Source organism: Poecile atricapillus, chromosome Z, assembly GCF_030490865.1.
Source record: "Poecile atricapillus isolate bPoeAtr1 chromosome Z, bPoeAtr1.hap1, whole genome shotgun sequence".
NCBI classification, from domain to species: domain Eukaryota; kingdom Metazoa; phylum Chordata; class Aves; order Passeriformes; family Paridae; genus Poecile; species Poecile atricapillus.
This window is the reverse complement of record NC_081289.1, coordinates 10,005,534-10,131,751: the sequence shown is the minus strand read 5'-3', so window position 1 is coordinate 10,131,751 and position 126,218 is coordinate 10,005,534. Positions and strand designations below refer to the sequence as shown.

Here is a 126,218-nt window from a genome sequence, read left to right as displayed (position 1 = left end):
AGTTGGATTAATTTTATCAATTGTAAAATACAGATCTGAAAATGGTATACAGTGCTTCTCAATTACTGCTCACCAATATTTTTCATTCTATTACATCATCAACTAAAAATTTATCAGAATTATTCAGACACAGTTTATTTCTTCTGAACCATGGTACAAAAAAAAGGCAATTGAGGGATAAAACTGCACTTTACCAAACAAATTTGTTTTTCCTTTTCTCTCCCTCTTTTTTGTTTTCTGGTCTGCTCTTTTGGGGGATTTTTTGGTTTTTTGTTGTTGCTGCTGTTGCCTGTGGGTTTAGGCTCATATCCACTTTTAAGCCTAGGTTTGAAAACAGTATAATCAATCTTTATTATGCAATGGCTTTCAGAATTGACAATAGCCATGTAGATTATATTCTGGTGTCAATGTATTTCTCTGATTTAAATACACAGATTCAGATGTGAAAGAACTTTGAAATCTACTTCAAATTACATGTGATTCACTTTGCGAGCCAGGTAAGTATTTTGTCAAGAAAATGTAGTTTTTAAGTTAATTATAATAGAAGCTGATGTCTATTTGGATTAAAAAGCAGAGAGGCAGCTTAATGTATAGTGGGTGCCAACTTAACTGAAAGGTTGTTTTATATCAACAGAGCATATAAAGCTAAAACAATTGTTTGCAACTGGAACTTTGTTTACATCCATGTGGAAAACTGTGGTGCATAGTTCTCATGGAATTGTTCTTGGCTATTTGATTCAATGACCCTATGAGTGACAGCAATATATTTCAATGTGAGCAAAAATTAGCATGAGCTAATTTTACCACTGTTAAGAGCTGCTGAGCTGACCTAGCTGGGCAGAGCATCTCTATTTTCATAATGGGATATCAAAGTGTGGCATTATTTCAAATTAATCATCAGAAGTTTCAAGAAATCTAACTTTGATTCTTTAAAATTTGGACATTGGTAGGGTCTCATAGCTTAATCTTTCTTTAGGTATGAGGGTACATTCAGAAGGTGATTTTCCCCATCCAAAAATCAGTATTTTCAGGGCAATCTCACACTTTAGGCTAATTTTTTATCTGAGTATCAGATTTTGGTCCTCTAGTCACTGTTCTTATATCCAAGCAAGGTCAAGCAGAGACTTCGGATCTACTTAAGCCTCTTTTCACATAATTCTTTCCACTGGACACAGAGGAAGACACAGAGAAACCTCCCTCCTCAGCTTTAGGGTTCAATTATCAGCCAAATGAAGGCAGTAAGCAGCTGTGAAATGCTGATGGGTTGATAACTCTTGCAAAATGTATCTGTCCCATCCCACTCATAGTTAACTGTCCAGAAGTGTTTTCTTCATCTGCCTAATTGCATTATTAGGTGCTCTGTGAGTAGTTCAAAAGGTATTTAATAAGGATCAAAAGGATAGGTCACAGCAGATCAACAGTTTGTATCATGCATGCAATAAAACATGCACAGTGCCTTTGTTTCATCTGTGTGCAAAAACCTTGATTATTTTAGAAATCTGAGACACATTGGTCAGAAAATTCTGTCTCTGGTAGGCTGTAGTGTCATGTCATTGATGAAACATTCAAATTTCTCTCTTTTAAGAATACACTGAGGCAAATTTAGGTATACAATAAAAAAATAATAAAAAAAAAGCCAACATGAGCTATTACATAGTACCTGTGAAAAACTATGAAAGTCTTCTCTTTTTAGGTGCACTTTCCTGAAATTCATCTCACAACTTCTCTTCTTTGGCTTTATGTCTTCTCCATCCATTTTTTCTGTACAGTATTATAGAAAGTAACTGGAAGCCTGTGAGTATCACTGCTTGCTATTTGCTGCAGATGTAGTTATAGCTGGCTTTCCGGTTTGTTATTTCTCAGCAAAATTCTCCTTGACACTTCAGTTCTTAGCTTTATTACTTACAAATTCTTGTAGTTCACTTTCTTGCTTCACTGTGAGGTTTTTAAAGCTTGGCTACCTCTGCATAACTTAAGTACTCGTCTATCTATGATAATTAGTCATCTGAAGCATAAACAGTCCTCCACTCCAGATTAAGCTGGTGTCAGCGTGCTGTGTTGGCTGGAGTCTTGCTTGTGTTTGTCTTCACTTATGTTCAAAGACTAGACCTTCCAAAATGCTGTGGGAAAGCCTGTGCAGACCTCCACATGCTCACCTCTTTTGTTCAGGCTCAGCCTTCCACAGAGCATTTCAGTGCTAAGTGGAAAGTTTTCATTTGGCTTTCTCTGTTTTAAAATATACATGTACTTGCTTTCTTGGAAGTCTACAGTGTTTCACTTGTCTCAAAGGGCTCCTGGCAGAATCCTTCAATGTCATTTTTGTGTTTAACACATGACTTGGCAACAACTCCTGTTTGCATGATTGGGACGAGACTTTAAACACTTTGAGGTTAAAGGACCTTTCAATAGTGGGTGGCCATATTGTGTAATTCTCTTTTACAGCAATTACATTTTCATATCTGAATCCTACTTAATCTGCATTAAAAGGTTCTTCCATCATCACATTAGTTTTCAAGTATTCTGGGTGGCAACTCTAATAAATAAATCATAGAAGCAAACTATATTTATAAAAAGGCTTTTTTTTTTTTTTCCTAATATAAAATAATAAGATAACTACAAGCTTTATAAACTATATCAAAATAGTTAATGATGCAATAGAGACACGTTTTTGATTGTTTGGGTTTTTTCCCCCTCCACAGCTGGTCATGGATAGTACAATCAAGTCAGAAAATGCCATTTGCTCAAATGCAACAACACTGAGCCTTAGAAACTGTAAAACATATATTATGTCTGAGATACCCTTCATTGAAAATAAGACTAAATGGAAGAAAGGTAGTTTCTTAGTGCTGATCTGTACTTGGCTAAATTTCAGAAATTCAGCTTTATTCACATGTATACCTGTAGCACTTTACAAACCTGAGCCTGAAAAAGCAGCTTTTGTACTGTAGTCCTTTATAAAATAGGCTCAACCCATATTTTTAAATCATCTATTAAATAAAATCAGAAATTGCAAAACAAAAACTCTAATAAAAGCATGCATGTCTCCTACATATGGGAAGGCCCACACAATGGAGTCTGATTGTGTGGCTGCTCAGAAATGAAATTATTGGAGCTGAAGAGGTAAATCTTATTAGGAGGGTCCTATTGACTAAAAAAATTACATAAAATTCTGAAGCCATGATATAACATTATTCTCTTTAAGGAGAAAAATAAAGGAAAGGAAAATAATCACAGAATCACACAATATGCTGAGTTGGAAGGGAGCCAGGAGGATCACTGAGTCCAGCTCCTGGCCCAGCGCAGGTCAGCCCCAAGAGTGCCTGAGAGCAGTGTCCAAACACTGCCTGAGCTGTGTCAGGCTGCTGCTGTGATCCTCCCTGGGGAGCTGCTCCAGAGCACAACCAAACTCTGGGGGAAGAACCTCTTCCTAATATCCAATCTAAAACTCCCCACACAACTTCAGGCCACTCCCTCAGGTCCTGTCACTGATCACAGAGCAGAAATCAGTGCCTGTCCCTGCTCCTCCTCTCACAAGGAAGCTGTAACCGCAGTGAGGTCTCCCCTTGGTCTCCTCCAGGCTGAACAGACCAAGTGCCCTCAGCTGCTCCTCACCCAGTTCCCCTTGAGGCCCTTCACCATCTTTCTTGCCTTCCTCTGGACACAAAAACCCAACAAAAATGAAATATATTAATTGAAATTATACTCTACTATAAATTTTAAAACTGAAATTTTGAATCATATCAAAGTTCTGCTGAGAAGTAACGCAAAAGATGAAGAATTGGCCAGGAAATATAGAGCCAAACATGGCTAATATGCCTGGTAGATAATCAGTAGCCCAGCAATAGAAAGTGTGATAGATTGTTTTACTGACATCTAGGACTTGACGGAATTTAATTTAAAGCTTATTAGTCTTTTATAAACTGAACTTAATTATAAACAGTGACCAAATAACCACAGTAATTAAACAACAGGTGGTCAACCCTGCTCACAGATCACAAAATCTGCCTGCCACGAGTCTTTGTTTTGCTGAGTTCAACAGAGGGAAGTCAACATCTGGAAGCCTCAAACTAAAGCAAACATTTATGATGGTGAATCATAGTGCAGAAAGCAAAGAGTATGAAATAAATTCTAGTCCTCATTCTGCCATCCATGTTATTTTTAAGGAGTAAACTTTTAACTGGAATAAGAAGATCAGAGACTTCTAACAAGAGATGCAAGTTAGGAATATATAAACATGTCGAGATAGTGGAATCTACTAGTTCTACCACCAAGAACTGCACTGGCAGAGGTTTATGCCATTCTTAATGATTTCTATAAATACACATCAGCATTTCTATACAGTCACATTATCAGTCACACATTCCACTCCACATCAGCTTTTTGTGTTTTTAGGGTATTTTAATTTTATTTTCCACACAAATCTGCTCTGTGCCCAAGACAGTGACGCCATCATTTGGGAGGGGAGGGGAGGGGAGGGGAGGGGAGGGGAGGGGAGGGGAGGGGAGGGGAGGGGAGGGGAGGGGAGGGGAGGGGAGGGGAGGGGAGGGGAGGGGAGGGGAGGGGAGGGGAGGGGAGGGGAGGGGAGGGGAGGGGAGGGGAGGGGAGGGGAGAGATTGAAGGAAATATCCAAGCTAATTAAATGATCACAAGCCATGATAAGAAGAGAGCTTCATACAGCTCAGTTTTTGTTCCCACTTCTGCAGGACTGTAGCTTGCTATCCATTGCAGTATGTATTTTATTTAATGTAGATATTTCCAGGTCAGCTTCTTCTCCAGGTTTCTTCAACAATCTAATATTTCTAGGTAGTTCCATGCTTAGAACTTTATTTCCATTTTGAAAACCCTAGAAATGTAATTTCTTGCCATTTATTCCATGGACAGGTTTTGTGGTTTTTTTTTTTTGTTTTGTTTTTTTGGTTTTTTTTTTTTAATTCAAGTCTTTCAATTTAGATCTCTAAAGCAATTTGTCTTTATCAATCTACAAACTCTATCTCCTTTGAAGTTTAGACTTGCAGCAGATTCAAAGCATTCCCAGAGTGTTAAGAAAGATTTTATAGGGCAATAGAGTGATGACATATTAAATATGGGTCTGGAAAGGAGAGAAGGAAGAGCAGAAGAGTTTAAAATGAATATGAGACCCTTTTTTAAAAAAAAAAAAACAAAACTTAATTTTTATTGTATAATTGCTTACTTTGGGCAAATGGGAAATGGGACAGAAATGGGAGGAGTCAAAACAGCAGGTTAAATATTTATATGAGTTAAGAAATGCTTTGTGCCTACAGCACCTTAGCACGTCCAGGATGAAAGGAATAGAGCCTCCATGTGGAACCACTAATTGTCAATCCATCTCATACACAAGAATTAAGCTAGATAAAAGACAGGTGAGCACCAGCGTAGAAACACTGAACGGAAATGTTTACCCTGAAAGATAAGAAAAAAGTAGATACAGAATGAGGTAAGAAATTATATTTAAAAGTGTTCTTGTATTACAGTATACAGAAATATTAAGCTAAAGGAAATGGCAGCAGTAGGAAGTATCACTTCAAAACTCAGTAATGGTAAACAAGGTTTGCCTTTATGGAATTAAACCCCAGAGTCATAAGTAGCAATCAAAAGTAAGAAGAGTGATAACTATTTAAGCATGAAGCATAGTTTAATTTCTTGCATATCAAATAAATTAAGATTTGTGCTTAATTTTATGGGGTGATGTTTTCATTTATAAGCCTCTGTTTTCATTATTTAAAATTTTTAAATGGTGTATTGTATAAGCGATACTGAATTGCCGAAAATCACAAAAGATTTAGACTGGAATGAGTTGCCCTTCATGGGCACTTTCACTACAGTTTTTCCAGTGACTAAGTTGTGACTGAGCAGACAATGGTTTCCTGGACTCTCCTTGAACTCCCAGATCATGAGCAGTATATTTTCTTTTTCTGTGTCCATGAACTTAAAAACAAGCCTTCTTCACCACCTACCTATGGGCCCTCATGGTCTGCCCTTTGCAGCTATAAGCCATTGTTTTGTCTTTAGCATCCTTTGCAAATCAAACCAAATCAAGGTTTGGTCTTCCCAGTTCCATCCCTATCTAATCCTTCTACATTCCTTATGGGCAGACCCTCCCTGTTTCTGCCCTCTCCACATTTTCTTTTTGCCTTTCCTCTGTCATCCTCTATTCAGCTAGGCTGGCATCCTGCTGTTCTTCACAGGGAGTTTCTCATAAATAAACAGTTCTATATTACAATAGACTGTTTTTCGCAGCTTTCAGTCACAGGGGCAGATACTGACATCAGTTAAACTGCTTAAATCCACTGAGTTCAGTGAAGGTACTCAGATTGTGCCAGCTCCAAATATGGGTCATTCGCAGAGTTTTAATCAATTATGATTTACAGTGATGAAATTATGTTGTTCATTAAACACTGTGCAAAATGTATTTGCAATGTTTTTATGCAGTGCTTTGGCGTAAGAGTTACACTGAAGCAAGAATATGGGATTCTGTGAAATACATGACTGCATTTTGCAATGTATTCCCTAGGCTGTACTTCGTGTGTATGTGTGTTAGAACACTGATTAGAATTATTTATTAGCATAATTATTAGAATACTTAATTCTATTTCAGGTTGAAAACAAATTTTTGTTTAATTTTATAGTCACAGTACACAAGTAAATATATCCTTAACATGTGTACATGTGCCACCTCCCTCTCAGTAGTATGGGTCTGCATATATCTACAGGCACAGATTTGAAATTGTCTCCTCTGAATGCTCAGAAAGTGGAAGACACATATCCTCCACAATATTTTTTCAGTCTATGGCAGAAGAAGATCATATTACTGCAATTGTGGTTTTCACACACATAGTTCTCCATTTGAACAGAACAATAATGGTCTGCAGAATTTTGCAATGGTAAAATTAAGTATTCAATGGCATATAATGGATCTTTATATGTGAGAAAAAAATCAGTTGTCTCTCCCTATTATGTTGTTCTATAGCTAAAATCTTGTTTCTGTTCCTTGCAAAACCATGGAAATACAGAACATGAAGAGCTCAGATTCATACTCACCATGTCTAATTACAAAGTTGCATCATACTAATTTTACTTCTGTAAAAGAATTGGAATTATTATATTATTATTATTATGTACCTATTAGTTGACATCAGAAAGTTGATTGTGTTGACAGCAAAGACAGCCTTATGTCTAATGGAATCAGATTTACTATTAGTATATATATAATTAGTATTTTTACTAGAAAATACTCCAATCTACCACTCCAGCTGTGAGAGGCTACTGAGATTCAGTTTTGTTTTTCAGTGTAATTATTATTGTTTATGTATACCTGGCAGCATAAGCAACCAGTGTATTTTTTGTTGATTTTAATTATAGAGTAGGATTTTTAAAAAGGGCTATTTAAACTTTTAAAGTAACCATAATGTGCAACTTTAGAAAAACTTATATTCACAGAATTATAAATCGTCATTTATTTTTATAATTAGGTAATCAGTTTGCATTATCAAATGAAGCTGTACAGATTTTTAAAAATGGATATTGTCTGTATACCTGCTTCTATAAAATTTGGAGTTTTCTAAAGTTCTATCAGTAGCAGTTCAGTTTAAAAGAACTGGCCACTTCTAATATCCAAATATGAGTCTCCTGAACAGGGAGTCTATACAGCAATTGTCAAAAACATGTAAACACTGGTAGCCTGTTCGTTAACATCAACCTCTTTCAAATAACAGTGTCAATACCTCTGGAAAACCAAGTCAGTTTATGAAATTAAGATTGGGAGACAATTAATATTGGGAGACTGGTCAATGCAAAACACGGAAAAAATCCGACAAAAATTGATTGATCAGCGAATAAATAGTAACAATAAAAATAATAATAATTTTTCAAATTGCCTTTGCACTTTCTCCACAGCCCCGAAAGGAGAACAGTTGTTTATCTCCTGCCTGGTTTGCTCCCAGGTGTACTTTTATGCATTTCTCTGAACACATCACATCTCCTGCGCTGACAGTGGCAAGCAGCACCTCCGCAGGCAGCAGGAGCCTGTGGGGCTCCCCAGGGAGGGATTCTGCAGGACAGCTGTGGAGCCTGCTCAGCCTCAGCCCGGGGCTCAACACAGCTCTCCGTGACACGCTGTTCCAACGAGACTAATGTTGCCAGAGTTTTGGCAGCTCAGCCTTAACACTGCAACCACTCAGCCTGCACTCCTCATCAAAAAAAAGACCCCAAAGAACCCTAAATTCTCTAACAATTGCCCTGTGCCCAGATAAATTTAGCTAGTTTAAATCAAAGCAATTCCTACATAGAAATATTAAACTAACTAATGGATGCTTTCCTCCTTATTAAATAGAAAAATGCATTCCCATTATTAATAATCTGCAAAAAATCAGCAATTTCCATGTTCACTAGCTAGCAGTACTATAAAAATACATTAAGAATGTTATTGACCCCTGATGTTTGCCTTTTATTTTGCTGCTTACAGTACTTGCCTCAACTGTCACAAATTGTTTTCTATGGCTTGGGGAAGTGTGGATAGGGGTGGTGGAATAATGTCCCATAATATCATAGGGTACTGTTGTGAAGAAGATGGGGGCATAGTGTGTTATTCTTGAACTTCTGTAGCAAGAACGTAAAACAATTGAGTTAATGAACTGACTCAAAGACAATTAATTTAAAGAAGCTGATAAGACAAATTTCATGTTTTTTATAGATGGCACATGAGACTATTATGATTAATTTGGGAATTACCATTTCATCTTCCTTCCCCACCAACACAAAAAGTCTTTGGGGTTTCTGGGGTTGTAAGTCAATGACTGCCACTGTTCAATTTTACATAAAGGTGCAATGAAGGAACCTATTTCCACCTACATTATTGGAATCAAACTGCTTGGCTTCAGCAGTATTTGAAATTCCAGCCAAGAAGCAAACTTTGTTTTCCTCTTTGAAGTAAGTGGAGTCAAAGATATTTTTGCTACTTAAAAGCCCTGTATTGCAATCATCAGGTGCTGCTCATCTGTGAGTCGGTGGTACATGGAAATATGTGTGTATCAGGGAAATTGAATTTTCTACTTTACTGAAAGGCTTTAGAGAAAAGTACCTTTAGTCAAGTCAACCAAGAGGCTCTGGTATGAAATAAATAAGGCTTTTTTGAGGGGGAGGATGAGTAGGTTTTGTTTGGGGTTTTTTTTGCATAATTAGTGCTATTTTTCACAATGGGAAAACTGCATGACCATTTCCACTTTGCACATACATATATTTCAGCTGCAAGGCAGGAGAATTTGTATCCTTCAATAATCTTCAAGGCTTGAAAAATATCTCTTTATTTGTAATAAGATCCTTCCATCAGATACATAGATCATCAGTGTTTGCTAAAACTGCATCCCCACAAAAGCCTCTGAATTGTAAATTAAACTTTAGACTAGATCTATGACAATAATTTATTCATACTATTTTCCTTTTCAGGCACTTAGATCTAGCAGTCTTGTTAATAGGATTTGTGCTGTACTTTGAGCTGGACTAAATACTGATATTTGAAAAACATATTGTATCTAAGTTTTATCAGCCATAATTCTACATGAATGATCTTACTCTTATTTGAACTTCTATTCTATGAAACTGAAATGCTTTCACCACTAATAGACACTGTAAGGTACTTTCTTCTACACAAATAGATATAGACATGCTTTATATTGCACAGCTTAAATGTGCATCATTAGAATCATCTGGACTATTTAGACAGCATAACTTTACATAAACATATAATTCTTTGCTGGGCTGTATATATTAATTATATTATATTATATTATATTATATTATATTATATTATATTATATTATATTATATTATATTATATTATATTATATTATATTATATTATATTATATTAATTATATTATTTATACATATAGATGTATATATATATATTCTTTGCATATGGCTTAACCATATACATAAGTCTGTAATTTATCACATCATTATAAAGTTCCACATTAACTGAGTTGCTTGTAACACTTAAAATATAAAAAAAGATAGAAAGCAAAGAAGGGAAAATCTTTCAGATTTAGGCATATACTTGGCAGGGGCAAGTTGCAGCAAACTGTTGAAGTCTGGCAAAATTATAATAGGATGACAAAAGTTCCTAAACTTTCAAGTATTAGCCAATGTTAAATGAATTTTCCTGCTGCCATAATGATAATTAGTAGGTAGAATAAGTTACCAAAAATCAGTAAGATTATGATATGATATGATATGATATGATATGATATGATATGATATTACATTATATTATATTATATTATTATATTATGTTATGTTACTTTATGTTATGTTATATTCTATTATTTATATTATTCCTCCACTTCCACAGTTACAGAAACACATTTTTATTAATGATAATACATTTAATTGACTACTTTGGAGCCAGTGCAAAGTTATGGACACTTAGGAAATAATCAGTTTGTAATTCCATATGTTTAATATTAAAATAAAGTTACTCACACTGGTACTCTGGTAGATGTCACTTCACAGTGAAGTAAAATTGCTTCAGACCTCAAGAATCAAAGAAGAATTGAAAATTATTCAGCTATATAGTCACACTCACGGATATAATTAAAGATCTGTCAGCACTTTCATTACATAAAGCCATTTTTAAGCAGTTTATATGTTGGCCATGACATTTTGCTTAAAGCTGGAAATGGGCTGTGAATTTCCTGGCTGGCAGTAAAGTTTTGTTTCTTATGAATGTAATTGGAATCAGATTATTTTCCTGTGTTTCCTACCCATGACGAAGGGGTTAAAGAACATTGTCTGCTTTTTACCTTCCTCACACACATTCAAAATATCTCTGCACTTCAGTTTATCACCTTGCCAATAATTAGGCTCCATCAATATACAGGCAAACAAAACTCATCCAGGGCACAGGCTAGATCACTGACCCACTGACATGTACTGTTTAATGTACAGCCCTGGAATGGGCTTTTCCCACCTCAGCTGGAGCTTTCCCAGTGCTCAGAAGCCCTTTGGGGAGTACAAGGTAAGGTTACATGTTAACATAGTTTGGATGTAGCTGTGCAGTTTTGGAGGTTTGGGGGACAGAGTTTAGTCATACCTCTGATGTAAACTATGACATTTGGCCTTAGAGCCAGAGAAGAGCCATTTTGTTTGCCTTTTTTACAGATGGCAAGTAGCTAAACCAGTATGGGCATATCCTTAAATTACTCTGCAGAGACACACTGGGCCAAGGTGTTTCCAATTTGGCTGTGTGCTCCAATGTGCTCACCATGCTGGCTGGTACATGCAAGTCTAAGACCATTTAAAGATCACAATTTGGTTTGAGCTTAATTATAGGTAATAAAAAATCAATTTCCATGGGAGGTTCAAAACACAGAATAAAATTGCTCGGCTATTAATACCAGGATATATCCAAAATGCATTGTTACTTAGGCAGAGTTTGAAGAAAATAAGTCTGACATTATGACAGGACTGTTTAAAGTAGGACAGTTCACAGATATGCTGCTTAATCGACTGCTGTGAGCTTTGGAGGTCAAAGTCGAGATGGATATATGCACAGTCACTGCCAAGGAATCCACTGAAAAGAAAGAACTTTCTCATTCCCAAGAGAAATCACAAGATTATTGAAGAGGTTAAAAGAGCTCAGCATGTCCATCCTCCATCCAGACAAGTCTTTTTTAGTGTATGGAGTATTTCCATCACTTCTCTCATCACCTTGAATTGGATCCCAAGTGGATCACAAGTTGTTCTCACAACTGAAAGATATGCAGTACAGACTTTATTTATTTATGTGGAAGTGTCATCACAAATCAGGAAGTATGACTGAAACATTTTAATTTCATTAGAAGTCAGAACAATTTTTTAATTTTAAAACTCACAAAGAATTAAATCTTTGATTAGAAGGTTACCATAGCTTATTCCATCTCTACAGCTGCTTAAGAAAGTAACCAGGAGTTCTCTGAGAGAAACTGTGATGGGAAGATCAACAAAAAAATCTAAAATAAGATATTCCAAAAGCTATCAACAGCATCAGATTTGCCAGTCTTCTAAACATATGCACAGTAATCCAACTTTTACACTTTCTGAGCAGAAAATAATAATATTAATATGGTGTTTCCAGTTCACCTAAGACGGAAGGAAATTATCTGCTTGCACTGAGAATGAATTTCTGTAAATAAATTCAGCTACTGAAGAACATAGAGCCCAGATATAAAGGTATCACTGTTACTATCAGGAAAAAAAAATAAACAAACCCCCCAAAAATAAAAAAAAAACCTAAAAACCCTCAAAACAAAACAAGCAAACAAACAACACCAACCAACTGAAGAAAAATAACAGAACTTATTCCTTCAGCAGAAAATAATTATGGACTTTTTCTTATAATATTGAGAGCATCATAACAAGAAATAACAACAAAGTGCCAAACAAACTAAAACAAGCAAACAAAAAAAAAATAAAGAAAAAACCCCACATGATCAAGGATCCCTGGAAATATGGCCCTTTCCACAGATGCTTTACAGCCAAGGCTTATAACAGGTGTTAGAACTGCGGAGGACTGAGTAAGAACTAGATGGATAACAGGTTTTGCCTCCAAAAGGACCACATCAAGCTGAACCTACCCTTACTGAGCAGTGCTGATGGCCTGGAGGAGCAAGCAGCAGGGCTCAGAAGTAAAATTCTCCATTGTGGGTTGCTTTGCCAGTGACTCTAACCAGACAATTAAAGAAATATGAAGATTTAGCTTGACTGTCACTTCAAGTTACTGGAAACCCCAGATCAAGTGAATTATGAGTTCCATCTGCTGTGATTGATTTGCAGTGATTTGCAAGGAAATAAAATCTCTCTGTTTTATGCAGATAAACCATGGGGTTTTCTTGCTGTTTCCTCAATGTTCACAAAAATACTTAATGCAAAATGCAGTGATCATATTTGACTGACATTTCAACTGGTTGTGCAGTGGCACAGCATAGGAGATTTCCGAAATAGAAGGGGAAGATTATTGTCTACATCCTTTGAAATAACAGGTACTTTGGCAGTGGGAAGGTACATTCTGTGACTCTCACTGCCTCAGATTGCTGAAGCCCTCTGGTGAGGAGCAGCAAGGTCCTCATAGTTCAAGGAGACTTGAACCTCAGTGAAATGTATTGGCCTCCCTCAGTGAAATGTATTTTGAAAACAGAAATAAATAATTAGATAAACCAGAAGGGGACATTATGAAAAGTTTTTGTGAGGTATCTTGGTGCAGAGCCAAAAAAAGAAAGTAGAACACTAGACTCAAGGAACAATTGAAATGGGAAAAGACATATTATTGAATTCCTTGAGATGCATTTCTGGAAATATAACAAAATTAGATCTGAGATCTGGTCCTCAGACTAATTAGATGTGAAGGATGAATTCAAACTGGCCTTTAGACTTTGGAAGAAAATTGACATAAGAGGAAGCTAAGGCATAGCATGGCTTCACCTTCGCGTGGCCCAGCACTCCCAGAAAACTTCCCAGCTGAGAGTAGAGACCAAGTGAGGAGCAAGCTCATGGCTGATGCTGCTGCAAATTTAGTTTCTTCCTTTACTTTTAGAAGGAGTTAGTGAAGGGCTGTTCTGCACATGGGCAGCTATTTTGAGTTCACATTTTTGTGCTTGTTGAGGACCAGAAGAGAACTGAGAAGAAAAAAGTGTATGAAAAGCATCATAGAGATAACTTATGGACTAAGGAATTATTTATTTCTCCATTTTAGTTTATTATGAGTCTAACACTTTCATGAATTTTTGGTGGGTTTTTAGGTATCATCCAAGATAACTTAGGGGCTCATACATGTACTGTGAAAGCAGATATTTTAAAATGTGCAGATTTTTATCCTGAAACAAATGGTTTTGAATCCTTCCTTTGGGAATATATATTTATATTACTTCACCAGTTCTAATATTCTAATAATATTAAACAGTACTTAAATAATTGATTTTATAACACAGTTTATAGATAATAAACTTTCAGGCTGTTGGAAATATCTATCACATGAAACAGCTCAGTGAAATGAAAAGGCATGTTTTGACTCTGTCACATACCCCCCCCTGCGACTCAGAGATTGGACAATGTTTTCCTTTCTAGTCTCTGTAACATTATCCCAGGTATGATATAAAGAATACCACCATCTTAAAGAAAATGAAATTTCAGCTTAAGCTTCATGATGTTATATTCCAAAATAAATGTTGCATTGTATATTCTTTCTTAAAATAAAGGAGGTCAAGCTACTATAAAAGTAATGCCCCTTTATTACTGTCAATAACCAATGATCATTTTCCCCAGTCCTTAGCAAGTTTAAAGCTATTTTCTTATTTTTGGGCCAACTGGTTGATTGGCAAGAAAACCACACAGCTGCAAGGCCTGCTGGCTTCAGCTTAAACTCTGTGTTCAGCTCTTCTAAAAATCAGGTCAGATCTGGGCTGCTATCAGCTCCCTTTCTTCCTGGTTTGCACTGTGGTAAAGAAAAACTCAGACTGGCTGAGTGAAGAAGTCTCCTCTGGTTTTAACACTTGTAAAAATATTACTAACAAGTAGTTTCATTTTAGGTTTTGGTTTTGGGTTTTTGTTTGTTTGGGTTTTTTTTGTTTATTTCAAAACACAAAGACTCAATTGACTTTTTTTAAGGTGGAATTAAGTCTAAATAAAAACAGCATTTTGACTTAATAGACTGATTTACATTTTCCAAGTTCATGTAAATGATATTGAAGTGAGATATCGTCCTGAGGTCATTATTATTGCAAACAACTGGTCAGAATTACTTTGCCAGGACAGCTTTGAGTAAGGGAAGATTGTTCTGATTGTACTGAAAATTCTTAATTTTCTTGAAAGTTTTTTGTGAAAAAAATATTTCACTTGATTAGGCAGACACAAGTACAAGGAAAATCATTTCAGAAGTATAAACATGGGAAGTTTCTCACAATTTGCAAATTTATCCAAAAGCAAAAAGTTGGGATTCTTTGCTGAACAAACCATTCAGACTTTTCAGGCATGAAACCCCATATTTTTCAGGAAAGACAAAATTTTTGCAAAGCAGAAATTATAAATTCCAGCTGTTCTGTTCAAGTTCCAAACATTTCTCAGCTCATAAGTGTTTTATTGAGTTACCATTCAGTTTTTTGTCCCACTAGTTCTTATTTCTAAATTCTGCTTTCATTTAAAACACATCATTGTGCAGATGCACAGCATTACAGGAGACACCTTGATGTGCTTATCTTCAAAGAATGCAAAGAAGGTGGATTTATATTAGAAAAATTCTGCACCATCCCTTTTTAAAACCTGCCTACTTTTTGAAAACTGGATATTTCTTGTTTAACCAAGTTAGAAAAGTTGCTCAAAACCTTGAGGGAATAACAGACTGATTAACTCCAAGTATGGGGCTGTTGTATTTAGTTTGCAGAAATATAGGAAATAAAGTCTCTGTAGTGAGCTATCTACCAAGAAAAAGCTACTTTTGTTGTGATTAAATTGCAGGTAACATTACACACTCAATTTTGGATTTGCAATGAATGTGCTCATTTTCCCAGTCCAGGTATTCTATATCCTAAAAATAAATTGGTATAAGTAGAGCATTATGTACTTACGATCCACTCTCCAGTTTGTGTGTTGTAAACAACAGTATTTACCAAAATGCAGCACAATATACTATTTCTGATTAGATAATTCACTTTTTCTTCTGAAATGGCTCTCCATGTTAAATATATACACATACATTCTTTACAACATTTTCATAAAACAGTTTTTGTATGGAATTTTAATCTCTGTTACATAAATGAAGTTGCAGATTTAGGTCTACATCTGCATGTTTGCCTAAGTTAATCAAAAAAGAAAATAATTCTATTTTTTTTATTAGTCTTAACAGCTTGAAAAGCAATCCTTTAAAACCAGGTAGCATCTTATACCATGAAACAAAAGAGGTGGTTGTTGAAGGAAAAATAATATGTTGAAAAAAGTGTTTTTGAAGCAGTCATTGAAAGAACTACTCAGGTGCTAGGAAAAGCAGACTTTATCATTTGATTTTCACTTCTAAACTCCAGAATCATGATCAGCACCTAAAATGTCACTTCTAATATTCTTTTACTTTTGTATTAGTGTTTAATTGTAAATAAATCTTTATATTTTTAAATATTCTTGGCCTATGTAATGATAGGCTGAACTTGACTGACCTGTTTCTTATTGATTCATTTTTGTTGCCTGTCCCACTCCTGACCATCTGATCTGCTTTATTCACTCCTGAGATTGGCCTTATTAGCACGGCTTGCAGCTCAGCTATGCATATCACTGGCCAGCACATTTGAATTAATTATGTTTTTCTGAAGGAGAAATGGGACAAGAAACTAGGCCAATTATTCACTGTTAACCAACAGAAAACATTCACACTAGTGGTCCCAAATGTTCCCTGCGCCTCTGTTTAAAATTAATCCATCAGAAAATCACAGGGAGGATGCTCAAGACCCCCCTCCAATTATTTAAAATCATGTCATTAAATCAGACAAATGCTGGCACTGCAACTCAGCAGGCGTTAATTTAACCCATATGCTTTGGGTCTGTTCCTACATCCTTTTGTCTTAGCCAGAATTTATGCAAGAGTTATTTTTTTTCCCTATAAAATAAAATTGTATTATAAGATCACCAAATAATTTTAAGCCCAATGAGTTCTAAATAGAAGTTGGATAAATATGAAAAAAACTAGCTCAGCAAATGCATAATGACTGATTGGAGACTAATATTATAGAAAGGAAGATCCAAAAAGTGCCAAAAATCTAAAGACTGGAACCCAAGCATGGAAGTCCCGCCACCATGGAATTATGTTCCATAATGAAAATAATCAAGATATATTCCCACAGATATATGACAATATTCTGGAAATATCCTAGTAAAAATGTTAAATGTCTGCTTCCATATCAGTCTCATAATCACCTTACTTGTTTTTCTGCCCTTCTTTCTTTCTTTCCTTTTTCCATTCTGTTTTATCCTTTGTTTTTTCATGCTTTGTCACTTTTTTAATATTTTCACATATTTATCTTCTGTTTTACCTCAGATTATTTCTCATTCATTCTCATGTTTATTATAGCTTCATTTAAAATCTATATGTGAAAGAAAGGGAGAAAACAAGTTAAATCCATAATTTGGATTTGTCCAAAATGATATTGTCATTATGCACTATAGTCTATACATCAACTTTTGATACTGTGCTCATTACAAAAGAAATGGTGATTAAATTATCATATTTATTTGTACATTACTTATATAGGAAACTGTGATTTTTGGTATTTGAAAAGTCATAAAAATAGATAAAAATCACTAAAATTCTGTATTTACTACAACACAAGTTGGGGGAAGAAGAAATGAGCTTTTCCAGTGTAGTCACAGAAGTGACACCACTCCATTGGCCGTTTACTATGTGGTTAAATGTTTTTCATGTCTTTCAGTGCAGTAATTCCAAAAGATTATGAAGGAAGTATTTACCTGCATATAAAAATAAATAAATAAATAAATAAATAAATAAATAAATAAATAAATAAATAATTTTTTTTTAAAAAAAATCCTCATTATTTATTGCTTTGATTCATGCCGTGATTGTGCCAATGTATGATATAATAATTTTATATGTGTATTTTTTGTTTATTTTTTTGTATCTATCACAGGAACTTCACATCTGGAAATGGTAAAACTGCATAAAAGAAATAGGATTTATATGCAGAAACAATAACTCCTTCAAACTTTCTTCAATCTGGGCTATGCTTTTGAATACAAGTTGCCCTTTTCAACTGTCATTTGCTTTTTGTTTTTGTAATTGGTCATCACCATGAAACTAGTATATAAATCTGTGAGCACTTCTGTGTACAAAAGAGTTCTTCAATTGATTAAAGAATAAGCCTCTTTACAGGAAACTCAGGGGATGCATTCAGTTCAGACTGAAATACTTTCTTTCATTTTTGTAAGCAAATTGGGAATTGCAAAGAACTTTTATTCAAAAAAAATCAAAATGTAATATTACCAAAGCAACCTCAGGCCTTGGACTATGCAATTTTCCATGAATTTGACATTCTTATCAGCATCATACCACTGGAAATGACCAGGAACTTGATAAAATTTGGTTACAAAATGTGATGTGTGTGTCCAGTCTTCCTGCTGCAAGGGACAATTTTTTAGGCAAAGACTTTGGAATCTCATGTTAGGATAGCCAGTCCTTTGGCTGAAAGAGTTTTGAAGATCTTGCAGCCTATTTGCCAGCAGAGCTCTTGAAGCCTTAACAGGCAAAGTCTTCCCCTGCTGCCTTTTCAGAGTATCTGATGACCAATAATCTCCTCTTGCCCTGATCAGTCATGCCCTTACTGGTTGACATACAGGCACAAAAGGCAATGACAGAGGAGACTGGACTTAAATTAAGTAATTGATCTGTACTTACAGTCGTTTCCATAGGAAATTCCAACAGCATGAAAAGCTGAGGGACGGAGACTTTGCAGAAGTGGCAGGGGGAGCAGAGGAAACAGTTCATACGAGTGGGACTTTGGAGGCTAAAAGGGCACAGACTCCATAAGTGACACATTGCTGATGGATAGATGGATGTGCTTGCAGAGTTCCCAGGAAACATCAGACAGAAAAAAGAACACCTTTAACTGGAGATCTGTAGGAATGTTTGTTTAATGATCTTTTGTTTTCCCTCCTCTATGATTCACAGATGAACAGGATGTTGGGTGTGATCTTTCCAGGGTATTGGCTTTACAAGATATGTTCCTGCTCAGTTTTTCTGCTCGATTATCAAAGCGTGGTATGACTAAGAGAACTGTGCAGTCAGGAGTCTGTGCATACAGACCAGCACTGAAAATGTCCATAAACTGGTCCTGCTGTCATAACTTGAACGTTACAGGCTGTTTTCAAGAGAGGAAACTAGAAAAGCAAACGCTCCAGGTCTCAGTCAGGACAACTCTAAACTGCTATCAGATGCCCATTTTCCTTCACAAACTCAGGGAACATCCATGTCTAAAGAATTCCCCTGCATAGCTGTTTTCCCTGGGTAGAAATGAAAAATAAAAACAGCTCTGAACATTTTAGTTGTGTTAGTTAAATCATGACTGAAATGTGCTCTTCTACCAGAGTAATTAATGTTGAACCCATAAGAACACATACAAGCCAGGACAGCAAAGCCATATGATAATTTACATAATTTTTTTCTGAAAATATTTACATCTCCCCCCCTCTCATTTCCCCTCCCTCTCCTCAGAGCATCTGTAAACCATTCTTTCATTCCCTTTCTATGCCTAGTGAGATCCACAAGGTAAAGCATCCTCAGCTTTGACTCAGGCGACACATGGCAAGACAGACTTGTGTGACATGCATAGGGTGGCATGAATGCCTCCATGATTAGTATATATTACCTAGCCAAAAAAAGCTTCTTATAAAGTGAATGAAAATAATTAGACACTGTAAAAATGAGATTCATGTAATAAATAAGTTATGCACCTCACAGTTGTCTGTTTTACTCCATTGAATATAAATAAGGATTATTAAGCTCGAAACTAAACACCACATTATCATAAATTTGGTTAAATGTTTCCCAGCATGTTTTCTTCTCCATCTCTGTCTGTGTTGCATTTGCCATGATGCTTTGGGTGATTTTGTACTTGCTACAGTGAGGAGCTCCTGGTAGACAATAATCATTCTAGTACTTCAGGTTTTTGACAGAATCCAATTAGAAGTGGTGTTAAATGTCTTAGGGCTCAGTTTGAATCCCAGTGAATTCAACTGAAATTCTCCCAAGTATCTGAACTGGAATTGTGTTTTTAATTTGTCATTCTAAGCTGTGATTTTTTCAAAAAAATCTCTTCCCAATTTCATTTTTAAGGAATTAGTAGTGAAAATGTGTATTAGTGTATAGTTTTGGACTGAGAACATGCTTCTATAAATATCAAATTCTCTTACTTGTTAACAGCTTAGCTGCAAAGTAAATTTCATATATAAGAGGAAGCTGTGGAGATTGTAGGAATAAATTCTTTCTGAAGACTTTCCGCTCCTATTGTCTAATCCTCTTCCCTACTCCATAGGACTTTTATTGCTCAACACACCTTAAAGCAAAATTAATCTTTAAAATCAATAGAAAGTAATAGGAAGAGTTTAACAAAGAGACCATCCTTTTAGAATAACCATTGTTTACAGATCATTTTGTAGTCTTTCTTTATAGTCAGTTTCATAACTCAAAACTAGTGCAGAGGTTTTATAAATCATTCGCTATCTGGATCCACTAAAAAGAATGTAGTTGTTTTAGCTAAAGAATGCAGCAGACAAAAACTAAAAACAAAATAGTTAAATGAGAACATGATTTTTTTTTATGCCTTTTGAAAAAGTACTTTTAAAAATAACATACTGTGAGCTAATATTAATCATATGAGGAGAGATCACGTAAACAAAGCCTATCTAGTGATCCAGTTCCAAACTTTAGAAGGACTGTGAATCCTGTTAAATTTTCATTTTTATACAACCAAACCATTTTTATAATGTAACTTTTTTTTTTTTTTTATAATTCTCAGAACTATAAATCAGTTTACTTTGCAGCTCTGTAGCTTAGGATTTATGGATACAGCACAAAATCTGTTTCCTATTTGTATGCTCTACTGTTTGGAATTACATGCTAGCTGAAGAAAATCTGCCTTTATACAAATGTGATAACACAAAAATATATGAAAGTGTCCTTGCTTAGGTGTGACTAGCCCAGCTCAGTTGGGCCGTTATGTTATGTTATTTGAACTGTATAATGATATATCTTGGCTCACAAGAGGAATGTTATTATAAAAGACATGGGCCATATACTTCATTCTCTTTCTGTTTTGTGACTGTAATTCATTGTAAGACACAAAGGTTGAGGATCAAGTGTTCCAAATTTAGTGTTAATTTATATCACCTTAATTCCCAGTGAGTTCCCAGACTGGGCACAATTTGTCTTAGGGTGTAAATTCCTTTTCCTGGCTCAGACCAAAATTCTATTGTGCACCTAAGTTAATGTGTCCTAAAGGGAGCTCCTATGCATTCATCAAGGATTTCTCATATCAAAAAAATAAAAACATTAATCAAAACATTCTCAGCATCCTATAGTTGCTGCTTTTTAAATACATAAAAACACAGTAAATGTACTTTTTGCATCAGTATGAAAACACCTCCAATTTAGGCAATGGGCCTAAATTTTTAAAAAGGTATATTTTTAAATCTAAAAATATATATGATTCAGAAGAAAGTGTGTGCAATTTATGTAGACTTTGACAGAACTAGATATTTTGAGCTTTATATACAATCAACATGCTTCTGCTACCGCTGATCTTCTTTAAAAATATATGTGATCTTTTACACACTGAAAAGTTAGATCCATGGAGAAGGAAGTTGCCAAATAACATCAACAGTCTCTTAGGTATCTGGTCAAGATAGTGTAGGGAAGACAAATTAATCTTTGAAGGCAGTGACACATTCAAGAGAAAGCAAGTCTCTTCGTTTTACAGTCTCTTTTCCTTTGGGAGTTCATAGGAAAAAATCCAACGTGGTTACTGGATATTTCTTTCAATAACATTTCAAGAACATATCTTTAGACTTAGACATATCAACCATCCTCCTGCTGTGAGCCAAAGCAATTTCACAAGAGCACTGTGAGCTTTGCAACTCAGCCCTGATGGACCAGGTCAAGGGAAGAAAGATGGGAACATATAACATAAAAAAGAAAACCCCTGGGTCAAGGTTATTTTTCTGTTTTGGTGTTATGAGTACACTAATACCAGCTAGGAATGCTAGCAGAACTTCCCAGGTGTTATCTGTGCAGCAACTTCTGTAGGACAGTTTCACGTGCATGCAGAAGTCCTACTGAAGTCCAAGAGCTGCCATCAAACAGAAATTGTGGCAATTGCAGCATCTTTATAGAAAAAAAATGTAAATGAAAAATGTTTATTTTTCAGAAGAATAGTTAAAATAATTGACATTTAATTAATCTAATTACAAATATAATTAGCCAAAAATGCATTCTCAAAGCACTCTTTTTCTCTTGAAACATATGTGTGTAATTGTGTTCCATGCTAAATGAATGCCCTAATACTTACATTTAAATGCATTCCTCTTCAATAATCCATCTGCTCAAATAAGGCTTCTGTCAGTGGATCTCAAGTTCAGTTTGACAGATCAAAACAGCTACATCATCTTTCCAGGGATGCCCCCCTTGCTGATTTCCTCAAGGATTAGGGGGACTTCTGTTTACCTTTGTCTTTCCTCAGGGAAAACAGTGGGAAAAGGTCATTCCTCGGCCATTCCTAGGCTACATAATGTGCCAGATGTCCAGAAGTCCCTTCTAGAGAAGGTTTGTATCACATCAGTTTGGCAATTTTCCCAGGAATTTTTAATGAGAAATCATAAAAAGGGTAGATCTCTGTTGATTATGTAGGACATTTTTTTCAGCAGGTTTAATAATTTATTTCAAGGGTTTATTCAGGATATGGATCTCTTGCAAGAACTGCACAGACAGCTACTGAAATAGTACCCATTTCAGGAATTACTGTCTTAATGTGTTTAAGCCATAAAATAAAAATAAGACAGATCACTTGGACAGGATAAAGTTTTCCTAATTTTTCAAAATGTCTGATTTTATTTACATATGAGTATGCATTACATTAAAGTTGTCAGCACCGACTATCTATAGTTCTTAGACAAAAAATGTTGGTTGATTTCAATGAAATTAACTTTCTTTTAAAAAAGACATTGAATTTAATTACCTTCAAGCAGAAAAATTAATAATCACCCAAACCTAGTTATATATCATTGTCTGAAAAAGGCCATTATTTTTTAACACGTATCAAGAGCCACTTAAGAGTCTGAGGTCAAAAGCTTGTGTTGTACCAATTTGAATTCATTCCTGAAGTGCAGCATTTCACTGGAATTATTTCACCTTAATGTCTCTCAGAACACAAAGTAAAGAACAATACAAGAATGAGGAGCTAGAATGGACCTTCCACTTTAGATTAGGAAATGGTTCTTTGCATGTCCTCTTCTGGTTAGACAAAAGTGCATTCACTCTGAAGGCTCATCCTATTCCTATTTTTTTTTCACAGTTACCCTTTAGCTAACAATTGCTGTAGAACTTTTCCTGCTGACTATCATGCTAATCTACTTTGTTATAGTTTTCTGCTGTGATTCACCACGTGTCAGTAGCATATTTTCTTGCCCTAGCCTGTACTGTATAGCAGAGACTTGTTTTTTGCCTTTGGACAGCTATTTTTCTGGTCCACTGGGTCAAGTTCTATTTAATATGTGTTCATTCATTTCACATTATTAAATAAACCCTCAGCCTGCCTAGCTAGATACCCTATATTCACAGCAGTGAAAGAGTTAGCTGAAAGTGTGCATGAAAAAATATCACATTTACCAAATGCCAAGGACAATGTAAATTGTGCAAATAAAACATAAAGCGCCTATAGGAAGGGTTTGCATATCATACTTGTTTTTTGCACCCTTGAAATATTCTCCAAGCCAAATCTACATTGGCTGCTACAGAAGGTTGGCTTAATATGTAAAGAGAGCGTCCAGGGCACTTGTTCAAACATATCCAGCACCCCTGGCTCTGAGCACAGCCTGCGGGAGAGGGAGCCAGGCCGTGTTTTGAAAAGCAGCTGTGAAGTGAGGGGTTATGCAAAAGGCATGTGCTCTGACTCTCATCTTGGCAGGGGTGACTTCCAGATCCTCAGTTCCTTTGCACTCCACCTAAACAGATTCAAGCTACTGCAAATTTATGTGACTAGACCAAATTTTTCTCAAGACACTGGCTGAACAGTCATGATGAAAGAGAGTAGGCAGAGTAAGATTAGCTTTCATTGTTTCTTTGCCATATAGCATGCTATAGGATCTGCTCTTTGCTTCCCATATCTGCTATTGACTGTGTCACTGCAGCTTTACTCTCTATAACATAGGGAAAAAAAAAAAAGATTTATTAAAAGGTTATATTTTATAAATTTTGTCATTTTGTAATTTGTAATTTTTGTAATTTTCTGCCTTTTTTCCTACCAAACATACTTTGAAGTTCAATGATAACTCGTCTGCTTGCAAAGAAAAGCTTGATTTATATTCACATTATTCAGAAATATCATTAGTTTGTACAAGACATATTTCAATCCCCTCTCAATTTTAGAGACATGGGGTTGACTTTGGGCTTCTCAACACTGTTGAACAGGCTAAAGAAGCATCGCTGGATATGGGGTGTCCTTGTTTGCCTATTTGTTACATGTTTTGCTCATTTTTTAAGAAAGGAAAATGAGCAAGATCTCATTGAAGCCCACCACTGATTGCTACTATCATGGCAACAATTTTAACTGTTTCAGATATTTATAAAAGACAGCCTATCATTACTTATTCATTACTTATTTTAAAAATAAAATATTAATATTGGTTCAGAATACCTTATTAAAAAAATACATTTCAGAATGTGGCCTGTAAAGATAAGATGTTAAATATAGAAATCAAATAAGCTTTCAGCAGTAGTCTAGTTAAAATCCAACAGAACTACTGAGACTGAAAATAAAATTTATCAATAATGCTATTATGGAAAGAGAAATTTCAAGGACTGATAATGAATATAGCAGGTACGTGTATTGCACAACCCAGCTTGACAAATAGGCTCTTTCATAGTGGAGAAGGTAGTTTGTAGTCAGTGTTGCTGTTTTATAGCATTTCCAGGCTGAAAGCTGAATATTCATAAAAGGTTCTAGTTAGGGAGTGTTTTGTGGTGGTAATAGCCAGGGGCTATGGTCCATTAATGTGTTTTTTGAAATATTTGTGAGCAGAAACCCCAAACATATTCACATTATTATTGCCAGTGTTCTCTTTGGTGAAATCTGTGTAAGCCTTGGTAGCAGTCAAGTACAAAAACAGGAGAGCAGATGAAAAGAGTAGTTTGAATTCTCCCTTCAGTACCAAATTTATTTTGTTACTGAAGTCCTTAACTGAAATTTATTTTATTGAAGCAGAAAATAATCCTCAGAACTGAAGAAATCCACATTTTAAACTGAGAATGTGCTGAAAAATAATATTTTTATCCTTGATCCAAAATCAAGACAATATTAAACCAAAGTTTTAGGATTGCAGATCTAAACACTAAAATGCTACAGAATCTGGGATAAAAATTTCATTTATTTTGAAGATACAAAAACAGTGTAGTAAAATAGGATCTGAGCTGGCAGAAGAATTCCAGGCTAAAATGAACATGTGAGAAGTGACGTAAGAAGCGTGAATAGCAGGATTGGAAACATATAGGATGAACAGCAGCTTATAACACTGTTTCAGAAACAGTGGAAGACATCTGGATTTCAAAAAGTCATGAGGAAGAAAAGAGATAAATTTAAAATTTGATCAGAGGAGATGATATTTCAGCAACTTTCTAGGGTGGTTCCTCAGCCAGAGCTCCTCCTCATATTGTTCCAATTCTGGTGATTTTCAGCAACAATAAACACCTGCCAAAATCAACCTGAAATTTATTTTGGATAGAAAATATAAGATTCCCAATAGAGTTAAAAGAACAAACACAAAAATATGCTTTTAAATTTTCAAGAACCATGATATTTTGGATTCTATCCATATGAAATGCTGGTCTTTTTCAAATATGTGAGAGCATTTACTGGTATTAAAAAGCTCTGGGAATTGTCACTGTCACGAAGGAGATTAGTGTCTTGTGCTCTCCTTATGGTGTTTTCAACTTCTGAACCAGCCTGTGACTAAATTTCTATAATGAAAAACGTTTGCAGTACTAATGCTGACCTCATTTGTCTCTTAAATGCTAAATGAACTTTAACCTTATGAATCTAAAAATTTTTCTGTAGAAACAAAAATCTGATCATTTATAAGTAGGAATGGAAAATATTGGACTTATTAGCCCTCCAAGTAAAACACTGTGGAAGAGAAAATGAACAGGTGATAATTCTATTTGCATCTCTCCTTTCTTTTTAATCTTGTTAGATTCCTTCCAGCTAATTTATTTTCAGTTGCTTTCATAGACTGCAAAAGAACAGTCTCCCCCAAGCTTTATTTACTTAAGTTTTGTCGTTAGATGACTGTGAACTTTATCAGGAAGGATGAGGTGGCTTTGAGCATTAAATAATCTATATTTTTCATACTTTGCAATTCTTATTCATCATTACCAAAAACTACAGTTCAGAATTCAAGACACGGAGGAAGGAAGAATAAATTCTCCAGAAGAATAAATTTATTCTAAGTGACGTGGGTGGTCACAATGGGCACAAACAGAAATGTAGGACATGTTGCCTAAACTTCAGCAATCACTTTTTTACTGGTGGTTGTCTGAGCACTGGCAGTGGTGTCCCAGGGCAGTTGTGGAATCTTCCTCCTCAGAGATATTCAGAAACCTCCTGGACTTGGCCCTGGGCAGGAGGTACAAGGTCCTGCTTGAACAGGGAGGTTGGACAAACTGACCTGCAGAGGTCTCTTCCAAAGTCAACCATTCTGTGGTTCTGTGTCGTTCGGAGGATATTGTGTTTGTGCTTTTGGCTTTCCACTCTTACCACATATTTCTACTTGCTGTTTCCATAGTACTTCAAAAAGAGTGGATAACTAATTGCATAATGCAATTCTCTTTCAGACATAATGCAAACTAAAGAGTTAAATTACTCCCTGCATCATTTATCTGTCACCATTTCTCATATAATCAGCTGTACTGAAAAGCCTTTAGATTGAGTAAAAACTGGATAATTCTCATTAATATCTCTTTCGACTCTAGACCAAAACTAAAACCTGGTTTAGTTTGGCTTGTTTTTCAAATTGTTCATAGGTAGTACAGTAAAATATGAGTAGTGCAGAAACATTTGTATCTGTCTCTTGTTTCAAATTCCTCTAAAGCTATGTTTTGAAAAATGTTTCAGAAGTTCTGTCCAAGAAGAAAGTATTTTTCAATATTCTGGTACTTATTTTAACCTTTTGCATTGGAAATCCTTTCAAAGTTGACCTGGACAGATTTTTACAATTGGCCAAGGCCTAATTCTAAGGTTTTCTTGCCTGTTTTTAACATGACAACTTTAATTATAACCTTAGTTACCGGTGAATTTGGTTAGTGATAGCCATCTCATTTGTATTTTTAATTTTCTAAAAAGGTTTCCATTTTGTGCCAATCCAAATTTACCCTTATCTAAACCTTAAAAAGAATGAACAAAAGGCTTCTTTTCCATTCAATTTAGTTTTAAGTTGTTTTCATTTATCATATTCTGTCCTGAACTGTATCCATGATAATAATTAGAGTAGGGAGTTATTGATATGGTTTTCCACTTACACAAGTACTATTCTAAAAGTAAACTTAAGCTACACAATAACATAAACAATCTACTAAAGCCACTTTAAAATAAGTAAGTAATCCATAAAAATAATTTTATCTCTTCCAGTTCTGATGTCAGTGGAAGAGGATGTACTTCATTATAATGAACATAAATTTACAATATTTTCTGACCATTCTCAAAGACAAGTCAGAATCTGGCTGCTCATGGAGTCTGAAGTTTTTCCTGAGCAGGAAAATGGTCCCCCTGGTTTAGGTTTGAGATGTGGTAGCAAAAAGTGATATTTTAGAAAGGGACATTTTAACACTTTAATTTCACATTAATATTTCATTAGAGTTATAGACACTGAGGAATTGGCCCTGAGTCAAAGCTAATGACCAGATTTTCACTTCTGTTCCATCTCCAGTAGCACGCTTCTGGCCAGTGTTTGTATGCCAAGGGAAATCCAGCTGTACTTGCCCCTAAATTTTAATACAATATTGTCCTGTGACTGACTTAAAGCATGACAAGATGCTTGCCCAGGAACATTCTCAGGGCCCTGTCCTAAGAGTCCCTTGATCATTTCTTGAAAGGATGTGATCTACGTCTCTGACAAAAGGCAGGCAAGGTGACTAAAGGCAGACAGGATTTTTTCCGCTCAAAAAACCCTTGTCATTCATATTTCACCAGTTACAGAGAAAAGGGTTTGGGAGAAAAAGCATCACCAGACACATGTTCCCTCAATAAATTTAGAATCAGTTATATCTGAGGTTTTCAGTGAACTAGAAAATATTTGTTGTGAATTGTTTTGTTTGCCCATGAAGGAATAAACCTTTCAAGTCATTAATTCATATTTTTTAATCCAGTTTCAGAAGTGAATGTGTTGTCATTTTAATGACACTAGCACCTGAAAAAATCATAGATAAACATGCTTTTCTCATGTGTGCTTTTCTCAAGATATGAAACATGATTTTCCTTTAATATAATATTTTCAAGGTTTTCCATGCATGTCTGATATTTTGATAGTTCATATTTACAAATGCAACTTGTGTGGAATGTAATTAAACAGAATAAGACATAAGACCACTGTAGTTACAAAATACCAGTGGAAGGTAAGCTTTCCCTTCTCTCTCATTGAAAGGGTTACGTGCTGTTATTTTGAATTAAGAATTAATGTCATAGTCTACCATGGGTTATTCTGTATCAGTTTTTAATTTAAAACTTTTTTTTTTTTTCATTTTAACCTATCTTGGAATCCCATGTTTTAAGAAAGCGAAAATTCGTGAACCCAAGGGTTTATAGAGTTATGGTTCATTAAGGCATTTTTGTCTGCTTATGCTGTCAGTTCTGTTTAAATATATATAAAAAGTTTCCTTTATTGAAGTACATTGTGGTGGAATAGGAACATGTTTTATTTGATCATGCTTGTGGAATGTCTTTTGTAAAAGAAACTATTTTGGAAGCTACATCCGTGGAACGAATACTGATTTCAAATCTATCTCTGTCCAGCGAAATGCTGATCAGAAATGTGCTTAAATGATTTAGTAGAAATAAAATTAGGAACTCGCTCAAGTCAGTAATAAATTCTTGCAGATTTCCAATAGCTTGGTAAGATTTTTTATTGCCAACATCAATAGGATCATAAGTTTGGCTTACTTCTGTGGCAACAAGGTTTGATCTTACCAAGATTCATCGAGTTAGTGATAAATACAAGTTCAGCTGTAACCTTAGAAGATGGGATAAACATGGAGACTGGAGCAAGTGAACACCTTTCTAAAGGCAGAGAAAATGAATGACATCTTAGCAACACAACAAGTGAACTGATCTTCACTGTTAGCAGTTCTTCCCTACAGTATTACTTGAGTCTCTTTGCTGAACATCTTATTTAGGCACAGACTCCCAAAGCAGACCAAACAGCAGCACCAAAACTGTTTAAGATATAAACCCCTCACCTTTTGTCTTTTTCTGACAGAAGTTATGCAGTGGGACTGGGGTAATAAATAAATAAATAATAAAGGTGAATATTCTTAAGCCTCGGTGGAGAGTGACTGGTGCAATTCTGCCCCTTTCTGTCCTCAGAGGTGTAAACACACTTTGTCACCCCTTTTCAGATTATCCAACAAAGTGATAAGGGAAAAAATACCTCCAGCCACTTACCAAAATTTTGGTCATGTTCTTAGTGACTCTTCTAAATCTCCTTATTGCTAATACCTTTTTAATGTCACAGTTTTTCTGTAGTTTCTCTTGGTACATAAGACATCAGTCCTGATTGCAATTTTCACCAAAAGTTCCAATTTTGACAGGACAGCACATGAGAAGGTGTATTTCCAAACCGATTTATGCAGAGCTGTTCTGTCTGTTACTGCAATCAGAAAATTGATAATGACTCAGTTTGTATTTCCTAGCAATCTCATTACACTTTATGACAACAAGGGACAAAGTTCTGATATTCATGTCCTTTATTTTTTGTCTCGTTCTGCTAAAAGAAGTTAAATTCCAAAAGTGAATGACTACCTAACCCCTGTCAGTAAAAGTGAAGACATACACCAGGAATTTGCAGCAGAAAGTGAACAAACTGAAGCTGTTGTGCTGATGTCTCTAAGACAAGGTTTTTTATTCATTCTCAGAATATCTTCACTTTCATAAACAGGACCAGTGATATATTCAGGGCCTTGTCACAGATCTAAAGCACTTGGACAAAATGAAACACATTGGGCCAGGTCCTTAGAAGTGTTTCAAGGAAACAAAACAACTTGGGCCAGCTCAACATGTACTATTTCATTTGGATGTTTTTAAGCATAATTTACATTTTTTGTTTGGACGGAGAGAAATTTTCTGCCTTCAAATTGCAGCTAAATAATCCTATTATTATCAGGAGAACAGAAAAAAAAAGTTTCAAAACTGTATTCAAACCTTTTCCTGCATTAGGTGCTTGGAACAACTCAGTGAGAACTTATATTTTCTCCTGCTTCCTTTATATGAATTTGCTTAGAAACAGAACACACTTGAAACAAACACTTTGGTAAGTTCCTTGAAATTACCCAAAGCCAGACTTTTTTTGCTAAGGAGCTGCAAACACTTAGGTCATATTACAGTTGATAGCATTTTGTTTTGTTTGTCTGCCATAGCTGCAGATGACAGAAATCCAAAAGCCATTGACTTGAATAGGCTTTGGATTGACCGTGGGGAAAGGATTTCCACTGTAGATAGGAATGTTTGAAACATAATCATTTAAGGCTCCAGTTTCAGAAAAAATATTCCAGCCTCTGTCTTTCCCTCTCTCTTGCACATCTACACATTTGCTTAGGATCAAATTCTCTTTCCTTTGTTCATCTTAGATAACCGTAAAACCACCAAAGCCATTCAAAGAGCAAGGTGTAATACAGTGTGAATAAAGCTTTAAATACTTGCCTAGAGGTGGGAATTTTCCCTTCAGGCCCTGTTGAAAAGCTATCAGGCATGCTCTGAAATGAGCTCAGAAGATTACTACACATTCTTATGTACAACATTGTGATCAAAAAACCCATTTGTATTAATATCATATTAATGGTTGCAGTCAGTTATTCTCTGGCTAGAGAGTGCCAGGGCTGGTGTTGCACTTTCTTTGCCAAAGAGAAACAACTTAGCCTCAGGCTGGCTGTGCTTTTCCAGACTATAACTCCCAGGTGCAGTGACTGGTCCAGACAGCACTCACCAACACATGCATGTCTCAGACTTCCACAGAACAGCTGAAAACAGGATTAATTCAGTTACCAAGAAAAGAGGACCAAGGCATAGCAGCCAAGTAGCTTGCTGCTATCATTTATTTTAAACTTTCAAGAGAAAAGAAATAATTTAGGAGGGCCAGGGGTGCATGAGAGAAGGAGAGTGATGGGGAGGGAGAGAGGAAAAAGGAAAGGCAGCTCTGACTCAGTCAGTGAATCACTTTTTTTTCCCTCTGAACAAAAGTTCAGACTTATCATGAGCAAGTCAAGATCTTCTGAACTGATAACCAAAGTATACCAAGGGGACAAACAATTTTAGTGTCTTTTTTTTTTTTTTCTGTGATAATGCAAACAAGTAATACAAGTAATAGCCATGAATTTCATTAAATCCACAAATTTCTGTATTAACTACATAATAATGTACCAAGATAGTATATAAATTAACTTGAAATGTGGGGGGAAAAAAGGAAGAAATTACATAATTTTTTGCAAACAAAAGTATTAAATTTCATGCTGAACATAAATTCTGTAATTTACAGAATTACCTTGTGTAGCACAGAAATTGAAGACACATGAAGTAAAATGAAGTCCTTGCAAGGTCACTTGGGGCAGCCAACAGGACTTCTGGGGGATTCTGGACACTTAGGTGCTCTTCCTGGCTTTATCACTTACTAGTTGGATTAATATGGACAGCCCAATTCTATTTCTGCCAGTTTACTGATTCCTTTTGCAGCTGATGGCGTAATACATGATAGGTTTCACTCAATACTTTAAAATACCCATACCCTAAGAATCAGCAGATGAAATGGATGGTGGTGGTGGTGTTTCCAAAACCCAGTAGAATTTAAACTCAGGGCAGGTGTCAGGTTTCCCTGCAGGGGCACTGAGACAGGTGTGTGAAATACAGCAGGGAAACTGCAGAACCTGCAGCATTTGAGGACTGAAAATCAAAATATCAAGCTTGTGGCAATCATCAGTTAAAAAAAAAAATAGATTTTTAGTTTATAGAATTAAAGTCATGTCAACAAATTTTAGCTAGGACCTCAATTTTTCAAGTATGAATTTAATTCACTCATCAGCTAATGATAATTATTCTCTCATTAGGTCATGTTACCATTTTAAATAGAGCTTAAAGTAGCTGAGGTGGGAACAGATCTAAATTTAAGTTTACATACGGCAGTTTATAAGCATTTTCCATAATTTTAAACAGCTAATATTTATTTTTATTCAGAAAACTTTATCAAAACTTCTTCTAAAATATAATTTTCCACAGACCTTCTTAATTTTTAATTTTTTACAAAATTCTATGTCTCAAGTGTACTCCCATTCTTATCACTTCACTCAATAAAATAATGTATTGAGATAACTTTAAATAACTTTTGTTCTTACTCTAGACATTATTTTATGAAATAGCACACTGTTTGAACCCAAGGCTTCCTAATTAAAAAACAGTGTTCTATTGTATCCTGGTGATAGCTATATTACAAAGACACATGATTTCAGTACTATGGAGTACATACAAATTAAACATCTGCCTAGTATTTATTATAACATCAATGTAAAAAACTATTAAAGTATCAAATTATCATATTACAAAGCTGTGAGATTCATCCTGTCTCTGGGGGTTTTCAGATATTAGACTGATGCAATACTTGTTCTTGGCCAAGTAAACTCTGTGCTCTTTCCTTTGTTTCATTATGTATAAATATGTACATGCATTGTTTGTAGATTGTGTATACTAAGCTAGGCCAGGTCTGATTCACAGCTGTGAAATTAATCATGTTCTATGTTCAGGGGATTTCAGGGAAAATTGTTTTCTAGCAGTATTCTGACTCTTCAGTGTTTCTTTTCTTGTGTGGTAAATATCTAAGGCCAGGCGGTACAACTGGTAAATTAAATCTATGATTATATAACAGGCTCAAAGAACAGAAGATTAAAGTAAAAGAAAAGAAACAACAACAACAAAAAACAACAACAACAAAACCAAACAAAAAACAAACAAAAACCAAAACGACAGTAACTTAAAACGTATTGATACATAAACATACAGCATTCACAGCATAAATCAACAGCTTAACGTATTAAGTACTTGGCATAAGACATTTACCCTTTTAATTATTTCCTCAGCAATTTCCTTCTATGATGCAAATAGCAGTAACCAACAATGTAGAGCTGGCAGTCTTGCCAGACATGTGACATGAAACACGTGACAGGAGCTCAAATGGAAAAAGATCAGTGAGTACCTCTCAAAGTGTGAATCCAGATATTTTGTGAACAGCTTCTATGCATCATAACAACAGAAAATGCTTTTTGATGGTTCATAGCCTGAACTGGCATTTTTAGATTTGTACCATTGCTGGTTTTCTGAAATTACTTTGACCCTGAGTGAGCACAAATCAAAGGGATTTAAATTTGTCTTTCTTTAACAATGAGTAAAATAAAAACTCAGGGATCTGAACATTAAAAAAAAAAAAAAGAAAAAAATCAGTAAAATAATATCTGTGTCTTTCAAATGTGGAACAGGTTCAACTTCCAGATATGTCATGTGGCATTCAAGGAAATCAACAATCAGCATGAAGAGCTGTTCAAGGAGATTTACTGCCAGCAGCTCATAGCACCATAGAGAATGCAATGCCACTGGACCTGTGGGACAGACTTTCCTCCAGAAAAGAAGCTACAGGCTGAGCAGGGTCCCTATTGCACTGGAAATTAAACAAGACAATGAAGAAAACTTAGTCTTGCACATCAGTTCTTGATTTTTTCCAAAGAGGCATTGAGAGACCTTTCCAGAAACTTCTCCAGATGTAGAAGTACTGGACTGCAGAGCTTCTGGCAATTTGTGCAAAATGTATTCTTTCCTCCCTCTTTTTTTTCACCTTTCTACTCAAGAAAGGCTTCTTGAGAAGTCCTCTGGATCAGAGAGTAATATGTGAAATGGAAAAAATTGCTCCACTAACAGTTATGCTTAAGAAAAAAAGCAAATAAAAAAGCCAAAAAAAAAAAAAAAAAAACACCCAAAAAAACCAAACAAACAAAAACCCAAAACAAAGCCACTTTGCGCCTAAGCCTTGAAAAGAGTTTCAAGAACTAAACTGTAGTTTCATAGACTTTCTTGACTGCAGCCTTGAGGTGTATACCAAAACACTCCTGTGGAAGAATCAAAGCAAACTCGTGCTTTGACATCTCCTATCGACTGCTGCAGGGCTGCTGAGCCAGTTTTCAGAGCAGAGATCTACCTACCCCACACTTATGGCACCCGAGCTTTAGGCACTGCAGTGCTAAGCTGAACCAGCCCCTAAGTCTTACCTGAAATCCAAGCACACCAAACAGGAAAAAAAAAAAAAACAAAAAAAACCCAAAAAAAAACCAAAAAAAAAAAACCAAAAAAAACCACAACTGAAAACTGGATTCAGAAACTCAGAAACTCTAAACATTTTGTTTGATGCATTTTTTGTGTTTTTTCTCTTTTTAACACATTTTTTTTAACAGGAAGTTCTAGGCTCTTAGTTGCAAAACAGAATGGAAAATATCTTAAGAAGAAGAGTAAATCGTAAACTGAATTAAAATTTTTATAACTCATTGTTCTTCCTGAAGGCATAGGCCCACATAGGGAACAAGACATCATTAAAATTAATATTTTTCCATTCCATCCATCCATACTAGTTTGAGGATTTTACTGTTTCAGACCTTTTGAATCCAATTTGTACTGAAATAATGATGTGCCATATAAAATTGTAATTGAGACATGCTTATGTTTTTGGATCATGACAGTTAAGTAGGTGAAATCATCCTGTTTTAATTACAAAGCAACTCCCCCTCAGCTGTGTTTCTTATGGTTAATGTTTTTCCCCTAATAAAATGCAAAGGATTATTATGAGAAAAACTTATGTCATCTCTTGACAAAGAAGAAATATATTTCCTGTCTACCATGTGTCTAAATACTGTTCACTTTTCTATTTCAACAATACCACTGAGTCAAAAACAGCTTTGCATAAACCAGGATTTGACCTTTTTAGGTTTTTCCTGAAGAAGATATTTAGGGGAAATGAGTAATATACTAAGAACAGCTAGTCTGAACTCACAGCAGAAGAAAAGTGGTTTGTAGCGGTCATCTTTATGATAAAATTATTATTTTAAGTTTTATTTTATTTAACGAAAGTAAGATGAGCTACTCAGAACCAGGTTATGTTCCCCATTACACTGGAAATATCCTAACAAAAAGAACTGTCCCACATCCTATGAGTCAAGCATTCGTTACATGTTCTTCATTCACACCTTTAAGTGCCAACTGATATAAAAGACATTATGTCAAACATTTATCATAAAACTTGTAAAAGCTTGTATCCTGAAAATGCCATTTCTTGGGCTCAGAAAATACGTAATTCTACTTAGAAGTGCTGATTTCTCAAATGCCTGACTTCACAAATGCCATGGGCATTCATTCAGAAGGACATCTGTCAGAGAAGAAAGAATTATGTTCTTTTCTTGATGTCTGTCCTTGTGCCAGAGCATATATTCAGAGGCAATGAACTTGCTTTTAAAGCCTCTTAAAAGGGACCTCTACTAGACGTTTCCTCTTGCTGCCACACTCCTGACTGCTCCTCCTTATGGAGCTTTTGAGTAGCCTGTCCAGTGTTTGAGCAAAGAAATTTTCTTCTACCCATTTGTTCTTCTTCCACACTGTTCACTTAAGAATACTCCCAGTATTGTTTCTGTGTTTTTCATGATTCCTCCTTGTATAATGAGCACAAACAACCCTGGAGAAGAAAGTATCTGTAAACCTCTGCTTAAGTTCAGAACGGAAAATTATATTACTTTCTTCACATTCAATAAATTATTGAAGATTTCCCTGAAAAATAGAATGTTAACCCTTGTAGAAGTAAAAAAAACACCAAACTAACTTTTCATATTATATAAAACAATGCAATATTTTTTTGTTAATGACTATTTAATCACAGAATCATAGAATTATTTAGATTGGAAAAGAACCTGAAGATCATAGAGTCCAACCATGAGTGTTTGCCCTAATTAATTTTGAAAAGCATAGCTTAAAGAATTTTTCTGGCTGTGAATCCTAACCTCAAATACTGTCAAACACATAAGCATCTGTAAGACAAAATCTCTTTTGCCCTCAAATATGTTATTAACAGATGTCTGACTCCCTCATATTCTGCAAACTGCTCACAGGTGGCAAGGAAATTGTTTTAAAACACTGCAACAAAGATTTAAAGTAAACTTTTACCACCTACCCAAAGAGACCCAAACAGATCCACAGAAAGTCATCATGGAGGAATAACACAGGGTACTAGAACCAGAAGGGCTTTCTTCAGGAAATAGAAAATGCTTTCAACTAAGAGTGGCAGAGCTAAGCATAAAGTCTGGCAAGCCTAGAATAAGATAGGCCAAAAATCACTTTCTTAAATAACTGCAAGAGGGATAAAAACTGTGAATAAAACTTTTTTGAACATACCAAAAGCAGGAGCATGCCAGTTTGTCTTCAGGATTGATAGTTGATATAAAAGATGAAAGAAGACAATTTCTCAAAGAAGATGCAGTTTTAGCAGGAATGCTAAGTGAATTATTGGCGTTGGTGTTCACTATAGAGTAATGGTGGTAAGCTCTGACACTGAGTCTTTCCCTATGGCAGACAAATCCAAGGAGATAACTCAAACTGAAGTTTGCTTAGAATAGTTATAGAGTTCTTATGATTTTTTTATCATTAATAACACTAGAAAAGCAAAATAGTTTTCCCTTGAAAACTCAAAATCAGATTATATTTGAGATGATCATAATTTCTTGAGTCATCTTGGAAGCTGGAAGACTGAAGGTGCTGAATAAAGTGGTGGGTTTTCAAAGACTCTGACTGGAGTTATCAGGAAAATACACATAAGAAAGTGTTTTCCTCTTGGACCAAGTAGCTGAATTGTATAATGAACCACATTAATAAAAATTATTTAATGGATAATATTAAGTACAAGTTTAGCTGGGGGAAGTTGTGCTTCACTGTGTGCTGGGAGAATGAAAAAAAGAATTACAGAGGAGCTCCTTCAAATAATACAACTGGATTTTCAAAGAACTTTCAAAGCTCCTAATCAAAGTTCTTAGTCTAAAATGGTAGGTTTTCTTACAGACTAATGGTCAGTTAAAAGCTGGGAAACAAATAATGAGAACAATAAGGAATGTTACTATTTTTAACCGACAAAGACCTGCACTTCAATGCATATGGCTAAATATAAATGGCTAGGGATGAAAAGAAAAAAAACAAACTGTTGATATACATTTTTTCAAGGCAGTAAAGCCAGAAACTGACTTTGAAGTGTTGAGTACACTAGATGATACTGGATTGTTAAAAGATCAAATGAAAATTAAGTGTTGATAAATACAAAATAATTTAAGTCTAGTTACTCATATTGCATTATGGACTTTAAATAAATTGCTCTCAATGAGGAAAGGGGTCTTTGAATCATTGTTATTTCTTTAGAATCACCAGTTCAGTGATAATCAACAATCAGAGGAATGTAGAATGCTGTTAAAGACACAATAGGAAAACTTGTACCGCTGTAAAACTCAAACACACCTGCTATAGTGCTCAAAGTGCTCCTCACCACTCTCCTCTCCAAATAAAAATAAAAAAACTTGTAAGGTATAGAAAGCTTTGACAAGGATGATGAGAGGAGAGGAGTGCTTTCCACCTGAGAAGTATTTTAATAGTCTAGAACTCTTCTCAGGAAAATAAGGGACTAAGAGTGATTTGACTGGCTGTTAAATCATGAATAGGCTGAGAAGGTCACTGGGGAATAATCATTCTCTGTATTTTATAACACAAGGATGAGAAAGAACTAGGTAGAATTATCAGGCAGTAGGTTTGAAGGAAGCAACTGGAGTACTTTTTCACCCAACACCTCATTATATGGAACTCACTGCCACAGATAATTTCCCATGCCAAAAGTGTAAATGCATTCAAAAACACATTAAAAAAATTAAGAACTGGAAGATCCATCAAAAACTAATAAACCAGATGATGTGGTGTAATCTTCAGTTTGAGAAAACCCTAAGAAGAGATGGTTGGAAGATGCACAGCTGTGCAGTTACCAAGGTATTTGCTGACCACTATCAACAAAATGATGTTGGCACACGAGTTTTTAATCTGACTAAAACCAGATGGTTTTATATTCTTAACTCTTGTCACAGTTTCTGGTGAGTTCCCCTCACCCTGAACAAAATTCCTGAGTTATATTACCCCTGTCTTCTGTCTTTAGTGACTTTTTCCATCTGACAGTATATTTGAGCCCTTTTTGCACGTGCAAGTCTTCATTCATTTTTAATGCTTAGACGATACCCATGAAGACAAACCAACATTCATTTTACATCAAATCAGTCCAACCAGGACCACATTTCTCCCTCTGGAAGGACATGTCCCTTTCCCTTGATCACCTAAGTTTTTAAGTTAGGCATCTTAGTTCCATCATAAGAGATAGATCTGGATGGCAGAGTAGTTTAAAATTCCCTTGGTTATATTAAAATTAAAAAAAAAAAAAGAAAAAAGAAAGGGGTAAGAAGAAAGATGAGAAGGTATCTAGAAGCAAAGAAACTAAGGACACTTAGTTATAAAAGCAGCCAGAATAATTTTTTATTGTTGAAGCTTCAACTGGTCAACCATATCAAGATGTAGCACTTTTTAATGATGTAACATATTTCCACACATGAAAATTTCAGTCCTTAATGTTATATTTAACTCATTTTTTCCTGCATCCTCTGTTTCAGTATTATGAATAAAACACTGAAAATTATTATTTATTTATTTAACCTTTTCCTTGTTACAGGACTTCAGAGGAATGTCATTGAGTGAGTGAAAAAGTCACAGTTTAAAAGGAACTTAAAAAGCATTATAAAGTTTGTTTTTTACATATATATTTTAATTTTTTTTTATTTTGTAGAGAAGAGCCAACAATCTAATCAGTTTGGTATGTGATCAGCCCTAGTTTTCCTTTTTGGTCCAGGCACACCACTAACATCCTCTTGTACAAGAGCTCAAGAAATCACATTATTTTCTCCATGCATGGATTTTTCAATGAAGAAACGATTTCCACAGCATCACAACACCCTTTAGCTTATTGGAAGTATTTTCAGGAGGACTCTTCTGATTTCAATTCATGAGAGAAATGATGATCAGTGCTTTAGAAAATGTTGATTTTCTTCACTAAGAGACCTATACTTATATTATGGCATTGCTGTCAAAGAACACAAGGAATCAAATGTCAAAGGATGTCAGAGGCATGAGCTTTTGTAGAATATGCTTTTGTACTCATCCAAAACAACTCACCAAGTTATTGAGTCACTCTTACAGACCCTCAGCATTCATTCCTAAGTTAGAGATGTCTGTGTTCTCAGACCTACAGGAGTCTCTTTTAAGTGGATGAAGCCAGGTCCCAAAATCTGTCACTCATAAAGTAGGTAATTCCTTTAATTACATAATCTCTCTAATCTCAATCTGTGGTGAAAATCACTTATCTACAGAAAAATTCCCTGATTACCATAGTCCTTATAATATAAGCAATAGTATAATAAGCCTAGATAAAAATTGAAACTCACAGAGTGGAAAATTCCTTAGGTGCTGCTAAAGGATTCAAATTACCTATGTTTGCAAATGTTAAAAAGTTAGTATACTTTCCTTTTTTTTTTTTTTTTTTTTTTTTGGGAGGGAGATTCTGTGAGAGATATTCTGCCTCCACTATGACAAAGTGAAAAAAAGCTATGCTTTGATAATAGCCTGCCTGTCTTGTTACTGAGGTGCTATTACTCTGCGTTTCAAACAGTTGGAGATCGAGAAAAGGTGTTCCTTTTCAGTACTCAAATTTCATGACACTGCTATTTTTTTCCCATCATATGGGAAATCCCACTCAGGGGAGAAGGTATATATGACTACAACTTGCAGTTACTTTGAGATGACAAATACCATGGTGAAACAGAAGAAATTTCCCATTAAAATAAACCACATGTCAGCTTTCAGCTCAGGTTCAGCCGGCTCCCAACAAAGGAAATATGGCTTAGCTGTAGATCATGGAGTAAATACATATCTGCTGTACTCAAAGTGGCCCGTAGAGAAACAAACAGAAATATGAGCTAGCACAGACTATGACAATGAGCAGAAAAGCCCTCCAAGAGCAGGCCATCCCCTGCTTTTAGCAGTGCAGCCCTAAATGAGAGATGCACCCAACTCCTTGTCTTAGGCAATGTTTATTTATTTTATATCACAATAAATTGTGGAATTCAAGGCCAAACATTCCCAGTGAATGCTGGACCTCATGCTGCTTAAGGTATTCCTTGTCCCTGGATATAAAAAAACCTGAAGAACTGAAAGTTTATTACAAAATCCTGGAAAATATAATGTATTTACTTTGCCATAGCTAACAGATTTCTCAGGACTTTTATTGGACACATCCAATAAAAAGTAGTAAAAAATAAGTTTGGGGAGTAAAGGAAAAACTGGAAATAGGGGAAAAAAGTACTAGGAAAAAGCCCCAGTAACAAGTGTTTAACTTTCTCCATTCTTTAATTAGGCAGAATATAGAGAGAAACTTCATACATAGTTTTCAGATTAGCATGCTCAAATTGATTCTATCCCCACAAAAAGCAATACTGAAGTGCTTAGGAATTTTTTGATAGATTTTTTTCCCTAGTACTTGATTGTTTCAACAAAAGGCAAAGATTTTCTGAAATGTATGTATTAACAAATTTTCTTTGGGCAAAATTTCATGTGCACCAGAAAGAAAGCTGAGAGCCTGAATGTTGTAACTGCTGCTATCTCTATCTTTTTTTCACTCCCCCTTAATCATACTCCATTCTCAATTTCATAAAACCTGATTTTGTCTTGATTCAGACCTTTAACTAAATCTACACAATGATTGCTTTCAGGGCAGCTTGCTCTGGTGCAATTCCTTAGATATACACTGGGGAATGAAATAGTCCAGAAAAAACAGGTGAACTAACTTTCCTGATGCGAGAACAAAAAGTGTTAAGTGGCTGACAGGGTTTCAGCCCCGATATTTGAAATGTCCTGGCTCTAAGGTACATCTTGTCCCTCTTGGATGAAAAGTCAATATTATTATTTTCCTGAAATATTCATTTCATTGTGTTCAGACCCTAGTCATGAGTAAGTTATGCAGGACTTACTAGGTCATCAAATGTTCTTTCCCAGATGAAGTGGTCAAACAGATTAAAGGGAATTCTTCCATGAATGGGACCATCATAACCCATTCACTTCATTATAGAGAAATAGGGATGGGATTGTAAAAGGGACTTTGTTCCATATGTAGTGCTTCCATGCCAGTTAAAACAAGCACAGTATAGTAATAGAAGTAGCAGTAATTCTGTTTGTGGTCTTCTTTAGAAAAATGACAAAAACAAGAAAAATGAGACATCTTTCCATACACACTTTACATCACTGTAAAACTAAAAAACTAAAATGATTTTGGTTAAAACTGAGTTTGAACAAATAAGTTCAAATATAAGATAAGGCAAAATGACTATTGCATATTTAATGGATATACAGTGGTTTTTCAGTGCTCACTGTCCTAACTGCAAGGCTATGCCTGTGAATAGTTTGATAATGGTGACAAGTGACCATTTTTGTTATGATATCAACATTTCTTTAAGACATCCACTTAATTTTACTATTTTGTAGATTTTTAGCCAAAATATACACTTGCTAGCACTTGTATCTAGTTATCTTTGGTTTAAACTTCAATGGTTACTTAATTTTTGAAACATTGTGTGTATTGCATTTTAAAAGCACACACATGCAATCACTGACCTTTTTCGGATCATGACCTGAGGAATGTAAGAGCCAGAGTAGATTTAAATATAAAATTGGAAATCAAGGTGTTTAAGTCATGAGCAATAATAAAACAAAGATTATTATTATAATGCATTTATTCCCTTGTAGAGATCAGCTTCAAAATAAATTGTAGACCTTTCTGAACCTAGACCATGTGATTGCTCCTCTGCCCAGAGTGTTTTTTTCCTCTTGAACATTACTACCCCCTCAAAAAACCATTTAAACTAACTCACAAACAAACAAATACACATTTTTAAATACACATTTATACCCTATAATCTTTGGGTATAACCCATATTAGAAAGTAAAATTTAAGAAATTTAGGGTTTAAGGGCAATAATGTTCTAGAAGTCTTTAAATTCTATGCTGACTAAAACCTGCTGAATAATGAACATAAAGAATATATTTTCTTCCGCTTCTTTCAGCTTTCATTGCATCCCATGATTCCCTGTATTTATCAAATTTTATGTTACATTTGGATTTACCTCTCATAACTATTTAAAAAAATGAATATTTCACCTGAATATCTAACCATAATATTTATTTATTTTCCGTGTCTCACAGAGAGCAAGTCACCTACCTCTCTTTATTTTCTCCCGTATAATTTAGCTAACTTAGTAGTTATGCAAATATCTCCTCCCTCCTCTTTGTTTCACAGTTCCAGATTACGTTATCTCCCCGTACATCTAATTCATAACAGGTTTGCTAAAGCTTGGAGCAATCTCTCTCTGAGTTTGAGGACTGCACCTGAAGAAAATCTGCTGTGCTGAATATCCTGTTTATTCAAACTATCTCAGCTGCTCTAACAAAGGCGTTCCCTTACAGGAAGCTGTGTCTCAGTGAGGAATGAATTTACTAATTAAAAGAATCTGAATTTTGTTATTCATTAGTCTATCATGTATTTTTAGCTCACTAATAAAAAGGAGATGTAATGAGTCTAGCAGCTAATACAGTGCTAATACAATGTGGTTAGCACAGTATGGCTGGCAACCAATCCTATAGCACTAAGAGTAAGTAATTAATGACTTTGAGAATAACCACTGAACTATAATATATTCACAGATATAATGATTACTGGCAATTATAAGTAAAACCAGAAGTATACAGATGTTAGCATAAATTATTTACAAAAGACTAGCTTTTCAATGAACAGCTTAGCAGATCTTGGGCTATATGGAAAAGTTGAAAGCATAATCATTAAAATTGTAGATGGAGCTGTATAGTTTCACCTTTTTTGGTATTATATTTCAAAAACCCTTTGTTGAAAGAAATGGCGTGATGGAGACAGAAGTGATGAATGCACTGAAAAATTGCTTCCTGTCATAAATGACTTTATAAACCTACTGGGAAATTTTTCATGTCTACATCTGCTAGATGGTGACTAATGCAGGATAATCAAATTAGAAATCATTCAGCCAGTAGAGACTAGTGACCACACGAAGGTCCAGTGACTAAAGCAAGATTAGAAGTTGATATGTGTAAATCACAACTGATTCTAATCAGAAGCAGATGCCTGATTTCAGACAGGTCTTCACGGACAAGACGTCAGAAAAGATTAGAAATAATTGAGTAGATGGAGACAGTGAAATGCAGACTCCATAATTGTAGAAACAATTGACAGAACTCTATGCAAGCATGTAGGTATGCATAGCTTAAATGCAGTGTCCACAGAGAATATATATTGAAATAATAATTACATTTTACCTTATTTAAATTAATAATAGCTAGTGTGTGCATCATATGTAAATGTATTGTAAAAATGTGAAATGGCTGATTAAATTGGACATATGAGATAATATTCTTCACGATTAGATTCAATATATAGACATATAAACATAAAATTTGTTAACATATAGACTTTATGCGTGCTTTTGAAAATTGCATGTTTATAGTTATCTTAAAATAAATCTAAACTGTGGGTTGCATTTTAAAATGTTCCTTTCAGTGAATATCAACTAAAAATAATAGAATAAGTGAAAAATAAATTTGCTATTATATTTATTATCTCATTGTTTTGTTTCATAATGTAAATTTTTCTGCAACTTAGTGGAACCTTTCACTCATTACTGACATATATCTTTGTTTTTATCTGATATACCCTATGTAGAATGTGTTTTAATGCCTGATAAAAGAAACAGGAATCACATAAACTTTGATTTTTTCTTCTTAACTAATTTTAAAATTTATTGTCTTAGTGTAGGAGTACTGGATATGAATGTCTGTCTCCACCAGTACTCTGAAGAACATATATATATGTAAAACATATGTATATATATATAAACATACATCACCTCTTACGATTACCTGATCCACATAGACACAGAACTGAATGTAGTGTGTTGTATGTTGTATTAAACTGGTTGGAATTTATGCAGTATATCTTGTATAAGCATTATTCTCAACTCTATCTGGAAGGAGATGTTTTACAATAGAAGGATTTCTAGTGCTAGTAGAAGACAAAAATACACTTTCTATAAAACCATAACAACATTTTACCCATTATTAGCACTGCAGTGAGAACTGGGAAAAGAAGTTTTATGTTCAAATAACTAATAGATTTTAGAAATGTGATTGTCAAAAGCCAGGGCATAGGTTATTTTTACAAAATGATATATTTTAATGATTCTTTAATTTATATTTTTTTACTTTTTTGTGATTGGATTTTTTCTCAGACTCTGATCATTTGCTGGCTCCTCAGTATGAATATTCTTGTGACTCATTACACATCATGCTTTTTCATTGGCCAGCTAAGTCTCACATGGCTACATCTCCTGTCTAGACAATTATTTTACAAATTATATTTGCTGGTATTTAATCTTGATTTCCTATGTAAAACCTCCTGTGACTGAGATTTAGACAAACACATACACAGGCACTTCACTGACATAAATGATCTTCAAAGCCAAAGAACAATTTAGACAAAGTAAGAGCCAGAGGATGTCAGCAAAAATGTGTCAGAGGCTTTCCTGAAAACTGGGTGGGTGGGTAAGGTTACTGGGAAGGATTTACACTCTGAATTTACAATAAAGTTACACTTTTACTATCACTGACTGAAAAGGGCCATCAAATCCACCAATATATTTCAGGCAAATGTTCTTTATTGATTTTCATAGGATTTGCAGTATGGGTTTGGGAATAATACAGAAATCTGTTTCCACTATCACATTTATAATATGCCTGGAGTCCTTGCAGGTAAAAGTGAGAAACATTTGAGAAACAGTTCTGCACAACAGAAAACAATGTCAGTAAGAGCAGACTTTAAATACTGGCTGCTGTTAGAGTGCACATAAGTCATGTACTCTAAACATAGTGTCACTAATCCAGAAATGAAATCATACTCCACTGCAGAAAAATAGGAACTTCAACTCACCCAGCCATGCACAATAGTTTCCTGAAGATCAAGACAAATGTTTGTACTCATTTGTACAATGACTGATAGAATAAGAAAAAAGAGAGGAATTTGTCTAAGTGTATATAAGATATATTTAGAAGGATAAATTCATGACTCAAAGCACATGTGCAATTAACATCTAAGTCCTTTTCAGCTTCTGAATGCAAACATCTAGAAGCAGGAGAAATTAGCAAAAGCAGCAAGTATATTACACACAGTCAACAGACAGGATTTTCAAGCGGGAAAAAACCACTCTTTTGTTAATTCTTTGAATCAACAGCATATGTTGTTTACTTATTGTTGCATCTTGCAGAAAAAATAAAGTTGGCTTCAGCAAATAATGAGCAGATGAATTTTGAAGAAAGAGGACTGTGTGGCTAGAATTACGAATACCAGACAGTAATGCCATTATAGTGTGGGCTTAAGGTTTTTCCACAGCAAAATAATAGCCTGCCAGGCAGACAAACAAATTAGCTGATGATGGACCTCCCTTCCACAACTAAGCTTTAATCCAAGACAGTCAGTTTAACTAATGAGGAATCCTCCTCTTGTTCTACAATCGTAAGTTGAAAGTGGTGTGGAATTGATAAACTGAAAAGTCAGTCAAGTTTTTGACCTTTCTCAGGAGTGTCTTTGACATCAGCTAGATTAGAATGTGAGGACTCAGCCATTTGAGTAAGTTTCCAGTGATCTAGCCCCTAGAAAGTCTCAAATAACTTCCTTAGTCATAACAGGCACTTTGGCCTGACTCACAGAACAAACTAGCATGTAAGTTCAACCCCCACTTAAAATTGTTAGTGGTTTGAGTTCATCTCAGTTTTAACCAGCTTAAATGTACAGGTCTAGTCTAAACTAGACACTTTCCAAGATCCCTGATAACTCTTTCAGTTTCTGAATTTTTTATCTGAAGCCTTTAGAATTCTGCTGTAACACATGTGCCCAGTCTAAGTAAAGTATCATATATTAACTTGGTGGCTATCTCGTATTTTGCTCCTTTTGGACTCACAGAATGGGAGTTTTCCAGCCTCTGACATCTGTTGACCATCAGCTTCAGAGTATACACAAATTCTCATGTAAGTGCAGGGACAAAGTGCTGCCCTTTTTCTACACAAATATTTTGCAATTTGATCATTTGGATGATGGAACATTCAGCAATTTATTTCACTGTCACATGACACAGCCTGAACTGACTTCCTTCACAGCTACTATGACTAAGAACTAGTAATGTGCTAAATAGTAACTTCTTTAGAGAGAGGGCAAAAAGAGAGACAGATTTTCTCCTGTCTTCCAGTTTTAACTTGAGCTAGCTTAATTTTCACAAAGTGAAATGAGCAAGCCAAGAAATAGGTGAGGTTGTTTTGCCTGGAAGTCTGTAGAAATATGTGTGAAAATATGTTTTAAATGTAATGAAAGTTTAATCACAATTTGCATGGCAAAAGCAAGCTCCTGTAATGGAACTGGCATTATCACATTAGTACTGACTGAAAAAATGGACAGATTTGTGGCTAGAAAGTACATGTTTTGGGGCAGACGTGTTTGTTACTTTAGTTGCCACTGAGTGAAATGTTACTTCCCTTTGTAGCAGCTCTGTGAGAAGACTTATAATGTAAAAAAAAAAAAAAAAAAAAAAAAAAAAAGAGGAGAAATGAAAATATAGGAAAATTTGTTTGCCTGCAATGTTTTAAGTCCACATTGCCACATTGTAAGACATTCCACAAAAAGAAAAACAACACAAAAGAATCAAAAAACAACCAAAAAACACAAACCCACCCAAAAAATCCTAAAAGAATGGATTTAAAATAAGGACTGGAATTATAATTTACCTTCCAAATAAGCTCTTTTGTCTTTGGCATCTAGAATTAATGACCAATGGCTCAGCAGGTCATTAATTTTTCTCCTGGGGACATGGTGGATCTTCCCTCAAAGAAAGTTCATATTATGTTCTGATACTCAGGGAGGAGCACGGGGATAGAGCAGTACTTGTTTGTACAAGAGATAAACTACTGGGATGACTTTCCAATTCTGGTTTGCATGACTTTGTTTCTAATTTCTGAAGATATGTTGGCCACCTAATCCAATAGAGTTGTCCTTCTAACTATACAAGGACAAAATGGCTAGACAAGTGTATCATGACAATGCTTTTGGCATGTTTTTGTAATATAATCAACTGAACTGTAATGAAAGACTACTGTCATTATTGTCCTCAAGTCTTGTTATGGATTGAAAACATCATGAATCATCAAAAGAAAACCTTCTGGTTCATATGCTTCCCTCATTTTTGTAGTATAATGCCCTCTGAAGTGATGCATTCGCTCTTGAATATGGAACTTCCGTGATTCCTCTTAGCCTGATGCTTCACAATCCTTCTGATATTAATTTGATTAATTTAGATCTGCATTTTTGTTTTCTAATCTACTACCTAAATTCTTTTTCTCTGCCTCATGGTGCTGTTTGGATATCAAAACTGGTGGAGGCTGTGAGTTGTATTGAGAATAAAGTTTCCATGAGCAGGAGGTGATCTGCAGGCAGGTTGTGCCTCATTATCAAAATGCAAGAAGAGAAAGTTAAGAAAATGGCTGGACAAAGTAATAAGGGAGGAATGAGTTTTTCTTTGTTGCATTGGTGGACAGTCAGCACAACAGAGGAAACAATATTCTAGAGAGCCCATGCAGCCCACTGTGCCATCAGGACATTAACAGGTGTCCTTCTCCACTGGAAGGAGAGGATGTTTGTCTGATGACTGGCTTGGACGATTGGTTGATCACTGTAGTCTGCACCGCAATCCAAAATCCTTGTGGCAGCACTAGGTGATATGCACGTTTCTCTTTCTACTTGTAGCACACTCACTTTTGATCCAGCCCTGCTTTTACACATTTTCCTAAGACAAAATTAAGTATGAAATAATGTTTAGCTGCAGTTGCACCCACTGTTACTTTTGTACCAGAAAACCTTCCCCAGAACCACTGAAGTTGGTTCATGGTGTCAAAATTTCCACAGAGCTGTGTTCTCTGAACCAGAGCAGTGCAGAAATAGCTCTGGAATCTCATCTTTACCCTTTTCTGTCCACTGCTCTGATTTCAGAAGGGTATTAATTCAGAGAACGTATCTCCCAGCCAAAGCAACCATTTATAGTATTTTGATAGGATACTTCAACAGAACAATTTTATTATCAATAGACCATGAAGCCAAACCTGACTTTGCTTATGAGTTTAAAAGCTCTTTAAGACTTTTAGAGATAAAAGGTGGTCTAGAATCTCATTGCATAGGTTAATCTTAGAAACTGTACTTCCTGGTATGCAGCTTGTAAAGCCTTAAAACTGCAGATCAGCTTCTCTGATGACAATTAGCAACACATTATTATAGTCAATTGCCACAATCACTATCACGTTATCACAGTGAATGGCCATAAGAAATAACCATAGTCTAGTCAAGCATTGCTGCCTTTATACTTGGGTTTTTTGCCTCTAACCCCTTCTCAAAAATCCTGTGTTCCTCTTAGTTTTAATATACTACTATGAGAAGACCAGGACCATCTTTCCAAATAGAAAAATATGTATCAGCAAGGCATACTGAATATTTATTGAATAATCAGTTTTGTTACTAAATTAAGTAAAACCTAGTAAGTAGTACAGGTTCAAAGACAATTATGTGGTGGGCTCATTATTAACTGAGAGGAGATAATCATGTAATGTACTATTTTATAATTTTCAAGAAAGTTCTATTCCCTTCCAGTAAGCTCCAAAGGCACTACTTGCCCTTTAGTATTCAAGGCATTTCCAGGAAGTATAAAGTGGATTGACTATGACAATAAAATAAAAATGTAGTGCAGATCTATGATAATTTTTATAAGAAAACATCTACCACAATTGAAAATTATTTCAAATGTCAGAACATTATAGCTGTTGAAAAAAGATTCTTCAGGATACTTCAGACAAAGGCAATGGGAAATGTCTGATGACCCAAAAAGATAAAATGTTTCTCCAACAATTTCAAGGCTGTGTTTTGAATGACTGAAGGAGAAGAGGGTCTTAGGAGACTAAGGGTAAAGGGCTGGTGCAGAGAGATCACAATAGTCACAACCTGGGAAGAATATAATTTCAGTCTAGAATTCCCTAAAGAGCACAAGATGAACTACAAACAAAAGAATTTGTACTAAAAAGCAGCACAAATGAAAAAAATTGCATCCTCTTTTCCAACATATATGCTTTCCCTCAGCTTATCTGGTTTTATTCAAAAAAATAAATATTTTTATTACTTTTTCATCCACTGGACTCAGAGTTCTGAAGCTGCCTGTAGATGCCGTACCCTGCTGTGTACAAATGAACAAAATTCATAAACCCAGTCAGCTTAAATCTGTCAAAAATGCTTCTAGAAACAGGCTGTGCATGCAAGGACAGCAGATGGAAAAAGCTTTCAACTGTGATGAAATAATCTATGCCCAAATCATTCAATCCAGTCAGTCAGTTCTGCAGAATCATTTTTCATGAGACATTTCAAGATGGACTCAGTCTACAAAGTAGTTTAGAAATGAATTAATTATTGTGGGTTTAAATAACCCTTTAAAAATTCAGATTCTTTCTTTCTTATACACACATGTCATCTACAGGCATTCTCTGTTCTGCTGAAATTCTGCCATTCTTAGAGGCATCAGGAGTTTGCTGTTATTGGAGGACAGATACAAATGTTGATTGTCCTCTAGATGGATAGGACATGACAAATTTTGTTTTGATTTGCCTTGGGGCATAGAAGATTTCAGTTTTCATCTTAAAAGGGTGCAATGGAAAAGTCTTGATGTGAAACAAATCGGAATAATTACAATAACTGTCTAATTATACATGGCATTAAATAAACCTCAATTTCAGTACAGTTCAGGAAAATGTAATGAGGTCTGATGTTTACACCTATTTCCTGGCTCCAAGCCAAGTTAATGTTCTCATCAAATCTGATTGGCTGTGGCAGGCTCAAAATATCTGGCACTATAATAATACAAACACTGAAAAGAAAGTTGTATAACACAGTATTGTAATTCATAATTATGTTAAAAACTGCCTGACTTTCCTATCCTTTTATACCCCTTACAATTTTTACCCATATTTTAGAAATTTGATTTCAGTCCCTTGGCAATCTTGATACACAAGGATGTCTTATTTCATTGGCAAATGAATAAATAATTTCATTGTGCTAGGGAAAGTATAAAATCCAGACCGCTCAGTTTTGTTTAATAGCATGGTTTGATTCACTTCTACTCATCATTTGCACCTAACTAACAATAATTGCTGTATCAGCCAACAACAAAATTCTGAGGAGAAAGGATAGAAGAAGCAGCTCTCAGACTGATCACTAGTACTTCTTCAGATGAGATGGCAGCCTTTTCGTCACCACCTAAAGCTTAGTTTTAGCATCTGGTTTATGAACAACTACACCACAACTCTGTCTAAATGTTCTGGAGAAACCCAGGAAGTTTTGTCTTGTCATAATTTCGATAGAGAACGGATACCTGTGTGTATCTTAGGTACATTTCCATTGACTGGCCCCGGTCAGTGCCTGCACAGTGACTCAGGTCAGCAGGCCATGGTCTCAGGGAGGAAAACACCATTGGGATTTTGGGTTATATCCAGAGCAGATCCTGGGGTCCTGCACATGTGAAATCTCACTCATTTTGCAGATTGGGAGATTTCAATTTCTGCTCAGATGAAAGCAGTAGAATGCATCCCAAGTGAATGGAGGAGATGAATGTTTCCTGTTATTTTATTGTATTCTCAATAGGAAAAAGACAAGCACATACCCTAGACTGGATTATTCTTTTGTGGTACCTAAATTACAGGTCACACAGCAGACAGTTGATTTCACTAACCTGAAATTCCATCTGCAGATCTCAGTAGTGTTTTTTCCTCTTCAAAACTGATAAAGGAAAGCAGGCAGTTACCTTAGTGAAACTCAAATAATATTTCTTCCCTTTTCTGACACCAGACATTTCAAACTGGAAAGGTACCAGGGCTTAAACTAAATGGATTAGACCTCCCCTGTTTTATAGTATTACACAAGAAATCCGGACAGAAGGAGCTCAGATCTTTGGTTCACAGGAGAGGCTCAAGGTCCTTGTCTGGGAGGGAAGTTCACAATTGTGGATCAAACTGCCAAGTTCTGGCATAAATCATGTCATGTCAAGAATAAGCATATGCATATGAAAATGGGAAAATCTGTTTGGAAATCAACTAAGTCTGAATTCATGCAAAAATATGAAGAAAGGGGTAAGGCTAATCCTCAGCTTTTCATGGGCTGCCAATTCCCCTCTCTCTCTGTTAGAATAAATTATTTATTTAAGCTTCAGTTTCAGAGTGTAATGCAGGGGTTCAAACTTCATCTGGTATTGGTGCCTCCACAGAAATGAACCAGAAGGAAAATTGTGCTTCTGCGTAGTTATGATGACCCACTGGCAGATGTCTGGACACAAACTGTGTGGAGATTACCTACAATAACCCAAACCCCCTCCTTCACCAGCCTCATCTTTCCCACTAGATGCTTACCCCTGTCTCATGGCCAACAGTGAACTAATACATAAATTCCAGAAAGGAGTCCTGACATTACCCTGTTGTTGCAAAGTCAAGTATCAGTGTAGGCTGTTGGAAGTACAGCCTGAACAGTTTCATCACTGTTCAAACTGGTTTTCAAGGGAAAATATGCTATAACCCCAGCAGAGCTGATTGAGAGTTGCATACTGAAGTTAGTTAGTTTGAAGAGCACAGAAAAATAAAACAGAACAGATTTTTGCGAACAGAGGGAAGTTTTCATCTGGTGCAAGTATTTACCTTTTGGAAATCATATGTACTGTTGTCACTGTCAGTTGTAGTTGTTTGTCAGTTAAAGCTTTGGTCTTGTAAATTTGGTTTTTCATGTAATCAGGAGATTGGCTTGGGAAAATAGGTGCATAGTATATACATTTTGGGGACACAATTCATAACTACAGGAGTCTTCATCCTTGACTGAATAAGTCCACACAGAATTCTAAGACTGCAACAGTGTTTTGTAAAAAAAAGTGAACACACTGAAGATATGATGTAAATTGAATTAGTATCTTTTCCTGTTTGCAATACAACAGGCTTAAATTTGCACCAGAAAACTTTATAATTATATACATAATTTACTTTATATATATATATATACATAATAACTTTATACATTTCTTCTATATTAGAAGAAATATAGTACAAAGCCTAGAAAGATTGTTTTCTATAATACACTGAAATACATGGGTAGTGATTCAGAAGACATGATAGAAGACTGTCCTGTCTGTGTAATTCCAATATACTTAACGAATAAGAAGCAGACAGAGGATTTTTCAGTGAGGATAATTTTACTGTCTCAGACATTAAATGGGAATAATAGATCTGTAAAGGCAACAATAACATTTTCATAAGTGTGAGTGGAATCTCACTATTATACTGTTGGAACCAAACAATGCTTTTCTGAACACAGTGGTCTCCAGGGATTATTTCTTCCAAGTGACTACTGTGTGTTAGCCAGACAAGGTTTCCTCAAACTCTACATGTTTTATATCACTAGATGTGCACGTTTGTGCATACGAGTGTCTGTGTGTGTAACTCAGACTTTTTACAACAGTCTCATCTGAAGAAAAATCTCATTAATAGTATCCCAGCCACAGAACATCTTAGAAATGAATGGGTATTGTTCCTTTTTGACTAACAGCTGCTTTTAGTTTAAGCAGTTTACTGTAACTAAAAGCTCTGACAATACAGATACTTTTTGCTATAGAGGTTTATCTCAACCTGCTAAAGTCTAGATAAGGGATTGCCAATTTTCCTGCTTCAAAGGAGACAAGAGTAATTGGAACTATAAACTGTCCCATTTATCATTAAAATGCACATTTTTATAGGACCACAGAAAGCATCTGTATCTTTACTAAGACAGGACATGCATTAGACAGGTTTAAAGTGAGACTGCTCAGTACAGCAGATCACTTGTCTGACTTTTACAGATGTTAATGGGCACACGCTCATTTCAGGAGAGAAGAAAATAGCACATGCTTAATCAGATTATTTCACAGAGTGAGGTGCTCACCCTGAGTGAGTCTTTGCTTTAGCTGAAGCCAAGGGCTCTTAGTCTTTCACAAGAGTAATTCAGTACCTTCCAGGCCCTTTAATACTTTTCAGTATTGTTTCTCTCACTTGTGCCTTGGCATGGAGACAGTTTTGTACAGTTCTGTACAGTTTTGTACTGCTAGATCCAAGACCAGTGCAACCCTGAAGATTATTATAAACAATATGCCTTGGCCAAGTCTACCAATTTTTCATTTCCACAGTTCATTAACAAAAAGTGGAAACTACCAAGCCACTAATAGCCCTGATTTGTATCAGATGTACTTACTTCTTAATGGTCAATTTGGTGGACTCTCCACTTCCTTTTTAATAGCTTGCAAATTAATCAAAGAGTGCCAAGTTAAAGTTAAGATTACTCCTACAGGCTGCAATTGCCATTTGAATCTGTAAATTCTATGGTTTGTGCAGGAGAAAAAGTGAAGAAAAGAAAAAAAAAAAAAAGGAGATAGTTTGGTTCTGTTCTCTTGTGTCCAGTTATTCTAAAATGTCTCCCTGCTGGTTTCCACTGGAACACTGTTAAAAACATTGTTTTTAAGATAAGATGCCCATTAGTTTCCCCAGTAAAAGATATTTTAGTGTTATCATAAAAGAGGAGTTTGGCTAACAAATCACTGTGAGAGAAACGTATGGCACTTCTAACAAATCCAGAGCTCTCTGTCAAATTTTTTTTCCATTCAAATGCTCTCTCTTTGTACAAGAGGTGGGGTTTGCAGGATGTGTAAGCAGTTCCCAGTAAGCAAAATTACTTGTTCAGTGAGACTGAATAAACTGAAACAGCTGCACAGATATTTTGATGATTTCATATATACTTGTTTAGATGAGTTTCCTCAGGAAATGGGAGTACAGAATCACATATGCACAGTCCCAGTTCCCTCAGCTTCTCCTTCTAGGTCAGATGCCCCAAGACCTGGAAGGTGTTTGTCCCTCTGGCATGGGAGGCCTGCTTTGCTGTGATGGTGCATTGCTATCTCGTGGGCAGCCTCCACCTTCAGGTGTCTGCTGCTCTGTCCATCTCTAACAATGTTTGAATCCTCTGGTCAAACTCACTTTAATAAAGGGTAGGTATCTCAAAAAAATTGTTTCAGCACATGCAGAGCTCTGGATCACTCTCATAATTGCCCTGTACTGTTCAGCGAGGCAGATTTGGTGTTTCTACAGAGAAAGATGTTTAAGGGTGACACATCCATAGGAAAGCAATCCTCTTTTTTCCTCTATTAACAGAAAATCATCTTGTTTATTGTTATTGCATGGGCTACAGCCATACTATAGTTACCCTTGATAAGTGGCACAAGTCTACAATGCAATGACGTACAAAAATAGACCCTAAAATTAGTAGACTCCTGAATGACTTAAATAAGATTAGGAAACTTCTAGGTTATTCTATAATGAATTTTACAGTAAATAATCTTAATCAGCCCAAAATCCAAAAGAAAATTGTACTTTTTACCATAGGGTTCTGTCAGCATCTTAAAAAACTCTGCCTACCTCTCTTTATGTTAGATGTCCCATAGTTTTATGATTATTTTTTTAGAAAATATCTATTTTGCAAGCCTCCTTGTTTCTTTGTGAGAGGAGTTTATTTTATTTGGTTTTCTTTCTATTATCTTGTATAATATTTGCCTGTGTGAATGTGGTTTGACTGGTTCCTATTCTAGACCCCAAATAAGACCCCAAATACTTTAGTTATTTATGTACTTTGAGACCAAGTTTTGTAACAGCCTTTTATACACTAACCTGAGCTGTAAACCAGATTTTTTTTAAAAAAAATAATGTAAAAAATAAGGCCCACCCTTTCATTATTCTGCAATTATTTGATACATGTACAAGGCCCCGTGTGTGCCTGGAACTTCATACATCCAAGAGCTTGGGAGTGGTTTGTTCAAGGATACTAAAAAAATCAGTGATGAATTTCCTCCCTTCAAAGAGTTGTTTCATGGTAGAACTGAATGAATTTAAAAGCTCATTTTAAGGTTTGGCAATATAAACAACATTGGCATATAGTCTTTCAGCAAGATGAAATATTCATGTGGAAGAATAAGGAAAAAGAAATCCAAGATACTTGCAGTCTAATTCATTTAGCAATCTGTCTCTAATTTTAATGATGTATTTGTCATTTTATTACTCACGAAATGTCATTTATATGAAACTGTCACTATGATATTAGAGAGGAACAGCTTGTGTTAAACTGTGTAGCATCTTTGCCAACTTTCAATGCTGGTTGTATTCTACCTCTTTAAAGTTTCTCTTACGCTTTCAATTCAGCTTGGATATATTACTTCATGCACCAAAGTTTTGTACACAATGGCTGTAAAAAACATGTACATTTCTTCTTGGGGTGGATATAGCTACTATCCTGTTTAGTTACTTCAACAATAAGGAAAATATTATGAAAATTTAATGTGTAAAAATAGCCTGATGTGAAATTAAAATCCTACAGTATCTGGAAATATCTATCATAATTTTTAACATCAATATCAAATAAATATCAAATAGATGTGGTTGTATCCACTTTCAAAGTGAAAAAATAAAATAAAATAAATAAAATAAAATAGTGATAGTATATTTGCTTTTATCTTACAGATGCTTAAGCCTATTTTCTTCATATCTGATAATCTCTACGGTGGAGGAAAGGTAGGTTCCTATATATATATATATATATATATATATATATGTTTATGTATGTTTATATCAGCAACCATGATATATAATTATTACAGTTAAATGTAAAAATTCACACCTTGTCAATAAAACCCAAACTGGTAAATTTTTCTTCAGGAAATGCAAAGAAACACAAAACCAAAGCTTCTTATTTTACACATATAATGGATTTAGGAGTCCTTATGTTCAGATCTGACACCTTTAAAAACTTCAGTTTTCTCTTGTTTCTCATGTTCTATTCAAAATTTTTGATGTAAGTAGCTAGGGAAAACAAAAAACTTATGAATCTTAGAAGCATGGATTCACCTTTGTTGTCTGTAGTCAGATGAAAGCAAATATCTGCCAATTACCTTTCTATCTCATAAGGACTCAGGAGAAAGCAACAGCCTCTTGTAGAGCATTTTGAAACATTAATCATAACAGAGCTGCAACAGAGTTGTGTCCTTGAACTCAACACTGATGTTCAGCTGTAAAGGACCAGACCGAAGCATGTTTTATCTCAGACACTGAGTATTGCTGCAGGAAGTGTGTGATCAGAAGAGAGAGCCCTGCAGAGATGGGGCAGTGCTGCTCTGATCCAGCCTCCTGCTGCTCCTGGAGACTGGGGCTCAGTCCACTTCCCCCCACCTCACTCCTTGGAGAAGGGCTGGCTGTGAAAGCAGGAACAAAATGTGTGAGAAGTCTAATTTACATAAGAGCCAATCACCAGGTTAACTATAAAAGGGAGCAGATCAAGCCCCTTCACTCTTTTTCTCTCTCTTTTCCCTGGCTCTTTCTCTCTGACCTTTTCTTCTTTCCCCTTCTCTGTTGAAACCCCAATCCACACAGTGCAGCCAATGCAAGAGCTAAATACTGGTCATATTATTTGTTTTCTTCCCTTGCTTTGCCTGAGTAAAGTGCAGCTATTCCATATTCCATATTCCACCCCCTACTCCCTAGGGGACTTTATTGTGGGAGGGGGGACATTGTGGCAGGGTGCTGTGGCTTGTTAGCCGGAGCCTTTGGGTTTTGGTGTGCTGTGGCTTGTGAGACAGCAGCGTTTGAGGAGTTTACTGCAGGAATTGAGAACTTACTGAAGTGCACTTAATTAAGGGTTTGTTTGCCTCCACTCTTGTGGAAGTGTATTGTAAGAATTTTAGTGCTTAACCAACATCTTTTCAGCCTAAATAGTGGGCTGGTTGCTGAGGTTATGGCAACAACATAATAAAACATAAGTGTTCCCTGACACGTGTCCAGTGTCGTTGTTCAGCCTGGTGAGAATTTATATGGAACACCTCAACCGCTACCTACAGGTCACAAAACCAACAAAGGAAGTGTTTCTATTAGAATTGGTTAAAATTGTTCCTGAATTAAGATTAAAGGTAACTGTGAAAGGAGAACATTTCTAAAATGAAACCTTCTATCTACAATCAATATTTTTTTCCCCAACACTTTCTAATGAGCAGCCTTTAATTTCCATTTTGAAACAAAGTGTCTCCTTTAGAAGTTAAAAAAATTCAGTTGAAAAAAAGGTAAGTGTTGAAAAACTTAGTGAACGGGGTAAAGATGTGGAGGATCTGTCATATCAAACAAAGTAATTCAGGTTGACTGACTTCTCTTCACAGACACAAAACTTTAACCACAGCAGAAAGGAGCATCAACAGCCTTCTTCTTAGTTTGGTAATAAGAAATGGGGGGAAAGAAGATATTTTAAGTACTTAAAAATAAAGAAGAAATGTTATCATGGTGCTGGCAGGGCTGGTGGGTCCATGTGCCAGGGGCTGGGAGTGTCAGGGCAGCCAAGGCAAGGCAGGGCAGGCAGTGGGACCTCCATGGGAATGAGGGTAGGCTGTGGCTGTGATGAGCCAGGACGAGTGGAGACAGAATCCTACAACCTCCCTGGGACAAGATCTGACAGCTCCTGGGACTGGAGTGGGGTCCTGAGCAGGATGAGGGGAGATGGTCTGTGCCAGGGACATGCAGGGATAGTAGGGTTCCTGAGCACACTCAGGGTCTCAACAGACTTTCAAAGAAAAAGTAAATCTTGAAAAGTCAGAGACAAAGACAAAAACTGGATACAACTCTAATAAATTCTAGTTTAATCATTAAAAGGAATTAAATTTTAATAGTAAGAAAATCGATGAATATATTGATTGCAAAGAACTATTTCAGAACTGATTCTTCCTCTAGAGAGGAGCATGTCCTCAAGCTCTTCCATGTGACGCTTGTCATTAGCATTTGGTTTTAATCCACAAATCTTCCATGCTAGTCTCAAAGCAATTGCCTTGTTCATGGAATTGAGCTTTACTAAATGACATAGAATAACTTCTTGAACATAATTCAGTTGGCTTTATCAAACAATTTACATGACTTAGCTATTTGTACTATATCAAAAATGCTTTTTGAGTCTTTTTTAATCTTTCATTCCTTCTGAGAATAGACCTGATTTTAATTTATGTAAAAAAAGTTTGGAAAGCCAAGATGTGGTGCTTTTGCACATATACAGATATATTGTATTCTCTGATGTAATCATAAAGGGGTGTTGACCCTGCCACTTGTGAATGTTTTGGGCTTCATTCTGATCTTAGATGAAGCACGTATCAGATACAGTTATCATCATATTATAAACATATCTCTATATTCAATCACATAAATGTCAGGCCTGGTATACAATCTGTCATTTGTAATTCTGAATCCTAAGAGATGTGTCTAGACACGTAATATAGATGCTGAAGAGATATAAACTCTAAATACAGCTCCAGAGAACAAGCCAGTTATAGGTGTTCCCCACAGATTCTGAAGTAATTGGATGGAATGCCATTAAAATGCAACTGTATTAAAATCTTCCCTGCATTAGCTTTCAACTGCACAAAGACATGAAATGAGACATCTAATAAGGCTCTGAAGACTAAACCATGGCACTACATCATTTTTCACAGAAGTCACACAAACTGTGGTTAAATCAGAAGTAAATTCCAATGTGTTCTCTCCCATATAGCTGCCTTTGTTGGGCCTTTGAATGTCATTTACATTTTACTTTGAAAAGAGAAGAGGAATTAAAGGGAGTCATTAACATTTTTAATGTCAGTTTTGGAAGCCCTTTTTTTTATGTTTATGGTGTTCCTGTCTTAGACACTGTATAAACAAGTCTCATCTCTAACTGGAGTCCTTTCCCACATTCAGCCAAAGTCACAATGCTTTATAAATTCACTGGATTATTTGCATCTTCAAAGGCAGGCACTTGTCAATGGGCCTTAAGTTTATGCTTGAAGTTAAACATATGTTTAATTATGGTCCCAAATGAGGACCCAAATGATTTGTTGCAGCATAATCTGTTCATGCTCCTATTATGGTGCTAAATAAATCGTAAGTTACAGTCTACCTGTTCACACTGATTTTCCATTGGTATATTCAGTGTTTAAGAATAATGTGTATGCAAGAGATTCCTTCTCAGCACTTTGAACATTATGACAGAATTTGAAAAGCCTACAAAACCACAGTGAAACTTGTTGATGTGATACGTGGTGGTAACATGTGCAGATTCATCTCTTGCTACAAATATGATGGTTCCTGCTGTGCATTTTTAAACTTGGGCAAAACCTAATATGTTGTTTATCTGGTGGAACTATCTTGCACGCTATAAACTGACTGATTTCCCTCATGCAACTACCCTAAAAAGAGTTATGTTAAAATTCACATCAAAGATACCCTGGTAGGGTAAATATCCCTGGTTAGGAAAAAAATCCATTTCATTCTTGCCCTCTTACAGCTATCAAAGCTTTACCCAACTAGCAGTCTCTAGGAAAAACATCTTAATTTTTTATTTATCTTCATGGTTTGACAGACTGCACTGCATCTGCCCAGACAGAAGAATTAATCAAATGAAGTATCTGTGACAAGATTTGCCATCTGGTTTTGACTGCTACATGGCAGGGGAAAAGTTCTGTATAAATACATTAATTGAAGACATTTATTGCAGCTCTGCATCATCAGAGCTATGTAACAATGACAAAATCCACTGCTGAGCCTGACCTTGGAATATTTCATACTATTTTTATTCTTCACATCATCATGAAACTGTTTTTCACGGAGATCTGACTGTAGAGATCACATTATTATCATATTGGTAGTAGCCCCCACTCTATGATTCAATTCATTTATCATCCATTACAAGAAGTCCAAAATTGTTTTGAGAGACTTTTATAGATCAACAAGTCTTAAGCAAGGTGACAGAATCAGATCCCTTATATGCTATATATTTCAATGCAACACAAATTAATTTTGGAGGGAAAACCAGTCCTAGTGAGTCATATTCTAGGTTGCTTGTCCTTCTTTGCAGATGCAGTTTTGTACCACATGACAGGCATGAAATCTATTTCCAAAAAATTTACAAAATTATGGTTCTCAATAATGTGTACTGTTGGGCAATGTCCTTTAGGCAATAAGGTGAAATGTTAGGTACATAAAGATCTTTTTAGTTTCTGTAATCTGTGAAATGTTTTCTTTTCCTCAGAGCTCATATTTTATTTGTTTTGAATGTGAGACAAAACATTAGGAAAGGCCTGGAGGGAAGTCTAGCACACAAGTGACTAGTAACAGTTTAATCTCCTTTTACTATTGGAGGAAAATATGTTTTGGTTTCTTTCTTCTTAGTCAAGTAAACAGATAAATATATTTCCCCTGGCTTCCATTACAGCAAGTTGGCAGTTACAGAAGAATCCTTTCAGTTTTGATTTCCTGTCAGCTTTACTAACAAATGACCACAGAGTACTGTATTCTCTTGGTGTGGTTTTTATAGACTGTGCCTTAAAAGAAGCATTTTTGAATGAAATTGCTATATGTTCTCGCTTGGAGGGCTTGGTTTGTTTTCTGCATGAGTACATTTCTTCTTTTAATGAATGTGTGAAATTGGGAAAATGATAAGAAGGATGTGGCCTGAAAAAGAACATTTAAAAAACACCCAAACATTTCTTCCCTTCATCTTCTGAACTGGATTCAGAAGACTGGCTGAATTCAGATACAGACATAAACTGGTTCAGGCCACTTTTAAAGTTTGCCCATAGCAAACAGAAAAAACAAACCAAACCAAACCAAACCAGCTCCATGTGCAAAGGGCTGATCTCAGGGAAGTCAGTGGTGTGCTGCTGGTTTTTTTTTCAGCAGAGCTTGCTGAAATTTTTCCCTTAGAGTTTAATTTCTTCTTTTAGATTTATCTTTCAAAGAAAGAGACCTGAAAACAATATGGCTCGTGGATTATGGTCAGAAGCTGTGTGGTTCCCAAGATCCTCAGTAGCCACTCCTAAGGGCTGGGCCCTAAAATTATTGTGCTGCTTTCTCTCACCTAAAATTCCCAGAGGGTGGCCCCTAACCTTTGCATTTGTCTCTGCAGAGCATCTTTGTTTCACACCAGGCTTCTATTCACTATGCATGTGCAGGCAGACGTGCATCTTGAAGAGCAGTCAAAAGCTTTCTATATGAGAAACAATTCTGAGTGTAACAATTCTTCTCTTTTCCAGAGTGAGTTTTCTTTGTCTCCTCTCACACACCACAGTTGTCTTTACAGGCATGGTCTCTGGAGAGAATGAGGCAAATGTAGAAATGCCACTCTGCTCCCTTCCTTTCCTATTTTGTTCTCTGATACAAGTTTTCTCAAGTATCCCCTCGGTCAGGATTTTGCAGAGGGAAGATGTCCTGCACTGAGTGCTCTGTGCTGTTGCTGAATCAGCACCGAGGGACACAGATAGCGGTGTGGGAAGGGGGGAGACAAAGTGACTTCATCACATTACAGGGAAGATAATGAGCAAAACCCTTTCCAAACAGAGAAAGTGAAGTGTCTTCAAACAGCAAAGAAGGCCAAAAAAACTGCCAAGAAAGGATTGAAGAGAACTTTCCAAAAAGCTGTCCTTAGCAGACCATAAATCTCACCCAGAAGACAGTTCAAACACAACACTTCCACCAGCCCTACTCTTCCCTGTTTATTTTCTTCCTGTCAGCGTTAAAATAGAATAATAAAGTACCAGACAAACAAACAAGACAAACAAGAAAATAAGCAAGAAAACCCACTAGAGAAGAAAGCGTCTTGGAGACCTTGTTTGTCAGCAGAGCAGAGAAGTCTCTTGGATCACTCTTTGCAGCAGCCTGTGCAGACACCCCTGCCTCACCATGTCCAATCCAAGAAAGGAATTCACAAACTCTTCTAAAGTGTCTGAAATAACAAGTCAGGGGAATATGGGAATGCCAAGACTGTATTTAAATATTTAACAGGGAAGCACATCCAGAGGTTTTGCTTTATGCTCAAGTGAGATGTTTCCCTGTAAGCTTTGGCTGTCCAAGACCACATCAGCTTCAGCGATTCCTTCCTGCATTTAGTTGGAAATTGCTTTAATGGTAAGCAGTATTTTACTCTTCTGAAGAATTTGACAAGGAAATGGGATAAAAAGTCCACTGTCCACAGGGTAATTTGGGAAAGATAGGAACTGCTGCCAGTTTCGAAAGGCAATGTACAATACATACCCAAACAGGCAGGGAAATACCTCTTTGGAGAAAGCCACACAGAGAGTGAGCCTGGGGAGGTGAGCAAGCATGCTGGAGGGAAAACAAATGGATTCCAGTTGGAAACCAGCCTGGTCTCTGTCAAACATACCAATAAAACTGACATGTTCCTGCAGACTGACTGGTAAGATCTGCATGTCGTGATGGGAAAAAGTACCGATAAGAAAATTTAACAGCATTCATATAAAGGCCAGTTAAAGAAAACTGAAAAGCCTTTTTTTTTTTTTTTTTCTTCCTTCTTTTATTTTCCAGGCATATGTATAAAAACTTACACAGAAAGCTAAAGGAATTAATGCTCAGGGATTAGTGTTCTGGAGTTATATGAAGTAAAAAGTGGCTAACACTAAGTAACATCAGAGGGGATTAAAAAAAAATGTTTGCAAATACAGCCTGGTGTCTCTTTTAAAATAAAAAATAAAATAAAGTGAGAAGTCAGCCTGAGAAAACAGGACTTTAAAAGAGACTGCTAACCAAGTTAATTAAGATAACAGCCCAGAATGAGCTCTGGTAAGAAAGGAGGTTTCTACAGGAAGAGCATTCGTTTTTAAGACAGCTTTAAAACTAAGGCCAGCCTCTGTTGATACCTATCAAAAATTAAAGTGGAGTAAAACAAATAAGAAACTATCTAGAAGGATTTCCAAAGGCTTATGCACTCTTTCAATTAGCAGTGTGAATAGAAGTTGGGTAGCACTGATTCTGTAAAATGTTTGAGCATCTTAAGAGCCAAGGCTGAACTTAACTTTTAAATGTTGGGGCTTTCACATGCAGGTTATAGTTACACCAAAGTGTAAAAACTAGAACACAGATGGCTGAAAATTAGCCAGGTCTACTTTGCTTCCAAAACAATAAAAAGAAATCCTAGAGCTTGTACATTTTGCCAGGCAGAATAGATACATGTGTTTCTGCACACATGCTCACTCACACACACCCACAAAAACATGTGAAACATGCATCTCTACAGAACTAAGTGATTGGTTTTGATCCAGCTAATCCAGAGCATGGCCAAAGGATAAAAGGTACATAAGATTTTATTCCAGCTCAGGCTTACACTGCAAATGTTTGTTATCACAAATGTGCCAAATCAGGATATCAGAAGTTCATATGTCTGGCTGGCACTATTAAGCTTCCCCTTGTTATTCTTGGTAAGTTTGAAAGTGAGATAAGTTGTCTGGTAGGACAACTTCTCATGCTGCCCTGTTGCTTTACTAAGGCACTTGAGTTAGCATCAGAAGGAAACCCCCAGGTTATAATCCTTTCCCTGAAGTATGTGTGTAGACTGAGAATTGTTAATTAACTTGTTAATTAGTCAGCTAGATACCACTGTGAAGACATTTATGTGCATTTGGATGGGTGTGATGTGCACTTATTTCTGCATCCGTGTGTAATTTGTGTGGTTCCAGTGTTCAGCCACCCCAGACCTCTGGCAAAGTATGGCTGCTTTGGTATAGATGGCTGTGGAGCACCTCCCCAGGCTTTGCTGATGTGGGATGTGTAGAAGTTATCTAGCCCACTAAAACATTCCTTTCCTTGAGTTAATGTACTTGATGGCAAGCTGGGAGCATCAGGGCAGATAGCTGAAGGGTGAGCTGCAATGAATTTTCACTTCCTAAAGGTATTTTGAGGACTTTTTCTGATTATTTACAAAAGAAAAACTGAGGCCATGTGGGGACTTTGTCAACAGAAACATAGGCTTCAAAGAACTGAAGGATCAGGCAATAACTGGGACTCATCTGCCTTGTGAGGATGCAGAGAAATGGAAAGCAGAAGCTTTCAAGTGAATGTTTAATGAAAATCTTCCACAACTTACAGGCTGTGATCAGCAAATTTTCTCTGATTTAATTTTAAAAATTAAGAAAAAATAAATAAAAAAATTAATAAGAAGTCCTGTGATTGCAGTGGTGTAACTGCTCTGTGAAGTGAGAGCCCTGTTAAACACAAGGCTGAACAGCAGATGGCATATTTACGCCCAAGACATGAGACTGTTGTTGACATGGTTTGTAATAGCAATGTTGATGTAAATGCATATTTGCTCATTGTGTGTATAATGCTGACATTAATCCTCAAGAAAAGAAAACCATCTGGAATTTTTTTAGTTAGTATAATATGAATTGAATTAAATACTATAAACTCATATACTGCTGAAGGCAAAACTTCTCTCTGTGGAGGACTAAATCCTTTTTTGTGTTTTACACTAGCCTCATCTAATACAGTGTATACCTCTAATGTTGTGTTTCTTGCCTAATTTTTTATAAATTGTTATGAATTGAATTGTCCCCTATATAATTTTATATAGAGGTCAATACTAGCTTCAACAGACAAAACTTGAGATATCTCAAGCAAATGACATCTCTTGGACTCTGAAGTTGTACTTTTTTTTTCCTCTGGTGAGGAGTTTTTCCCTAAAGAATTTATTCTTTTGTGTATAAAAGCTACATTAATAGCAACTGCATTCATCATGGGTTTTAAGACTGTTGTTGCTGTTCTTCTCATTTTTCTTAACAATTTGTAATAATAATAAAGTTACTGTTATTGTTATTATTTAACAAAAAAAATTGAATAGTAAATTAATTAACCTGTTCTCATCTTGAATCAGTCTCTGAAATTATTTGATAGTCTGCAGTTGAACTTTGATGCCCAGATTTGAAACAAAATGTATACTTTCTCCCTCTGACACTCATTAAGAGTCTAAAACATACCCTGAGCACTTCCTTAAGTCAGGATCTGAAATAATGTCATGACAAGGTCCAAGGGGTCCAGAAGGAAGCTTTGAGACATATCCATTAGCCCTAGACTGGGCTAAATAGTATTGTAAAATAGTGTTGTGACGGTGATTTCAATGCAAGTAGGGTCAGGACCTCAGACACAGAAGTACAACTTGTCCTTTATTTTCTGTGACCATGTGGAGAATTCATTGCATCTTCCAAAGTGTTCTCAACAAAGTGAAGTAGATTTAGTTATTAAGCTATTGTATTGCATCTTTTCATATCATATATTCTATGCTTTAAAAAACTGAGACAATATAAGAAAAAAATATTTTTTTATTTTAGGGCTTATTTTGCTATTAATCTTTTTATGGTCTGCCTTTTCCCTCCCAGCTGTTTTCTTTCCTATTTATTGCACATGGGTTTTATTGGATCATAGCTGTCCAGAAATTGGTGCTTTTGTAGGCAGAGTAGATACACAACTGAACCCTACTAAATGGCCTGCTCTGTTTACATGAGGCTTTTTAAATCACACAGAGCAGGACACAAGCAGTGAGCATCAGTGTGGGTTTCCATCATTTATCATCTGCAGATTAGTGTTCCTGCAGCTACAAAAGATAAAGCCACAACAGAATGTAATATGAAGGCTACATCCCTTTAGAGATCTTTGTGGTGCAAATTTCTGTACAAGCAGTTAATTCTCATGACTCCCAGAAGATACACACGTCACTTGAACATACTGAAAACTGAATGTAAAACTATAGCAAAGTATTGTTTTGACATATGGACTGTTTATAGATCTTTAGAACTTTGGAAGCACTCCTGAATGGTTGAAGTTATTGTAAGCTTCTTACTGATTTCAGGAATTCCTGATAAAAATCCATTGATTTTACAGATTTATTAGAAAACCCCATTTTTGGGAAATAAAAAAAACAAAAACAAAAACAAACAAAAAAAAAACCCAAAAAAAACCCAAAAAAAACCCAAAAAAAAAAAAAACCAAAAAAAACCCAAAAAAAAAAAAAAAACAAAAAAAACCCAAAAAAAAGTGATGTTTGCCATGGGAAACCTCAAAACAAGACTTCAAACACTCTGCATATGAGTTTATTTGAAAAATTATTCACTGTGGATATAGCTGGAGCAAATATATATTTAAATCATAAAAATCACAGTGTAACCAGAAATCCTTACAACTTTGACATTTCAGCTGGATAATGACAAAGAAGAATGAACTTACTGTCCCTTATTTGAACTCGCCAGAATGCTCTGATATTGCAGGAGTCTGACAATACTTGGCACTGATCTGGTGGGCTTAGTAAGGGTGTTGCTTATTTCCTTTTCTAGTAGCTGCTGGCTGGTTGTGGTATTAAGGGCAGGAGCAGCACCAAGGTTTGTTTCAAGTTATTGCTCTCCTTTGTATCATCTTTTGTACATCAGTATTATTAAGTGATACTGACAGGGGAGCCCTTTCCAGAAGTGTAAAGTGCATTTATACAAATAAGTAAAATTCCAAGCCTCTCATACTGAAATTGTAAGGAACTAAAAACTCCTGGAAAATATTTATGTTTAGCTTGAGAAAGTCCTTTCCACTGCAAATACAGTGTCACTGTAATATGCTTAGACCATTCTCAGTGCAGGAATTATTCCAGAAAGGTCTTGGGAAGTCTCAACAAGATCACCATGTATTCAACTCTTTCTTTCATTTTGTTTTCAATTCTGCAATTGGACACAAGAGGATCTTTAAAGCACCAGTCCTCCTTACTTTGCACATTAAAATCCCTCACTGGAATTGAAACTGAGAGACTTGCAGTGGGGTTCTGACCTTGTTCTTTCAATAAGAAATGTAATGCTAATTAAGTTGTTGTTTTTTATAAAATACTTTATTAAGAATAATAAGAGTAAACAAGGTTACAAAAATACCAACTTTATTAACTAATGAAGATGTTAATTACAGAAAATTTGTATTACAAGTTATAACCACAGTGTTCCCTTTTCATTAGGCATTCAGCAAGTTGTACTTAATGGGAGCATTATTTTTCCCACTTAAATAAGAAAAAAATACTTTTATCATACACTAAACTCCACAGGCAGCTCCCTGAAGTTAGATCCCATGCAAGAAAACATCATACATAAATGCCCAAGGATATGTTTAAAAAGGAACACTGGAAACTTTTAAGGTGAAAAGCCATGTCAGTTCCTGCCAGCAGCCCCAACATACAAAAACAGTAATATACCAGTGCACATGAGGGAGGAAGAAAATAATGGATAAGGACACAAGGCTAAATAACCAATCCAATAGGCTTCATACAGTCTCCATGGGGGTCAGATGGTTTACAACCAGCTTTGCACAAGGATGATGACAAAGCTTCAGCTCCTGCTGAGGTTGCCTTGGAGCTGAGAATCTGTGTACAAGGATCCATGTGGAAAAGCACTGAACAATTCTTAGGCCCTGCTCTTTTGACAATCATGTTCACTGAATTCAAGGGACATTTTGCCTGAGTAGATTTTGACCCCCAGAAATATATTTGGACCCTCGTCTAAAAAGCTCTAACTCAAGTGAGTAGCTCTGTCAAGTACATTGGCATTACCTGCAGGAAGGGATTGCAGAATGCCTCAGAGAATTATAATCTTAAAATAGAGAAGGAGATTTCAGCAGTAGCAGCAAAATCTGGACCAGTACATTCCCAATCAGAGCTACGTTTTTCTCTGAGGGTCATGAGATTTATGAGAGAAAAAGAGATAGGGAGAAAACTTTTTTAATGGGAAAATGTTTTCTTTAATAAGAGGAAGAAGTGTTAGACAGTTCCAATGCCCAAAGAAAATAATGATTAAGTTAGACTAACTTCAGTGGCACATGATCAGCTCTTAGGATTTAGTTCCAGAATTTTATATCCAGATATTTCACCTTTAGGACATAAAAGATTAGTTACAGCAAGGAGAATGAGAATGAAATTCAATGGACTTTAAGAATATTCTTAGATAAAAATTTAGGTTCTGTAGCCCTTATTCTAATCTGATTAAAATCACATTTATGAAGTAAAGTTCAAATCCCAGTTATTTAGTGGCTTTTCAGCAATTTAGATGGGCACTAGATCAGGTTCCCTTGTTATAACAGAGATAAAAATATTAGAACAGTTAAAAAATATCTATAGAGTGTCCTTTCTTAAGAGAGTCCTGTAGTTATAACAGTTGCCTGGTACGGTACCATTGGTACCAACAAGAAATATTCACAGGAATAAATGAAGTACAGACTCATTACCACATATCATTATTCTTCTCTTCCCTTGCTCCTCAGGATCTCAGGTGCCCTCCATTCTGAGATAGGGAGAGCAAAAGTACCTGGTAAGCAAGTGCATACGAACTTGTTAAGTTCTGGAGCATCAACTCTGCACAATTTATTTTACTGAGGCACTGCCCAGAACAAACAGGTAAAAATCCTTACACATTGTATAACAAAACCCAATATTTTTATCATATATATATGTGTGTGTGTGTGTGTGTGTGTGTGTGATATATATATATATAAATCACAGTCTTCTGCACAGCAGAAGCTTATAACTAAAATATTTTAGGATTCTATTTTTTTAGATAGACATAACAAAATGCCTGCAAATATAATACAGTGAGCACATAACAATTTTTAGAATACAAAGAATGAACATGGAATTGTATATTTTATCCACGTTCTACTTGTGGCTGAGAACAAAACTCACTTGGAGTTTCTTAAAAGTCTTTTTAAAAAATGTAATCCTTTCAATAAGATATGGTCAGTATATACTTAGTATGAATACACTCCACCTACATGACAATTATTAAGTGTAAATACAACAGGCTAATTCCTACCTTCTTTAAGCCTGGTAAGTAAGGGAGGCCAAAGGGAGCATAAAGCCTTCAGAGGCGGCCAGAATAGACTGAGACAGACTGTCTGTGTAGCATCCACAACCTTGAATCTGCTGTACAGAGAAGTCACATCTTGTCCAAAGAGACTATTTACATCAGGAGGAATTTCAGAAGCTGAAAGACTTCTTCCTATGTGCCAGTAGAATCTGCTGCGTGTGTGACACAAATCTCAGCAAGCCAAACCGTTTAAGCAAGGGCTGAAACTCATCCCAGCTCACCAGATGTAAGCATGCTTGAGTCCCATTGAAGTCAAAGTGCACTGCTGAAGAAAATTTGGTGAGTCAAGACGAGGCCTATCTCCCAAGACACCTCCCCTGAAGTGGTTTCTTTCTGACAGGGCAGAATTCAACTCTGCATCTTCTGCATCAAGTGTCCCTTTATATGGCTACATCATGGTGTCAGCCTCATGACTGTGCAGTTAGATATGATACACAGACCAAACACTACTGCAAACATTTACAATTTACACAGTCACAAGTGAAGCAACAGTGCTGTTACTTACGTAATTACATGTACAGTAGTAAAAATAACAATTGGATATATATTGTATCAATTTTCCAGAAATTAAAGGGTAATCAGTGCCACCTATAACAATATATTTGTACAATATTTCCAGATATAAAACTAAATACCTACAGAAGAACAAGAACTTTTCTGTGATTTTTTTTTTTTTTTGTTCCCTTTCCCTATCAGCATAAAGGAAAAAGATTGTCCTATATATAGGCAGGAAACAAGCAACTAAACTATCAGTGATGTTGTCCATATTAAATACAAGATCATATCAATCTCTGCAATTGTTTTATTATCCTGAAAGGAATTATACAAAGGACAGAATTTTGTCCAAATCTAGTTAAGGTTTTATTAAATTTCTCAAGTTTCTGAAAAACTATTAATGTATAACTTACTTTTACCAGTCTTAAATATCTCAGCCAGGTGCTAGATTCAACTGTTCTTTTTCTTGATATAAATGCAGAATTTCATGAAATAACCAGAACCAAATGACTTTATGAATGAATTATGACAAATAATTCTCTGTTTAGAAAAAAATTTGGCATATTTGATTTAAATTTCTTTTAATGCCTAAAGTATTCCAACAGCTAATCAGGATTACTTTTTCAAATTGTATGATATGCTGTCTTTTGCATTGCAAATCCACAGTTATTTCTGGGTCAGACTTTGAAGAAATGGTCAATAGTTTTCTAACCAAAATGGGGTTTGAGATATCTGTTAGAGGACCACATATACAGTGAAGGAACCAAGCGCAGAACTAGAGCCCGTAAGCACTGTGTAAAACAACGTGGTAGTGACTTCTACGAGAACTCTGCTTACAGCAGGCTTGTCAAAGCCCATCAATAATGAAAAGATTACTTACTAAAGATATTATTTTTTAATAAAATACTGAAATCTTGGACCTCTCAGAAGGGGGAAAGAGAAATATGATCGTAAATGCTGTCCTTGACAGATGCATATATCTCTCAGTAGGGCTTTTGTTATATATGAAGAGAAATATATGGCTCACAGAAAGAATAAGCTGTGTTAAGTGTTAAGTAGAACTATAATTTGTTTCTCCTTCTAAGATAATCTGAAGAGCAGCTTTAAGGAGGTCATTTGTTCTATTTCTACAAAACCATTTATCGTCCAGTAATGTCTTAGCAAAATTGTTTATCCATTCAAGTTTCTTCAGGAGATATGTCACCATACTTGCATATACTGTAAGTCACTCCAACATTATAAAACAACACTGATAGACAAAAACACCAAAAACACCCATAAATATTAAAAGAAGCTCAACAAACTTGACTATCAAGTACTTAAAAAATTGTTGATCTTTACATTATACATTAATTACATGCTGTCCAAAATCTTTCAATGGGAGTTGTTGACTTTTTCAGGGTTTTCTGTAGGTCATCATAATCTTGTGTATCCACCGGGAGTAATATGAGACACGAACAAAGATCCCAGGACGATTTCGAATGGCACATCCTCGGCCAGGAACAATGACACCAATTACTATCTTCAGCCTGTTTTGTTCACAGACCAAAGGACCACCATAATCTCGCTAGGAAAAAATAAACAGCATGAGTGTCACTTCTCAAAATGCTTCAAGACACAGCTCTCACCTCTCTACTACTGAATGGTTTCTTTTGGGGCTGGCAGGATGCACTGGGCAATAGTGTTCCCTCCATAGGACATAAACCAACTTCCAGTCTCTTTTTTTTCATAACCAAAACTTATGAGAAACAATGTCAGTTAGTCTCTGACTTTTTTGTTCCTTTCTGTGCAAATTAAGCTCTATAATCCATTTTTACATGTCATTCTAGTGACTTCAGACTACCAGATTTAATTCACCTCTTTCAGCTACCTGCAAGCCTAATATTTTTTTTTTGAATGTAAATCAGATGAGCAGAACGTGAGTTGACAGATAAACATCTTTGTTATGATGACAGGCTTTGCATTAAACACTGCTGACAAAGTCAGGTTAGTATCTTCCTTTCTGTCAATCCTCTTGCAAGGCCCTAGGATGAGAATCTGTATGTACTAATAGGCAGGGGGGGGATGACAACCATAATAAAAGGTAATATTTTTAAGCATTCTTTTGAGACATAACTTGCTAAAATTATATTTTTTGTTATTCTGAATGAATGAGACACCTATGAGACTTTCTATGAAAATTTGGAGTATGATGCACCAAGATCAGAGTTAGATACAATCACATAGATCTGGGACTTGAACACAGATGCTGCAGTTTCTACCCAGGCTAAAGGTAGACTGGACAGAGGAAATTTGCTGCAAAACTAGACAGCAAATGCTCATATCAGATAGTGAGTCATTGTTTCAAAAAATGAAAGCTGACAATTAGCATTTCATTCTCTCTGGATCACCAGAGAAACAACAATGCTTGACCTTTATTTGGTTTGGGATTTTTTCTGACTGACGGCAGACTAGTTCCCACATGAACAATGAACTATGTCAACGCCATCAGAGAGGCTCATACAACACTTTCAGGAGTGGAGTTTCACCTGCCAATCTGATTTTGTTCCTCTGCCTGTTTTCTGCTGAGGAAAGTAGCTTCAAAGGAGAACTTAAGGAGCAGGAAACTGCTCAGTGATTAAGACTGATTGCTAATATTAATTCATTCCATTTCTTCTTTCAGGGGAAAACAAAGCGCAGGATTCCCAGAAGACTTCCATGCAGATGTTTCATTTATAAGCCTTGACAAGTCTAAGACCTCATTTACAATTATATATTTTATTTTGAAGAAAATACTTTGCAATAAGAAATGATCCCATGGAATATTAGTAACAAAAGGAAGAGGCCCCAGTTTTATGAAGATGACCTCTGTTCCTCCTGGTTTGGTACTAGCCTTGGGTAGTGAAAATTTTACTGCATGGTTAACATTGGTATTAGGAAATCAACAGTTATATTCCAGATAATAAATACTTAATAATGTTCCTGTCTTCCCTCCTTCTAAATATCCACAGTCAGATTTTCCAAAAATAAAATTTAAAAAATAAAAATTGTATCTTCCTGTAATAAATTATTTACAGCTCTTCTCCCCAAATGTTTTTTCTCCATCATCAAAACCAGTGCTAAACAAAACAACTGTACCAAACTACACGACCACTGAAATAGTTCTTCTGTCCAATATGGTGCTCAGACTCAGGAGACCAAAAATGCTCCAGCCTTCTGGCTTGTAAAAACCTCAGTACATTCTTGGATCTTTCCTTTATAATTTTATCAGCTCTGTTGAGTACTGACTGTTATGCATTTTGCATGCAATACCTCATCTAAATAAGAAAGTAAACTTGCTCCAGCCTTTGATTTCTATTCAATCAAAACACAGAGGTATTGCTACCACAGAGTCCACTTTTGTCCTTAGTATACAGAACACAAGTTTGTCTCAATCTAGTGAAGTGTTTTAGTATATGAGTATATATATGATTCCTGTAAATCTTTAAATGGTGTGATATCACAATGAAATTAATTTCTGCACTCTGACATAAAATAAAACACTTGTAACACTAATCATTTTCCAGTGCAAAATATTAGTGCAATGAGAATAATTATATAGAACCACCAGTAATTAATTTTTTGGGGAAAGAAATATCCAGAGCCCTAAATATATTAGGAAATGCAATATTTACCTCACAAGGCCCAGCACCTATGGTTTCAGCCACAGCACAGATTTCAGACTCATTCACAGTAATCTTCCCTTTGAGATATTGGTTGCATTTCTCATTTCCCAAAATAAACAGGTTTGCCACTTGGAGAAGGCCATCATAGTTAACTACTACAAGTGAAAAGAAAATTTAAAAAAAATATTTTATTTTAGGGGAAAAAGTGTTTCAAGATACAGTCTAGATAAACTTATTAATGTAATTTCAGTTACTGTACTTTCTCTCCAAAACTCATATTTTTGTCTATCCCTGCTGCTATCATGGTTTAGTATTTTTGATTTCTTATATTTTTTGCTAATGGGATTGTCCAGATGTTTGGTTTTCATGTCTGTTCATTTCTCTGAGAATATCTGGATAAGTTTTTGGTACTAGGATAAAGAGCTGGGTAACTGGGCTTCCTCTACAGCACGCCACCAGCTTGCCCAGTCACCAAAGAAATCAGAAAAAGAGCCTGAAATTGTTATCACTCCCATCAGTGGAGGGAGGATTAAACACCAGTTAATGTGTAACAGTGCCTGCCATGGCCTAGGGAAGGACGTGTGACTTGAAAAACACTAGCAGAGTGGAGTTTTTCTCATTCTGTGCTGGCTCAGCTACCCTGAATGACTTTGTGCCTGCAAGGGCAGAGCCACAGCCTTGTGCAATCTCCATTCACCAGTGTGAAGGTCAGGAAGCAGGAGCCCTGTGGAGCTTACTCTTGTTCTACATGTCGAAAGACAAGGCTCTACAAGCTGCAAAGATAAATAAAGGGTCTGGACCTGCCCATTCTCTGCACAGCCATCAAAAGAAAATGCCAAGCTTGCCCTTCACTGACTAATGCCAAGCTTGCCCTTCACTGACTTATTATCCTGTTTTCTTGAAAAAAAAAAAAAAAGGATGTAACACTTCTTCCTTCCCTGGCCAGGATTCTGTGAGGATTATAATAAGTAGTGCAAAAAATATAGTACAAAGTCCTTGGATGACAGATGTTATGTATTTGCTGTATTACATAACTCCAGAACATTGCAAATTCCTTATCAGTTCTCTTAAGCTAAGCTTTCCTGTGATGCTGTACTGTGCTCCAGCCTGATGTCCCTGTCCCCCAGACAGCCAATGCCCCAGAGGATGGCTAATATGGACATGCTGGGAACATCAAAGGCAGTCATTTGGGAGAGGGCTGGTACAGATTAATTGCCACCCACAAAGAAATGGCAGAGTAGTGGCTACGAGGAAGACAGTCTCAGAATTCCAGCCTAGCTTCTGCTCTGCTTCCAGGACAGTGTGAGCATATTAGGGCTGCTTACTCAGGGTCTGTGGCAAAACAACATTTGAGCACAGTAAATATTGGAGTAATTATTGTCAACTGGCAGCTATTAACTTTTTATCAACACATAATTAGCCAGATATAGCATTTACTAGACTAAATAAATGTCTGTTCTCCCACATATTTGTATTTTCTTCACACAAAACTGTGTTTAATAAACATTAGAAAGGTTGCAAAGTCAAGTACTCAAAAGTTAGGAAATGCCAGACTTAGGGTTGCCTGTTCATCCCTAGTTCACTGTTATTGTGTATGTTAATAAAGTCTTTGATTACATGTTTCTGTATTAGTTTTTCCACAGGGGCCTGCTTTGGATTACAGAAAGAGACTCCTCAAGTCGATGAACAAAGATTTGTCAAAAAACCCTGCTAACATTCTGTAAATCAATTTTGCTATTTTTTTTAACATGTAGATTGGTGTTTTTCTCTAATTCACTCCTTGAAAATGTTTGAATCATTATGCTTGTTCCTTAAACAACAACAACAACAACAACAAAGAAAGACTAGTGGAAAATATTTAATATTAAATTAACTTGGATAAAAGGCTCAGAGATTGAGAAAATTAGAAAAGAAAACAACAACTCTATTTCTGAACAAGAAGTGTTGGACAACCATGGCATCAGGCAATACCCGCAGCCTCACCTATAATGACAAGAGGAAGTAAGTTCTCAACGTATTCATTTAGTTTTTAAAAATAGTTTCTTACATCCAGTGTATCCCCATCCATAAACACTGCAGCTGGTCTTCTCTGGAATGGTACATCCAGAAATGGGCAGCCGGATTATTTCCACAAAATTTGTCAATATAGCAGGTCTGAAAAGAGGAAAAAAGTAATTGATATAATGGATTTTACTTAACTTTCTAAAATGTATTTTTAAAATTACATTAAGTTTATTATAGACCACAGCAATTAAAATCTGTTCCAATTCTTTTCCTTTCATTTTCTGTCTTTGAAGAATATGATGGATTCTTCTACCTATTTTTTGTACTACAGCTGCCAACTGTCAAAAAATTCTTGAAATGCTGTCACCACAGCATATTTAACTTGGGTTTTATTCTTAAAAGTAAGCAGTGATGGCATTTCATTTGGATATATAGGTTTGTTAATATGGAGAAATTTTGAAAGCCTGTATATACACAAGGATTTCAGCTACAATCTGGTGCTTATTCTATAAATTAAAACCATATACTAGTCCATGTGGGTACTTTGTGGGTTTTCTTTAAATTTCCCAACAAACCTAAACATGGTTAACAGGAAGAATAATGTCAGTATGATTTCACAAGAGTATCATCTGTTTTCTGAGTAATGTCGATGGACCTGCATTTCTGTGTATACCAAGTCAAAATTCCTTTCAGTTGGAAGTTTACCCCATGGAGACAACATCTGTAGTATTGGAGATAGTAGAGCAATGAACTTCCAAATCCCATTTAGGAAGACTCTCACCCAGCAGATGAAACTCCTGGAATTCACAATCACAGCTACTAACCTGCTAAGCTTCAGCAAGACCAAATCTGACCCTGCGGGGCCATATACCAACTGGGAGATATTCCGGACTTGTCTACGCTTCTCCTCTCCCTTTCCCTTGATGTTATGGACTCCAAGCCAGGCTTTGTAGTCTTTCAAATCCTTGTACCTAAATGAGGCAAAGTTGGTTATGATTTTTTTGACTGTAATAAAAAAACTAAAAAACTCTACTTAATATGATTATGCTGGAAAATCTTAACTAACGCTCCTTAGCAGAAATGGCTTCATGCTGCCAACTGCTATTCCAAAATCAACATGCTTGGATGTAAGATTTTGGCCTGAAGCCATTACATAATTTTATCTTTAACTGTTACTAAAATCTATTTTTTTTCATAATAGTATCCAAACATTTAAATCATTGGACAGTATGAACCTTTGAACTTTTTTAGATTTACCCAAGTTTTCTATTTTATTTTGTCCAGTTAAGCAGAAGCATGAAATTATTCTCATAAAGAGGCAATTGTCTAACCGCAACACTTGGAAAATCTATTTATGTTTCTATGTAAAATAGCCAGAGCTATTTAGATTTATAGCAATAATAACAGAAAATATCAAGGTCCCACAGGCCTTTTATATCAGAAAAGCAGTGTTAAAGCCAAACAGGAGGAAAAACTGCTGCATTCGAGTTGAAGAAGAGTTGTGCTGATAAATTCCTGAAAATAGATGTATTTTAATACTGCAAAGTTACAGACTACTGTACCGAGAAGGGAAACACTGCCTTGCTGTAAGAACCCACTCTTCTTTTATTAAAGTACCACCACAGATATGCTTATTCCTGGGGGGAAAAAGAAAAGAAAAAAAGGTTAAAATAAAACCCAGAACCAGTAGTATTAGTTTCTACATAGTCAAAAAATTTAGTATTTTGCTCCCCACACGTTTGCTGGTGAAAAGTGGCAGACTGACAACATGTGGAAACTTGTCTCTGTCCCTTTGCTCTACAGTTTCAGCACTTACAGTAACATAACATTACAGAGCTTTACTCCAATGTGCAAAAATCAGAAAGACAAGTTCAGTTACCCTGTTCATTTAGTGGTTTTAAAGCTGAATTTGTAATAAGACAACTAATTTAATTTTTTTTTTTTTAATAAAAGGGTCAATTCTTTGTAACAGGAACTGGACTGAAACTTTCAAGCAAGTCCCCAAACTGCCACCAGATGTAAACAACATTTGGTCATTATTCATGTAAGTATTATTCAAAGCATTGACCTCAAGGTGGAGAGTTCCTATTTGATTACAAGCCCTAGGAGATTTGTGTCCCCACATACTTCAGTTGGAAACAATCTGCAGTGTATGACATCCTACATGTGATTATAGAAAACCTGAAGCATAATATATCAAGTAAAATTAAAGCAATTAGGCATGACAGTTCTTAAAAAAAAAAAAATACTGTGGAATGTAAATTAATTAGTTTCCTTCTCTGTGCCGCCAAAATTGCATTTATTTTCTGTAGCTCTCTGGAAAGTGAGTCAGAATTGTCAGCAATTTGAGAAAAACTTAAAATCTCAAAATTTATAAATTCAAATCACACAAATGTTCAAAGCTTTGCAAAGAACTGCTGGATGGATAACAGATTATCTGTGGAGTTCACAGACAGCAAGGTAACACAGAGCTTTGACTTTTATTATTTTTTAATCATATTTTGTTTGAGGAGCAAAATATCTGGTCCAAAAGACTGGAGTCTTCTACATGTAGGTTCTAGCTTGTTTTATTATAAAAATATCACAGGAATATAACTATGTTCTTCCATGTTATGTTTGCATCACTTATTATCTCATACAGAATTTCATTATCTGCATTAGAAGACTCATTAGTACACATAGAAAGGTAAATTCCTCATTTAAGTGTGGGGAAAAATTAGAGCTGGTTCCATGAAACAGATTAAATCCATTTAAATACACTTGGTTACAGAATCTGAATTGGATATACAAGAAAATTTCATTGATCAATTTAAGATTTAGAGGTGGGCTCTGGTTACCAAATACAAGTAGTTTCTAAGTTTCACTGGACCTTCACCATTCAGACAAAGCAGTTCATTTTGGAGTGTACAGTTAGGCTTTCTTGCAGAAAGGTCAGAAGTTATTAAGATTTTGTTTCTGACAATGTTCTATTTGCTTCCTTGGTAACAATGAAAAATAAAACTACATTTTTATGCCCACATGTAATACTTCAAGATATATTTTGCTGCTGGAGTATTCCAAGAATCGCCTATTCATAGAAGGATCTGCAATCATTTAAGTACTCACGTTTCATAGAATTTTATTGCATATCAGAAAATCCAGGTTCAACTATCCTAAAAATAGCTATTTAAATTTTAGGCACAAAGATGTAATTCACCTTACCTGCCTAAAAGTTCATCAAGTATCACAGCTACTTTTAAAACAGTACAAAGATAAACTTTTCCAGGGAGTGATTTAGCCCACCTGTTTGGTTACTTATCTAGGAATTTAGTGATCTTCCTCTAGAAAAGTCTCCCTAAACCATCCAATGCACTCCCAATATGTCGAGATCTGATGGATCTCAGAAAATGCAAAGGTTACCAGGGATGGGTAGAACCCCCCCTCCCTGAACTTCTCTAGCAATGAAGAGATGTAGAGAATATATATTTTTTATCTTTACTCCCATTTTCCATGTAATACCTCTTTTACAACATAGTTTTTAAACAGATGATGAATCATAAGCTAATAGAATTTAAATTAGTCTAGTCCAGCAGACAAAATACCTTATTTTAGTTTTTTGGTTTTGGTTTTTTGTTTGTTTTTTTTTTTTTTCATGATAGAAGATCCAGGGCCAATGCATGAGATTCCTGTTATAAACTAATGACTCACACTTCCAGCTGATGAGTTATGAACCAGAGTAAAGAACATAGGAAACAACCATTCTGTGTTCTGGCCTTTATGCTGCAGTAAAGATCTGCAATAATGTAATACATGTGTTATACACAAGTTGTGCATGTTAGGGTCTTGTTTCACAGAATGAAAAGCATTTCCTTATAGCTCCTACTTTATTTTTTTATTGCCAAATAAATATTAATTGCAATTAAAATAAATTTTAATCCCCTATGCAATGACATAGGGGAAAGCTTAATTTGACGCAGGCATAAATCCTGAATCCTACATTCACAATTAAAGGCTCTGCCATCAAAGTGAAAATATTGATCTGAAATTCATTTTCTTATAACAGCCTCTAAAACAAACAGTTTAATGCTGAATGTGAAGCCAATGTTATGAAAAGACTTGCAGTAGCTAATAGAAAGAGCAGAACACTATGATTGCAGTGCAGGTTCATGTGTATAAGTTAGTGATAATGAACATATAAAGTATTTCACTAGCAGAGTGAATGCTATGGCATCACCTGACATTAGAAGAAGGCTTATTCTCTGCTTTTGCAGAACTTAACTGCAATGTAGAAATATTCTTATTATGGTCACCATTTTCTATAGTTCAAAAATGAATATTCTAGTAATTGTATTGTCCTTCTAATTAAAGTGATAGTTACCTGTATGTCAAACTAACCACCCATCCTTCGTTAGTTTGTGTTGGGATTCCATTTACAACTCTCAAATGTTTTGTTGAGGCACAAGGAATGGCAGTATCTGAAAGCAGGTCCAGAGATCACATTTTACTAAAAACAGCGGTAGAAAACCATCACAGTTGCATATAAGGACCACAAGAAGGTCAATCTTTCTTATACATTAGCTTTCCTATGCTAATGGAATATATTTCTAGGCCATCAAAACTACTTCAGTACAGCTGAGTAGGTCTATTTAAATATCCATAGGGTATATAAAATACATAAATTTAAATAGTTTTTTGAGATTTACATTCTTAAAAACCAAACATTGACACTCATTACCAAATCACACCACTGGCAAAACATGACAGTGAAAATAGATAAATATAATAAAGTTATTCCCCATTTTTGTCTTGTAAAATTAATTTTGCTCAGTCTATATGGTGGGGTTTTTTTATAACCTTAAATAATCTTTTTTTTGTTTCCCAATTGGAAAGAAATGTCTAGATTGAGAAGATAGTCATGCACTGTTCATACACAAACTTACTTACCATCGAAGCTGGTTGTAGTAGGAGTTGTATCACCTTCACCTAGAGAGACACATAAAATAGCCATAATACAAAATTAAAATATATTTAAAAATTGAATAAAACACAACAACAAATGACATATTGTTAACTTTAATGGCTCCCAAATTTTTAAACTTCAATGATTTTTTCAATACACTGTAAAATCAGTATTCAGTAGGGCTTAACAAAAGGGAAAAATTTTATTCCAATAGAATTAAATAAGAGATAAACATTTTGTAACAGGAATGTCAAGCATTTTTCTTCTTGGCTGAATCCTGAAGACATCAGGCTCCCAATCATGTTCAATTTACATCTTTCATTCAAACAAGCAAACGCTGAAAAATAAAGTTATCACTTTTATATAAGCTTTCAGGAACTTTAGAAGTCATGTGATTAAATCCAAAGAAGACTGAAAGAAATTCTCAACTCCTTAAAAAACTTTGAAAGACATTTTATGTTCCTGTCAGCAAAAACTTTTTCCTATCAACACATGCTCCCCAAAATTTGGTTCAGCTCTTCCATCTAGTCCAATTTAAAAAATAGTTACAAGTTTGTTTCTAAATGTTTACCTTCAGTGACACATACAGAGTGACACAGCATTATGACCTAGAGGTACAGCGGCAACTGCTGAAAACTTGCACAAGGAAAATTCAAACAGTCTCATCCAACTAGATTTCCATCATTAAGAAAACATGAGTGTATACTCACACACATATATAGGTATATTCCTATATATACATACAGTTATACTCACAGTTAAATTTCTATGTGCATTTATACACAAAAGCATAAATATGTGCGTATATGTGTATGCATTTGTGTGCATATACCTGCGTGTGTTTCTATGTATGACTGTATGTGTGTGCATATATATTTATATAATATTGTAATGCTGGTCCATATGAGTTACAATTGTAAAACTGGCATATTCCCTCTCTGGTGTTTATTGCAGAAATGTACTACACACCAGTTCTGGATACCCTACAAATGTTTGCTGAGAATACATCCTTAGGAATTCACAGATCCAAATAATGAACTCAGAATACATGAATAAAACGTATATTTCTTCAGCTGTTATTCTTAATTTATATTTACACAAATAACCTTTTTCACAGTTTTGTTTACTCTTCACATAGATGCCAAAATATCACCTGAGACTTCAAATACCACTTTTTAGAGATGCTGGATCTTGGGCTGTGAGGAAATGCAGCAAATTGCCGCTAGGAATGAGTGTAACATTATCCTTAACCTCTAGAGATCACAGACATGCATTCAAAAGTCTGATTTACCATTTAAGTGTTCTCCCAGGACATACAGCAAAGTAATTTAGAAATAAGAATTGAAAAGAAAGATTCTGAATGTAAATGTGAATTGCACATTTTTCAGCATAAAACTATCTTTTTCTACTTGTCATCAGTTTACTGCTGAATTCCCTAGGATTATTAATTCTGTTTATTTAAGCCATTTAGATTTAAACATTCAGCTTCAGAGGCATGAATTTTCTAATTCTTGCCAGGAGTTAAATCATCTCATAAACATCCAAAAGCAAAATCTAATCTTTATAGCACATATACACTTCAGCATATATATAGTGAGTTATCCTAACATTACAAAGACATCACACAAAGAGTCTCTGAAGCTTTTAGACCAGAAGATAACTCTTCCTGGGTTTCTTGAGGCCACAGCCAGCATTCTGACCGCTAGACAATTCTTTGTCTCCATCCAGCCCTCATTCAATAGTTAGATCTGTTGGAAAATGTTTGACCATCTGTAATAGCCCCTTTGTGCTCCTGCTGCATAAATAAGTCTTGAAATCTCCAAGCTGGTCAAGGAAAAGAACCCCTTGTTCATATGTTGCACAAGCAGCTTCTGTCTGCTCCTTCTCAGTCACGCACAATTGATTCCTGATAGAATCACACATTTTCTGCTGCCACAAGAGCCAGCAGGAAGGTGTGCATAGGCATGTGACACCGTGCCTTCACTGGGACTGCACAGCTGACAACGCCAGCGGCGTACCGAGTACTCACATCGAGAAATAGGGCAGTAATCCCAGGGAACAAGAGGATCATCTGTGTAACACCAGGGACCGTGAAAATCATCATCTGGATTGCGGCAATAGTTTTTCTTCAGTTTACTAACATCTGGTTCTCTGAATATTTGTATATGCCTACAGGGAAAAAAAAATTCAAAGTGTTGAAAAGCTTTATACTATAGCCCAAATTTTCAAAGGTTAAATGTTGCTTTGCTCCACATTGTGTTATTAGCTGATTGAGAAGCCTACAGGTCAGGGTTTAGGGCTGGTTAAAATCAAAGGGAAGATGAGACCCAAGTATTTTCTGGATCTGGGTCCAACTTTCCTCTGGTTAGTATTTTAAGCACTGTGTCCACTGGGCAGCTGGGAGACTTCCAGATCTCCCACTCAAGCTAAAATCTCTAGATACCCTCAGGAGGGATCATTATACTGATTAGAAGAGTGCCTGTGATGCCCTCAGCAAATCTGCAGGCCTCTCTGGGGAGCACAGGTACCTTCTCCTGCAGGTTAACAGCACAGGGGAGCATTGAATCTACAATGCTGAATCAAAGGCAAAAGAAAGGCAAACTAAGAAAGTTAGAAAGGATGAGCAGCAGGCAAGGAGAAAGATGAATGGCTCAGACAAACTTCAGTGATAGATCACTAAGCCGCAAGCCTACGTGAAGCACTTTAGAGGTGAAATTTTGAGGCCAAAATCTGAAGTGGAGGAAGATGTTTATTTTTGTCTTGTCAGATACAAGGATACAAGCTTACTTAGTTACAGCTGTACCACTCCTTCAGTTCATAACCAACTATGCATGCTGCCATTAGAACACCCATAACCAGAGAAACTGTTGGAGTAAGACAGAAAACTCCCCAAAGGAGTTCCCAGGTGGAAAATGTGTGGGAGTAAGAAACAAAAGGCTGATCTATGCTATATTAGATCAATGCAATTGCATCAAGTATCCAGTAGGTTTCTACTGCCTCATTCACAGCAAACTAAGACTTATCATGCTTCTCATAAAGCATGAATTTTAACCTCTGCTTCCCTTACATGGGCAGCACACTGGAGCATGTGTCCTCTCTCACAGCATCTGTGGGAAGAAACACACGCAATCCAGGTGATGGTAGCAGACAGGACCACTGAAGCTTTTTGCAATATAGCCTCCCCAAAGGCTGACTTCCTGACTCACACAGTCCTTCCAAAAGAAAATAGCTTATATGTTCAGCACTGTGAACCTAAAACAAGTACCAAAGCTAATAGTGACACATTTGCATCAGCTTCAGAAACTAAAAGAAAATGGAGAGACTATTTTCATCACAGCCACTAGTGCGTGTGACACACAGCAAAACATTTTATGAATCTCTCCTGATAATTCATTTTACTTCAACAAATAAATTAACTTGCCATTTCTACTACTTGAGTATGAAGCCAAAGTAATGATGAACAATGGAAATTGTTGGTCTGTTTATTGGCATTTGACACCAGTGTCACTAGATTGTAGACTAAAGAGTCAATTTCAGGCTGCAAGGAACATTAGGTGGTTTCAAGTTCAACCTCCTCCTTGAAGCAGCATGAACTATGAGACGAGGCTGATGAGACAACCATTTCCTCTCATTTCTGATATCTTATTGTACCAAACTTTCAAGGACTAGAATGGGGTAAAATAGGCCAGTAAACTAAACACTAAGAAACATCCCAAAGCCTGCAATTAGTGGTTAGCCCAAAACAAAGTTATGTTGTGCAATATATATAAACACGAAGCAAAAAAAAGAAAAAGATAAAAATAAAGATTAGGAAAACAAAGATATTAAAAGCTCCAGGGCATAAGGGGCTACTTAAAAATCAGTGCAGATGAAAAAGAGTTGCCATCTGGAGGCAGTATTTATTCAGGACTCACTGAAACATCTCTTTCTGTTTAATATGTACACACCTACGCAAGTCTTCAATATTTTTGTCCCATGTGGAGCAAGTTAGCCCAAATCTTGTCTTGGACAGATTCCCCATATAACTCTTGCCATTGCCACGATAGCAATCTGAAAAAAGAATGTTGAGACAAAAAAGTGGAATGATAGTGCAACATTAAGAAGAAAACTCTTCCTTTCCATCAGTAATCCAAATTATTAAAGACAAGTGCTGTTTAGCAAATGCTATACACTATTAATCAGACAATTGTATAAGTCAGATCGGAAGAAAAATGGAAAATAGTTTTCAAATTTACATACATAATCTCCTGTTTGAAACCTTCATTCCCAACACAGCAGCATTTTAAATTTTGTCTTACTTGCATATACTTGGAAAATTTATTTCATAAATAGTTGGTTTATGATTAATTTAGAAGGGTCACACAGAATATCCTAGAAGCTGTCAAAGCTAGTTTATTCAAAACCAAGAAAAAGCGGTCCTCTATTTCTCCCTCCACAAAAACCAGGCATTCAGTTTAGTTTTGTGTCGTTTCCAGATATTAGCAATGGTGTATAATTCTAGAGTCAAGTAATTCTTCAGCAAAATCAAAAAAATCATCATGACTTCAATTTTAATGTAATTCAAAACTTACCTGTTCACTCCATCTGAAGTCATGTTTAATTGATAAGCTTTTATCACAAGCCTTTTTGAGAATTTTCAAGAGAATTGTTTAAAATGATCAGAACTATAAAGACATTTTGTATAAAGCACTTAATTTCATATTCATCAGTATTTTTACTTTTTGATAATTGATACTTTACAAGAAACACAGAATGACTATAAAAGTTTAATCCTTTCTCTGACATAAGTCTTGGAACTGAAACTTTTTCAAATTTACAGAAAAATAATCTAAAATTTAAAGATGGAGGTGTTAATGTAGCCTGATGTAGGGTTATAGGTCTGAGGTGCTAGCCTCAGTTGATGCTGTGATTGATATCCATTTAGGATGCAACATTACTCCTTATAGTAATATCAAAATCTCATGGGAAAAATATTTGCATGAAGACTCAGAATTAACCTCACAGGCAGAGGTAGGTAAGAGCTCAGAGGATCAATCCCTTCTAGACAAGGAGGCATGTGCAAGAAAATAAAACGGGGAAAAAATCACTTTTGGTAGTCTGAAATGCATTTATAAAAAGACTATGAACCAAGGCAGTCATCTCAGCTGTGGAAAAAGGGCTTTCAAATTAAGAAAAGTAAAGACAGTAGAGCCGATGCATAGATTGGCCTTGTCTAAAAATCTGATCCAATCAAATCTTTGCTGCAGCTTTCCCTGCTGGACTCACAAATTAAGCTGAGAAAGGAATCTCATTTACACCACAATTAATCCCAAGCATGCCAATAAAGTCAAAGTGGAGCTACATAGGTGCAACTCAGACACAACTTCTCCAGTTTTCAAGGGTATTTGATGTTTGGGACAGTACGGCATTCACTTAAAGTCACACTATCACCCTTTCCTCTGTTACCTTGTTCATTTGATACATCGCACTTCGGAATCTGGGAGCAATAACCAACACGGATGTTTGGGTCAGTGGTAAAGCACCAGGGTGATTCAGATCCATCTGGATTTCGGCAGTAGTTCTCCCTCAAATCCCTATAAAAATAAATATGTTAGCTCTCAGCAGGGATAACCTAAGCTCACCAATGTGGTCGATTGTTTTTTGCTATGAATTAACAAAAATTCAGGCTCATTCAGGTCTCTGTGTTACTGATCAGTGTCAAGTGCAAGGAGATGAGGAGCCAGTAAGAACACAGTGTCCAGAAAAAAACATTAATTGTAAGAAGAGTATGTTTGTGGAAATTCATTTCCAGCAGACACATGTTTTGATGGGATATAAGGTTTCATTTGAAGATTAACAATATTTTCATTCAGGATCCTCCATCAAAATTTGCATTCAGCTGACATTGGATACACCTGCAATACATTACAAGTGCTTTTAAATATAAACATTTGCCAGAGTGCTTAAAACTCCCTGTACTTTGAATGGTTCTACTGACTTTGGAGAAACAGAGCTAGACTATCAGTAACTCATTTAAGAAACTGAATCATGGAAAATAAAAAAAGTGTATGTTGAAATTCTACACAGCTGTTACCTTTAAAGCAAAAGTTAGTCACAAGGGAGCATCTTTAAATGTCTTTTGCAGCTTGCATGAAATATTCAAAGCTCTTAAATGTAAGTTTTACTTCCCCGTCTCCTGACAGTTGTTGCCATGTTCTGTGCATCTCCATATTTCACTGTGGTTTTTTACATCTGCAGCACTTACTGATAACAGACTATGGAAAGAATGGGCCTAACACAGCAATGCTTACTGATATTTACCCATCAATAAAGATATTTAGTACAAACTGGGCTGTGGCTCCAATCTGATCAACACGGTTTCTCCTATGCTTAGCTAAAAAAGGACTGAACAAACATTATTAAGGTAACTGCCTAAAATCAGTAGATTATTCACACCTTGGAAGTTTATGAACCATACAGGAAGGTTTGAATACCAGCGGTCAGCCAAGTAAAAGCAGTCCTATTGATGCATCTATATTTAGTAATTAGACAGAAAAAGGATTTAAAATATGAAAAATTAAAGTGCTTTCAAGTATTATAAATGTTAATTATAACAAAGAAGATTACATTCAGATAATATTTACTACATATGTAATTAAAGTCAGCAATCAAGCTGCAAAGAAGTTTTCAGTTCCATTAAAAAAGCCAGTGCTAATGTATCAGCACTGCTGGGATTCAGGTCCCTGCCTGGGACACATCCAGACACTTCACAGTCAAATTGGTGAATACATGCTTGAAGGAAAAGTTCATAAAAATCCTTAGGATTTCACCCAAGTTCATCTAAAACTATTGCTTTGAGATCTGAAGGACTGATTTTCCCAGGCTCACACTGTTTTGAGCCTCAGCAGGTAGAGTGGATGCATCACAACATGGGGCAGGGACAAGGGACCTGTGGTCTGCTCCAGAGGCATGAATTGTTAAACATTTTAAACGTTTTAAAACTCAGCTCTTTTCCCACTGCAGTAAAAATACCCTCATGTCTCTACTCACTTGCATTTGAAGTTCTCAGGAGTGATGTTGTGCTGGTGAGGATGCTGGGAGTCCCACCTCTGGCACTGGACTCCACTCCAGATGGTGCTGACGGTGCCACGGTAGCCCTCGCCCTGTCCCCGAACGCACGTTGTTGTCTCAGCTGCCGCCTCTGTGCTGTTCACGAAGCTTTCCTCTGCAGACCCAGACAAGAAGTGCTGGTTCATTCTCCCAAGTAGGGCTCAGGATGTCAGGTTTGAACTCCACATTACTGATGGAGTCATGGATTACATGATGTTGAAATCATGGTAATTGCAGTTCTTTGGTAAAATTGCCAATGTGGTTATAGAATAATTTTCTCTTTTTCACATTTACAACATCTACCAAAAATCCAAATTCAAAATAAATGCCAGACTTTATGCTAGTTTATCCACTTGTATGCAGAGTCTGCTATATTTTCTTGCATGACACACCTGGCCTATGCTGTACCATTGGAGGTTAGAAGATATTCCCAGTTACTTTTTCAAGTTCAGCAAATATCATTCCCTCAGCTTTAATAAACTGAGTGATCACCCACATGCGCACTGTTAAACATGGTAACACATATTTATATAGGATTAAAATACAATTGGGTTTCTCTAAAGAATTCCCAGAATATCAGGTCACTGGAAAAAAAAAATAAGATGCAGATAAAAAGTAATAAAAAAAATAGATCATATAAATTATTTTGCTAATTTCTCCTAGAAAGTTTGGGTGTTTTTTTAATGGTTAAAAGAGGGGAAAAAAGGCCTGGCTTTTGAAATCAAAGATCAGTATTCTCTACAGAGAGAAAAATGTTTTAAAGACTAACAAATTCATCAGACTCAAGATCTCTTACAGATGTTGATATACACTGCACTCACCCTGGTGTGGGCTGTCTTGAACTAAAGTCAGAAAAACAGTGGTTTTTAAATGACTCATCCACATAACTTTAAAGTCTCTTTTTATTTCTTATGCAATTTTCATAATTGCAAATTAATGGCACAGATATTGCATCAGATATATACAAAGTAGTACAAAACTAAATACACTGCAGTAGAAGCAATTCTTCTGCAATATCCTCAAAAGTTCCCAATACAATATTTTAAAAGTATCTGCATATCTATTGGTAATTGCTATTGTTCACAAGACTAATTTTATTAATTCTCTTAAAAGTATTAGTTGCCAGCAAAAAGTATGTTAATAAGGTTCTTTAATTAGTTTTCTTCAAATGGTCCAGTGAATAGAACAGTATTTGTGTGTTACTCATAATGTATTTCACTCCTGGTAACTTGAGCCAGTTCCTTGAACTCAGAGAAAATATGGATCTTAAGGAAACCAAATGTCATAACAGATGGTTTTGGCTGATTTGCTGACTGATCTTTGACGTTAAAGATCATTTCCCTGTCAGATGATAACATCAAGTTGTGCAGTTGAATTTTACATTTATCCATGCATCTCTTTTGCTCTTCATCTGGTTGATGTTTTTAAATCAGTGTCTCATGGTCAAATTAATTTCCTGTCCCTCCTTCCCAAGGCAAATGTTGTCCTATTTCAACGGGATTTTGAGTTCCAAGGTCACTCCAAAGTCAAAAGGATATGGCACTGCAAGTATCACAAGGAGGTTTTTGCAGGCTGACAAATGCACTCTTTCTAGGGGACTCATCAAACAGTACTGCAGCTAGCAAAATATACAGACTTTTGTCTATATATCACTTTTTAAATAATTAAACTACAAAAAGATGAATTCATACAACTTAAGGTAATAAATAGTTGCAATATTTACATTTTCCATCATAAATAATATATGAAAACAAATGTTATATTCTAATATAACATCTAAGCTGATTAGAGTGAACATAGCTATGCCAGATTCAAATACATATTAGTCTTTTTCAAAAATACGTGCATTTCTTTTATACAAATGAAAGAGATTTGGGGAAAAACCTGGGAGGGCAGGGGTGAAGAGTTCCCTAAGATGATAAATTTGAGCATACACCCTGCCTTCATAATATTTCCTAAGTAAATGAATAAATTAAAAGTATGTAACTCTGGCAAAAATCTTAAATAATACTAATAATGTAGAAAAAAATCAATCCATTATAAGCTGGTGCAAAGACCTTATTTATGCACAAAAAAAGTTACTATTTCAACTGTAACGACTTGTATCGGCACCTACTGTATACTCAGTCCTGCTAAAGAAAAAATAATTAGGTTAGTGTTTATATATCATTATGTGGGATTGGGTGTTTTTTTCAATCATGTGCCTGAAATGAAATCAGTAATGCCTCAATTGATTTGAGCAAGGTCACAGTAAATTTGTAGAGCATTCCTTCTTGTACATCTGCAGACGTATGAGTCTGGACAGTGACCTCTACCTGTAGATCAGATTTTACAACTTGGCCATGTCAAAATACACAACGTGAAGGCAACAGAAGAATTTAACTTTGACACTGTCATGAACACCTGCACAGCCAAGCCCCTTTCTGGAAAGACTTGCACTATAATGACTAAGAGAGAAATTATTTCAAATATGCAAAGTGTTTATCTGCTACTACTTTGCGGCAGGTCTCATTAAGAATTCAAGTAATGAGAGAGATCACTAAAATATTCTTATTTTAACTAATAAAACAGTTCCATTGTTTCAAAAGATACACAGAACCCTCCCCAAATTCCTCTTGCTCTATCACCTGCATCTACTACAAATATCTCATTTTGAAACATGAAAAATGAGACTCCAAAATATTTCTGAAATTTAATTCTGAAATTATGAGGGCTCGTGGCCTCAGAACCCATTCCCATTCTGGCTATTGAGTCTCACAGAAAACTCAAAACTTACCAAAAAAGGCTTGAGAAATCCTTCATTCATCTGTCGATTCCACAAACAGGCATGATGGGAACAGTCTCCCTATTCCTGTTAATGAAAGTTGGGCTGGATGTGCACAGGAACAGGCAAGAGCTTGAGGAGCAGTGCCTGCCTCACCAGACACTGCAGATTACACAGCACTTGCCAAAATAAGAAGTGCCCAGGCTGTCCAAGCCTACAACTTACATAGTTATCTCCATTCAGTACTGGTCTTGATGTTGAGGCTAATTACTCATCACCCACATACCAAATTAACTAAATCTAATAACTCTGAACATGAACATCAGATGTGCAGAGCATTGGTGAAAGAGCCCTAAGACCACACTCACCAAGTTTTCCTACAAGGCAAAATCAAGATCAAGATCAAAATCTATAAAATTGAATTCCCATCTTTTTCCCAATAAATGCTCTAAAATATAAATTAAGATCTGAAAATCCAAGGGAATGTTCCAATGAGGAAAACAATATAAATTTAATTAGATTAATTTAAAATCAACAAGCAATCCTTACTTTGCAGTACTTACTGATATTTCATAATGGAAGTTCCCAGGATTTTTTTGCTTCAGTTCATGTTTTTTTAGTTCTGAACTGAGATTGCAAGCACTTTTAAGGAAAGATGACACAAAATACCACCTTGCAAAAGACCACTATTTATAATTTATGGATTAAGTATCACTTGTTACTCCTGTAGAAAAGTTCATTATGAACAGAAGAATTTGGTAATTGTTGGCAGCATTTTCCTTCTTTTGAACTTTGTGGGTTTTTGTTTTCTTTTTTAAATTCTGGATGGCTAAGATTAAACATGTAATTCAGACAACCACATGAGGGGATTTCCCACTAGTAGAATTTCTACCTTATGTTCACTCTAAAGTCCTCAATCTAAGAGCAATAATGCAAAGATACCCATTTTTTCCATAAAACCTCCCTTTTTTTGATACTTCAAAATACATAACTTTATTAATTTGGGCCAGCTCATGCATTCATAAATGCTTAAGTAAAAAGATGAAACATTATCCTGAGCCTTATGTGTAAAGCCACAGATAGTCTTCTCAGTTCTGGTTCTCACAGCAACGCCAGCATGAGGGAATCAGCAGGGGCCTTGAGTCATTCGACAGCTGAAGTAAGCAGCTAGATACTATTTCTGACTTTAATCCCAATGACCCAGAAGAAAATCCTGCAAAAATTTTAGGTCAGTGGTGAGAATCACACTGACTTAAAAGAAGTTAGAGATTTTGCTGGAGAATTCATGTTCTTTCATGACAACACAACCTCTGTATTTGTGGAAAAAGACATAGTTGTAAAAGAGGCAAAGTCCTAAATTATATCATGAGGAGAGTACCTTCTCTTGCTTATATTCATGCAATGTCTCTTCTACAGTGTCAGCCAACAGAAGGAAAATGTGCCCTGATTTGTAACAAAGCAATTTTAAAAGTTCATTCTAAATGTGATCCATGCAATTCTGCAAGTGTTAGTAAGAAAGCTGAGAGATGTTTTGAAGCTGCTCATGCTCAGTTACACTGCTTTCAGGCATCCCTTCCTTTAGCAATGGCATTTACAGTTCTGGCACTAGTTTAGTGGCAGCTCCTTCCTTTCCATATTTTCTTCAATGTACCATGACGCAGTACAAGAATGGAAAAAAAACCCCACTGATTTTCAGCGTTTTGCTTTTCTTTTTCAGTAAAAACATATGAGAAAGTGAAGAAATCAATTATAGCCAAGCTCAAGAATCACAGTATGGAAGAACTCATTGTCACCTACAACCTTTACACATACAATTCATTTGTCCATGAGCACAGAGAGATCTTTCCAGGCTGTTCCAGTATCTACAAGAAGGCTTTAAATTTAAACAATTTTTATTTTAAATCTACTAGAAAGAGTAAAAATCTCCTCACATTTAGAGTTCTCAAATTTCACTTTCAAATTCTCATAGAAATTATGAAAATTATTTGAGAAGGATCCTTTTTGAGGAAATATGGATTAAGCTGTTGCATAAACACTGAACACTGGACCTATTATTTGTCTCCTTTTAAAGCAAGATGGAAGATAACATTTTATCAACTACTAATTATCAGTCTCTTTTCATTGCCTCCTTTCTATAAACATCTTTATCTTACACAAATATTAACCTTAAATAAGTCTTACTTTTATTTGTTTACATACAATGATTCAACAAATAACTCTTTAATCAGAACTGTGCTTTCAAATGGGCAGTTGAAATATCTATTTCTAAAGAATCAGTAATTCAATATTGGTGGGGTTTTGCCTTCCCACAGGCTGTGAGCACACTGCAACAGTTCATTTTAGATCTAGATTCTCAGTTTTGGTGTTTCATTACTTGTTCTTTCCCAACAAACCAAGGCCTTTACTGAACTTCCTCAAGGCTTTTCAGGCTCTGGTCACCCCTGACTACTGTCAGTGACTACTTGAGGAAAGGCTAAATCCACAGTAAAGGCACCTAGGTTGGCTGGACATCAGGTAGGCATCAACAAAACACTGTCCTTAACACAGTAAGTCCAAAAAAGCTCTGAAGTTCTCAAATGACTGATAGTTGTAACTTCCTTTATGGGCCTCAGCACCTCTCTAAAGCTCTTCTTAGACGAGCTGCTACCTCTTTGGGTTTTTTTTTAAAGAATTATTAGTCCCCTACTCCTGTCTTCCCTGTAGCCAGTGCTCTCATTCATGCCAAAACAACAGTAATTTTCCTTTTTCATGTTTGCTGGAACTGCTTCCATTTCTTCATTTCATCTTACACTTCTTCATTGCTGTTACTTGTCCTTTTATCCTCTCTTCTAAATATAAATTGTCTCAAGCCAAAACCACAGACACATATGTGAGCAACTTCAAACCAGTCCTGGGGTCCCCAAAGTCTTAATCCAAATCCAGTTTTTGCAGCTTGAGCCATCTCTAATTCCTAATTGCTCCTGTCATCTCTTTCTCACAGCCCTGGCTGTAAGCCACAATGTTTTATGCTGCATTCTGTGCTTGGAAATAAAATTACAATGCCCTCTCTCTCTTCAGTCTTAAAACCATATTTATTTTCTAAACGCTTCCTTCCACCAACTTTTTTGCCGAAAATTTTGTATATGAGCTGTTGTCAGCATTTTGGCTATAGAGCACTCACGACATGTAGCAAAAGCCACAAGCAGCATGCTGCCTTGTGGTCACTCCCCAAAGAGAGGACACCTACATTTTTGTATATGGCCCAAGGACTTGGATTTGCAAGCATTTTTCCTAATTAGTATTTCTTGTAAATTAAATAAACAGTCCTCAGCATAGGAATTAAAAACCTGTGTGGGAATCCAAACCACAAAGCTATAAAGACCTATAACTCATGATGTTCTCTTTTTAGTGCTCTGAGATTGCAAACAGCCCCAGCTTCAGAAACACAGAGCAGCCACCGAAACCCAGAATAGCCAAGTGTTTTGGGCTCCCTGCTAGGAGGTGGGAAAACAGTTTTTTTATGAGTCTCAAGAAAGATAGAAAACTGAAAGCAGAGTTTTGATATTTTCTGTTAGTATTCTGGCCATCAAGATGGTGAATTAACAGTAGCATCAACAATAAATTCCCTCACTAGGTTATAAAGGAAAGCACTGAGCACTGCATAGAGGGAAATATCATATGCCTGAGAGAAAAACCTTTTGAAAGTATCTGCTGGATTAAGCTTTCAAGACCCCTACTTTTTGTATTTTTTTCTCATATGAATTGCCTTATTAATTTCAAAAGAGATACAGTATATAAAAGTATTTCAAAAGAGATATAGGGAAAATTCATGTTTTACAAGTTTTAGATGTGGGATTTCCACTGATTTTAATATAGTTTCTAATCGAAGGAAAGAATTTCTGGTTCCTTCAGTGAACTTTTGCCTAGAAATGAGACAAAAGGCTTTCATCACAATATGAAAACCATTACACTGTGTTTTGGAGCTTTTTAATTTCATTTTGATCTTTACCTTTTCTTGAGGGCTCTACTATGACTTTGTAGACAGAGGTTGATAATTCAGTAGCTTTCAGGAGATCTCCCCCCTAACTATTTTATAAGGCTGAGGCCAGACTGTAGATGCTGGAAGCTGCATGGAGCGTAAGCTTACGTGACCAGCAAAGCCAGATGTGAATCCTCAGAACACTGACACATCAGCTCAGGAAATGCCAAAGGATAAAGGTTTATAAAAGTTGCATTTGTGAAACAGTCAGCTGTAACTTAGGAGTACTTTTTTCATAATAGTAACATATTTACCAGGGGAAAAGAACAGTTCTAGTATGTTACTCATGATTCATAAGTTATCTAATAATTGGAGAAGTGTAGGAAGCACAGTTTAGTTTAAAAAAACAAACCACAAACCAAAACAAAACCCAAACCAGCACAGGCCAAAAGTCCAAAGCAACAGCTCCTTACTTAATGGAGTAATGAAAAAATTGAGAGATGATTCAGTTGCACAGCTAAGCAATCTGTGTTCACAAAGGAGAAAGTCTGAGCTTTCCCCTTAATCAAAGATTATCAGTAAGCCTAGACACAAATACAGGAATTAGTCCTGTAGTTCACAGGTAAGACTTCCACCGTGGGTGTGACTTAGTGGGTGCCTGACCCAAAACAAGCAGCAATCCTGCCAAGTTTCTTCAGTCTCTGAAGAGCCTCATTAGATATGGGCCTAAGTATTGAAATAATTTTGACTTTTTTACAGTGGAATAATTTTGATATTTTAACTACCTTATACTGGAATTACAGTTACATTAAATAGAATAAGTTAAATTACCCTACATAAGGAGGTACATAATATTCTTACTCAAGCCTTGAATTTCAGAAATTGACAGATTTATTAGACCAGACTGAATCTCCAATTAGAACTGGCCTAAGATATGAGCAGCCAAGGAGAGAAACTTCTGAATTATTGGTGATTCAGGCAGAAAGCATGGCATAATTTGTTTGATAAGAATTCTAAGCGAAGGTGGGGAATCTCTCTCTAGGAGAGAATAAAGTTTCATACCAGAGCTATTACCTCTTTCCCACCACTCATCCTAATATTAGAGCATGTCTCAATGACACTGATTCTACCATCTGCCTTAGCCCCAGTATTACTATGAATGTCTAGAAAAATCACTTTATGCAAGTTTTCAAGGAACGTCCAAGAGTTTTACCCTTCTCATTGTCCCCTTACTTCTCATTTAAGACATCTAATTATCAGTGAAACAGAGCTGTCAAAGCTGTCACCGAAGTTAAGATGATTTGAGCTTTGTAGACACAACATGCTGCAATAAGCTCTAAAATGCTAAACAAGAGCATCTCAAAGTGAGCATCCAATAACTGCACACCTTAATGTCACTTTGATTCAGTTCCCTGTCTCTAAAGTGTGGTTAACAAACCCTTGTAGCTGATGGATGAAAAGAAATTCATTGCCTGTGGACTGCTTTGGAGTGCTGAGTAACACAGAGACACCCATGAGGAAATTAATAACTCATCTTCAGGACAAGACTGAATGATTTGCAGGACCCAAGGCCTAGAACTGCAAAGCAGTGAAGAGTTGTCAGCAGAGGACACTGAAGAGGCATTGTGTATGTGCAACAAATGATATTTGGTACTCTCAAGTGATAATGCAAATGTTCAACATGGCCAAACTAATACTGCACGAGATCCTCGTGTCATTGATTTTCCTATATTTTAATGCAATTTACAGTACATAAGACATATACATATTCCAGTTGTAAGTAACACACAACTCTTCTTTCCTCTCCAGATTAAATGTAAAGTGTTTATAGGAGACCCTCTTTGAAAACTGTGTTTTAAAAGCCAATGAAGGGCAATGAATGAACTAAAGGTGGTCCTACACTGCTTGAAATATCTGTGTCCAGATTTTGGAAAGGAAAAGGAAGTAATAAATTTTGCTTGAACTCACCACACGTTTTAATTGCACAGAACTCCCAGGGGGTGTTAGGGTCAAGAGTGTAGCACCATGGTCTCAGCTTGCCGTCAGGATTGCGGCAGTAATTATCATCAAAGCCCTTGTCAGGATATCTGCAAACCACAATGAGAAACGTGTCAGGGAAGTCTTCCTGGCAACACTGCCCTGCCTTCTACAAGGTACTTAAAGGACAGATTTCAGCAGAGGAAAACAAGAACCGGTTCCTATTAACCTTGGGTCTGATCCTGTAGGATGGATGCAAATGCGCTTTTAACGCTGTTAGAAGTTAATAACGTATAAACACTTTCCAAATCTGCAGCAGAATCAGACCTCCACTGAGGGGACTCCCTGCTGGGCTAATGCACAGGGTACCGGATAGACTAACTCCACTAATTGCTAAACTCTTGCTCTTGTGTCTGTCAACCGATGACCAGACACTTAAGCCACTCTTTTTTTTTTCAAACAGACCAATTAAATGTGGATTATCTAAAACTGCCTGCCATTCTGGACTCATTAAGAAAGCAGGTTGTTCAGTGCAACAGCCCTGGGTTCAAACTGAAAGTTATTTTGAGTGGCTATGCTAATAATGATAGCTCCATTTCTGTAACAGAGCTCATTTTTGGTCATGCCCTCATTTCAAGCATTGGGAGAAAGAAGGAGGAAAGAAAGGAAATAACTTCTGTCTCACTTTATCTCATTAAGGCTTGATAATATTGTGATATTTTGTTATATTTAAATGTTTCCACATTCCTTCAGCCATCACTGATGATGAGACAGATATCCAAGATAGGCAGGGTTTTTTTGTATAAATACATGATACTAACATCTATAAACTTGAAGGAGATAAATACATCAGTTTTTTTCTTTCTCTAGTGAGTACAAATTGTCTGGGCCTTCCAGTTTTGTTGAAATGTGTTTGCAAAAGAAGCAAAAAAGTAGGTTTGCCTCTGAGGGAAACATGTAAAGTATATAAGAGAACAATAAAGTTAACTACCTGGGAACCTGAATCCACTTACAACTGCAAGCAGATGTGCTTCACACAAGCAGAGGAAAATATGATTTACAAGTGTATGTTTTTGCTACAATGCTTTTTCTTTCAAATGATCATGCTATTGCAACCTGATCTCCTGTTTCTTAGGAAAAGTCAGATTCCTTCGACTATACAAGGGAAAAGGATAAGATTTAAGTAGAATTAAAAAAACCAAAAACAAACAACAAAACAAAATGACAACAAAACCACCAAGGAGAAACCTCACAAAACTGAGAATTCAATGGCAGTGAGGAACGGGGTAATTTCAGAACTAGCAACACTAACTTCTTTTCTGCTAGGTATAAAACAAACTTTAAAGAGCAAGTTGTGTCCAAGGATTTCCCCAAAAAATAGTTAGTGGGCTAATAATACAGCAGAAAACTACATGGGTTTGGCCTCCCAGTAGCTGCAGTGATGAGCCTGGATGCTGCTGGAGCATGTTCCATGTCAAATAGCATGGAAAGTGCATGTTACCACCCAAAAACCAAGGTGAGTCCAGGAATGGTACAGTATCTGTAGTCACATCTCACAAAAAACATTTGAAACAGATCTTGATGTAAAGAATCCATGTTCTATAATACAAATATATCTGTCTTTGCACTGAATGCTCCATCCTGCCTAATGTTATATGGCATGTTCCCACAGTATTTCAAAAATGTTATTTACTAATTAAAACTTAGGTAGAGATGTTCTTTCAGGATCAAGCTCTGAGTTTCTTCACGGGATGGAGTAGTGCCTGTGAACTGTATCTTTTCACCTACTGGATCTACTTGTCCTTTCCTCAATCAAAACTAGACTTCCTAGTCAAAGGTTCTTCCTCCAGTATTCAGGGAGGCTTCTGCCTTCCTTCATACCCATCAAGCAACAGTGATATAAAAAAGGCCAATTAATACCTTTAAGAAACAAATATTAGCAATAAGATATATAGCAGGGTTTCAAACTGTTCCACAGAATTTAACAGTGAGGCTATGCAGGATTCCCTGAGAGCTGTCTCAGTTGTGCACACTCCTCCTTCTCCAGTACATTTGAGCATAGACCTCTTTCTTAGACCTAAGAAAGAGCCTGAGGTGTCAGAGATCTTCCAGAACTCTACATATTTCTGATTTTTCTCCCTTCAAACAGCAGTAGCTGTACTTCACTGCCAGAACTGAATTGAAGCATCAAGATATGTATCTGGTGTCAAAACCAAGACTTTATCTCATTTTCTGGAGAAAGGGGAGGAGAATATTAGCCGAAGAGATAAATGTATTCTTTTTAAAGAGACAGATGCTGATCTCCAGCTCTCCTGGAAATAAAAAGAAATGTGGTATCTAAAGCCCTTCACCAATATTTCTTTTCCCCATCATTTTAGTTTTTTTTAAAAAAACTAAATGTAGGACTGGAAACTTGATTTTTTACAAATTAAATTTTCATACAAGAGATATAAACCAGAGTACTAATAAAAGGATATCAGCAGTTATTCACCTCCTCTGATGCACTTCAACTCTAATTTCCTCCATGCAATAAATATTTTCACAGGATGTTTGAGTTTGAGCAGAAAAGGACAAAAAACTTTTCCCCCTTATGTTGCTCTATGCCCAAGACATTACCCTCAGTGGACCTCCTTCCATCCTGAGGCATAGCTGTGCCCATGAGGAATACACAAGAGAAGTGGAATTTCAGAATATAATCCTGCATCCACTAATAGCTAAAAATGGGCCTTGCAGGAGCTGTTTGGGGGCATTCCTTCTGCTCACTTTTTTTTTTTTTTTCAATTCACTGAGGCGACAGAAAAGTGAGTTGTATTTACCCTGAGCCAAAAGCACTGTCCAACAACAGGTAGACTGGTGCATTTGGAAAGATTACTATCTTTATTCCTTTTCTTCATCATTGAATTGACAAAGCCATAAATGAAAATAGTTTGAAATCTGTCCACATAATCCTTCCTGGTTTCCAGATTATTGACATTGCACCTGGATGATATACTATAATTGTCTCTAGATACTGCTGTACTTTAATGAGTCATTTGTTCCAGACCTTTTTCTCTTATTTTCAACTTACATGACTACGAAAGAAAACCCCAGCAAATCAAAACTTTCAACATTTTAAAAATGTGGTATAATCAAAGTATAATTGTTGCTACTTTTAGTGACCATTCACAGAGCTAATTAACATCAGCATAGCAGAAATATGCTGGACTACATTATGCTTCTGAAGGCCCACACATGTCAGTTCAATCTGGATGGGTTGCTTTTTGATTAAAAAAAAAAAAAACACACAAGAAAAACCCCTTTATTACTGTCTGAAAATTCTCAAGAAGATGTTCTCAGAAGGAATTATTTCAAAGAGGAACACGATTGTTCGTAAGACTGTGGTTAGTCTGAAAAGTCATTTTGCAAACAATCAGAAATTAATGGAAAAAAAGAAATTTCCTCCTGACAGTAGAATTATTATTGTTTGTACCCAGGAGTTCTATAAATGTTTCACTCCCAAGGAACAAAATTGTTTCTGTGACTTATTGTAGAATGCACAGTAAGTGCATGGCAAAACTCAGAAACAGATTATCTTCAGTCCTGCTCTACTAATACAAAATATTTATTGTGGCAGAACAATGGGATAGCCTGCTATTATTCATAAAGCAGATCATCCAAACCAAAGGAAAAAAAAGATTATACCTCATAAGCTCCAAAACTGCAGATCCTGAATATTTTGCTGAACAATCAGGCTTTCTAAAACCTATCAGTACCCATATTTCTGAGAATAAAAATAATGCTTTATTTGGTGAAACACTTTAACATGTAAAAAGATCTTTTCAGTGGAATGTCTTCATCATTCTGGTTCTGTTGATTCTTGTATGCATTGTCTGGCAGTTTAAGTTTATTTAAAACAATATATAAATGGAGTTAATCCAAAATCCAGAATAAAACTAAATGAAACTGTAGTCCAGTTTGAGATGAATAGAGACCCCATCCTGTGTGGCCTAACCCCTGCATACCCTCTCCCTCCCACAATACTTTCAGAAGAGTGTATTATGGACCCTTTGCAGCTGGGTGAATTTGGCCCTATAGGACAAACCCTAACAGGGATAAAATTTGTCTTACTATTTCTGACTCAGCTTTTGGCCCTGTAAATCCGTGCCTAAATAAAAAAATAATAATAAAGAAGTCTAATAAGGAAATCAAAGTTCACGTAATGCTAAACAGAATGATTAAATCCTTTCCCACAGTGAAAAAACAAATGTAGTGGGCAAACAATCAGTCAAACAAATTGGATACTTAAATGTGATTATAATGGAAGGTCACCAACAGCTTTAAAGCTGTTCAATATTGCAGTAGAAAGATACTGTTATTTGACAACATTGGAAGTTTATATTCACTAATTGTGTTAAAAAATCTAACAAAAAATTATGACTTTAAATCATTATATACTATGTGATTAAGATATTTAAGCTGACTGCAGCTGCATATCAATATATACAGAAATATTCACAGGTTATTTATTTACTGTCAATGAACTAAGGAGGAGTTTTTCATCAATTAAAGCAGTAGAAACATTAGTACACTAGTCAGGCAAGGGATGTAACCAGAGCTGCACAAAACCCACCCTGCATCTCCACCACGTCAGTAGCCAGCCTACACCATGGGCCAGGAGCCCAAGCATCTAAAACTGGTGAACTCTATAAAAATTTCAGCTGAGCTAATGCTAGTTTTACTCAACTGGTTCCAGAATGTGTGTAATTTTGAAATTATGACCACATGGTCTTGCTTGGGGGGGAGGAGAGGTTACCTCTCTGGACGAAACTTGTGCTTGTGTGGTCTCTGAAGATCCCAGCGCTGACACTCCTTGCCTGTCTCAGTGTGATCCATTGGCCCTCTATAACTCTCTCCATTGCAGGTCATGCATTCAACTAGGAAAAAAAAAAATAGACAATAGTCATTTATTACACTGATGACTTATACCACAAAAAAAAGAAAAAAAAAAAAAAAGGAATAAAAAATACCCAACAAAACCAAAAAATCCTAAACCAAAAAAAATCAACAAAAACCCCCAACGTGTCCCTGCTCTTATATAATGATACCAAACTAAAGAGGTAGTAAAAATGGTACCTTTCTGTTGGGTTGGTATATTTAATGCCCTTTAAAATGTAATTGTATCTATTAGTGCTAATCCAGAGGCCTAAATTTTATATTACTTTATGGGACACTTAGTTTTGAAGCAAGTAGAGAGGAGCTACTAAAGGCATTCATGTTCCTATCAGTCTTTTAACCTTACTTATGGTTAGTAAGAGAGAGACACATAGCTATGGAAGAAGTATTTTTCAAAGGTGATATTATTGAATTAAGCACCATTTATTTTTCTAAATCACTCTAAGTCACAGTATAATTACAGGACAAGTTTAAGTGCAGAATATTGGCAGAATCCCAAATTCAGTGCAGTGCTGTATGTCTCTTTATACACCCAGCACTTTCAGCTGTGTATGACACTGTATCTTTTTTATGATAACAGTTTTTGGCAGTTTAAGCTAAGATACATTTTCAGTCCCAGTCTGGCAAAGTAGGTAGGAGGTATGGGGAGTGGGAAAAAGTTACCAAAGGAATTTGAAAGCATTGTTAAACAAAATTTAAAATGAAAGGTCTAAAGATATAAAACAAATTCACCAGAATTAATTGTAGATAAACTTCTCAAATGCTCCCTAATTAGAGTAATTGTAAGGAAGGATATTTAGAAAATACTATTGTATGGAATTACAGATATTATAAAACATCAGCTACCAAAGCCTTCATCCTAAAGTGAGCTCCAGGTCAAATATCCCCTCTGAAGTTACATAAGTTTATCTTTAAATGATAGATTTTAACAAATTCTCAAGCACTGTGTAAATTATTCTATTGCTCCTTCTTTTCCTCTCCTCCTCTCCATCTCCCTCCCTCTCCTCTTCCTTTCCTAACAACAACATCGCTATTGCATGTGACCCATGAGCAGGAAAATTAAAGGCATCCTATCTTGAAGATTTAAATAGATTGATTGACTGGAACTGAATTGGCTGATTAAGAGTAAGATATAAGAGCTTAGTTTGGAGGTTAACAGAATTTAAAAGTCAACATATGCAATGGTGCATATAAAGTGTCTCTCAAATTCTGTGACTTCGAAGTCAAATGGGGTTGGATTTGCAAAGAGTTATACTTATTTACAGTATTTATTCAAAAAACAAAATGCATGCTTATCTTAAGCTTTCATCTTGTAATCCAGTATCTATATTTTCATCAAAAAGAAGATGAAAAGCTGATTTTACCATGGAATAGCAGTAGATGATTTTTATCACATAGTAATGCTGAAATTGTTAATGGATTCACTATGGACTAGACAAGCAAAAAAAAAAGGGTCACATTTGTACGATCAGCACAACTTCTTTGTGCAAGCTCCTCCATAACCTGAAAAAAGCTGCTGAGCCTGAAACCTTCCAGCACACTGGAACCTCACAAAATCTCTTCCTCTAACATCTTTTTTTCTTGCTATATGAGTTACTCTCATTGAGAATCTCCTATTCTTTCTCTAAAGGCCATGAGCAAGTGTTTCCTGGGAGCTCTGTGCAGCTGCTGTCAGCAGAGCAGAGGCAGCTCTCTGCAGAAGCTGTGCTGGGTTACCTTCTGAGCAGAGGGGGATGTCACAGACTTCGTGGCGTGTCTCTGGACTGGTGGTGAAGCACCACGGGCCTCCCTCTTCCCCTCGGGGGTTTCGACAGTAGTTTTCCCTCAGGTCTTTTCCCCGATAGCTCGAAGGCAAAAAGCTAGTTTTAAAATGACAATCATTACAGTATAAGAGCATGCAAATGTTGGGGTTAATCATACTATTTTTACAAAGTTAGAAACAATCACATTTCTGCTTCCTTCTCCCTCCACCCTGCCTAAGCAAATTCACACACCCAAATATCTGTCCGTACACAAATACACATCTTCAGTTGGGATTACTCAATTTAAATGGCCTAAATCTGGGACAATTTGTCTGGCCCATAGCGTGCTCTAGAGAGTTTTACTCCCATCCCTCAGCTGTCCAGAGCCAGCTATCTAGGGCAGAGCCAGAGGCAGTCACACACTCCCTGCCAGGCCGCGCTGTATTTTCCTTCAGGAGCTCTGGGTCCACCGGGGTTGATTGGGTCTGTGGCCGGGTGAGGCCTTTCTATCCCGTTCATGTTGGCACAAACAACTCAGCTGGGCTCAGAGCTCACCTACTTTGTGAAACCCACAACTAGAGAAACCTCTTTGCATCCCTGGGCAGGCAGCAGCAAGAACAGATCATCAGCAGAATGTGAGTGCTGCACCTCGCTGAGAGGCTTTCACTGCCTGAAACCAGGGACTGCTTTGCATTTCAGCTCAAGAGATTTCCCCAGATGCTGTTTTAGCTGTGCTCCTTCATGTTCTGCCACGAGCACCGCTGTTGTCACCTTAGGGTCTGCTACTTACAGACCTACTCATAATTGCGTTGTATATGTTCAGACATTTAACAGCACCCCAGATGATTTAAAATGCCCAGGGTCAAGGTGTTTTCTTCTCAGGTATCTGTAAAAGTATGTGCTTAAATCTAGAGAAACCGTGTCACACACAGTGACACACACTAGTCATAGATATATATATAGATATATAGAGATACGTAAATTTTTACACATAAAAGTAATGCTAGCTTATTTACCCCACAAATTAAGGAACATCTAACCCCATAGTAAGGAACCCAACCCCAGAGCTGGTCTGTTCAATGCCACTTCAACAGCTCATGACCACGTTCAGGCTGCACATTGCAGACAAATCCAGTGACATTTCTCTACCCGTTACATTGCAGCCATGCTAAACAGCAGCTAAACCTCTGGAGTTAGAAAACACCTTGAAATCAAAAATCTGCCCCATGAAATTTTTTTTTTTTTGTTAATTGAAATACTGGGCTAACTACATAGGGGATCACATAAAACTGGTAATTTAACTTTATTTATTTATTAATTTATTGAGATCTATATGATTTATTTCTTTTTTTTTTTTATCACTATTTAAGCTTTGGTGAAAATATCATAAATAATGCACCTTTTATTCTGAAAATACCCAATATTTTATTTGGAGTGTTTTGAGAGAATCAAGAAGAAAATTTTGACATGTAATATTTTATTCAAGTTTTATTCCCATTAATGAAATTCTTGAAGTAACTGAAGTGAAAAATACCTCTTTTAATCACATTGTGGTTCTAGTCAATGCAATGTGGAAGCATTACACAAAGGTTTTTTTATTTTTAGTGCTTGAATAGATTAATTTTTTTGTCATTCCTGCTGCCTGTAAAACAGATTCTGTATTCTTATAATGTAAGTATCTTAAACTTTATTTAATTAAAGACCCCCAGGCAAACATTTTTGATGGGACATTCCAACCTGCATATGTGTTAAAATGGTATGTCAGTGCATATTGGAATATTCTATTTAACTTTGCTGCTCATTAGAAAATACAGGAAAAGGCATCTCAAATTACATTAGATATGCTGTAGGAGCATTAAAAAAATAAAAATTCTAAATGAGTAGCACTAGGAATACGAGATGGGTCAGATATACAAATGGCTTCAACAGGTACTGAAGCAACATTCTTGAGAGAGGAAAGGATGAATTGCAGTAAAGATCTACCCATAAATGGAAGAAAGTGCCACTCCTAAAACTGATTATTTAGTTCATCTACATTAGGTAAGGAAAAAAAGAAAAAAAGCCAAAAATTGAAGCCAGTAAAAGTAATGGTAAAAACAGATTCAACCACAAAAAGTCATGGAAACTGGCCAAAAGTCTATGAAGCACTGGTCTGCTCTTTGACCATTTCTCTTTGAGCCCTTTTTAAATTGCATTTTTAAATATAAAATTCTCCAAGAGTCTTAAAATCTGTACTAAGATGGAAATGACAATGGACAATAATCTGTGCTAAGATGTAGACGAAAAAAATAGGGTTTTACTCTGTGTTTTGGTGGAATACAAATAAATAAAATTGTGACTTACTAGACTGAAGCAAAAGTTTAAAGTTTCAGTTTTTTTCAGTTCTTCTTAGAAATATAATTAAAAATCATTAAAATACATTTATCCCTTAAATATGAAAGGTTTTTTTTTTTTTCCAATGGCACTTTGTGATAATCAGCTGCTGAGAAAAACTGACCTAAAAATCTGAGTCTTTTGTACTAATAAGTTCCAAACACACCACTACTGCCTGCTTCTCCCCACCTCCCTCATGTCTCTGATGATGAAATCATATTTTCTGATGTTGAAAAACAAAATTAGCATGCAGCCACCTCATTTATCCGGTGACCTTTGAAAAATTAAACTTATTGCACAAGGCAGGAGAAGAGTCACTCTTATAAAATTCATCATAGAAGAGTGGTTGTCCAGATGCATTGGATAAAACTGTGTATGCTGTGTATTAAAAAGCTATTTAGTGGTAATGTGTGCTATCCAGACACTTTCCTTCCTTTAATTATATAAAGTCACATGTATACTATGTAGAATAAATGCTCATTTTTGCTTAGGTTATAATGACTTAGAATTCTTTCATTCTGGAAGTTGAGGATATATGCTTCAAGGTGTTGAGTCTCAAGAAGTCATTGCTTTGGGATCTGGTGGTATTTATGGTATGCTCCCAGTTAACAGGCCTGGTCCCAAACTGAAAAGCAGACACTGCTCTCCATACTGTAAGAGCCAAGTCCAGTAAGTCCAAGCCTGAGGCTCAGCTTTGTAACACATCATAAGGGAACAGAACTCAACTATCTTTTTCCTTTTAATGTTGTTCCAAGATATCCTCTTGAACACTGGATTGATTTGGTCAGGACAGGACTCAGCAGTGCACAGCCCAGTTCCTCACCAGCCATCTCCAGTTTGGATGCTCCTAAACAAATTGCTGACCCTGGGAGAACAGAGCAAAAGGCGGCAATGTGGATACTAAGCTTATGGGTGAAAGGACCTTTTGGTTTTGTCTCTTAAAGTTTAATTATCTACATGGCTAAAGCCAGCACAAAAAATGTTTAAAGAGAAGTTTTTAAAAAGTAGACCGGTACTTTGTAGTCCTTTTACTGGTTTCTGGGAACATTTGTTGGGGATTAATCTGTTTTTACCATTACTCCTCCCGGCTTCAGGTTTTGGCTTTCTTCTCTTTTTCCTTAGCGAATCAACTAGATTTACTCTCAAATTGTAGGTTTGGCCTCAGTTTCTCACTGTACCAGGTCCTAAGCTGAAAAGGTAAGTCCTGTACATGGTCCTTCAGTCTTTATTTATTGATTGTATGATCTGAAGGGAAAGATTTCAAAAGCCTCTTCAGTCCTTTCCATGGATTTGTCGCCTGGCCTAAGTGCTCCATAGAGTTTAACATAGTCTATAAATAACAGAGAACTGACAATAAATATGCAAAATATACTAACAATATTATATACTAAGAAAATAGGTGTCTAATATCCCTGGCTTGCTAATGATGTGGTTTCCAAAATTGCTCGTTCCTTGGGAGTCAATTAGAAAACAGTGATGAACTTTCAGACTCTGGGTTGAAATAATGCAGATGTTTTGTTTCTGCCAGTAGCTAAGAGATCAAAAGGATATAAACAGCTAAAAAAAAGCAAAAAAATAACCAAAAAAACCCCACAGGAAAGAAAGAGATACAGACACACAGGCTGGCATTAGGAGAGACCTCTTTGGAGAGAGCCCAAGATAAGGATTTTCTGCGATCTGGAGAATGGCATCTCTTGGAGAAATGCAAGAATATACTTAAGAGATTTTGTTGTCTAAGGTTAGTTTTCCCATAAATTCTTATGCTTTATGGGAGCTGTCTGTGCGCTATTCCCTTTGTCTCTGCTCCTGAACTCTTACCTGTGCTCATGGGGGATCATTGAATTCCAGGCCTGACACTGGATACCACTTTTGGTAACAGATATTGTTCCTTTATAGTCTGCTCCTTTTCCAATGATACAATTTCTGACATAATCTATTGAAATAGAAGAAAATTAGGGATTTGGTTAATGTACGAAAAATTAAAATTCATCATCTGTTTTCATATAAAAATAATATATTTATTAGCCTTTACATACTTAATTCTTAAAAATTATTGCATATTTGTTGACATGTAAGCCTATCCTTTTTTTTTTTTCCAAATATTGATCACTATCTGACCCCAAAAAAAATCCTGGAAATGTTTCCAATGTATCTGATTGAAAAAACTCCATGTCTGAGGACTTGAGTATCCTACTCATTAATGAGGTAAATAAGAGCAATGTTAAGTAATAAATGGTAACTCATACAACTGAGCTGCTCAATAGAAAATTGAAGTAGAAAACTGAAACTAGTATGTATGTAGTATGTAGTATGAAACTAGTATGTAGGCAAAAATGTAGATTGGAAAACTGACCAGCAGCAAGTATGTAGACAAATTTGCATGACAGCAAACTCAGGATATGTGTAGATAAAACTGTAGGATACAGCTTTCAAAATGCATAAAAGCATCCATGTCCAGGATGTTCTTACAACCCAAAAATCACTGACTGACCCCAGGGCTTTTTTTTTCCCGTCCCTGGCTGGAAAAACAAAATCAGTAAATAAATCAGTTACCCTTCTTTTCATACAGATCAAACGCATGGTCTTGCTTCTTTCTCACACCATTTGTCAAGCTGTTGAAGGATAACCAATGGCACCGTTTTGTAACTCTGTCATAAGCAAAGGCCCTGCAAAGAAAATCTGGATGAGAAAAAAATCTCTGTGTGGTTTATAATAATGACACATGGCCTGCCAAGGAGCATGCAATGACATCAGATTTATTTTTACTGGGAAAGTCAGAGAAACAGTCCAAATTACTATTTAAACCCACAACTGTGCTGACAAGAGCAAAGAAACAAAGAAATTAAATTGATGTGGTCATTACATTAAATACCAGTTTGGTTGTTCACACTAATCTAAGAGTTTCCTTGTCATTAAAGATCTTTATTTTAAAACTTAGATAAATGTGACTGAGACAGCATTTGTGTCCTCAGTTATTCTGCTCTCTGGGAGAAAAAAAGAAAAGAAACATGAAGACTAAAACATCATCTTGGCTATGCTCACAATATGCCTCTGAAATAGTTAAGTATCTCACACTGATGGATTGAGAAAAATTCAAGCACAAGGAATCTGTTTCTTGCCTAGAACAACAGAGACAACAGAGTTGTTTAAAAACAATACTATTTTTATTTGTAATAATAAAATAAACTGTGATAGTGTACCTAAAGTTTGTCCTTGCTTACTTTTGCTTTTTTTTCTCTTATTTTTAACTACTTTCTAGGAGTGAGTACAATGTGTGCTTAATGGACTAGATATGGGGGAGGGCAAGAAAGACAAACAAATCCAGAGTAAAAATACTTTCTTTCAATACTTAATATGAAAAATGCAGACCTTTTTCTCCTACAACAGTTTTGAAAGGATAGTCTTTAACTATAGGTAAAATATTTTAAAGGATTTTAAAATCACAACTGACCACCTTGGAGGGGGCAAGAGTTATTCCAATAAGGAAATATTAAAAAAAGAAGAAAAAAACTCCACAGGTGTTTTTTCCTTAATTTTTCACTTAAGCAAATAATACCTGGCATTATTTCCTCCAGCCTACCACAAAATCTACATTTTTGTCACTCATCCCATACCTTCTGAGATATTTTATTCTCATCTGAGAAGGCATTTTAACACTACTTGATAATATCCAAGAGTCACACAGATTTCTTACACTTCATCCATACTTTGGCTCTGCCATACTCTTCAGTACTGCATCCTTCAACAAGAAGTTCCTTGATCTTCATTTAATTCACCATACAAGCTTTCTGTGTGAGATCTTGCTGGCTTCAGTTAAAAATGCTACAAGATCCTATCCAATCTCCCCAGTCTTCTCTCTTTCAAACATCTTCTTCATTATCGTTTCCATCACCAAACAGATTTTTCATCCAACTGCTCTCTCTACTCTGTTGACTCCAAATGTTTCCAACCTGCTAACCTTCATCCCTCTGCCCTTGTGCAGCCTTCTGTTCTCTTCTGGCTGATTCTCAAATTTGAGCATATCCAAGTGCCTCTAACTCCATCTTCACAAAAATATCCTTGACCTTTCCTGCCTTTCCAATTACATTCTCGATTCCACTCCTCCCTCCTAAAGTGGGAATGCAGAATGCACTGTTTACAAACTATTCTTTCAGTTTTTGCCTTTCAGTTGCCTTATGGTTTCTTTCCAGTTTGGCTTCAACCACTTCTTCATATAAAAGTTTGTAACAATCTTTTCTTGGACCCAGATTTGGAGGGGTTTTATACCTCCAAAGTCAACATATTTGAGCAAATTCTTGGACTTTCTTCTACTGATACTGCCGATCACAACAATTTTTTTTTTTGTTTCTCTTTTTACTGAGATAGTCTTAGATAGTGTAGATTTTCTTATCAGGTACTGAAATTCTGTTGTCTATACTGAAATCCCTTCCTGTGTAAATACAGACACTCTGAACAGATAACAAAGACAGCGACAGCTTTGCAGCTAAGGAAGGGACAGGTGCAAAAGTCGCCTGTATAGCAAATAAAATAGTAATTATATTGGCTTTTTTATCCATAGGAATTGTAGTGGGGAAAGCTGTAAGGATGTCTGTAGAAAAACAGAGGGAGCAATGGACTGGAAAGAGTGGTGAAACAAAGGAATAGAACAGTTCAGGAGCAGCAGCTTGATAAAACTGATAGGGAAGGCAGGAGAAGAGGCACAGAGATTTATGAAGTCAAAAACAGTGTAAGTGAATCTGAGGAGCTCTTTGATGGAAGATTTTAGGAATAATGTTATGAAAAAGAAACAAGTCTAGATAAGGATCTTGTAACTGTGTTGGAAATGAACAAGATCTGTGCAAGCATGACAGCCAGGGAATAGAGGAAATATCTGTTATGAAAAGTAGCTTATAATAGCTTCAACATAATAATGTTAGAGTTAAAACCAGCAAGGATTAATGATAGACCAATAAAATACTCAAAATTTACTTGCAAGTGATGCAGAAACTTACAATGAAGAAGTAAAAGTTGTCTTAATTTCCCCCCCACTCCAGAAAATAAGGAGTACCTGAACATTTACAAGTCTGTAGGGCCTGAAATCTGCTACTTTCACCACTTTCTGGCAAAAAAAGAAACCTAATACTGTTCCTGCTTGTATACCTCACAGTGCAGAGACACAGATGTTGTTGCTCCCAGTGCTATTGTCACAATTATGTTACAAAGCAATTCCATTTTTAAAAGCTTGCATACAGAAAATAAAACATCAGTGCGGTGGCCCAAGAGATGGACTGCTGCATGGATACGGAGTATAAGAATCAAGCCATGAAAATGTCAATAAACATAGGAAATTTCAAGTATCATATTTCAAGCATTTAAAATGTCACTTTGTGTTACTTCTTAATTTGGAATGCTCCCACAGCAGGCAGGAAGCTAATTGGTTTCATTTAAGTTGGCAACAAATTTCACCTTGTAGTTACCATGCGCTGGTACGAAATTAAAGACTGGGATCCTAGGAATAAAAGGGAATGATTAGAAAACACTGGATCCTTTAAAAGGGAACACATGTAAAATGTGTGTTTACAGTAGCATCAAAGAAGAGTTCACACTACAATAGGACCCATATGAGGGTCAAAGTGAAACCACAAGAGTCTTCTGAGATTCCAGAAAAGAAAATCCCATGCGCTCTGTGCATAGTGGTAGCTCAGGCAAGACCTCATCACCTACACCTCTACTGCTAAAGCAGATTTTTAGTACTGTCCATGCTAAAAAGCTGCCAGGGAAAACAGGAATTCAGAGAGTAAGTCATCAGGATCTGTAATTCTTCTCCACACTCAATGCAAAGTAATTACATGACAGATTGCCATTCTGTTATCTGTGAGCAGGGCTTTTCCAAGCTCTACTCTCAAAAGTCCCTCATGTCTCCTCTATGTTGTTGCATTGATTCATTAAAGGAGAAATTTCCCCTTAGGACATCCGACAAACACTGTCTCAAAAAAAAAAAATCTACAAAAACAATTTTAAAAATTCTGAGAGTTTCTAAATTAATTTTATTATAAAAGAGAATAGACACATATATTAACTTGCTTTTTATTTTCAGAACACAAAACGTAGCATCCAGAGCAACTACAAGTGGTTTGAGAAAGTTTTTCTAAACTGATGCTAGAATGCAGAATTGTTGTTTGCTTGGTGCTATTCAGAATTTGTTTTATACTGTGATACTTAGTTTTGCAATACTCCTTGTTGCTGCTCATCAGAACTCAGGGCTGTCTTGCTGTATTGAATACAACCTGATCCTCTTGGCAATGACATCAATGGAAGTTCTGCCAATGGGGAAAATATTAGTGCCTGGAAATATTTTCTGTCTGAAAAAAGTTAACTCTGCTCATTATTTACATATATAAATAGTCAAAGTACAGAATTATACAAATGAGATCTTGCAACAATGGAATTTGAGGCTTATGGTAGAATTTAATCACAGTTGAGACCCTTCTCTGCCAATGAAGAAGTTTCATTGTCACATTTTGCCTAGTTTCCATTTGTACCAATGGTCAAAACTGTTTTATGTTTCAAGTTCAGGGTCACATTTAGCCCAGCACTCACCAGTGCAGAAGTGATCCACTGTCTCCAAGATCTGCATTCATGGCCTTTCATTCATTGCTCATGGTCTAGACTAAGAGAGGCCAGGGGGATCGTATAAGTCTAATACTTCAGAAAAATGATAGTGATTTGTTCCAAAACATAATAGAGAATGCGTACAAGGCAGACAAGTGATCAGCTGCATGATGTGTTTCTAAGAGACAGCAGATGCTGAAGGATGGCTATCCACAGCCCAGGTTTGATCCCAGTGTATCAGATTCGCAGTACTTGCCAGTGAACTTCAGCAGAGCATGTATCTGTGCTCCATGTGTGAGGTTCTCGTTGATTTCAGCAGGAGTAATGTGCAAACAATGAAGACAAGGTATGGTCTGAAGTGGTGCTGAAATCCTGCAGCTGTGATGTGTGATGATAACCATTTTATAAGAGACATAAAAATCTCAGAAATCTTCACCTAATGCTAGATTGCAGCCCAAGTCACCTGCACTTCAATATTTTTTTCAGCTATGTTATGGAAAGGATTACAGATTGGACAAGCTAAGACAGGCAACTCAGATAAAGCCTCTAAAAGCCTCAGAAAAGACTGACACACACTGGACAGGTACAGCCAGATCACTGAAATCAAAAATCACAATCCCTGGGTTGTTCTTGGTACAAGCTACCACTGATGATAATTGCAGGGACCTTTGAACAAAAGAGATCTATTAGGAGAAAAAACAGATAAAATCGATACATAACTTACTTGCAAGTGAAGGAGAGACCCTTGTTCCTGCTGCATCTCTTTGCACATTGCTCTGTGGTATTTAACAGCTTCGTTTTTACTTCCAGTGTTTTGTTTACTTTAATGAGCATCAGCTCTCCTGTTTTTTTGAAGTCATGAAGAGGATTTCTCTTTTTTCCTTTACCCTCTGAAAAAAGAATTAAAGAAAAAAAAACAACAAAATAAAACAATATTAGGAAGAATGCTGAGAGTAAAGATGGCACTGTATATGGATAATTTTTCCAAGGAATTTTAGCATCTTCAGTACCTAAATCATAAACAATCTCACAAAAGGAGAGTATAAGCATACACTGCAGAAGAATTGATTATATTAGATGGTGATTTCTATTTTTAAAACCAAAATAGTAGGAAATTAATAAAAACTAGTTTCAAATAAAGACATGTTGTAAGAGGGTAAAAGGAAAGTTTCTCACCCTTTGTAAATTTTTTCAGAACCTCCAAAATATGCCCAATAGTTATCTGAGATCTTGTAAATTTTTGACAAACTCAAGTGAAAGAGTATCACTTGCTGAATGAAAAAAAAAAGCAACCTGTTCTTAAAACAATACATTTATCACAAAATGTGAAAAGAAGTGGATTCTGGAAGTGACACAAAATAATAATTTGTCCACTCGCTGCTCCAGTGAAGTCTCAGTGTGAGTGTTGTGTCCAGTTTAAGTGTGACTGAACTAGAGTCGTTAGCTCACAGAAAAGATTATAAGGTCAAACAGAGGCCATAGCATGGAAACAGTCTTCAGTGTTGCAAAAATTCCTGCAAAAACGAACACAATGATCTCGTTTCCATGTCTCTATTGAAAGGCCCTGTGGAAGAGGTATAAAATGGAAGGAGGAAGACTGTTTAGAGATGTCTGGCTAAAGTGAAAGAGGAAAGGTCTTTGAAATATGCAAGAAAAGTCCAGAGTTTTGCCAATGTTTGTTTATATTTTTGCTTTGCATTTCATGAAAACCAGTCTGCCAGTGAAGGCTACTCCATTGTCTGTGAAGGCAGATGAGCACATCTGGAGAGTAACTGTCCCTATTCTGTCAGATGAATAACACAGGGAGAATAAATTGCCTTGTGGATCTATTTCACCAGTTTCACTCAGTTATCCCAGATGATCTTTTTGGCTTAGATGGCTTATCCATGTAAGGTAGGTGAATAAATTCCTCCTTAGTTTACAAAGTAGATAATAGTATTTTCCGTAACTTATTTCCATGTAACTGTATTCACATCTGTCCTTTCATTTTTCTCTACAAACTCTGCAACAATAACAGAACATAAATGCTCAGGTTCATATTATTAAATTTTGCCAGAGTTTTTCCAAAAAAAAAACCTCAGTCTAGTGCTTTGAATAGATTCTCATGCAAGTGCAGAGTGTACATAGGCCAATGAAGTTTTTCTTGGTGCACTCTGCAGAAGCTCAGAATAACTGTAAATTGCAGAAGCTGAGGCTCTGGAAGAGATAATGACAGCTCTACATACTGAAAACCCAAAGAGGGCTTAGAGGTGTTTCCTTTGCAGAACTTCCATCCTGATCACTGATCCATTTTCACTGGATTCAGCTAAATCACACCTCTCAGTGGTCAGTTATCCCTAAGACACCCAGAAATATAACAAAGACATTTACATTAGATCTCATCAAGCTTCATCTTTAAAAAAAAGAAAAACAAAACAGCAGAATATCTCTGCTATAACATCGCTTAAATATAATAATCTTCACCCCATCCTCCTTTCTTTCTTTTTGAACTGATGAAAGTAAACTGTGCTACTCTCCAGCATCTAACAACTCACAATTTCAATCCCTCTCAAAAAGAAAAACTAAGGAAAAAAAAGGAGTTTATTTGTTTTAAAATATAATTGTTATTATGAAGAAGCTTTTGATTGAAAAATCAAATGCTAATAATTTTGGTGTTGTGTTAGGAACCTCTATCAGCTCTCTTAAGCATTTTAAGCCTCCAATTTTTACAGTGCACATGCACCCAAAATTAAACATCGCACAGAGAAATGTTATTATAACCTTTTCATCTTAAGGGTCTGCATCCTGTTACTGGAAAAGGTGGTGTCTACATTGAAGCTGCTTTATTTTTTGTTGCACCTGTGATAGAGCCAAAGTGTTTCAAAAAGGACTGGATTTGCCCTTTAAGACAACCAAAGGAAAACAAATCTGCTATAAAGCTTTTGTGGTGTATTTCTCAATCTATTATCTTCCAAGACATACTTGCTCATTTTGTGTTGTCTCAGCCAAGATTTTTATGTCAAATGGTGGTAGGAATCGGTGAGAAATATCAAAGTATTTTCTTTCAGTTCCCGATACTAACATTTCCCATCTACTGATAAGTGTCATTATCTTAATTCCCAATGATAACAGCTTCTTAAACTCACCAGCCAGCATGCAAGAATATGAATTAAAACATCAAGAAATTATGTTCTGCCTGAAAAATATGGTACAGAGTTCTGCTTTTTCTTTTTGTCCTTCTTTTCCTAGCATTTGTCCAAAGAGGATTATGGGTTTGATCTTGCATTTAGTAATTCATAACAGCCTGATTTAGTTTAGCTTTCAAACAACAACATTCTACGTCTTGCTTATAATCCAAGAGGCAAAGGGCCAAGTGCATCTGTGGTGTGACTGTTAGAAACATCAGAATAATGCAAAGCACTACTTTAACAATTTTCACAACAAAATATATAAATATAATATTCTTTCTGTGTCAAATTAGGTGCCTTTATTAATAAAATGTTAACTCAAATAGTGTCTTAGGTATTCAGTATGCTATAACAATGCAACTAATTTGTGATTGCCATTCATTTAAATTTTTTAAACTTTGATTAATCAGGATTTCTGCTCATTTTGTGGGCCATGTCCTCTGATGTTTCCTGTAGTTTCATATCACATTACCAAGGAAGTCTGACATTCCACTTCAATTTGAAAACATCAGCAGCTGATTCAAACACAAAGGAATCCAGTCAAATATGAACCAACATTTTTCTCTTCAACAGAAACAATCACTAACTAAAAATATTTCTTCAGTCAACTTAAAGAAAACCTCAAAAACGTGAGGGGGATTCCCTTTTCTGTTTCTTAACATGAAGTTGAACTGAAAAGAAGAGAGCTCAGTCAGTGCCCAAGGAAATTGGAAATTGAAACTGACACATCACCTCTAGTAGGATGCAGCATTGGACAAGAGCTCCATAATTTCATTTGGGATTTCCACAGTCTCCCTGCTGGTGTTCCCCATTTTCATAAGAGACTTTAAATATTTCCTTAAGAAAAAAGGTACCTCACAGGGAAATACATTTACCTTGGAGCTACAAGAACTCACCTTTCAGTTCCCTTACTAAATCTTCAAATGAGATTTCTATACAGTCTTCTTACAAGAATCATTGACTGAGACTGCTCAAATTATAGGGCACCTGGAGGAAAAGATTTTCAACAATACCTTTTCTTGGAGCAGTTCCAGTCCATGTCAAATCATTTCAATAATCAGGGATAATCAAAATTGACATTCTGCAGCATTTTTGTAAGAAAACTCACCAACAAATTGCAGTGCCTGTATTCTAGAACCTGCTTAACTTTAGTTTTAGTTATATTTATACAAAAAGAACTAGCAACACAGAGAACTGTGAGAAATGGAACCCACAGCATAAATATCATAGAAAGACACCTTCTTGATTAACAAGAGAAACAGGTTTGAATCGGCAAAGGTGTTTGTATTTTGATCTCTCTTTCTCTCCAGTTATTCTGTAATCACTGGGCTGATAGAAAAATGACATCAAAATAGTTAATTTTTTTCACTTCTGGCCTCATGTCCTACATCAGAAAAGGGCTTTGGGCTCCCAAGCTACAACATCCCTCAATTCTCAAACTACCTGATTATGTTCTGTATCTCAAATTAAAACTTACACCTTGCAGAATTAGTCTGATACTGAGCTATATGAGAGTAGAGAAATGCAGCATAAATCTAGTTGCAGGTTATTTAGAGTTCAAACACCTGAGCAAGTCACATTTTACACCCTCAGCTCTTAATCTGATCACAAAAACATTTGGTTTTGCATTATTTATTTAGTAATAAAAAAACTGAATATAGAAAATACAATGCCATTGTTGTGGTAATCCAAATAACATGCAGGGTGTGATAGGCCCAAAGACCACCTTTGTTCATTATAATGAGCTCAAAACATTACTTGTGTTATCTACAGCAAAGTTTTACTAAGAGATTACCTGAATTCACCTGTTTCATTGGTAATCCCTTTCTTCTTCCTCAACCCCTCCAGCTTTTTCTAATAAAGATGTACATTTTAGGCTGCAAAGTTATGGTATTACAGAGCACAACTGGAGTACTACAGCTGCCTCCCCTAGAAAAATCTTAACGTCCATGGACTTGTTACAGACTACAAATCTTTTATTAAATACCAGTTATGATGCACTCAGCATGTCAGCTTCCAGGGTTTCCAAATTCCAAATTCCACTAGCAAATTTTAGTACTTTCTTAAAGAAGTACACCTTGAAGTCTCCTGATAATGTAAGAAAGCTTATTCCTTTTGTTTGTTTTTAATTTTGCATCCCACTTTATTATACAGAAAACCATCAAAACTTAACACTAAATTTTTCAAATGGGAAGATAAATACATTTAAATTAAATGTTTATTTTTAAATTGAAATTCTTAATGAATACTTGGTGCTTTGTGATTGAGTTTTTTTCCCTCTTCTGTTTGTTTAGACTTGAAGAACTTGAGCATTTTATTATTTATTTGCTTTGTTGAGCTAAACTTCCAACTGTGTGAGGACTTTTTATAGCTTCCGGTTTTTAAAAAAATATGAACACTCATGTAAAAGCATCACTGTTCTTTGTTTGTCAGATGTAAGAGATAAACTAAATCTATAGGGAAAATAAATCAAGAAAATGAGGATACCTGAATTCCTGAGACTAGAATATGCTGTCAGAGAACTGCAGGAATCCACTGCAGTCCTTCCAAATGGAGAATGAGACACAAAATAATATGGCATGTGGAGAAATATTTAAAAGAGGGAAATTGTCCACATGCTGTGCAGGAAGCACAGAGAAACTGATGATTCAAAATATATTCCAGTGAAGAAAAATGGTCATATAAAGTGACACAATATTTCAGAAATATAAAACAGGCATAGGCGCTTTCTTTCGTATCAACTGGCATGTTAGATCTCTGTTTAATATTTTGCACCATGTTTGTAATGAAATAAAGTCACTTGACCTTGAGAAGTTCACAGATGGACTAACTAGAGATTGACTTATTTGTGTTATAGTTGATAACCAGGTCAGAATGCTAAAATGAGATTAGCTATTAATTTAATTTTGCAAACAATCATCACTGCAAGCTAAAGTAAACTGGATTTTCCCAATGGGCTAGGAAAAAAAATGATGAGGAGAATATCATGTGATTTAAAACTTGGGTGCAGGGGGTGGGAAATCAGAAATCTACCATCCTTTGAATGGTACCATATGAAAGACCTTAATAAAAAAATAAAAAAAAAAACAACACTAAACACACCTGAAATAAACATAGGAAAGCACAGTTCAACACAATAAACATGTCAAACATTTTATTAGGGGACACCCTACTTGACAAAAAATTAATGGTACCTTATATTCATAAGTTTCTGAATGGGAAAATTGTGCAAAGCAAAAATCTGCAAAGCAATGTATTATTACAGTGTCAGATATATCAAAGCAGAATGCTTATCTAAGCATAAACATTGACAATTTAATACAAAAATTAAAAACAAAGTATGTTTATATGCATAAAATAGCATTGGTAAAACTTGTGTAAAAAGAAAAAATCAGTGAGTGGGGTTTGAAAAAAAAGCAAGAATTCTCACCATATAAGGGTTGACACCAGTATACAAATACAATGAGGTGTTTAACTTGTCTATAAAGTATGATAGAAGGGATAGTTTTGATTATATTCAATAAAGTATTTCCAAGACAATGCTTTTTAAAGGATATAAAACATTGAGGGTAAATGTATTCTGGTGTGTGTCTCAGTATGATAACATAAATATACTGGCTTCATCAAGAAAAAAGGAAAAACCAAACAAACCCAATCTTCACCAGATGGTAAAAGTAGATGTTACTAAATGCTTTTGGATGCAACATGCTTAAGTTAACAGTGTGGTCATTTTGAAAAGAAAAGATGTTAAAGATGAATGCTGATGATTAATAGGGTCACCACAGAATTGTTATCTGTGTGAAGAATTAGAAAGCACTTTTTCAATAAATACATTCAAGGTAATTTTGTCTCTTAAGTAATAACAGAGTCACTTTACAGAAAGAATTAATGCTCAACACTTTTAATTTACTTTCATTTACTTTGACTTTTCCTTCTGCCTGTTTCAGTATCAGAAATATCCAGATTCCTGGCTAGAATGCAAAAAGTGAACACCTTTTCCAAATGACTTCTCATTTGGGGGGAGAAGGAAAAAAAAAAAAAAGGAAGAAAGGCAGGCCAACATAATGAGAAACTGGAACAATCTGAGCTGTGCCCAAGAAAACAACTTTGTAGACTGGATAGGCTTAAAAATGCCAGATTAAGTTTAATGCGGTTATTTATGTAAGACAATAATTTGGCGTAAAAGAAGTTTACCAACCATACCCATAAAATCTGCAGTCAGCTGTGTAGATGGAAAGTCACCAAAATAAAACCAGCTGTCCAGGAGGCATCTCTAGCTTGTCAAAACTAAACAGTTTCTCAGAAGTACCTGGAAGATGATGTGAATATTTTAACTTCTGAAATTTATTTTCTTGGCACAAGAGCCTCATGGGAAAAAACACAATTTTTAGAAAGCAGTTTGAAATATATATATAACTATCCATACAATATCTATATATAATAGATAATGATTTCCGTATTTCTACTTTGGCTCTCAGTCTAGTTGTTGAGGAGATTCAGGAAATTCAAAAAGATATTTCTTTCTGGCTTTACATTACCACAAACATCACACAGCCCCACCCCCTTATTAACAACTGCAAAGACTGCCATGAAACTGGGAACCCAACTTTATGCTAAGTCCTGCCTTTGGAACCCACTCCTATAGTCAGCATGAAAGCCCTAGCAGCTAAGGACAATGCTAACAACTGATATTTATATTCTAAAATTGGATGGAAGCTGCAAATGGACAGCTCTTTTCCTTCCAAGAAAAGGTTATCTGCTCAGCAGGATGCTGGGACTCACTGGCAGAAACAAATGTGCTGCAGTTTGTACTCTGACTTACCGTATCTAACCTCTGGCTAAATTACTGAGAGGATTTTCCCTTGTAAGATTTGTCTTCTTATGCATTGTGCACAAGCATTAAATCCTCGCCATTTTCCATTGCATTCCATAATCTTTACAAGCACCTGGTGGCTCTTTCAAGGCACCCAGCATCTTGTGCCCTTCCTTTGTGATGGTGTCCCAGCCAACTGGAATTCTGGGCGTGCAGCAAGGGGTATGGAGAAAAGCACAAGTAGGCAGGGCAGGGATTGGGCAAGACAAAGAATAACAGATGTCTGAGGGCAGCAAAACAGCCCCTGTGAGGAGTGATGAGAGCCTTGCTGCATGTTGTATACATAAAAACAGTGCTGCTGGCCAAGGCAGCGAGTCATAGGAAAAGCTGGAGCTGAGGGGGACAGAGGCAGCAGCCAGTCCCCAGCTGGGCCAGCAGCACCGAGGACTGCCAGGCACGGCTGGGCTCATCAGACAGCACATGGGTGGAGGCCCACAAGCCACTCAAAACTACAGCTAGACTTTGCCAACACATTTGATTAATCTGGAGCGTGTTCCCAGCTCTGCTTCACCACAGTGCTGCTTTGCATGTAGGTACTAACCACATTCAGGAACAGCTCTACAACCCTCTGAGGGCACTGCCACAAAAACCTACAGGAAAAGATAGGGTAGCAGTGAGGATGTCCTCACCTCTTCTCGCCAGCTCTTTTTAGCTGCCATGTGTTCCCCACAGCAAAGTTTTGCTTCCATTATGGCAGCTGTTCTACTACCCTTGCTTCCCAAGTAAGCATGGAGATCAATCCTTTCTCACCTCCATAGTCAATCCATTCTCACCTCTGTGCTACTTTCCAGTCTCTGCCATTCCACCCCACCTCAATGCTGATGGAGGGAAAGCAAAATTCCAACACTCATCCAGTACAAGTAATTGTAAAACACTCAGGGCAATGCTTTTCACTCCACATCACGCTTTTACTCAAAAAGAGGCCCAGTTATCCTGGTTTCAAACCTCCTTGGAAAAGTTTGAAATGCTTAAGTGGCAAACTAATGTTCAGCATAAAGATCTAAAGGGAGATATTCTGCTCTCTCAGGGAGACTGCACATTTCCCTTCCAACCCTGGCCTCAGTTGAAGTATTACAATAATGACAGATGAGCTCCTCCAATAAGAGGCTTTCCTTTCCTTGACTTCAGTGGTCAATTTTCCAGTTTTACGCAACATTTTAATCTCGTGTCTTTCAACTCTATATTCTCCTGCTATGTTGCTTATGAAAATGGCATTAATAGAAACAGAAAATCTGTTAAGCAGGGTAAGTGCTGTATTACATGTGAGAGCAAAACAAGCAGCCCCTGGCACTGAGCACCAAAAGGATTCCATTAAACAGAAGGAATACACTCTTCCAACTGGCACAGTATCATTTCACTTTGTTGACAGTATATAGCATAATGATTATCTACAGCTGGGATGGGAAAGTATAAATCACATTAATTTTTAAAAATATACTTAGCTATGCAGACCACAGGAATACACAACTTTCAAAAATCGATTATGGCTATGGAATTGGATTTTATTTTTCTTTAAGTGATAATTATATATATAGGAACTAAGAGCAACTCCCACATCTTCATTAGCAACTTCTTCAGATCATCCAAACTACAGAATGTGCTTTAAATAAATTTAAATAAACACACTTGGCTGGCAGTCTTCTCACAGAAAAATGTATCTTTAATTTAAATAAATCTTTAGCATTCACTCTTTTGCAACATGCCAATCTACTTGTTGCTTTGATTAAAGAGTAATTTTTAGTTTCATTAGATGAACATTATTAAAGAGATTCTTCCCAAGAATATTGAATAATAAGTATTTTTGAACAAGAATGAAAATTCCTTGATAAAGTTATTAGCTACAGATTAAATTCTTTGTGCAAGTGACAGAGACATAGAGGATATTGATAATGACTAGGCAAGCAGTCTATAGGAGCCATGCACATTTATCTTTCATCAATCATAGTCTTATCTTTTATATATTAAAGAGAAACTCAGAAAGTGATAGCGTAGACAGCTTGCTGACATTTTAATTTCTTGTGTTTTCTTCACCCTCCTTTTTCTTTACTCCTTAATATAACCCAACTGTATTAGTCAGCAACTTCTGTTACACAGGACATTGTCTTTGCACAGAAGTTAGGGCATGGGATTACAAACCCAGAATATTCATTCACAGAAGAAGCTATGTTCATCGTTAAGTACTTTTGAAATTTGATTTAACAGAACAGCACTAGAAGTATGGATGTGCATTAGCAAAAGATGTTTTAATTCATGTTTTAATTCTGTTTTCATTATTTAGCTTGTTTTTCATATCTGAAAATAACAATATGTATGCAAATCTTAATCTTTCTTAAAAACAACCCAGTAAAAAGGATCCATTGTCCCAAAGACAACATGTATGTTTACAAAGCAATCATTTTCAGAAATGATCCAGAAATTTGTAAATTGTAATTTGTACTTCAGAAAGAAGTAGCACAACTTTCTCTTGCCTACTGTGTAAATATACAGACACTTGTGTTGAGGATCATGTATTTTTAAAAACAAGGTAAACAAAATGGCAGCTTGTGATAAGAGTCATCTTTCTTGCCAATAAGGCAAACAACAGGATTAATTAATATTAGGAAGGTGGAGGAGGAAAATTAAGAAAGTCAGGGTTGTCAAGAAACTGTCACCATGAGAACTGGTCTGAAAACAAGTCCTACTCTGAAAAACTCTGAAATTTCAGAAATATAATTTTTCTCCTCATCAAGGTGAACTATTCACTCCTAAACTGGAGATCCCCTTGGTTAAGGCACAACACTATTGATCAGCCCAGTAGTGATACAGGCAGTACAGAAGGTGTCTCTCAGTGTCCCTCTCAAAATATCAAATAGATCCAACACTCATTGAAGCTGGTAAACTACAGACCAACACTAAGAGCCTACAGTCAGGGACAACAAGGACCTTCACTCAAGTAAAGCACCCTGACTTACCAGGACAGCAAAACATGACTTAGCTTCTTATGAGCTTGGCTATAGACTAGCTGTGTACCTTTGGTCCATGGAATGAAGTGTGTGTGTGTGTGTGTGTGTGTGTGTGTGTCTGCAGTGTTCATTTTGCTTTTTTATTTCTACCTGTCCCATCAGTTGATGAGCTTCTGTCACAGGTAAAGGTTTCTCAAGAGCAGCTTACCACAAGCTATTGGCAATGTCCCCTGCTGCATATTTCTCTGTCATTTGATTTGAGGGAAACAAACCAAAGAAAGTTTCTCTTTAACAGGAATTATTTTTGTGAAAAGTTTCAATGTATCAGCATTTTCCAGTAAAAGAAACACAAAATATTTTCTCAGAAAATTCCTAACCAGGTCTAGTCATCACTTTTCAGAGAAGCTGCATGTCCAAAAAATGGAAATTCCAATGTTCATGGAAAAGGATTTCCGAAGAGTATAATACCACAGTGTCTGCATCTCTGTGTCACCTGCTAAAGAATGCCTGTGAAAACAATATCCCCAGTGAGCAGACTGAGCTCAGAAGCTGTAATGAGATTGATCAGCATCCTACAGAACCACACTCTTGCTTCCAGGGGGAAAACAACAGGTTTTACTGCACGTGATGCTGCCAGTTTGTTTTTGACTTGCCCACTCAGATCGCAAAATATTCCACTTTGAAATCCCATTTCAAAATATTTATTTTTTTTTTTTTTTTAACTGGAAAGCATCTAGTCATATCTTGGAAGCCATCAGCATTCCTTGCCCAATGCCCTCAGATATTGCCCCAAAACTCAGCTGCCACACTTCCCTGCCCTTGCTTTGCCCGCTCCTGGCAGATTTTTTCCCTGAATTGTATCTGTCCTTTGTTTCTGTCTGTGCAAAGGTCTGACCCTAACAATGTTGCCGGAAGGAAGGAAAGGTTTGTAGAAACCTTTACAAACTTTTTTTCTTAAACGTCTTCCCAGAGGGCCAATAGAAAGCACAGAGTTGGCTCTTCAGATAACCAGTCCAGGGGGGACACTTCAGGAAAGAAATTCAGCTAAAGAGCATCCAGCACTTGATTACTTATTGTTTGTTCCTTGCCCCCCTCCTCCATCTCCCGGATTTCAGCAGGAACATCTAATGAAATTACAAGTATTTCAGTCTGGAAATAGCATGTTCATGCTGTTGAAATTCATCAAGGGCATTCCCGTACAGCAATGCACTATCCCGTGCTTTGGGTATTCCTCGTCAACTTCTGTTATTTAACATTTATTCTACCGCTGGAAATTAAGGATACACGATCTCGTCCTGATACCGGCCGGGAGCACCTCTGGGCAAAGATGAGGTTTCCTTCCCCTCTCTCCCGGTTTCCAGGTCTGCCCGTCCTGAGCGAGCCCCGCGCACGGTGCGGGCGGAGGGGAGCGGCGGCCGCTCCGCAGCCGCGGGCCGGGACCCGCCTCCCGCAGGGCTGCGCGCCCGGAGCGCGGCTCGTCCCGAGCGCCGCAGCTGCGCCGCGCTGGGCTCCGCGCCGCTGCCACCCCGCCCGGCCACGCAGGGTGAGGCTCTCTCTGCCAGCCCACCTGCGGACTCCGACCTGCGGGCTGCGGGCTCAGGGCTCCGACCTGCGGGCTGCGGGCTCAGGGCTCCGACCTGCGGGCTGCGGGCTCCGACCTGCGGGCTCTGACCTGCGGGCTGCCCCCTGCTCGCCGCCCCAGCAGCCTCCGTGTCGCGGCGGAGCGGGGGAGAGGGGACGTGCTGCGGCTGCGAGGCGGACGGGGGTCGCTAGCGAAGTGATAGAAGAACTGACCTGCCGCGGGGATGGCGGTGGGCAGCAGCAGCAGCTGGTGGAGCAGCAAGGCTGGCAGGAGGTGGGTGGCCCGCATGGTGCTGGCGGCCCCCGCGGCGGCTGGCGGGGAGGAGAAGGGGTGATGGCTCCTCGGAGGGACCCCGTGCACCGCCGGTCACTCGAGGAGGCAGAGTGAGCCGAGCTTTTTATTGCGATGATCTAAGTTTGTTGTGTGATTAACTAGAAAGATCTGGGTCCCAACTCCCTCTTACGGTAAGAAACTGTTTAACAACATCCCCTCTCTGCCTCTTCTTCTCCTCCCCTCCTCAGGAGCTGCCTCCCTTCCCTCCCACCCCTCAACCAGCCCAGGGAGAGGGCTTCCATCGCCTCATCCCTCCCTCCCTCCTTCCCCACCCCGCCTCTCTCTCTCCATCCCTAAGAGGCTCGAGAGGAGCAGCCGGGCCGGGCCGGGTCCTTCAGCTCATGCCCCGGGGCTGGTGGCTCCTGCTGCATGGTTCCCTCACACACCCCAATTCCATCTCACCTGCAGCCACAACAGACCTGCCTTCCCTGCAGACATGTCCCTTCACAACGTCCCACTTTCTGCACCTGCCCCTTGGCCTCATCCCCAGGCAGCACCTCGATCCACAGCCATTTCCCTGGGACTCTCCCACCCCATGGAGAATTTCACTGTAAGGAAACACCTTTCCTCTGACCTGCCCACGGCTGCCACCAGCCTGGCCTTTCCATCACCCTCTTTGGCCATCTGACAAATGCCACTTCCCCAAAATTGTGGCAGCTCTGAGGAATTTAAAGGTCAAGTATCAGCTGCAGGCGTGGTTCCATGGAGATAAGCTTCAGTCCAAAGCGATGCCTGACCTTCCTTCTGTCGCAGGCAAAGTCATTGTAATTCTTCTCTTGCACTTCATTTTAACCTCATGGAAGCAATGACATTGGGTTTTGTTTAAAGTCATGAGACCGGCCTTCGTGACACGCAAGTGTTCGAAAATAAACACTTGAGGAAAAGTTTTGCTGTAATTTAAACTGTTCCTTTCTCCCATGCATCCACCTACCATCTAGGGCAGGAGTGTGTGACAACAGCGGAAACTGTTTCCCTCCATTTTCCACAAATAAACCAGAGACCTACATGTGGCCTCGTGCCATGAGTCAGAAAAATGTGTCTCCTTCCCAGCCGGGACTCCTTAGCCCATATCGATGATTAGCACCTTTGAGTGAAACAGCTGTTCTTAAAAGAATAAGTTGTTTCCTGATCCACAGATAACTTTTAATCAAGTATTTCCAATATATGTGAGTGGGATTTTTACCCAGTTTGTGCCCAGTGGCAAAAGTAAAAATTTCCATTTGGGAGTTACTGTCTTACAAAATGAAAGTAAGGTGACAAAAGCAAGTTGAGAGACAGTCTGTTAAGAAAATATTTTGAACATTTGGTATTACAGGAAAAACACAATTGTGTGAAAAAAATACTTTCTGTTGCAGAATGAGCATTATTTCTAGAAGTTTTAGTTGATCTATTTTTATTTTTTTTTTTGCTGTCCTTGTTTTTCTCCCAAGAGTAAAAGTTAATTTCCAGGAATTTCTTGGAGATGTACAACCTGAGAAACAGAGAACATGTATTCCACAGGCCAACAACCTTGTGTAGAATCCTTGTCCACTGCAACTCATAAAACATGGATTTCTCAGGTTTTGTTTTTTTTTTTTTTTTCTCCCTGCCAAAGATAGACATAAGTATAAACAAAAAGCAACAAAAATAACCATATCACTACTCTGAGCCCAAAATAGCCACATTCTGTTAA

General features: G+C 36.4%; 1 protein-coding gene across 2 annotated transcripts; it reads right to left on the bottom strand.

The window, feature by feature from the left end:
• Positions 1 to 70,167: 70,167 nt before the first annotated feature.
• On the bottom strand, positions 70,168 to 124,614 carry LOC131572814 (hepatocyte growth factor-like). Of its 2 annotated transcripts, none has more exons than XM_058826191.1 (18): positions 124,426 to 124,614; positions 112,374 to 112,539; positions 107,612 to 107,724; positions 106,877 to 106,991; positions 102,660 to 102,802; positions 100,804 to 100,924; positions 96,003 to 96,121; positions 87,253 to 87,427; positions 85,669 to 85,796; positions 84,171 to 84,273; positions 82,253 to 82,392; positions 80,208 to 80,246; positions 79,642 to 79,738; positions 76,847 to 76,921; positions 76,109 to 76,255; positions 75,328 to 75,434; positions 73,290 to 73,435; positions 70,168 to 71,203 (listed from the first exon to the last, which is right to left on the bottom strand). In XM_058826191.1, exons 1-18 carry the CDS (start codon positions 124,499 to 124,501, stop codon positions 71,033 to 71,035), a joined length of 2,181 nt encoding a protein of 726 aa, XP_058682174.1. In that variant the 5' UTR covers positions 124,502 to 124,614; the 3' UTR covers positions 70,168 to 71,032. The 2 variants fall into 2 exon arrangements, with proteins under 2 accessions (XP_058682174.1, XP_058682175.1); XM_058826192.1 differs by having other exon boundaries at positions 102,660 to 102,787.
• Between the last annotated feature and the right edge of the window lie 1,604 nt (positions 124,615 to 126,218).

Coding starts and splice junctions, on each gene's coding strand:
- LOC131572814 (XM_058826191.1), bottom strand. CDS start 124,501: ATGCGGGCCACCCACCTCCTGCCAGCCTTGCTGCTCCACCAGCTGCTG. Junction 75,435..76,108: donor GTCTTGCTGAAGCTTAGCAG/GTTAGTAGCTGT, acceptor TCCTCTTTTCAG/ACCTGCTATATTGACAAATT. Junction 73,436..75,327: donor TGGATGGGGATACACTGGAT/GTAAGAAACTAT, acceptor TTTCACTTGTAG/TAGTTAACTATGATGGCCTT.